Here is a 144,179-nt window from a genome sequence, read left to right as displayed (position 1 = left end):
AGATATGGATCAAATTTCCTTTCTTGTACGAACCCTTAAGGAAGAATGAGAGACACGTTGGCAGACAGCCAGCCAGTCAATATAACTAGAGAGAGAGAGGAGAGGAGGGGGAGAGAGAGAGAAAAAAAGACAGACAAAGAAGAAAGTCCTGAGCAATATGAGCATTCTCAAAATTTGTACCAAACGCCTAACAAATCCAACTTGGTTCTGTCTGTGTTCTGTGCTCTCCAGAAGACATACGTGTGAGTAGAACAGGAACACATGAGGTTAATTGGTGTGTGGCAGGCAAGCCTAATCCCAAAATTACAGACACAGAACCAGTAAGAGTTTCCTCTGCTCTCATGCATTTACTCAGTATGGCACACGTACACAGACACACACGCAGCCAGATCCGTGGTCGGTTCTGCTTGTGGTGACGGCCTGGCTGACTAATGGCACTTCCTCAGCATTCCTCTCACACCACGTGCCTTTTTTTGCCTGGTGGCAGCCCATTGAGAAAAATGTGGCTAGACGTGATCACAAGATGTCCATATATGTACAGACCGGTGAGAAAGCTGGTTCCACTAAACATTAAAGTATGAGTGAAAAGACTCTAGTGAAGATGAAATGTAAGTTAGTTGGACTAGTGGACTATACCTCTGTCACACTGTCAGTAGTGGATAGACAGTTGATATTACCCGTAGTTGTGAATGAAACAGGCTGCTCATTACCAGGATATTCATTAAACATGTATCAGTTAATGAATTGGTGGGAATAAGGAAGGATGATATAGCCAAGCCTCAATGGGCTCAACTCTTGAAGATACCATGAAGAGCTCTGATTCTGTGATGTCTAAAAACCATGAAACCTATAACTGTCAAACATTGTGCTGTCCTTATCATCTGATCGATCTGTCTTTTATCTTTCTGGTAAAGATGTGAGCTTTAAGGACATTAGTGAAGAAATGGAACCATGGTGGTTGCAGTGGTGCAGTTTCCTGTGGGGTTTGGTTAACATTTCTCTGCAACCACCAAACACACCCTGAGCCTGCATGGTGTGTGTGTGTGTGTGTGTGTGTGTGTGTGTGTGTGTGTGTGTGTGTGTGTGTGTGTGTGTGTGTGTGTGTGTGTGTGTGTGTGTGTGTGTGTGTGTGTGTGTGTGTGTGTGTGTGCCTCTGTGTGTGTGTGTACCTCTGTGTGTGTGTGTACCTCTGTGTGTGTTAAGAGAATCGGACGGGTCAGCCCTACCTCACCCCTGCTCAGTTGACGCAGCAGCGTCAGAGCCTGAATGAACCGGCCAGTCTCGGCTGGGCCAGGCATCATGGGAGCATGACTGGGCTGCTTCAAAAGGACTGGCTTTGCTCTACAATAACAGAGAGAGCGAGGGGCTTGGTTGGTGTTCGGGTGACGAGATGGTTCAGGCAGCCAGGTGTTTGGATAGTGACGGTGTGAGTGTCTACTGTATGGCCAGCAGGAATTCCCATGTTTCATTCACCTCTGGGTCATACAAGATTTAGTCAGAGGATAACAAAGAGAACCTCATTCTGTTACACCCCTATTTGATGTATATACAGTACAAGTCAAATGTTTGGACACACCTACTCATTCCAGGGTTTTTCTTTATTTTTTAAAACTATTTCTACATTGTAGAATAATAGTGAAGACATCAAAACTATGAAATAACACATGGAATCATGCAGTATCCAAAAAAGTGGTAAACAAATAAAAATATATGTTATATTTTTCAAAGTAGCCCCCCCTTTGCCTTGATGACAGCTTTGCACACTCTTGGCATTCTCTCAACCACCTTCATGAGGTAGTCACCTGGAATGCTTTTCTAACAGTCTTGAGCACTTGTTGGCTGCTTTTTATTCACTCTGTGGTCCAATTCATCCCAAACCATCTCAATTGTGTTGAGGTCGGGTGTTTGTGGAGGCCAGGTCATCTGATGCAGCACTCCATCACGCTCCTTCTTGGTCAAATAGCCCGTACACAGCCTGGAGGTGTGTTTTGGATCATTGTCTTGTTGAATGAGTATGTGTCCAAACTTTGACTGGTACTGCAGGTGAACCAATCTAATCAATATTTGGGCACTATGTGCGTTCGTCAGTGTCACATGCAGTCATACTCACAACTAGAGTTAAGTGGAATCTCCGCAGAATTTTTGTAGTTGAAATGGGGTTTCCCTTACAGTAAGTCATGACCTGAAAGCACACAGGTGCAGTAATATATATAGCGCAATATATATAGCGAAAAAAATAAATTACAAAGAAGGTACACACAAATATAGAAAGATCAGAAGAAATTAGAGGGAAAGAGTTGTAATGTTTTTTTCAGCGTACAGTTTCAGTACATCCCCGTTAGAATGAGTGATTCCGTAGTATGAAGGGGACGAGGGGAGGGCAGAGGAAATCCTGCCGACAATGGCTAAATAAACTTGAGCGTGAGACATTGTGGATGGGAATGGGCCTTTTACCAAGTCTGATGATCATTCACAAAGCCTGCTCACCCAGAGAAGTGTGTGTGTGTGTGTGTGTGTGTGTGTGTGTGTGTGTGTGTGTGTGTGTGTGTGTGTGTGTGTGTGTGTGTGTGTGTGTGTGTGTGTGTGTGTGTGTGTGTGTGTGTGTGTGTGTGTGTGTGTGTGTGTGTGTGTGTGTGTGTGTGTGTGTGTGTGTGTGTGTGTGGACGTGTTTCACTATAACAAACAAAAATTTGACCAACTGGGCAAATGTTTTTATCCCCACAAGGTTAAATTCTATTTCTAGGGATTATATGGTTAAGGCGAGGCTTAGATATAGGATTATGAACTAGAGTTAGGGTTAGGTTTTTAGGGAAAATAGGATTTTGAATGGGACTGAATTGTGTGTCCCCACAAGGTTAGTACAAGACTGTGTGTGTGTGTGTGTGTGTGTGTGTGTGTGTGTGTGTGTGTGTGTGTGTGTGTGTGTGTGTGTGTGTGTGTGTGTGTGTGTGTGTGTGTGTGACAGAGCAAGCTGACCATGAGATATCTAAGCAAACAATATTTACAAAATATAAAGTACCAGTCAAAGGTTAGGACACACCTACTCATTGAAGGGTTTTTCTTTATTTTTACAATTTTCTACATTGTAGAATAATAATTAATACATCAAAACTATTCAATAACACTAATGGAATCATGTAGTTACCAAAAAAATGTTAAACAAATCAAAATAGATTTCATGTTTGAGATTCTTCAAAGTAGCTACCCTTTGCATTGATGACAGCTTTGCACACTCACTTCACCCCATTCACAACGTGTTTGCACACACGCTTGGTGTATGGAGCGATTTCAGTGCCAAAAAAACTTTATTTGAATTTTATCATTTTGAAATGTATTAGGATATTAAATGTAATATTTTTGAATGGTTAATGCACAAATTGAATCATTGAATTAATAAATTGAAGATTTATATAATGTTTTGAAACTAAATTGAAATAAAAAAGAAAGGAGGACCAAGGCACTCTTCATATAATTATTTAAAATGCCTTTATTAGTATGGCATGTTCAATAGAAACAACGTTGTGTTTTTTAAACCGATGCATTTCGGGTGCATGGCCTTCGTCAGGGAGTACCAAAAAAAGGGAATACAATGTCCTCTTTTGAACAGCTTTTCCAATTAGCCCTAATTGGAAGAGGGAGTGGTTACAAAATTAATGTTAATTTCAATGTAATTCAATATTCAATATTTATAAATTCACTTTGAATATGGTATATAAGTGCCTAGTCCATCATTGAAAATAAGAATTTGTTCTTAACTGACTTGCCTAGTTAAATAACGGTAAAATAATTATATATATATATATATATATATACAGTGGGGCAAAAAAGTATTTAGTCAGCCACCAAAGTATCAATATAAACTTTTGTTATTGACCAAATATTTATTTTCCACCATAATTTGCAAATAAATTCATTAAAAATCGCTACAATGTGATTTTCTGTCTTTTTTTTCTCATCATGTCTGTCATAGTTGAAGTGTACCTATGATGAAAATTACAGGCCTCTCTCATCTTTTTAAGTGGGAGAACTTGCACAATTGGTGTGTGTATATATATATATATTGCATTCATTGTCGGTGTATCAAGTTTATAACCCCTAATTTCAAGTTAATCAAAGTTTCATATATTCAACTTCTCAGATGCTTTCAGATTCAAAACCAGAGACAACATTCCGGTACTTTGCCAGGCAGGAAAGATAGAATAGAACAAATAGAACCAAACGCTCTCTGTGGTAAACAGAAGCTTCTGGCGGTTTCTGAAGCCAATGTGGCATGTTTAATGTATTTTCTTGCCATGATTTTGGCTCTAGTGTTTGTACCACTTTGGCTATTATGACCCCATTCCTGAAAGCTAAGACTCTCTGGAGCATGGATGATCACAGGCCGCATTAGAAGGGAGTGTCACAAAAGCCGCAATTTGGCCCCCATGAGAATAGTTGAATAGCCCTGTCATAGCCCTTCAAAGGATAGTCTTTCCACTATCTATTTAATCTTTCGCAAGTGACTGACTGGGTACGAACAAGGTCTCCTGCATGTCACAAGACTGTGTTAGCTCACTTAGATAAGGCCCAAAGGGATTAGTTCAGGAAGCGAACACACGTCTTCAAGTCTCTTGCAAGATTCATCAAACCACCTCGGTTACATTTCACCCCTCTTTGACCTCATACTCAGAGATCACGGCACCAATATAACTTCCTGGGTTCAAAATCAGGCCTACTGCACAACAACAACACTTTCTGTGGCACGCAGAAGGACCTGTGCACCATATTTAATGAGTACAACAGAGGTGGTTATCCATCCATGTGATAAATAGCCTCGTAATTACCAGACTGATTACCGCATGTAGCGGCAGGCTATGTGATGAGCAACCTTGGCAGAGAGATGAAGACGTGTAAGTTTGACTGATGGGGTTCTAACCCAGGTCTCCTGTGCACCAGACAATGCAACTTGTCAGGTCTCAGACAAGTTACTCATCACACGAGTGTGGTCACTTGACCTCGTCCTTAAAGATACCCACTGAAGTCACAGGACCAATGCCTAGACTTGACCCTAACTGAACTAAACTAATGGACAGGAATAATTCTACTGCTATTTTGCTCACATCTACGATACCTGTAGTTAAATATTTATACAATACATATCTTCGTAATTTCCTCAAGTGCTGGATTTTCACCTACAGCTGCCAATCCACCATTTATTCTGATCTTAACTCCAACCCTCCGATATCCATACATTTGCAGGTCCATCTGAACCCTGATTATATGACATTCCTGGACCTGACTCCAAAAGCAAGCCACCAATGGCCCAAACCAGAAAATAAGTTAAATTGAATCTGCAGATTCTGCACAAGGCTGACTGTTCAATGCCCCATATATTGAGCATTCTTTTTGTGGCAAATATTTTACATAATAGCTTAAATGGAAACAAACTGATTGATGTGTTAATTGTTGTTTTATATTTCAATTCATATTCAGTTCAGTTCATAGACACGATGCAAAGATATTGAGTCATCAAAAACGTGTTCCCAACTGACTTGAATTTTATACGATATGTTATTGCTGTCAAACCTTTTTAACTTTAAATGTGCACTATGCAGAAAACACTCTGCCATTTCCTGGTTGCTAAAATTAGAATAGTTTGCCTAATTTCAGTTTATTTGGGCTCCCGAGTGGCATCACTGTAAATAAGAATTTGTTCTTAACTGACTTACCTAGTTGAATAAAGTGTCACACCTTGATCTGTTTCACCTGTCCTTGTTATTGTCTCCACCCCCTCCAGGTGTTGCTTGTTTTCCCCAGGGTATTTATCCCTGTGTTTCCTGTGTCTCTGTGCCAGTTCGTCTTGTATGTCCAAGCCAACCAGTGGTTTTCCCGTTTTCCTGCTTTTCCTTTTCTCCATTTGCTAGTCCTCCCGGTTTTGACCTTTGCTTGTTTTCTGGACTCTATGCCCGCCTGCCTGACCATTCTGCCTGCCCTGACCTCGAGCCTGCCTGCCCTTTGGTACCTCCTAAACTCTGAACTGGTTTTGACCTTTTGCCTGTCCATGACCATTCTCTTGCCTACTCCCTTTGGATTTCTTAAAATCTTAAACTCCAACCATCTGCCTCCTGTGTCTGCATCTGGGCCTCGCCTTCTGTCAGGATATAAAAGTGAAATAAAACATTTGGACAAAGCAAGTAAAGCGTAGAGAATCATTGCACTCTCTAAACCGCTGTTACAATATTTTTGGTTATGGATGTCACTATCGGCGTCGTCGTGGAAATGACCCAACCAAGGTGCAGCATGGTGAGCGTACATTTCTTTTTATTCTATCCCCGGACTGGGGACCCTCGCTGCAGGCCCCGGACTGAGGACACTCGCTGCAGGCCCCGGTCCGCGGATCAATACTGGAGGCTTCGTGCCATGGATCCTCACTGCAGGCTCCGGGCCATGGATCATCACTGGAGGCTTCGTGCCATGAATCATCACTGGAGGCTTCATGCCATGGATCATCACTGGAGGCTTTCGTGACATGGATCATCACTGGAGGCTTTGTGCCATGGATCATCACTGGAGGCTTCGGACCATGGATCATCACTGGAGGCTTCGCTCTTGGAGTAGGCACCGGATACACTGGGCAGTGAAGGTGCACTGGAGGTCTCGAGCGTAGAGCCTGCATAACCCGTCCTGGCTGGATGGTTACCTTCGCCCGGAAAATGCGGGGCGCTGGCACAGGACACACTGGGCTGTGCAGACGCACCGGAGACACAGTGCTCAGAGCCGGCGCAGGATATCCTGGGCCGAAGAGATGCACTGGAGGCCAGGTGCGCTGAGCCGGCACCATCCGTCCTGGCTGGATGCTTACTTTAGCCAGTCCAATGCGGGGAGCTGGAATGTAGCGCACCAGGCTGTGAACGCGCACTGGAGACAACATGCACTCCACCGCATAACACGGCGCCTGACCAATACCACGCTCCCTACGGTAAGCACGAGGAGTTGGCTCAGGTCTCCAACCTGACTCAGCCAATCTCCTCGTGTGCCTCCGCCCAAAAAATGTTTTGGGGCTGCCTCTCGTGCCTCTCGCCGCCTCTATCTCCTCCCTTGGATGCCGATACTCTCAAGCCTTTGGCCAGGGTCACTTGCCTTTCAAGATCTCCTTCCATGTCCATTTCTCCATAAAACGCTGCTCCTCCCGGCCACGCCGCTTGGTCCGTTTGTGGTGGATAGTTCAGTCACGATCGCCGTCGTCGTGGAAATGACCAGCCCAAGGTGCAGGGTGGTGAGTGTACATTTCTCTTTATTTATAAATATCGCCAACAAAACAAAGAATGAGGACACGACCGTGAAGCTTACTTCGGCTATACAGGCCACTAACAAAGACAACTACCCACAACTAAGGTGGAAAAACAGGCTACCTAAGTATGATTCCCAATGAGAGACAATTATAGACAGCTGTCCCTGATTGAGAACCATACCCGGCCAAAACATAGAAACAGAAAACATAGAAATAAAGAAACTAGAATGCCCACCCTAGTCACACCCAATGGAAAATATAAGTTCAGCTGTTTGAAGCTGGTGTACAAAGTCTAAAGTAAAAGATGCAAAAACAAAAATTAACAACGGGAAGCATAGAAATGGCGAACATAGAACAGATCTTCCACTTCTTAGACTTGCTTTCAATGAGAATGACAGATCTATAACGTGAATTTGGTCAGGTCACCCAAAAAGTTACATATTGCTGCTTTAAGTGAAACTGATACATTTTTTGATTTATACTAAACATTTTAAGTCATGATTTTTCGTGTGGCAGACAAAGAAATTAAAGCTTTAGTCTAATTGCCTCCAATATTCTGGCAGAGCCACAATGAGTTGGTTGTAATTTTGTAGTGAGCATACACTGTTGCTTGTGTGGCAACTTTACTGTTCTTGTTTACAATGTCCTTTATTAATATTAGACCGTTCTTGTATAAAAACAAATAATTGTATTTAGCAATATATTGGAGTTTACCCATATTATTTGGTTGAATAGTATATTTCTCCTTTTCTGGAGGATGAAATAAATCCATTGTCAATCCACTGAAAATGTACTGTTTAATCCTCAAACAAGCAAATAGCCTACTCTTAATTATGCATTAGGGGGCGCTATTAAACATTTTGGATGAAAAATGTTCCCATTTTAAACAAGATATTTTGTCACGAAAAGATGCTCCACTATGCATATAATTGACAGCTTTGGAAAGAAAACACTCTGACGTTTCCAAAACTGCAAAGATATTGTCTGTGAGTGCCACAGAACTGATGTTACAGGCGAAACCCAGATAAAAATCCAACCAGGAAGTGCCACATTTTTTGAAACCGCTTCATGCCAACGACTCCTTATATGGCTGTGAATGAGCTACGAATGAGCTTACATTTTCTGCGTATTCCCCAAGGTGTCTACGGCATTGTGACGTATTTTTAGGCATTTCCATTGAAGAATAGCCATAAGGGACCATATATAGCAAGTGGTCACATGGTGTCTCCCGCAGAAAATCTTGCGTAAAATACTGAGGTAGCCATTTTTCCAATCGCTTCTTATGAGAAACCAATTGCCTCGTCAGATATATTATCGAATATATATGTTAAAAACACTGTGAGGATGGATCCTAAACAACGTTTGTCGTGTTTCTGTCGATATTATGGAGTTAATTAAAAAAAAACTTTGGCGTTGTAATGGTAGCATTTTCCGGTCGATTTCTCAGCCAAGCATGATGAACAAACGGGAGCTATTTCGCCTACAAAAATAATATTTTTGGAAAAAAGGAACATTTGCTATCTAACTGGGAGTCTCCTGAGTGAACGCATCCAACATTCTTCAAAGGTAAATGATTTAATTTGGTTGCTTTTCTTATTTTCGTGAAAATGTTGCCTGCTGCCAGCAGAGCCTAGCATAGCATTATGCCATGATAAACTTACACAAATGCTTGTCTAGCGTTGGCTGTAACGCATATTTTGCAAATCTGAGATTACAGTGTTGTTAACAAAAGGCTAAGCTTGTGTTTGAATATATTTATTCCATTTAATTTGCGATTTTCATGAATAGGAAAAGTTACTAGGGGTATTTATGTCCGCTGCGTTATGCTAATTCGTTTGAGGCTATGATTACGATCCCGGATCCGGGATTGCTCATCGCAAGAGGTTAAACTGAGGATGGGCCTCTCTTAGTAGCTTAAAAAAAGATTTGGATTGAGGTACAATGAAGGCTTTAAGAGAGAGGTTAATGCCTTAGTACTAATGTTTAATAATAAACATTGATAAATTATACAAGTGTTATGCATGGAATTTTAGATCTCTCTCATTTCTCCTTAACCTCTTGCGACGAGCAAACCCGTATCCGGGAGCGTAATCATAGCCTCAAACGCATTAGCATAACGCAGCGGACATAAATACGCAAAAAATCGCAAATGAAATTAAATAAATATATTCAAACACAAGCTTAGCCTTTTGTTAACAACAGGGCGACAGAGTAACCCAGTGTAGTCCCTTAATTCTAGACCCACAAATGGTCGATCAGCTGAAAAGCTATCCTGCGAAGGAATAGGAAAAATAAGGGGTAGCTAATCCCTTATTCAACCGTATACGAAAAATGCCATATACATTTTATGCCGATGGACTACACACAAACTTACATGAATTGTCAAAATATATTAGACATAAGAAGCGATTGGAAAAATGGCTGCCTTAGTATTTTACGCAAAATTTTCTGTGGGAGACACCATGTGACCATACGCTTTATATGGTCCCTTACAGCCATTCTTCAATGGAAATGCCTACAAAGACGCCACAATGCTGTAGACACCTTGGGGAATATGTGGAAAACGTAAGCTCATTCGTAGCTCATTCACAGCCATATAAGGAGAAAGACACAGGTACGACATACTGGAATATTTTCTTCTTACTCACTGGGTGTTTTGAGACACGATACAGAATCCCTAACCACGTGGTGAGTTTTCCCCACTGTCTTAGAGTATAAACTGTTTCTATAGCTTCAAGGACTCACTCTCTCCTAGATGGGCGCCAGCCTCTATCTACAAAGAACATGACTCTGCTGATGATAGGATCCAGTGACTGGTTATTATACAGCTCCCTGTGTGTAAGGACAGGTAATGGGCTATGACCCATGGACATCAACTTCTCAAGATGCTGCACATGTGAAACGGCCCTCACTGTGGCACCATCATCCCATCAGTGGTGAGCATGGAGGACTGCAGACACCTCTTCACAGGAAACCAACCCACTGACATCGTCTCCAGCTCTTACTCAACTCACTCCCAGGAGCCATAGACGTTCTACAGCCAGCCTCGGGCTGCTCACAGGGAAGGCGGAACATGTCTTGTACATCATCCACTCAAAGACCTCTGGCTTCGTCCAGCAGGACAACATATGGAATTCTTGTCAGTCGGTGCAGAACTTGAGAGGACAAATGGCTCTCTGTTCAAAGCATCAGCAACGACATTCTTGGGCCCTGGTATGTACTGGATATTAAAATCAAAGGATGCCAGCTTTGCAACCTATCTCTGCTCGCATGCATCAAGTCTCGGCTTTGTAAGAATATATTTGAGTGGATTGTTGTCGGTCCACACAGTAAACTTATACCCTCACAGCCAATGGCTGAATTTATCATGAATGGCCCATTTCATGGCTAGAAATTCCAGCCGGTGAGAAGGATACTTGGATTGTGCATGATTAAGAGATTCACAAACAAAAGCTATTGGCCTGGCTATGGCCTTCCCATCTTGTACTTGGGATAGTACAGCTCCCAAACCACTAGTAGATGCATCAACAGAAAGTAAAAATGGCTGAGAAAAATCTGGATGAGCCAGCAGTGCCTGGTCAACTAGTGCTGCTTTCAAAGCTTCAAAAGCGAGTTGACATTTGGCAGTCCAGTCTGCAGCAGTGAGCCTGCGAGAGGGACCAGGCCTCTTTCTGCCCTTGCCTCTCCTAGGCTTTTCTGACCTGTGGTCAGCTGAAACAATGGCTGAGCAACCATGGAGCAATTCTCAATGTAGTGTTGATAGTATACTACCATACCAAGGAAAGAACGGATTTTGCTAGGAGACGGAGTGACACCATCAGCTTCATCCCACTCTGTCACATTTAAAAATGGTTTGAATCTTAGCAGGGTCGGTGGCTACACCCTACTGAGAAATGATGTGGCCAAAAAACTTAACAGACCTCAAAAACTTGCACTTAGACAGAGACAGTTTAAAAGTGTGCTCCTGCAACCGCTGAAAAACCATCTCAAGTCACTGCAGACTCTCCTCCTCCGTCTTAGCAAAAACCATCAGATCAGCCAAATAGCAAAGGAGACTTACAAAGTTTTGGTCACCAAAGACGGTCAGCATCATTCTCATAAAAGTAGCTGGGCTGTTGCAAAGGACTTGGGGTAAACGATTGTACTTGTGCAGACCTAAAGCAGACGAAAAGGCAGTGTATTTCGTATCCTCTTCATGCAGTGGCACATTGTAGTACCCTGACGTCAAGTCCATTGTGCTGAAGAAGGCATTACCTCCCAGCGCAGCCAGTACATCAGCCTGATGAGGCAGGGGATGAGCATCCTTTACTGTGTGGGCATTTAACCACCTAAAGTCAGTACATAGACGTATGTCCCAATTCTTTTTCCATAACAGCACCAATGGTGGGGTATACGTGGGGCAGCAGCGTAGCCTAGTGGATAGAGCGCTCTACTCTAGTAACCGGAAGGTTGCGAGTTCAAACCCCCGAGCTGACAAGGTACAAATCTGTCGTTCTGCCCCTGAACAGGCAATTAACCCACTGTTCCCAGGCCGTCATTGAAAATAAGAATGTGTTCTTAACTGACTTGCCTGGTTAAATAAAGGTAAAAATAAATAAAATAAATACTTGCTGCTGGATTTTCTGATGATTTCCTTTTCCTCCATATCATCCAGTGTTTCCCTGAGTTTTTGGTAATGAGCTGGAGAAAGCCTACGATAAGGTAATTGAAATGGGCGGTCATCAGTCAGCCGTATGCAATGGCAGAACTCTTTTGCCTCGCCACAATCCAGGCTGTCTAGAGAACACTGTGTCATACTTCTCAATTAAACTGACAAGTTTGTCTTTCCAGAACTGTGGAACTGGACACACCTCAACAGACAAGCCTTGAAGTCCAAGAGTGCTCAATGTCCTGTTGCCATTAACTACATTGCCACCAACTGAACTCTTAGCTGTCAGACTGTCATGTGAGCTGTCAAATTGTACTTTTTCCACGTTCTGGTAAGCTGCTTGCTGCTTGACATCATCAAAATCCTCCAATGCAATGCAATGGTACACATCCGCCACTTTAGCATTCCGTCTCAGGGTAACTGGTGAAGTTGTTGGATTCACAATTGTTACAGGAATTAAATTCCTATATGTTTTAATACCCAATTAAAATTAAACACTGTCAATTCCTAAGAATTTGTAAGAGTCTTATTTGCATAAAATGGACAGAGACCAGTCTCAAAATCAATCAGCAGTGTTTATTCCCGAGAGTACTGAACATGATACAGTTTACCACAGGTTATAAACTTAAAATGACATCATTAGTTTTCGAACTGTCCCGTCTCTTCTTCACCCTGGTACAAAGGCTGTATAGTTCTCAAGCCTTCCCACATCATCTCTCCTAATTTAGATAATTTATGATCCGAGCCAAGGTCTGCCTGTGTAGATAAGCATTCTAGCCAGGCTAGCGATAAGTTCATTCCTTTCTACCAAGGAACAGTCATTGTTATAATTCTTGATTATATTTACACACATTATATTCAGTACTAGGATTAAAAGAAAATTCATACATATACAGTAACATAATAGTATTCTGATTAGTCAGTCCTGATTGAAATGTATACATAATTAGTCATTATTGATTAAAAAATCCCTTAACAACAATTTTCACAGGGAGCCATCCATCCCCTCACAGAGGCATAACTACTCTCCCTACTAATATGTGTTGATTCACACAATGAGACGTGCTGGGCTCGACAACGACAGTACTACCCACAGAGAGATTTGTCTTTGGGGGTAGGCGGCCCCACACCAGATGCTCACTCATGGGTTGGAGTATTACTGGTCTCTTCAACTTAATGGTGCCCACTTTATCTGGGATGGAGTCTCCTCTCCATCTCTCCAGATTTGATAGGAGACACAGGAACTGGCTGTTATCACACTGGCCAGAAGGACCTGGCATGCACACCACCCGCCAGTAGCTGTCATTTGACTTTAACTACCTAATCAGAGACTTCAACACGTTAATTTGAACATTGCCCACAATGAGTTCATCAACCTGCCCATCTACAATAAGCACTGGGACTACATAACTGAAGCCATAAAGCTGTATTTTTAAGTCACACATGCCCACTGGGCTAGTTTGTGTCCCACCACAACCCACCAGGATGATGTCTGAAGGAGCTAGAAAGTCCCTCAACCGAGGTACAATATCTGCTCGCAGAGTAGTAGCCATGGACCCACTATCTAACATTCCCTTTACCTCAACTTTATCCTGTACCAGCACGGTGGTGTAAAACAAACTGTCGTTCTGAGTAATTCTCATTGTGTACAGAAAAATTACTGTGTTGTTCTTGGGTACTGACTCACAAAAATAAGAATAAACAGATTGGATATCATCATCAGTGGAGGAAAATTAGACTGCCCCACATTGCCCTCAGAATGGAGGCTTTCTAGTTTTCCTGAGACCTGCCAGTCTGTCCACATCCAGGGCTCTGTCACTGCCCAGTCTCACTACAGTCAAAGCTTATGTGGCCCGGAGAGAAGCATTTGAAACACAGCTGGTGCATCTGAGTGAGCTTTGGTCCAGTGAATGGTGCTTCCACAGACAGCGCACTCACGCTGACGTTTGGGAAACTTTTTACGGGGCCTTCTGATCACAGACTGAGTATTGCTGACAAGAGCCTTCTCTAACCTATTAAAAACGTTCTCTAATGTCCCACTTTCAGATACAGATGGGGCCTGTTCTGGTTCCCGGCCACATTGAGAAAAAGATGACACATTAGGTCTACTCACAGGGGGGAGTCAAAGACAGCAGCCACCTGCTGTGAAAGTTGTGTTCTACATGCTTAACGCTCCCTTAACAGTTCATCCAAACAATCCTGTACCTCACTGGCTGTCCAGTCACGAAGGGGTTTGCATTTGAACACTTGGGCCAACTCTTTATCAGGACAGTTGCATACAAACATGACTGCCAACTCTGAGCATTGATTGGGCAAGGTTCTACCCTCACTTACAAGGTACTGTTCAGCTGCCTCTGCAGCTTTGTTAAGCCTAATCCAGAAATCTAGTGGACCCTCATTAACGTATAGTTTGATTGAGTAGGAATCAGTTAACGGCATACCTGAGAAAACAGTATCCCCAAAGTGTTTCTTGAGAACACTGAACACTGCCTTAACATCTGTGACAACAGGGTTGTTACGCATCCAGACTTTGGTCACATCCCGTGCCCTCCACATGAGCCTATACATCACCTCCCCAACATGCTCCGACCCAGTGTAACCCCTCAATCAATCAAATTTGACCCACATTGCTCAGGCAGGGGAAACTGCTGAGGTTGGTGAGGGGAATGGGCAGGAGAAAGACTTGAAGCCCCAGGCTGCAGTAAACGCACTCTAGATTCTCCTATCTCTGAAACAATCTGATTAATCAGGTCACTAAACTGGCTCGGAGGTGTCCCATTATTACTGAGGACTGGGGATGATGGTACATCAAAAGACAGAGGTGGGATACCCTGGTCAGGTGGAGTAAACAGCCTACCCCTCCCAGTGCTTGTAAACTCAGGACCTGCAAATACTCTACTCCCAGGAGCTGACTGTACAATTGATGTAAATGCAAGGACAACACTCCCTCTACCCACACTAAAATCCTGAGCATAACTCATTTTATGGCCTTGAGTCTTCCATGGCTCAATAGAGCACTAAAATACACTGTAATTTAGTGCACTCAAATACATTTTTTTGTTGTTTCAATAAACAAATTCCTGCAAACCATGCAAATAAACACAAATACCCTTATCCAGTGAATATGCTACATTCACCTTCTGTATTTACAGTATATATTCCTTTATAGCAAACCATCAACAAGTGCGCATGCGCAGATCGTGCACATCATTCACATGCACAGCTCTGGTGGTCGGCTTGAGCTGACCAGTCGGCAGGTCGCGGCACCAGTTTGTAGCGTGCCTCATTCTGCGTTGTCTACTTTTAATTAGGACACTGCCACAGCTGAAGGTCTGTTGGTTGAATTATTTTTATTTGCCCTGCACACGAAGAGACAACACACAATATTTTAGCCCTTGGCACAGTCCCAGCTCTCAGGCACCTTGCCATGCCGAAGGTCAGCCAAAAGAGAGCGGCAAAAAGAAATAACAGGTGCTGCGTGCACACATTCAGTGCACAACAGCACACCATACAATACAAGTCAAATGTAGTCACAGCTCTCAGGCACCTGTTCGAGCACATAGAAACTCACTCAAACACTGTCCCAAGTACTCACAAGTTACAATTAGGTACCCTAGTTAGCGAGCTCGGTGAAACTTGTTAACATAAATCTTTATATTGTCCATATTGTAACAAAACTTATGGTTGCATAACAGCACATTGTGTAACATTACCATGGTTTTGTAATTACGCAAATGTTTAACAATTAAACACACTTCGGGTTAAACACGGTACCGGGGAAAAACCAGCCTGGCATGTCACACAAAACAGGTCCTCCACCGGAACTCAGCACCTCTACTCCGCACCGTACCCCTCCCACTCCACGAGGTATTGAAGGCCCCTCGCCCAACGTCTCGAATCCAGGATGGACCGAACGGAGTACGCCGGGGCCCCCTCGATGTCCAGAGGGGGCGGAGGAAGATACCTGTACCTCAGACTCCTGGAGCGGACCAACCACCACTGGCCTGAGGAGAGACACATGGAACGAGGGGTTAATTCGGTAATCGGGGGGAAGCTGTAACCTGTAACACACCTCGTTCACTCTCCTCAGGACTTTACATGGCCCCACAAACCGCGGACTCAGCTTCTGGCAGAGTAGACGGAGGGGCGGGTTTCGGGTCGAGAGCCAGACCCAGTCCGGGGCCTCACTGGAGTGACAGTACGCGCTGTTGTTTTGGCGCAGTGCGGCCCGCTGGAGGCGAACATGGGCGGCTTCCCATGTCTCCTCCGCACGCCGGAACCAGTTGTCCACCGCAGGTGCCTCGGTCTGATTCTGATGCCATGGCTGGTACCTCAATACGCACTTGAAGGGGGAAAGGTTAGTGGAGGAGTGGCGGATCGAGTTCTGCCCCATCTCTGCCCAGGGCACGGAAGCTGCCCACTCCCCCAGGCCAGTCCTGGCAATAAGACCGCAGAAACCTGCCCACATCCTGGTTCACTCTTTCCACCTGCCCATTACTCTAGGGGTGAAAGCTTCTGGTCAGCGGGGTGGTGGCACCGGGATCCTTATCTCTCCCAAGTGGTCATTCTCTCTTTCTCCCCTTACCCATCTGTCTATCGCCTCCTTTGAATTCCATGCTGTCACAGTTACCAGCCCTTTCAAGCTTAACATCCTTATCATTTATCGCCCTCCAGGTTCCCTCGGAGAGTTCATCAAAGAGCTTGATGCCTTGATAAGCTCCTTTCCTGAGGACGGCTCACCTCTCACCGTTCTGGGCGACTTTAACCTCCCCACGTCTACCTTTGACTCATTCCTCTCTGCCTCCTTCTTTCCACTCCTCTCCTCTTTGACCTCACCCTCTCACCTTCCCCCTACTCACAAGGCAGGCAATACGCCTCGACCTCATCTTTACTAGATGCTGTTCTTCCACTAACCTCATTGCAACTCCTCCAAGTCTCCGACCACTACCTTGTATCCTTTTCCCTCTCGCTCTCATCCAACACTTCCCACACTGCCCCTACTCGGATGGTATCGCGCCATCCCAACCTTCGCTCTCTCTCCCCCGCTACTCCCTCCTCTTCCATCCTATCATCTCTTCCCTCTGCTCAAACCTTCTCCAACCTATCTCCTGATTCTGCCTCCTCAACCCTCCTCTCCTCCCTTTCTGCATCCTTTGACTCTCTATGTCCCCTATCCTCCAGGCCGGCTCGGTCCTCCCCTCCCGCTCCGTGGCTCGACGACTCATTGCGAGCTCACAGAACAGGGCTCCAGGCAGCCGAGCGGAAATGGAGGAAAACTCGCCTCCCTGCGGACCTGGCATCCTTTCACTCCCTCCTCTCTACATTTTCCTCCTCTGTCTCTGCTGCTAAAGCCACTTTCTACCACTCTAAATTCCAAGCATCTGCCTCTAACCCTAGGAAGCTCTTTGCCACCTTCTCCTCCCTCCTGAATCCTCCTCCCCTCCCCCTCCTCCTCTCTGCAGATGACTTCGTCAACCATTTTGAAAAGAAGGTCGACGACATCCGATCCTCGTTTGCTAAGTCAAACGACACCGCTGGTTCTGCTCACACTGCCCTACCCTGTGCTCTGACCTCTTTCTCCCCTCTCTCTCCAGATGAAATCTCGCGTCTTGTGACGGCCGGCCGCCCAACAACCTGCCCGCTTGACCCTATCCCCTCCTCTCTTCTCCAGACCATTTCCGGAGACCTTCTCCCTTACCTCACCTCGCTCATCAACTCATCCCTGACCGCTGGCTACGTCCCTTCCGTCTTCAAGAGAGCGAGAGTTGCACCCCTTCTGAAAAAACCTACACTCGATCCCTCCGATGTCAACAACTACAGACCAGTATCCCTTCTTTCTTTTCTCTCCAAAACTCTTGAACGTGCCGTCCTCGGCCAGCTCTCCCGCTATCTCTCTCAGAATGACCTTCTTGATCCTAATCAGTCAGGTTTCAAGACTAGTCATTCAACTGAGACTGCTCTTCTCTGTATCACGGAGGCGCTCCGCACTCTCTCTCTCCTCTGCTCTCATCCTTCTAGACCTATCGGCTGCCTTCGATACTGTGAACCATCAGATCCTCCTCTCCACCCTCTCCGAGTTGGGCATCTCCGGCGCGGCCCACGCTTGGATTGCGTCCTACCTGACAGGTCGCTCCTACCAGGTGGCGTGGCGAGAATCTGTCTCCTCACCACGCGCTCTCACCACTGGTGTCCCCCAGGGCTCTGTTCTAGGCCCTCTCCTATTCTCGCTATACACCAAGTCACTTGGCTCTGTCATAACCTCACATGGTCTCTCCTATCATTGCTATGCAGACGACACACAATTAATCTTCCCTTTCCCCTTCTGATGACCAGGTGGCGAATCGCATCTCTGCATGTCTGGCAGACATATCAGTGTGGATGACGGATCACCACCTCAAGCTGAACCTCGGCAAGACGGAGCTGCTCTTCCTCCCGGGGAAGGACTGCCCGCCATCACGGTTGACAACTCCATTTTGTCCTCCTCCCAGAGCGCTAAGAACCTTGGCGTGATCCTGGACAACACCCTGTCGTTCTCAACTAACATCAAGGCGGTGGCCCGTTCCTGTAGGTTCATGCTCTACAACATCCGCAGAGTACGACCCTGCCTCACACAGGAAGCGGCGCAGGTCCTAATCCAGGCACTTGTCATCTCCCGTCTGGATTACTGCAACTCGCTGTTGGCTGGGCTCCCTGCCTGTGCCATTAAACCCCTACAACTCATCCAGAACGCCGCAGCCCGTCTGGTGTTCAACCTTCCCAAGTTCTCTCACGTCACCCCGCTCCTCCGCTCTCTCCACTGGCTTACAGTTGAAGCTCGCATCCGCTACAAGACCATAGTGCTTGCCTACGGAGCTGTGAGGGGAACGGCACCTCAGTACCTCCAGGCTCTGATCAGGCCCTACACCCAAACAAGGGCACTGCGTTCATCCACCTCTGGCCTGCTCGCCTCCCTACCACTGAGGAAGTACAGTTCCCGCTCAGCCCAGTCAAAACTGTTCGCTGCTCTGGCCCCCAATGGTGGAACAAACTCCCTCACGACGCCAGGACAGCGGAGTCAATCACCACCTTCCGGAGACACCTGAAACCCCACCTCTTTAAGGAATACCTAGGATAGGATAAAGTAATCCTTCTCACCCCCTTAAAAGATTTAGATGCACTATTGTAAAGTGGCTGTTCCACTCGATGTCATAAGGTGAATGCACCAATTTGTAAGTCGCTCTGGATAAGAGCGTCTGCTAAATGACTTAAATGTAATGTAATGTAAATGTAAAACCTGAGGTAAGGTTGATCGAGACTCCCAGACGTTCCATGAATGCTCTCCAGACTCTCGAAGTGAACTGGGGACCTTGATCAGACACTATATCCCCAGGCACCCCGTAGTGGCGGAAGACGTGCTTAAACAAGGCCTCCGCAGTCTCTAGGGCCGTAGGGAGACCGGGCAGAGGGAGGAGACGACAGGACTTAGAGAAACGACCCACAACGACCAGGATAGTGGTGTTTCCCTGTGAGGGAGGGGAGCGGGACACTGGAGGGGAGCGGGCTCTGTACGTAACGCCTGCTCAATGTCCGCGTCCAGCTCCCACACGACCGGTGCTACCAGGAAGGAGGCCGGGAGCATGGGAGTCTAATCCATGGGCCTCCTCCGTGTCATACAGCCGGGACAGTGCGCCTTCACATTTTGAGAACCTGGTCTGTAGGACAGGGTGAACACAAAATGGGTAAAAAAACACCACCTTGCCTGAGTGGGCTAGTAATAGTCTCCTCGCTGCCCGGATGTACTCCAGGTTGCGGTGGTCAGTCCAGATGAGAAAAGGGTTTTAGCCCCCTCAAGCCAATGTCTCCATGCCTTCAAAGCCTTAACCACAGCCAACAGCTCCCAGTCCCCCACATCATAGTTCCGCTCCGCCGGGCTGAGCTTTTTCGAGAACACAGGGGCGGAGCTTCGGTGGCATGCCCGAGTGCAGAGAGAGCACGGAACCTATCCCAGCCTCGGAATCGTCCACCTCCACTATGAATGCCAAAGAGGGATCCGGTTGGGCCAGCACGGGAGCCGAGGTAAACAGAGCCCTTAGGTGCCCAAAAGCCCTGTGCGCCTCCGCCGACCACTGCAAACGTACAGGATCCCCCTTCAGCAGTGATGTAATGGGAGCCACCACGCGTCCAAAACCCCAGATAAATCCGGTAGTAATTGGCAAACCCTAAAAACCGCTGCACCTCCTTTACCGTGGTGGGAGTCGGCCAATTACGCACGGCTGAAATGCGGTCACTCTCCATCTCCACCCCTGAAGTGGAAATGCGATACCCTAGGAAGGAGATGGCCTGCTGAAAGAACAGGCATTTCCCAGCCTTGACGTACAGGTCATGCTTCAACAGTCATCCAAGCACCCTGCGCACCAGGGACACATGCTTGGCGCGTATAGCGGTGTATATCAGAACGTTATCGATATACACCACTACACCCTGCCCAGGCAAGGCCCTGAAAATCTTGTCTACAAAGGATTGGAAGACTGATGGAGCATTCATCAACCCGTACGGCATGACGAGGTACTCATAATGCCCTGAGGTGGTACTGAACGCCGTCTTCCACTCGTCTCCCTCCAGGATAAGCACCAGGTTGTAAGCACTCCTGAGATCCAGTTTAGTGAAGAAGCACGCCCAGTGGATTGACTCAATCACCGTGGAGATGAGAGGTAGCAGGTAACTGTACCTCACTGTGATTTGATTTAGACCTAGATAGTCAATACACGGGTGCAGACCTCCCTCCTTATTCTTTACAAAAAATAAACTCGAGGAGGTGGGTGTAGTGGAGGACCGAATGCACCCCTGACGCAGGGATTCAGAGACATATGTCTCCATAGCCGCCATCTCCGCTTGTGACAGGGGATACACATGACTCCTCGGAAGTGCGGCGTCTACCAGGAGATTTATCACACAATCCCCCTGTCGATGGGGTGGTAATGAGTCGCCTTCTTTTTGGAGAAGGCGAGAGCCAAATCGGCATATTCAGGGGGGATCCACATGGTGGTGACCTGGTCTGGACTTTCCACCGTGGTAGCACCAATGGAAACCCCTACACACCTCCCCGAGCACTCTTGCGACCACCCCGTGAGAGCCCTCTGTTGCCATGAAATAGTGGGGTCATGACGAGCTAACCAGGGAACAATGAAAAGTGGAGCGGCGATGGCTAGAAGACCGGTGACATCGACCGCCGCCCGAACAAGGGGAGGAGTCGACTTCACCGGATGTCGTGACAACATACCTTGCAAGCCGAAGGTCAGGCAAAATAGAACAAGAAGAAGGGGGTATGGAAATACAGATAACCCGCTATGGGCCAAACCAAAATATACAAACCTTTTAAAACCTGTTAGGGATGATGCAGAATTTGGTCCCTGTACAGGAACCAAAATCAGTGGAAATTTCAGAGCGCCACCTGTAGTACTCGATAAAACTCAAACTTTCATTAAAACACACATGCAAGGTACTCAATTAAAGCTACACTCGTTGGGAATCTAGCCAACATGTCAGATTTGTAAAATGCTTTTCGGCAAAAGCATGAGAAGCTATTATCTGATAGCATGCACACCCCAAAATACCTGAACGAGACCTAAACTAAAGATTTAGCGGTAGCCGGCGCTACCCAAAACGCAGAAATAAAATATAAAACATTCATTACCTTTGACGACCTTCTTTGTTGGCACTCTGTTGGGTCCTTCTGTAGCTCAGTTGGTAGAGCATGGCGCTTGTAACGCCAGGGTAGTGGGTTCGATCCCCGGGACCACCCATACGTAGAATGTATGCACACATGACTGTAAGTCGCTTTGGATAAAAGCGTCTGCTAAATGGCATATATTATTATATTATTATTATTATATTACTCCTATATGTCCCATAAACATTACAATTGGGTATTTTTCCCGATTAAATCTGTCATTGTATACCTAAAATGTCCATTTATGAAGGCCGGTCTGATCCAGGAAAATTCACCTTTACAAGACGCAACGTCACTTTTTAACCAGAAGGGGACTAGGGTTCCAATTTTGGAACACCCCCCACGTTCAGCTGGAAGGTGGCGCATGGAACGCAAAAATATTCCTAAAAATATTTAACCTCCACACATTAACAAGTCCAATGGCTCAAATGAAAGATAAACACCTTGTTTATCTACCCAGCCACTCAGATTTCTAAAATGTTTTACGGCGAAAACATAGCACATATTTATGTCAAACCACCACCGAAGACACGGCTAATTTGCATAGCCAAGTTGAAAAAAATATGCAATCAACAAACGCAGGATTAAAAGAAAAATAATGCACTAACCTTTTGAAATCTTCATCAGATGACAGTAATATAACATGTTACAGAGTACATTTATGTTTTTTTCAATAATATGCTATATATATCCATAAATCTCTGTTTACAATGATGCATCGTTCAAAAAATGCTACTCAAATGTCCTGAGAAATGACGATAGCTCCGGCAGATAACGTCAGCTAACAAGGAATACACATCATAAACTTTGACTAAATATGCATGTTCTACATATATATAGTTAGATACACTTCTTCTGAATGCAATCGCTGTGTTACATTTATTTTTAACGTTACAGGTTTCGTTCACTAGGCTATACTATGAGTCGGCGCTCAAAAAGTAGCATTATGGCTCCTCTATCTTGGAGGCCACATAAACCCAAATTTACCACATAAATATTCCCTTACCTTTGCTGTTCTTCCATCAGAAGACCTGGAAGGAATTATACTTACCAAAAACAGCGTTTAGTTTTGCAGTCTGTGTCTTTCGGTTCTCAAACACGACACATTTCGGTTGAAATGTAGCCAAAAGTCAAGTGGATGCGCACCAAAACGTCGAACTTACATATTATATGTCGATTAAACTTGTCAAACTAACTTCATAATCAAGCTTTAACATGTTATAAAGGTGTACAGCAATCGTGAGGACGAACAGAAACGCATGCATTGTATAATCGATCTTGGAAAAAAGACAGGACCTGAGCAGAGCGCGCATAAAAGTGACCTGTTTTTTCGTGTGACCGAAAGGTTTCGGCCCGCCAAAACTCTCGTGAGCGCGCGATTCTCACAATGAGAAGCCCCATTGAAAGCTGAGATCGCGCTGAAGACAGAGAGACTGTTCCCAGACCTGTAACTGCTTGGGAAGGGTGGGGGCGATGACGTCAATGTTGGGCCAACTTTTCTGATGACAAGAGAGAGTTTGGGAGAATGACTGCCCTGAGAGTTCTGCTTTACATACAGACCTAATTTAAACGGTTTTAGAAGCTTTAGAGTGTTTTCTATTCAATAATATTTTTATTTGCATATATTAGCAACTTTTGACAAAAACAAATTATGTTTACTATGGGCACGCAATTACTTCAGCGGGGGCAGTAGACAGCCAAAAGTTGCCTATAAACTTTTACAAATCACTTCAAACTACTTTTGTAAAACCAACTTTAGGTATTAATAAACGTTAATAATCGATCAAATTGATCACGGGGCGATCTGTATTCGATAGCAGCAAGTCTTGAAATCATCGTCCATTTTTTCACTTTCATAACTTCCTCCGGTGCACCCCAAGACAGGAAGTGCCTATACGTCATCCCACCAAGGATAAACCAGCAATGAAATGCCAGTACTGGCGACATCGTGTGGAAGCTGTAGGCATTGTAAACGGAACCTCATCTATTTTCTATCGCCTTAGACAATACATTGACTGGCGGATGAATATTTTTTTTGTGTTTTTGGTGAACAGTTTTCTCTGGGATTTTTACTCCTAAACACGTTCTGTTATAGCCACAGACATGATTTAACCAGTTTGAGAGACTTCAGAGTGTTTTCTATACACACATATTTATCATATGCATATACTATATTCCTGGCATGAGTAGCAGGACGTTGAATTGTTGCGCGATATTTTACAAAAAGCTGCGAAAATTCGCATCATCCCTAACAGTTAAAATCACGTGTATGTACAAGCAATAGACAATACAAATATACTTGCACACTCCCTGGACATCCAACCATCCTGGTCCACCACTTAACTCAACCCACACCTCCAGCTGGATGCAAATTTAGAAAAGGAGAGGAAGAGAGAGACCAAGAGAGAGGAGACCAAATTGTCATAGAACATTCAGTATTAAACATGACGGCTAAGGAGAGGGCAGACAGGACAAAGCATCTACCAAAACATTGTCCTCCCCCTTAATGACGAATCTCGAGGGGAAAAGCTTGAAGGTACAGACAACGTCGCATCAACCTCTGTTTCGGACACCTCATAGTAAGGCTTCAACAAATTCACAACAGAGCTGCGAAGCCCTTTTCCTTTGTGGATTTGCAACCACATAGTTCAACTCCGAAACCTGACGTACCACTGTATATGGCTGTATACATTTTGGGAGGATCAGACAAGGGAAGGAAGGTCAGGCATAAAAGTTACAGAATAGTCCGCCACCTCGCAGGCCTCTACACCAGAGTCAGACATGGACTTAGCATGGCTCATTGCAAGAGCTGCGGCACAAGCAGTAAACACTTTGGAGAAACTCTGAGCACTTTCATCTGGCACCTCTGAGATGGGCCGAAGGCATGGAAACTATGGGAGGTGGTAATCCACCTTACCAGACCCACACACTGGCAAGGTAACAACCTAGAATCACCAACACTCCTTCGTCAGACAATGAGGGACGCACTCTTGTGATGACCTCACCTTGTACCAGATCTGTCGAGTGCACAAGTTTGTGTAAAGGGACAGACAAAATATACAAACCTATCCTTCGGAGCAAGACACGGTGTCATGTGTCCGTCTCTGGATAAAAATGGAGCACAGACTACAGAATGAAAGACTGAAGCACCAGTGTCTCGCAGGACTTTAACTGGGACCCACTCTTGGTTAACTATCAGCGATATGTAACCCTCTAACGAATGGTGAATAGATGGGTGCACTGTCAACCATACCCAATGGTTCTTTTAACTGGTCCTGAGGTGGAACAATTGAATCCCTTACCTTAAAAGCAAGTGCTGCTAATGCCATAGGCTTTAGGGGCGCATTAACCCCAGAAGGCCTAGCTTTAACTCTTAAGGTCAGGGCATTCATGTTTCCAATGACCTTTACCATGGTAATAATTGCAGATTTTGCCATGATCTGATTTCACATCGGAACCACAGTCAACTCCTTGAGACAAGATCAGGCCCAGTAGGAAATAATTTTTGTCACAAAACTCTCCCTGCGACCATAATTGCGAAGACAGGGTTCCCCAGAGTAATCTTTATGTGTCAGCACATGCATCAGCACAACATGGCAGCCTCAGAGGCGGTCTGTACATTATGCTCATTTATGTGTGTGGCAAGGCGATCAGAGACAGAACTGCTCCAGCACAACTAAGCTGCACAACTGCTCATAGGTTTTACCATCCAACGAAATGAACCATCGGTTAAACTGGGTGTGCCAGTCCCGTGTGAACTCAACATAAGTCTGTCAGCTTTTATCCAGGTTCTAAACCGCTGGTGATACGCTTCAGGAACTAACTCATAGGTAGCAACACAGCAGCTTCAACTCTTCCATAGTTCTGGCTGTCAGCAATGTTAAGAGCCAACAGGCCTCTTGTGCTTTCCGATTTAGCACACATTGCAACATCAATGTACCGTCGGTGTCAGGCCAATTCCTGGAAGCAGGTACCCTTTCAAACAGCAAAAGAATTCTCAGGTTGCTTTCCACTGAATTTCGGCAGCATCCTCAAGTTTCCAGCTACGTCGAAGGAAAGCTGAGCACGACCTCTGGAGAAATCATCATAACTGTCATTAAGAGACATGTCAGAGAGCTTACCATCTCTGACCAAATCTAAAACGCACTTGTTGCGGCGTCAGTTTGACACACTCTGTTTCTTGTTTAAGCCTTTCATCCTTCAAGGTGTGTTGCTGTTTCAGCCTATCATGCTCTAGTTGTAGCAAGATTTCCTTTTGCATTTGCTGTGGACCGAAATGTAGCAAAACCAGAAGGAAATTACCCCATTTGAATGCTGAATTCGATCAAGTTGGCCGTTAGTATGGACCTAACCGTCTAGTCAGACATTTATCATCAATCTCAACGTTACGCAATTCGTAACAATTGGTCTTTAATATAGCAATCCAGATACTCCTCCCTCGGGACTTGGAAGAATTTCTCAATGTTAGCCATAGTCAAACAGTCAACCAATTATGGACAAATAACAACCTGCTCTCGCCCCAATTTAGTACATCAAACCAGAAGCACAGTGTCAACCACAAAAGAGAAAAAGCTTCCCCAATACCTATTACTAGCTCAAGCATTTAGTTCCACACGTGACATGCTGGCAGAAATGAGGTAAGATGGGTTTCAGTTTTCCTGCATTAAAATCACCAGCCACTAGGAGCGTCACCACTGGATGAGATTATGGGCAAATATGAAAAATATAGACCTCTTCTGAATGCCTGGACCTGTTAAGACATGAATGTATGGTTCACTGCTTTGATGAAGCTCAGTGGGTAGGGGAACAGGGAGGGGTAAGGTGGAGGGAGAGAGAGTGGGTTGGAGTGGTAGAGCCGAGGGAGAGAGAGGGGCGTGGGGCGGTGTAGAGTGGTGGAGTTCATCCCTCTGTCTGTCTCCGTCTCTTTCTCCCAATGTTGAATGAAGCCTCCCCCCCAACTTCCACTGCCGAAGGAAGTTTATTTTTCCCCCACATCACAATGAGCAGCAGGCTGTCTGCCTGGCCTGCATGTTCCCCATTGGGTCTGTAATCAAACATCTCTATTATGTTAGATCCCTTTAACCAAAGCTGCAAAACTCTCATGGTCACATGTACGCACGTACATATGTGCACACACCCATCATAAGTTGGATCTGAAGGACATCTGGACACTAGTATAATAGCCAAACCATCACACCATGACAGTATTGGCCCTCTTCTGTCTCCATGGCAACTGTCCGTGGTATTACTGATGTCATGTGACTCTCCATGCTGTGTGTTTGTAAGTCTGCCCTCCAGCCCTACACCCCAGACACTACACCATGCTCTCCTTCCTTAAGACTCAGCTCTCATTTCATCAAAACCATGTATCTTCTAAAACAGCCAATCGGACGTGTTCCTCTACAGCGAGCGGTGCCTGACTCCAGATGTTCTGGGTATTGGGCTGTATTTTCCATGTAGCTAAGTTGGTAGAGCATTGAGCTTGCAATGCCAGGGTTGTGGGGTTGATTGCCATGGGGGTGCCAGTATGAAAATGTAAGCACTCACTACTGTAAGTTGCTCTGGATAAGAGCATCTACAACAATGTAATGACAGAGACAGGCAGCCTCTGCTCAGGGAAGGAAATGTCACTTTGGCAGGAGGCTGGCAAAATGTCAAAATCCTTTGGTCATAACTACCCAGCTAGCCCATAATGTTCTAAGAGCCATATGTTTATTATAGCATGGTTGTCTTATGGTTATTTTGCATCCAACCTTCCCACTACTTTCTGGGGAAGGATGTTTACTTGGCTTTGGAACATTCTCAGCACATTTAAGCAACTTTACAAAAAAAGCATTGTTTTCTAGGTTACTTTAACAGTTAACCCAAAATAAGCTGGAAATCTTATTGAAAGCTTTAAGGATATAACTCAAAATACCTTAAAACGTTCTCAGCAACCTAAAAAGGTATGTTCCCAGAACAAGTACATTAGTTCCTACTGGCAATGTGAATGTATCCACGTTACCAACACTTCCACTGGTCTAGTGCCAAGGTTCTGTGGTAGGTGCCTTCCTCATATGGCATCCAAGCAATGGTTGTGAAATGATGTATAAACTCATAATTTAGGAGCAATGACCACCCCCTCTCCATCCTGTGAATCTCCCTGGTATGACACAGAGTCTTTGGTGGACCCCCTCCATAGCCGCTCCCCTGGTTGTAGAATCAGACCTTTGGCCCAATCTAATCTATGGGCCAATGGTTGTCATAGGTGGACTCAAACCTACTGTACATGCATGCAACAGCTGCTGCCTCCCCTGCATCCATATATACTATGCAGCAGCCTGCACAATGGAGGGGATATGAGACCATTACTATGGAATTCATGGATTCAATTTTCAATTGGCAGAGATGAGGATGGAGATTATCTTGGCTGGTGCGGCTATTGGGGGATTTAGGGTAATAGCATATTTCATCCTATGTAAAAAGCAAAGCTATACCACAACAAACGTCTTGCACATATTCTGTATACATAAAATATCATATGGTACGGCACTGTCAAAAACAATAGCTGAACACCACAAAATATTAAGCTGGCCTTTCATGGTTGTGTGTGAGATAGGGACAGTGGGAACAGAATAGCTGTCATTCTGTAACAGGAGTATTTTCCCTATATTGTAGCGAGGTTGTTATAACTCCAGCTGAAATGTTCAGAGGTGTTTGTTCTTCTCTCTTTCTTTAGCGCACCTTCCATCACCGTGGTAACTAGGAGACAGTGGCTGGGTGTGTGTGGAAATGGGTGGAAGAACAATGGGCACACTGTAGAAAGCAGCTGTGTGGTGCCAATTGCCTGTGTGCCCCCTGAACCCCCGCTTGTCTATCTCCCCCAAACACAGAATGCACACATCTTTCCCTGCTTCCAAAGCAACGGCTCCAGCCAACCTCAAAGGAAGAACAAAATGTTCTCTCACCACGGTCATTGTAGTGTGGTTGTATGCCGTGTGAGCGATGGAAACAGCACTGTCGCCGGTGAAATAGTGGGAAGGACCTGGGTTATGCATTGGTGTTGCCTTTTAGGAGGGGACTCTTAATTGGGTCCTGGTAATTGTAACCAGTATAATTTTAGTGGATTTCATGTTTCATTGGTGTGTTCATTTCTCCTTTGAAACACATGGAATACCATAGGCTTTCTGAATATAGCAAGTGTCTGAATTTCCTGTGCCTACAGTAGATAGAATCAGCAATTTCCTGAAAGACAATGACATATACACTGAGTACACAAACACTACAAACCTGCTCTTTCCATGACATAGGTGAATCCAGGTGAAAACTATGATCCCTTACTGATGTCACTTGTTAAATCCACATCAAATCAGTGAAGATGAAGGGGAGGAGACAAGTTAAATTATTTTTAAGCCATGAGAAATGGATTGTGTAAGTGTGCCATTCAGAGAGAGGGTTACTGGGCAAGACAAAATATTTAAGTGCCTTTGAACAGGTTATGGTAGTATGTGCCAGGCACACGATTTGAGTGCATATGTCACGTTCAACAGTTTTCCGTGTGTATCAAGAATAGTCCACCACCCAAAGGACATCCAGCCAACTTGACAACTGTGGGAAGCATTGGGAGTCAACACGGGCCAGCATCCCTGTGAACCGCTTCCGACACCTTGTAGAGTCCATTCCCCAATGCATTGAGGCTGTTCAGATGGCAAAATATAATGTACATTACATATGCTGGTGTAAAAAGGCCTTTATAAATCAATTTGATTGATAGGTAGCGTGTTTAGGGATAGATCACTTGTAAAGGAATGTTTGAGAGTATGGGTGCTGTAACAAAAAGTGTATAATAAATAATAATAATAATAAAAGTGGGTTGGCACCCCCCCCTTGGGTTGTGCCGTGGCGGAGAACTTTGTGGACTATCCTCAGCCTTGTCTCAGGATGGTAAGTTGGTGGTTGAAGATATCCCGCTAGTGGTGTGGGGGCTGTACTTTGGCAAAGTGGGTGGGGTTATATCCTTTCTGTTTGGCCCTGTCCGGGGGTGTCCTTGGATGGAGCCACAGTGTCTCCTGACCCCTCCTGTTTCAGCCTCCAGTATTTATGCTGCAGTAGTTTGTGTCAGGGGGCTAGGGTCAGTTTGTTATATCTGGAGTACTTCTCCTGTCCTCTCCGGTGTCCTGTGTGAATTTAAGTATACTCTCTAATTCTCTCTTTCTCTCGGAGGACCATGCCTCAGGACTACCTGACATGATGACTCCTTGCTGTCCCCAGTCCACCTGGCCGTGCTGCTGCTCCAGTTTCAACTATTCTGCCTGTGATTATTTGACCATGCTGGTCATTTATGAACGTTTGAACATCTTGGCCATGTTGTGTTATAATCTCCACCCGGCACAGCCAGAAGAGGACTGGCCACCCCACATAGCCTGGTTCCTCTCTAGGTTTCTTCCTAGGTTTTGGCCTTTCTAGGGAGTTTTTCCTAGCCACCGTGCTTCTACACCTGCATTGCTTGCTGTTTGGGGTTTTGGGCTGGGTTTCTGTACAGCACTTTGAGATATCAGCTGATGTTCGAAGGGCTATACAAATACATTTGATTTGATTCTCATTGGACAAGTGCACGTATGTACGACCTGTTTAAAAGTGCTTCTCACATTGTGTGTCAACGGCGCAGGTCCCAGGGTCATCCTCCAGGCCATGTGATCTCTCACAAGGGGGGATAAGATGAATCCGGGAACGCCTCAGATCTCCAAGTCAAACTTATATTGAGCACCTCTGATTTAACAAAGATGAGCTCTGTCGGGGTAAAGGGAGTGGGATACTGATGTCATTGGACACACTGGAAATGTTATACAGTGTCTGTGTGTTTATGGAGGATACAGTGCCCCACCAGTGCTGACACACACATGTAAACAGCTGTTCTAAACATACTTAGAGCGCAAATCCATCTGCCGCCGGAGGCTTAACACCCCTCTCTAGCCAGCAAATTATTCTAATTGGTTTCTATGCAAATCTCTGGCTTCAGATTCCAATTAAGCACACACAGACCCAGACACATCTGTATTTACACTGGAGAGGATCATATAAGACAGGATGGAGGAGACATTGGTAAATAAAACACAGAACAGTAGGCCTTTTGTGAGTTGAATGCAATTTATTAGTTTGCTTTGTCAATATATATATCTGTTTTGGGGATGGTTATGGTAGACTATATTTGTATTTAAATAAGTTAAAACCTTTCATACGCACAATCGTGAGAGATATCAGTGGACTTGTTTGCTTTCCTCAACCTATCATGAGACCCAAAAATCACAACAGTCAGAATGTTCAGAGGAATTTCAAAGTACCACTCACTCTGTCAAGGGTAGAATGAGTTGCACAGAAGAAATGCAGTGCTTTGATGGCCCATAATAAACACAAAAGAAATGTACAAAAACATGTTAGAATTATCCAGGTGAAAGAATGAGAACTAATTGTGACATGGGTCGTTGCATTGGGACTTTATATATGGGACTGGAATAGCCACTTTAGATACCAACATGGTGCGTTAGAATATCTCCCATGCAGCTCCCACCTCCCTCAGGTTAACTGAGACGTACCCTGTTATGGTAACATTTGTCTGGGGCTCCACTACAGAACATAGACCTCTGCAGCAATAGTACACTTACACACCTCCATCCCAAAGCCTTAGGAGTGATGATCCGGACATAGCATAGGTCATAAACAGTCAAAACGACTATATACTATGTACAGGCCAATAGCACACCTAACATTGAAATGTGCATTGACAATGGTCATTTAGTTAAAATGAACTTAAATTAACTGTCTGACCGCTTCTCTTACAAGCATGAAATAGGCTTCATGATGGAAGTGTTTCCCTTGCTCTCCTTCACTTCCTCTTCATCCCCCTCTCAGTTCAGTGTCATGCGCTGTGGCCGCTCCAGGTTGGCACGGAACTTGTCTAGGAAGCGTGATGCCAGCTCGTCGTCCACAAGGCGCCCATCGCTGGACAGGGTGACGGTCATCAGCTGCTGGGTGCTCAGGGCACCGGTCTCCTCGGTCAGATGCAGCACAGCCCTTGATGTTCCCACAGCCAGGATACACGCCTGGGGAGGGTTGATCACCGCACTGAACTCACTGATGCCAAACATTCCCAGGTTAGAAATACTGTCAGAGAGAGCGAGAGAGAGAGAGATTTAATATTTCATGCCAATAAAGCTCATTTGATTTGTGAGGAATCGGGAGTAATAAATAGGGGAAGGAGAGACAGGAGAATGAGGGGGAGGTATGAAGGAGTGTGAGAAAGAAAGAAGGGTGGTGAGAGAAGGGAGGGAAATGAGAGAGATAGGAGACAATGGATATCCCATTATAAGTATGGCTCAGCCAGGGAAAACATGCAGACAATTAACCAAGGGGAGATTAGTCAGAGATAACGGGGCCTTTTTACTACCGATTCCCTGTTACTAATACATTCAATACAACACACTCACATCGTAAAGAAGGGTGAGAGGTGAATTAAAACTGAATACAACAGAGGAGTGGAATATATAGGTGAATATAGGTGAATTAAAACTGAATTACAAGAGGACACCAGAGGGAACATTTCCTCAACAGACAAAGACAATGTGCCACTTGTAAAGGTAAAGGTAGAGGTAAACACAGAGAGACCATCCTAGCTGTGTCTGGTGAGCAATAACATCCATAGGCAATTTGCTGTGTGGCTTAATGACATACAGCCATTGGGGATGGATGGATGGACGAATGGATAAAGTTGGTGTCTTAAAACCACTTAAGCCTAGGGCTCTATACTGCCCCCGTTGGAGAAAGTGCGTGCCCATAGTAAACTGAAAATATTTCTTCCCAAAATTGCTAATATATGCATATAAAAATTATTATTGAATAGAAAACACTCTAAAGTTTCTAAAACCGTTTAAATTATGTCTGTATGTAAAGCAGAACTCAGGGCAGCCTTTCTCCCAAACTCTCTCTTGTGAAGAGAAAAGTTGGGTCAACTTTGACGTCATCGCCCCCACCCTTCCCAGGCAGCTACCGATCCAGGAACAGTCTCTCTTCAGGGCGATGCCTGCTTTCAAATGGCACGTTCATTGTGAGAATCCCACGAGCCCTCGACGTTTGGCGGGCGAAATTGCTCGTGTCCCTCTGAAAAACAGGCCCTCTATTGAGCGCGGCCGATTTGGAGTACGTTCTTTTCCATGATCCAGCATTTGAAGCCGGTTTGTCTGTTCGCACTGATCTTTGTTCTACATGCTAAAAACATCATAAAGCTCGATTTTTCACATAGTTTGACCAGTTTAGTCGACATATAATATGTAAATTGGAAGTTTTGATGCGCAAGAGTGCTGGACCAGAAGTCATTTTGGATGCATTTCAGCCGAAGCTGTTAAAATATGCTAATACAGAGACACACAACGTGAAACCAAACGATGTATTGGGTAAGTATGACTCCTTCTACGTCTTCTGATGGAAGAACATCAAAGGTAAGGGAATATTTATGTGGTTATTTTGGGTTTCTGTGGACTCCAAACGTAGAGGAGACATAATGCTAATATCCGAGCGCCGACTCCTAGTATAGCCAAGTGAACGATGTCTGTAACGTTAAAAATAAATGTAATATTTACATATTTATTACCAGGGACGGTAATAATGCGGTTGCATTAAGAAGAAGTGTATCTTTGTAAATAGATGTAGAACATGTATATTTAGTCATGTTTATTGCTTGTTATCTGACGTTATCTGTCGGAGCTATCATCATTTCTCCGGACATTTGAGTAGCATTTTTTGAAATGTCGTCATTGTAAACAGAGATTTATGGATATAAATGGCATATTATTGAAAAAAAAAAAATGTACTGTGTAACATGTAATATTACTGTCATCTGATGAAGATTTTCAAAAGGTTAGTGAATTATTTATTTTTGAATCCTACTTTTAAATTTTATTTTTTTCGGGACAAAATGGCCGCCGCTTGTCTTTTGTTTCGGTGGTGATCTAATATAAATATGTGCTGTTTTCGCCGTAAAACATTTTAGAAATCTGACTTGCTGGGTAGATGAACAAGGTGTTTATATTTCATTTGAGATATTGGACTTGTTAATGTGTGGAGGTTAAATATTTTTAAGAATATTTTTTTGCATTGTGCGTTATGGTAATGAGCTTGAGCTGTAGTCACGATCCCGGATCCGGGATCTGGAGTTCTAAGAGTTAATGACAGTTCCACAGGTGCTGGTTAATGTGAAATTAATTGGATTTTTACAAATTATCTTTGAAAGACAGGGTCCTGAAAAAGGGACATTTCTTTATTTGCTGAGTATATCTTCAAGGAGAGATAGAAAGAGCTCACATCCTGTATAGGAATTAATTATCCTCCTCTCCGAGACAAAAAGCCCATTTATGTCTAAAAGACCCCATTAATTTGAATGCATTAAAACAGCCCGCCCTCCCTCCACTGGAATGGATGGCCATGTAATTGATGGCTCTTGTCGTCTGTTCACATATTCTCTTCATGCCTGCATGTGATAATGTAGAATATGCATAATATATGGACTAGCTATTTTATGGGTCTGGGTTATAACTAATAGCAGGACATTTAGGACTGCTTCCCTATCAGCAGACCACTGAACTATACAGGAATTATTACCTCATGCCTTGTGCCATGTGCCATGTACAAATCTTCCCCCGTGAAATAGTTCCCAATCGCTCGAATTGTGACATCATGCTGTAAAATTTCTCCCTGCGTGAAAATGTTCCCAGTTCAATAATTGCACGTGCATCCCTTTATGTGGATGACTGAGCTTCTGCGGATGTCTCTCCCTCCATCTAGAAAAACTGTTCCGTGGGCACGCACATTTACTTCACACATCTGCCAATCAACGGTGGACAGGAGTATTGACCAATAACAAGATGCTCGAGGTCAGCATATAAATACCCAGACTGTGCTGAGGGTTGATGTGAGGAGAGATTTTTTGCATTTGCCAATTTTCATTGACAATCCATATTTGTTAATTTAACTCGCTATACAAACAAGTTAAAACTGGACACCTCGGGGGCCTCCAGGGTGGTGCAGTGGTCTAGGGCACTTCATCGCAATATTATATTTGTGCTTGTTGGCTGTACCTGCACCAAAACTTTCTTCATAGCTTGCTTTCCATCTTTTGAAATATGGAGCCAACACATATTTACATGACTGCTCAGAACTTTTTTTTGTCATGGCTCTCTCTTGTTCCTCTGCAGCAGACATAGTAGTGCCTTCAGAAAGAATTCACACCCCCTGACTTTTTCCACATTTTATGTAACCGCCTGACTTAAAAATGTATTAAATTCAAATGCGTCACTGGCCTAGACATTATACCCTATAATGTCAAAGTGGAATTATGTTTTTAAAATTAACAAAATACGAAAAGATGTCTTCAGTCAATAAATATTCAACCCCTTTGTTATGGCATGTGTAAATAAGTTCAGGAGAGAAATAAAGTGCTTATAAAGTGCATTCGGAAAGAGTTCAGACCCCTTGACTTGTTCTACATTTTGTTAAAGCCTTATTCTAAAATGGATGAAATACACACAAACACACACATATTTGAATCAATCTACACCCCATAATGACATAGTGAGAAGAATACCCTGAAGTATCACATTTATATAAGTATTCAGACCCTTTACTCAGTACTTTGTTGAAGCACCTTTGGCAGCGATTAGTCTCGAGTCTTCTTGGGTATGACGCTACAAGCTTGGCACACCTGTATTTGGGGAGTTTCGCCCATTCTTCTCTGCAGATCCTCTCAAGCTCTGTCAGGTTGGATGGAGCGTCGCTGTGCAGCTACTTTCAGGTAACTCCATTAATGTTCAATCAGGTTCAAGTCCGGGCTCTGGCTGGGCCACTCAAGGACATTCAGAGATCTGTCCCAAAGCCACTCCTGCATTGCCTTGGCTGTTTGCTTAGAGTTGTCCTGTTGGAAGGTGAAGCTTCGCCCCAGTCTGAGGTCCTGAGCGCTCTGGAGCATGTTTCCATCAAGTATCTCTGTACTTTGCTCCGCTCATCTTTCCCTATATCCTGACTAGTGTGCTAAGAAAGTATTTACTAAAATAAACTGAAGTAAAAAAGAAATAAAACATGTGAACCCAGGTCTGTAGGTTTGTATTAGTGGCCTATAGCAGCTGAAGCCTCTCCCCGTCCCGGCCGCTGGATAACATCCCCACAGCATGATGATGCCACCAACATGCTTCACCGAAAGGATGGTGCCAGGTTTCCTCCTAACATGATGCAAGGCATTCAGGCCAAAGAGTTCAATTGTGGTTTATCAGGCCAGAGAAATGTGTTTCTCATGGTCCGAGTCCTTTAGGTGACTTTTGGTAACTATAAGCGGGCTGTCATGTGCCTTTTACTGAAGAGTGGCTTCCGTCTGGCCCCTCTACCATAAAGGCCTGATTGGTGGAGTGCTGCAGAGATGGGAGAACCTTCCAGAAGGACAACCATCTCCACAGAGGAGCTCTGTCAGAGTGACCATTGGGTTCTTGGTCATCTCCCTGACGATGGGTTCTTGGTCATCTCCCTGACGAAGGGCCTTCTCCCCCGGCCAGCTCTAGAAAGAGTCTTGGTGGTAAATTAGATATCTGTATTTCACTTTCAATACATTTGCAAACATGTCTAAAAACATGTTTTCATTATGGGGCATTGTGTGTAAATGGTTGAAGAAAAAAAAAAATACTTAATCCATTTTGAATTAAGGCTGCAACAACAAAATGTGGACTAAGCAAGGGGTATGAATACTTTATGAAGGCAATGTATTGTGAGCAATATGTTTGGAATGTCAAGTCACTATAAAAAAAAATCACAGTATCCCATCGCAATACATATAGAATCGTGAGAATCGCAATACATTTCGTATCGGCATCTAAATATCACGATATCATCGTATCGTGATGCCCCTGGCAATTCCTAGCCCAATAGCAAGGGCGTGTTGTGTTTACCTGAAGGAGCCTCCCTGGTACTCATGAGGAAGCAGCTTCCCATTTCGAGCCTTCTGGGCCAGTGCCTGGAGAGAAGAGATCAGCATTTAGTCAGTCATCTAATGGGGTCAGATGATCCACTGGACTTACTCTAAAATGAAATTGTCAGGGATAAACTGGTTTACATTCTGCCCTAACTCAAATCAATGATCTACTGTCTAGAGGTGATGCTGGTTCAATCACATCTATCAAATCAGATGTCTAGCAGTTCCAGTGATATCGTTGAACCAGGAAGTCCATACTGTAATGTTGAAATGCTGACAACCTCCCTCCAACATGACATGGTTATAACATTCTAAAGGCAATCCTCACTCAAGAGTTCATACTGTCAACACCCCAACTGCATTAATAAAAGGGCTTCACACCAGAGCTTCTGTTAGCATCACTTAAATAAACCTAGGCATCAACACACAGAGCTAGAGAAGAGTGCTGTTCAATACTACTCTGTTGAACCCCATCGAAGTCAACACATTGCTTTTTCATTAACACAATGAGAGCTAAATTGGCTGAGTGGGAGGAAACACTGCAGGCTATTGCTTTGAATGAAAAATCCCACTAATTTAGAGTTAAAGGCTCTGCAAGGTCAATCTGTCATTTGCAGTGGCCATACAGCATTTACTGCGATACGGCCTCTGTCGAAGTCAAGTTATTCATACTACTTATGCTTTGCGGAGCTCTGCATTGTTAAAAAAAATTAGGAGGTGCATGGCATCGCCATATGGAGCTCGATTTGGCCTCCGCAATTGCGTCACACTCTCCAAATCAGCTATTAGTCTTTGGAAGGAACCTAAGCAGGCCATCTAGGATAGGATAAGTAATCCTTCTCACCCCCCCCCCTAAAAGATTTAGATGCACTATTGTAAAGTGGCTGTTCCACTGGATGTCATAAGGTGAATGCACCAATTTGTAAGTCGCTCTGGTTAAGAGCGTCTGCTAAATGACTTAAATGTAATGTAATGTAATGTAAATGCATCTGGGGTGAAATGTGACGGCACTGGACTAATGACAACAATATTCTGCTAAATGAACATTGGTAAATTAACGTTGTGTGTAAACAATCGACTCATTTTGATTTACAGCTCTGAATGCATGTCCTGTAGTCTAACTCCAGTTGACACCATTGTTGATTACAAGTCCTGGGTAAACTTCAAACACAGTAGTACTTTTGAATACTATACATTTTCCCTTTATTGGCTACAATGGAGTGAGAGCCCAAGTTGCTGCTTCACCAAATGTATTAAGTGTGTCATCCTCCCTATTGACCTGAATCGACTAGACTGAGTAAGGGAGTTGACATGACTCAGTGAGCAGAGAAGACAGATGAGCAGTTCTCTAATGTAATGGTGCTTTACAAACAATAACATGAAAACACACATTCCTTCTTCAATCAAAAGTCAAAAAAATCAATATGACGTATCATAATCCTACATACAGCTCTCATGTACGTCATGCTCATTCAAATGGAAATATGCTTTATAGATATTGCAGTGAAGCTGCTTTTATCTAAAACACTATGTCAAAAGCCCCAGAGGCGCAATAGAACACACGGGGTTCCATTTGCGATAAAAGCACTGAAAGGAGAAGCAATCATGTTTTCAGTGGATTCAGGCATGGTAGCCAGTGAGCGCTCTGTGTATTTTCCAGACCACATGTTGTATTCAATTAGCTGCTGATAAGGGGTTTACATTCTGCCCTAACTCAAACCAGGCTTCTGACTCACATTTAATGTGTAGTAAATGTGCATGAGAAAGAGAACAGTCCGAGTGTATATACATGGTTGTGTGTGTGTCTTGTTAGCGATTGTGTGCACTCTGGGGAGAGTCAATATTAGAGAACAGTAATGAGTTGTGGCGGGCCACAAAATCGGGAGCACATGTCCACCATTTGAGGGGATATACATTGTCACTGCTGGTGACACAGCCTAGTCACTAGCCTCTTGAGACAGAAGTCTATTTCTTAAGCTGGCACACCGGTGTGTTGTGTGTGTGTGTGAGAGCGAGCCAGAATGAATGTGCATGTACAAGTGTGTTTGAGCTCTCCCTCCCTCCCGCTCTCCCCAGCTGCAGGCAGTCACTTGAGGGTAAGGAATGACTCGTGGTTCTGTAGACTCCATTAGTGGCCTATGGCAGCTGAGGCCTATGTAAACCGACCCCCACTATAAACCTCTTTATATACCTTCTACTGATCTAGCATGGTGATCTTTTCTCATCATATCTGTATGTATATTTATGTATAATTATGGCACCTTCAGTTGATAGCTGGATGCTGAAATAAAAATCACATTTTATTTGTCACATGCGCCAAATACAACAGGTGTAGGTAGACCTTTACAGTGAAAGTCTTACCAACAATGCAGTGAAGAAAAATAAGTGTTAAGGAAGTATTTACTAAAATAAACTGAAGTCAAAAATAAATAAAACAGGTGAACCCAGGTCTGGAGGGTTGTACTTCAGGCCTCTACCACAGCATCACCGCATTATTCTTTGCAGTTCTTAAATCTTGCAAAGATTTTTTCTTTGATGAATCGGACGCAAAGGTTTTACTTCAGACACTGGACAAGGCCCCAATCACCGTAATTCGCATGAAGAAGAGAGGGAGATATAGGGGCCGTAGGTTGAGGATGCATTATAAGAATACGACAGCGAGTGGGTAACCTGCCTCTACCATCCGTCCTATTAGTCAACGTGCAATCATTGGATAATAAAAACTGGATGAGCCCCAATCAAGACGACATTCAAAACTGTAATATCTTATGTTTTCACCAAGTTGTGGCTGAACGACAACATGGATAACATACAGCTGGCGGGGTTTATGCTGCATCGACAAGATAAACCAGCTGCCTCCGGTAAAACAAGGGGTGGCGGTCTGTATCTATTTGTCAATAACAGCAGGTGCATGAAAATAGTCAAACACACGGACTCAAATACACTCCAATGCATTTAACCCAGGGATTTAAAAATATGTTCAAAATCGTAGGCTATTTATAGGTCCTTATTTGAAGATACTTTCAAATACTTCCAATAGAAGCAGTTGATTCGGGCCACATTACTTAAATACACAGAAAATAATTACTTGTATTTAAATAACAAATACACCTGTATTTGAACCCAGATCTGCAATACTCCCTGGTCCCTGTCCAAGAAGGTAAATGCCACCAACCCTGCTAATGTGTTTACCTAGAGAGTGATTCAGAATGAGACTCCACACTAAAAAGTCATTACCCAGCCTGACCTTTCTAAAGAAAGGAATGCAGTCTCAGTCAGTTTCAGAGCAAAGGGCTGCTGGTGATAGTACAGTCCTACACTCATTTTAGTGGAACTTTAATTTGAGTGTTTTGTAACTACTATTAAATAATGGAGACAGCTAATTCCATTTCAGATACTGTAACATTTAATGATTGTAATCCCCTCCGGCCAGGATAGTTAGCAGCTCACTGGCATGTATTTCTCCAACAGTACATAAGGCCACCATTCTGAACTGTGAGCTCAACAGTGCCCAGGTATCGGTAGAGAGGTGATCAACCCTACCTTGGCATTAGCTGAGATCTCCTGCACCCCCTTGTCAGCAGCGTTCGTGATGATGGGGGTGATGAGGCCTTTTGGGGTCGCCACAGCGATGGAGATGCTAATGGAGTCCAGCGCCTGAGGCCCCTCCCCCGACCAGGTCACGTTGACCTCCGGCAGCTCCTGAAGGCAAAGGTCAGGTCAGATTTTGTCAGAGGAGATTAGACACTGAGGACGAGAAAAGGACTGAGGGGGAGAGAGAGTGGAAGGGTGGAAGAGAAGGGGATAAAGGAAGACCGACTCAATGACTCTCAGAATCGCCTACATTTACACATACCCACAACTTGCCTTACTGAGACGGTGCTGCCAGCAATGGACAATATACAAACAAAATGCACATAGACATCATACAGAATATACAATAACAGAACAGTAAACATAAAACTCTGGAGTATAGGCTGATTACAGTGGGAAAATACAGGTACCTGACAAAATAAAGGAAACGCCAACAATAGTACTCTATTGGAGGTATGCTGTCTCAGGCGCCGCTCTGGAATCTCCCATAAGTGTTTCTTTGTGTTGAGATTTGGTGACTGAGACAGCCATGGCATATGGTTTACATCTTTTTCATGCTCATCAACCCATTCAGTGACCACTTGTGCCCTGTGGATGGGGGCATTGCCATCCCATGGTAGCCAAAATCTTATCCTATGTGAGTGTGAGTGTGTGTGCGTGCTCATGATGTTCATGCTTTTGCAGTCTATAGACATATTGATCTAATATTTCTATCCATTTTATTCTGACTATCTTTACAAACTTCCTCAGAAGATGAATATATGTAATATTCCTAGAGCTCTGAAGGCCCTTTTCTGGAGGTGAAATCACAACTGCACTGTGAAAGTTCTATTTTCTGCTAGCACTGACTTTGCTGAAGGAAATGAATAAGATCTTCTAAATGACTAAAATGTCAATGTAAAAGCCTCCATATACATAATTGACATCTGACTTCAACATTTGATAACAGCCAGGTTGCCAATGAGGCTATTTCCCCCTTACCCAAAGGGTTTCCCACTGCATTCGGAAAGTATTCAGACCCCTTGACTTATCCACATTTTGATACGTTACAACTTTATTCTAAAATGGATATATTATATATATAATATATTTTAAAAATCCTCAATCTACACACATTACCCCATAATGACAAAGCGAAAAAAATGAAATACTTTACTTACATAACAGTTGAATTCGGACGTTGGAGTCATTAAAACTTGTTTTTCAACCACTCCACAAATTTCTTGTTAACAAACTATAGTTTTGGCAAGCCAGTTAGGACATCTGAGTGCATGACACAAGTCATTTTTCCAACAATTGTTTACAGACAGATTATTTCACTTATAATTCACTGTACCACAACTCCAGGGGGTCAGAAGTTCGCATACAAACTTGACGGTGCCTTTAAACAGCTTGGAAAATTCCAGAAAATGATGTCATGGCTTTAGAAGCTTCTGATAGGCTAATTGACATAATTTGAGTCAATTGGAGGTGTACCTGTGGATGTATTTCAAGGCCTACCTTCAAACTCGCATGACATAATGGGAAAATCGAAATAAATCAGTCAAGACCTCAGAAATAAAATGTGTAGACCTCCACAAGTCTGGTTCATCCTTGGAAGCAATTTCCAAATGCCTGAAGGTACCACGTTCATCAGGAACGTGGAAGGAGATGTGTTCTTCCTCCTGGAGATGAACGTACTTTGGTTGCGAAAAGTGCAAATCAATCCCAGAACAACAGCAAAGGACCTTGTGAAGATGGAGAAAACAGGAACAAAACTATCTATATCCAAGGTAAAACAAGTCCTATATCAACATAACCTGAAAGGCCGCTCAGCAAGAAAGAAGCCACTGCTCCAAAACCACCATAAAAAAAGCTAGCCTCCGGTTTGCAACTGCAGATGGGGAAAAAGATCCCACTTTTTAGAGAAACACTATCCCAACTGTGAAGAACGGGGTTGGCAGCATCATGTTGTGGGGGTGCTTTGCTGCAGGAGGGACTGGTGCACTTCACAAAATAGATGGCATCATGAGGCAGGAAAAGTATGTGGATGTATTGAAGCAACATCTCATTTCAGTCAGGAAGTTAAAGCTTGGTCGCAAATGGGTCTTCCAAATGGACAATGACCCCAACCATACTTCCAAAGTTGTGGCTTAAGGACAACACAGTTAAGGTATTGGAGTGGCCATCACAAAGCCCTGACCTAAATCCTATAGAAAATGTTTGGGCAGAACTGAAAAAGCATGTGAGCAAGGAGGCCTACAAACATGACTCCGTTACACCAGCTCTGTCAGGAGGAATGGGCCAAAATTCACCCAACTAATTGTGGGAAGCTTGTGGAAGGCTACCCGAAATGTTTGATCCAAGTTAAACCATTTAAAGGCAATGCTATCAAATACTAATTGAGTGTATGTAAACTTCTGACCCACTGGGAATGTGATGAAAGAAATAAAAAGCGGAAATAAAATCACTTTACTATTACTCTGACATTTCACATTCTTAAAATAAAGTGGTGATCCTAACTAACCTAAAACAGGGAATTTTTGCTAGGATTAAATGTCAGGAATTGTGAAAAACTGAGTTTAAATGCATTTGGCTAAGGTGCATGTAAACTTCTGACTTCAACTGTATGTAAATGTAATAATTTTTTATTTGTAATACATTAGCAGAAAATTCTAAAAACCTGTTTTTGCATTGTCATTATGGGGTATCGCGTATCGATTGATGATGACTTAAGGCTGTAACGTAACAAAATGTTTAAAAAGTCAAGGGGTCTGAATATATTCTGAATGCACTGTACCTACACCAATTATTAATGGTACTGACTTGTACATAACTGCATTCTCGTGTTTTATTTATTTATGTATTTCACCTTTTCTGCTAATCTTTATTATTACCTTTATTCTGCATTGTTGGGAAAGTGCTTGCAAGTTAACCCATTGAGTCCCACTGTCGCACCAGCGAGATTTAGGACTTCTAACCCCTTTTAAAACATGTGTGTTTGAGCTTCTGGGTTGTACCATTGGATTCATAGTTTTCTTCTACCAACCGTGAGTCTGTGTGATTAACGGGGTCTGAGCTTGAGCGGACTTTTTATAAACCAAAAAATGTCTGCGGAGTCGGAATGGTTTGAACTGCAAACTATTAAATGCAATATATAAAAAGCTGAGACTAACAAGCTACACAAGAGTCGTTAGAAGGTAAGGGTTTTTCTACATAGAAGATTATAGGAATACAAAGGACAGTGTCTATAATACCGTAATAAGCTTACATTGCTGCTTTCACAAACTCCAAAATAGTTGTCACTGACTAGTTGGATATTCATTTCCCACTGAGCTAACAATTTATGTACTTACAGCACTCACATAAATTAGTTTGTATCAGGTTTTTTTTATTGACATTTGGCAATAAAACTCATGAATGCAACTGTTTGTCAATTTTGTCTCGTGGTCATGAATAGGAAAATGTGAACACACTCAATTGTGGGGCAAAATACACTGAAACATTAACAGCTCTTGGCACAACATTTTTAACCCTTACTTTACCAAGTAATTTAACTGAGACGGCATTCTTATTAACAGCAATGACCTGGCGAATAGTTACATGGCAGAAGGGGGGGTGAATGAGTCAATTGGAAGTTGGGGATGATTAGGTGGCCATGATGGTATAAGGGCCAGATTGGAAATGTAGACAGGAAACCAGGTTTAAGACCTCTACTCTTACAATAAATACCATGGGATCTTTAGTGACCACAGATAGTTAAATCCACTTCAAAATCAGTGTAGATGAAGGTGATGAGACAGTTTAAAGAAGGATGTTTAAGCTTTAAGACAATGGAGACATGGATTGTGTATGAGTGCCATTCAGAAGGTGAATGGGAAAGACAAAATATTTAAGTGACTTTGAACCGGGTATGGTAGTAGCTGCCAGGTGCACCGGTTTGTGTCATGCAACACCGCTGGGTTATCTATGCTCAACAGTTTACTCTGTGTATCAAGAATGGTCCACCACCCAAAGGTTATTCAGACAACTTGACACAACTGTGGGAAGCATTGGAGTCAACATGGGCCAGCATCCCTGTTGAGCACTTTCAACACCTTGTAGAGCCCATGCCCCAACAAATTGAGTGTGGAACGTTTTCTTAATGTTTTGTACACTCTGCGTATAAGGGCTGGACATGCAGATAAATGATAGGTTAAGCATTTCACTGTACTGTTCTACACCTGCCATATCCTTTGCATGTGACAATGAAACTTGAAACTATACCCTGTCCTATTACCACGATTGATAAGATACAATAACATATTAAGATAAGATGTTTCCACAGAAGTAAGGATGGGCCAGGGTGAAAGGTGAATGGGCCAGTGTGATAGTAGATTCACTGCTCTGACAAAAGCCACGGCCGTAGGTCCTAACAAAGTTGTGAGCCACGTTCTCATCTTTTATTCACCTCTGTCCCGGTCTCCATGGATACAGTCAGTCACACAAAGGAGCTATATTCATATTCAAAATGCACATTATGAAAATCAAAGCTTATCCTCTCCACAAATTGTACTGGCTAAGGCACCCAGCTGAATCCTACAGATTTTGTTTGCCGATTACATGCCCAATCTTCAGACAGAGCGCAGGAAATTGAAAATCTAGACATTTTCCCTACTACAGAAATGTTTTCCTTCCCTCTCTTTCCTTGCCATGAAAAAATGTACTAAATTAATTTAGAAAAACTTTCCAGAAAGGAGTATTCACCTCTCAGAATTCCCATCAACTGGCCGAAAGACGTGCTAGAATTAACTGGGAATTGGTGTCCATTTATAAGTCTGCCCATCAGCCAGACAATAGTAAGCTCTGTGCCTGCCTTAGCCTACCACCAGTCAGTCGATAAATATAAATGGGGTTGTTTGAACTAGGGACAGATGGGGAGGAATGGCTTCAGGGGATCTGCAATGGTGACGTGGATTTGTTGCTCAGGAAACTAAAACCGAATAAATTCCAAGCTGTGAAGCAACACACATTTTGCAAAGGGCTGTGCACTTTCTATGGGCACTGTTGATATATCAAAAACATTCATATGGAAATGAACATTGACAGAATGACTGAAACAGGCATGGTACTTACTCTAAGCGTAGCAGCAGCGGCCTTGATGATAAAATCATTGACGGACACTTTGATTTCCGCTGGGAAAAAAAGGGGGGGAAAAAGACAACAGTTGTCACACTCCAGATCTATAATTCAAGAGCTGCTAGTCAGGTAAGTTAATTATCCAAATACCAACTTCTCCAAAGACCATGGCAGGTGACATCTGGTATGCAAGCTATAGGATGATGTGAAGATTCAGACTTACTAATCATGTGTGTTTAGGACAAATAGAGGCCTCCCAGCAAACCAAAATTGGTTCAGCTAAAGTTACCAGAACATTTGTTAGGTCGCGGCAAATGTTCTCATAACACAAAATGTCCGGTCGTGATGATGATTATAGAGTGTTTGTACATTATAAAACATTTTCCAGATGTTGAACGCTCATAGAACAAGATTAAACCGCCCTTTAAAAAGGTTCCAAGAATGTATGATTAGGCTGTGGGAACAGTCTGGTGAGAACATTGTGGGGACGTCCCAAAATATACGTTCCCAAAAAACAAAAACTGTCCAGATGGGCAATTGATTCTACAATGTTTATTTTAGGGTGAAAAGTCATTTCCCTGATGTAACAAGAACATTCCTAGAACACATTGTCTGTTCTTTAAAAGGTTCCCAGAATGAAATATGTTAAACCTAAAACAAATATGCTATGAACGTCATAAAAAACACTGTTTTGGGGAAATAATGGAACATTGTGGGAATGTTCTGTGTAACCTATGTGAATATCACAAGAATATTCTTGCAACATCCCAGACAACTGCTATAACTTAATGCAATGTTCTGGGAACCTTTAATAAAGAACTTAGACCAAGTGCTCTGTCAACATTCTTGCAACATTAAAGGGATGTCCTGTGCTACCTAACTTAAACATTGCATAAATGTTATCACAATTGAGCATATTTTGTGTTCTGGGAACCTCTCTTGTAATGTATCCACACTGTTCCCACAAATGCATGAAATGTTTCGGGAACCTTTACAAAACTCAAAGGCTGTTATGTCAAAATTCTTGCAACATCAAAGGAATGTTTTGTGCACCCTAATACATACATTATCTGAATGTCAGCACAATTTGACAGCTTTAGTGTTTTGGGAACCTCTCATCATATCCCCACAATGTTACCACAACCTAAAGAAATGTGTTTGGGGTACCTCCTGAGTGGCGCAGTGGTCTAAGGCACTACAGCGCCAGCTATGCCACAAGCGATTCTGGGTTCGAGTCTAGGCTCTGTCGCAGCCGGCCACGACCGGGTGACCCATGGGGTGGTGCACAATTGGCCCAGCGTCTTCCGGGTTAGAGGGGGGTTTGGCCGGCAGGGATGTCCTTGTCCTATCGCGCACTAGCGACTCCTGTGGCGGGCCAGCCGCAGTGCATGCTGAGACAGTCGCCAGGTGTGCGGTGTTTCCTCCGACACATTGGTGCGGCTGGCTTCTGGCATTGTGTCAAGAAGCAGTGCGGATTGGTTCGGTTGTGATTGGGGGGGACACTTGGCTCTCGACCTTCACCTCGCCCGAGTCCGTGAGACGAGACTAACTAATTGGATACCATGAAATTGGGGAGATTTTTAATTTTTTTTTTTAAGAAATTGAAAAGAAACAAACATAAAAAATGTGTTCTGGGAACGTTCTTGTAACATCGGATTAATAAATTTTGCACCCTATAATAATCCGAACAACTGGACAGCTTGTGTTTTGCGAACATATCTATTGTGATGTCCCCACAATGTTTGCACTAGACTGTTCCCACAACTTATTTAAACATTCTGGGAACCATTAAAAATGTGTTCTGGGAACGTTCTAGCAACAACAGGCAAATATTTTATACATCCCTGACCTTCTGTCCTGCCTCTACCATCCGTCTCATTCTCTGTCCTCCAGGTTTCCTCTGTCTCGCTTTCTTTCTCGCCTATATACCTCACTGTCTCTCCTGTCCTCAATACAGTACCCGGGGTGGAGTGGGCAGGGCCTGGCGTTAGTCCTGGGCTGTTTAAGAGTGCCCATTGGCGGCAGACGGTTATGAATGCTGTTAGAAGTATCACTAATGAGCTAACTGTGAAATTCGCTGTGCTTCTGAACAAAGAGAACAAGGGAAAACAACCGGACGGACAGAGGATAGAGAATACCTCAACACACACAACACTGAAGCTAATAAGCCTGGAATGGCCACTCACTCCGCGTTTTAAAATTATAGGAATCATTAAATCAAATTTTATTTGTCACATACACATGGTTAGCAGATGTTAATGCAAGTGTAGCGAAATGCTTGTGCTTCTAGTTCCGACAATGCAGTGATAACCAACAAGTAATCTAACTAACAATTCCAAAACTACTGTCTTATACACAGTGTAAGGGGATAAAGAATATGTACATAAGGATATATGAATGAGTGAAGGTACAGGGCAGCATACAGTAGATGGTATGGAGTACAGTATATACATATGAGATGAGTATGTAGACAAAGTAAACAAAGTGGCATAGTTAAAGTGGCTAGTGATACATGTATTACATAAGGATGCAGTCGATGATATAGAGTGCAGTATATACGTATGGATATGAGATGAATAATGTAGGGTAAGTAACATTATATAAGGTAGCATTGTTTAAAGTGGCTAGTGATATATTTACATCATTTCCCATCAATTCCCATTATTAAAGTGGCTGGAGTTGGGTCAGTGTCATTATTTAATTCCTTGGAAATGGAAATGTATTACATGCATTGTCACGGTCATCTTGAAGAGCATATAAATAAAGTTGGGTTTAACTGTCAGGTTTAGATTTAATAAGGCCGCGTTGCATTGCATTCATCTCGCATCTCTTAAAAGGAATAATGAGCTGGACCAGGAGTTTTTCCTGACCATGTAAAATGAGAAGGAACAACTCTGGGCCCTGGTGCCACCCCACCAAAACACCATGGAGTTTCTGGTCTGGCTCGGGCCCAAGTATAAATAAAAAACAAACACCATCGGGTGGTAGTTATGACACGTGTAAACAATGTTCTTTATCTTTCTCTCTCTTCTTGTAGAGTAGTCTACCTGTACCTCCCTTTACTGAGAAGCCATTAAGCAGAAGAAACATGGAACATATGTTGTGCACAATGCCTTGGCTAATTTGATTGGTGGAGAGAAATGGGATGAGAGAAGAGGTGAGGGAGTGAAAGGATAACATGCAAGGAATCCCCTGCAGGACTGAATTGGTTAGGCACTGCCAGCCCTGCCTAATCACTTCATGTCATATCACTAAAGAAACACCAGCCCTCCTCTCTCTCCATACCCCTTCAGTTTCTCTCTCTCCCTCCCCCTTTCCCTCACCCTCATTTTCTTCTCTCCATCTCTCCCTTTCTTAGGCGTTTAGCAGACACCTTTTCCCTGCTGCGATGATATAATCACAGGGCACATCAATGTGACATGCTTTGAACCCGGAATACATGATTATCCTGGCTGACTGGAGACGTTTGAGTTCGGAGTGTCCTGCAAATAAAAGTCTCTCCTTTGCCTGTGGAACACTTCAAATAAAGACACCCAACAATATATGTATTATATTTAAAAAAGGAAATGGCCACCGAATACCCCCCCATGGGACCTTGCTTAAATGACATGACAATGCCATGCAGGGTACACAGTACATACAATGCATTCGGGAAGTATTTAGACCCATTCACATTTTGTTACATTTACAGCCATATTCTAAAATGGATTAAATCGTTTTTTTCCTAATCAATCTACACACAACACCCCATCATGACAAAGGTTTTTAGACATTTGTCTCATGGTCTGACAAAACACTGACAAACACTTTTCTAGCTGTCACCTTTCACCGCAGATGCGGAAGTGCGACATCGGCAACATCCAATTAAAAAAATGTTTTTAAGCAGATGTATTATGCTAATTACATTTCCACAGGGGCGTGGACATTGGGGGGTTTTAAAGTAGTCAAAAGTGTAGTATTTGGTCCCATATTCCTTGCACGCAAAGACTACATCAAGCTTGTGACTACAAACTCTGATGCATTTGCTGTTTGTTTTGGGTTATGTTCTGCACAATAGTAACTGAATGGTGAATGATGAATGGAGTCATTTTCTTTCTAAGTGAGTAGATAAGATGTTTCTGAGCACTTCTAAATTAATTCTGATAATGCCAATAATAAGAAAAATCATGAATGAATCGTGAATAATGATGATTATAACGGGAGGTTAGCATTTTTTTGGGGGGGGGGGTATGGTATCTGTGCCTCTGTAACCTTCTCAGCCATCATAATTCAACACACGTTTCTTTCTAAATGGTATAACAGATAGGTATGAAAACACCCTCAAATAAAAGCTGACATTCTGTACTGTCGTCTAATATGAAACATATCTCAAATCTAAAATGCTGGAGTATAGGAGCCAAATAAAAGAAATGCAGCTTCACTGTCCAAATACATATGGAGGTGTTCTGGGTGAAACTTTGAACATTGTTATACTCAGAAGTATAGGAACAGTTACAAAAGAGACATGAGGGGTGCCATAATGAAGCTTTGGAGGGGCTGAGTGGAGGGAACACGCTCACATGTGGCAGTACTGATAAGGGGAGATCCCGTTTAAGGCTCATGTCACTCAGCTCCCTGCTTAGCAATAATGATGCAATGTTTAGCGATAAGGAGGCTAGGCTACCTATATCCCTCAGTGTTCAGCTGGGTTGTGTGATGTCGCGCTACTGTTTACTTGAACACAAACAGCATTCATCTTTGACCAGCTTTGTGTTGTGCTGTGCATGTTATGTTGTGTTCTGATGTGTTGTTCCCTGTTATGTTGTGTTCTGATTAGAGGTCAACCGATTAAATCGGAATGGCCGATTAATTAGGGGCGTTTTTAAGTTTTCATAACGATTTGAAATCGGTTAAAAAAAATGAATTAATTTAACTAGGCAAGTCAGTTAAGAACACTTTCTTATTTTCAATGATGGCCTGGGAACGGTGGGTTAACTGCCTTGTTCAGGGGCAGAACGACAGATGTTTATCTTGTCAGCTTGGGGATTCAATTGTGCAACCTTACAGTTAACTAGTCCAACGCTCTAACCACCTGCCTCTCATTGCACTCCACGAGGAGCCTACCTGTTACACGAATGCAGTAAGATGCCAAGGTAAGTTGCTAGCTAGCATTAAACACATCTTATAATAAAAAACAATCAATCACAATCACTAGTTAACGACACATGGTTGATGATATTCCTAGTTTATCTAGCGTTTCCTGCGTTGCATACAACATCAATGCCTTTCTTAAAATCAATACACAGAAGTATATATTTTTAAACCTGCATATTTGGCTAAAAGAAATCCAGGTTAGAAGGCAATATTAACCAGGTGAAATTGTGTCACTTCTCTTGCGTTCATTGCACGCAGAGTCAGGGTATACGCGATAATAATAAATGTTTTGTTTTCTAAATTATAGTTTCCGGATTCAACCACATTAATGACCAAAGGCTCGTATTTCTGTGTGTTATGTTAAAATTAAGTCTATGATTTGATATTTTATAGAGCAGTCTGAATGAGTGATGGTAGGCAAGCAGCAGACTCATAAGCATTCATTCAAACAGCACTTTTGTGCGTTTTGCCAGCAGCACTTCGTTGTGCTTCATGCATTGCGCTGTTTATGGCTTCAAGCCTATCAACTCCTGAGATTAGGCTGGTGTAACCGATGTGAAATGGCTAGCTAGTTAGCGGGGTGCCCGCTAGTCAGCGGGGTGCGCGCTAGTCAGCGGGGTGCGCGCTAGTCAGCGGGGTGCGCGCTAGTCAGCGGGGTGCCCGCTAGTCAGCGCGGGGTGCGCGCTAGTCAGCGCGGGGTGCGCGCTAGTCAGCGCGGGGTGCGCGCTAGTCAGCGCGGGGTGCGCGCTAGTCAGCGGGGTGCGCGCTAGTCAGCGGGGTGCCCGCTAGTCAGCGGGGTGCCCGCTAGTCAGCGGGGTGCGCGCTAGTCAGCGCGGGGTGCGCGCTAGTCAGCGCGGGGTGCGCGCTAGTCAGCGCGGGGTGCGCGCTAGTCAGCGCGGGGTGCGCGCTAGTCAGCGCGGGGTGCGCGCTAGTCAGCGCGGGGTGCGCTAGTCAGCGGGGTGCGCGCTAGTCAGCGGGGTGCGCGCTAGTCAGCGGGGTGCGCGCTAGTCAGCGGGGTGCGCGCTAGTTAGCGGGGTGCGCGCTAGTTAGCGGGGTGCGCGCTAGTTAGCGGGGTGCGCGCTAGTTAGCGGGGTGCGCGCTAATAGCGTTTCAAACGTCACTCGCTCTGAGACTTGCTCTTGCTCTGCATGGGTAATGCTGCTTCGAGGATGGCTGTTGTCGATATGTTCCTGGTTCGAGCCCAGGGAGGAGCGAGGAGAGGGACGGAAGCTATGCTGTTACACTGGCAATACTAAAGTGCCTATAAGAACATCCAAAAGTCAAAGGGTATATAGAATACAAATGGTAGAGAGAGAAATAGTCCGATAAATACTATATTAACTACAACCTAAAGCCTCTTGCCTTGGAATTTTGAAGTCTCATTAAAAGGAACCACCAGCTTTCATATGTTCTCATGTTCTGAGCAAGGAACTTAAACTTGAGCTTTTTCACATGGCACATATTGCACTTTAACTTTCTTTTCCAACACTTTGTTTTTCATTATTTAAACCAAATTGAACATGTTTCATTATTTATTTGAGGCTAAATCGATTTTTATTGATGTATTATATTAAGTTAAAATACGTGGTAATTCAGTATTCTTGTAATTGTCATTATTACAAATAAATAAAATATGCCGATTAATCGGTATCGGCTTTTTTGGTCCTCCAATAAATCGGTATTGGCGTTAAAATCATAATCAGTCGACCTCTGATGTGATGTGTTGTGCCCTGTTATGTTCTGATGTGCTGTGGCCTCACCTTTGGCCATCTCCTTGCGGAGCTGCATGACAGCGCCCAGGTCACAGTCGATGGTGGCGTAGGCGTGAGGGATGGTGGTCTTGGACTGCGTCAGCCTCTGGGCGATGACACGTCGCACATTAGAGGCCGGGACCTCTGTGAAGGTGCCCTGAGACAGGAGAGGAAGAAAGAGAGGACAGAACAGAGAACGGTCAGTCACTGTGCAGATTTATATTTCTGGACGACTTTATGACTCTGCTCCCATCAATAACACCATTGCAGACGTATTAACTTTCACCTAAAGTTAGAGGCTTTGGTGAGGCTACAGAACCCATGGCAATGCTGTTGACAAGCTCGTTACAAAAGATTGATTGGGATCGATTTTGTTCAACTAAAAATAGGACCAACTCTAAGGTGGTATATTGGGTCATTTATTGTGACCAGGCGACGTAATCGTGCTTGACACTATCGTGCTTGACACTATGCTTGACACTATACTAGGTAGTTCAAACCCAATAAACTCCAATATGGCAAACAAGATGAGGACATTTTTGACATTACAACTAAATCCACCATGCCCAAACACACACACACACACACACACACACACACACACACACACACACACACACACACACACACACACACATATATATATAAGAATAGTAACCTCTTGTGTAGATCTTAATTGCTGTAAACACTTCTGCAGTAATGCTACAATTAGTATTCAACAGTCAAAACTCAACAGGTTATCTTTAAATCCCCATTACAGTGAAAGAGTCAGGGATGGAAAGCAGACTACCCCAACCAGTCTGGGTCGTCTTTACAAGGCTGCTGTTTGGAGTGTTTGGACAGGCCTGGCTCTAAAGCTTGACCAGGGTCTGGGCTCTATCTCAGGACAGGAGGAGCCTTCTATTTAACCCACAGTATAGAGTTGTCCAATAAACACAATACTCTTTACAAGGGCATCAAGTCAAGCTAAAAAAAAGAAAAAATCTATCAAATAAAAAGTACAAAATACATCAAATAACAGCAATGACTGATCATATAAAACATAAGAGAAAGTCAAGGAGCTGTTTTTTTGGTCGTTACAGACTGAAAAGCCAGAGAAGTGTGTGTGTCATCATACCACAGAATGCTATTCCCTCATATCATTATACAGCAAACAAATTACCTCATCACCTCACTACTAAGAAATAGGATAAAGTGTTGTCACTGGAGGTGGCCTTTTGTTCCGCTGAACGATGCTCGGCGCCCTGACACAATTACCGTGACTCTTCAAGAAACCCAGGAACCTTCCTGCCTCCCCACCAGTCGTCTGTCAGGGGAAACAGAGGTGAGACTGATGTCTCTTTTGGAGTCCCAGTAGTCACTGATCAGCAGGGGTGTTTTCAGAGAGAGAAAGTGGCTGTGTCTACACTTACGTGCAACTTTGCTGTGAGAATACGAAGATCACATTGAAAAGACATTGTCACATTGTGTTCAGATCTGGCTGACAACATCAGGAGGTGGTCAGCGATGCACTGTGTGCTAATTTCTCCTCAGTCTGGACACAAATCAGGCTACCAAAAGTAAATACAGTGGGCAAAGTCATCAGCACTCCACCCACAAGTCTCCAAAAAACATGTGTTTTGGGAGCGAGAGGCAACTTTTCTTTATAACTTTGGAGGAAATACATTCATTGCATGTGAGGAAATGCTTGCTGGCCTTATAAATGCTAGCCAGCTAGCTAATATTTAGTTATGGTAGCTCATTTGCAATCACTTTAGCTTTGCTTGCCAGCTTGCTAGTTAGCTACAGAAGATAGCCACTACCACCAAGTTGTTGTTGTGTTATCACATTTTGTCTATTTTGACCGTTTATAGAATACATACAGACATTTGAATATAGGGCAGACAAAGGGAATCTGGACACACTGAAATGTAAGTGTACACACATGATGTGCTCGGAATTCCATGATCATAATACTAAAACTGCATTAACTGTCAAGTCAAGACCTACGTCCTCAGCTCTCTACAGGGTTTCCACTGACCGGATGATAAAGTCTGGTTACCCCCTGCACAACACCAGGCCTCTGTCTGTTTGATGGCTCAATCTGTGGGGGAGAGGGAGTAAGACGATATGTCGTCATGCTCATTTTGCATGGGAGCATAGGGGCTGTGTGCAAACAATGATCGGGATCTGTTCCATAGCATGGGGGCCTCCAGAGACTATTAAGATACGGCTAATGTCTGCTTAGACGCTTTTCATACGCTTTGGAGCAGAGTGTTGTTTCAATACTTTCTCAGAAGTTCTTCCAAACCCTGCTGGAAATCAAGCTAACTGTGTCCAATCACCGATCTCACAGACTTGCACAACAGGAACAAACAGGAGGAAATGAAGAACATGAAAGTCACACCATTCAACTACCGATAGTAGTAGTATATATTAGCATAAACTTGGCTTTCTGAATGAGGGAATTATCTACTGGAAAATGCTGTTCCTCCCCTTTATAATGTTATAAGATGTTACATAAGGCTAGAACGAGGCTCCAACACTTACAGGCAAATTATTAATGTGAAATCATGAGAAAATTAAATCCGTGAAAACGTGCCCTCAACTCCACTATTTATAGATCTTGATAAATTGTGTGGTGTGCCCATCACCTTTAGTGAATAGCAGCACTGAGAGAAGGTGAGGTTAAAAAATAAAAAAATAAAAAAAGAGAGAAAGAGAAAGAGAGAGAGAGAGAGAGAGAGAGAGAGAGTGTGTGAGTCCGTATAGAAAGTGGGGGAGGGTAGGTGGCAGCCATAGTGACTCATACCAACGTCGAGGTGGTTCCTGCCTCCCTCCATCTCTTCACACACCACTGAGCCTTGAAGAGTTACATCTATACTTCCCTAACCACGACTTGCTTTCCTTATGATATAATCCACTGTGTTGAGGTGCATAAGTCATTAAGCCATACACTTTCTGAAAATGCTTCAAGCCCCTTGAGCACTTGGTGTTGATCTTGATTTGGACATTTTAATGTGTTTACTGATGTGTGTGTTTACTGATGTGTGTTTACTGATGTGTGTGTGTGTGTGTGTGTGTGTGTGTGTGTGTGTGTGTGTGTGTGTGTGTGTGTACTCACCGGAGCTCCAGGCTTGCCAGGTATGGATTGAGGGGGGTACATGGGCCTGCTGCCTGGGGGAAGTGGGGCAGCTGCTGGGGTGGCGACTGGACTGGGGGCTGCTGCCACTGGGGCTGCTGTAACTGGAGTTGTCTTGGAATCAGGGAACTTTTTCAGGAGATTAAGGGCATCTCTGTAGAGGAAAATAATGGCACAAGGTGGTCGAGAATAGATTAAGCAAAAAGCAGGAGGTAAAAAGGACAATCCCCACCACTATTACACAGATCAATACAAACAAGTAGCCTACCATTTCAACAAGACCAAGCAAATGTACACTATGCCTACAGTACGACTCAGGGGGGGTGGATCTGAGACCAGGGCTTTGAAACCGTATGAAAATACTTAACACTGGGCCACTCCTCTGACACCCTGACCGTCCTAACATGAATATGGGCAAACAAACTAATAATGCAAATAAAAACTGCTTTCACACACACCTGTACGGAGTATTGCAGCAGATACGGGAACACCAGTGTGTAGGTAGGTAGCTAGGCACTAGGAAGCCATTTATCGGTGTCATGTTATTGAAAGCATACATGATGTACTTTCGATCCAAGCGCAAACATCCAATTTCTGGCCTTCTGTCAGTGAATGGGCCTATTGATATTGACCCTGCTTGGTTCGGAGAGGAAAAACACTCATCATCTCAACCGGAGTCGACACATCCCCTACTCCAACGTTGCCCAATATGATCAAAAATAAACATTTGAGAAAAAATGGCCCCAACACCTGGGGAATGTAAATATTTCCCAGGGATAAGCAACATGCTTTCAAAACCCAGGTTAGGTAGAGGCTGGCCTAGTACTCACTACTAACAAACATTTATGCAAGCAAATTAATCCTCTCACCATCTTCAGAGGAGAGCGTTTGTTTAGCTGAAAGCTTTTCAATGGAAATTCCCAGGCAGGCAGACAGAAATAGAATGTCTATCTAGCTGGAGAAGATTGCCCCAACCAGGAGAGGGCTTGGTGTAGTCAGGTCAAGCACTACGACTACCACCACGCTTTCCACTGTGTGACCCAAGGCTGGAGGAGACTGACTGAAAGTGACCCCATTGCTCATTTTGTGTATAATGTCACAGGCAGAGAGACAGAGTGTGAGAGAACAAAAAGTGGAGGGCCAGGTATAGAAAGAGGAGGAGGAGAAAGAGGGAAAGGGAAGAAAGACAGCGAGAGAGCAAGAGAGAGAGAGAGAGACAGAGCTAACTCTTATTAAATCCTTCCAGGGCTAGCACAGGGACGGTGATGTGAGAAGAGAAGCGCTCACCATTCACAAACAAATACCTCGCCACAATGGAAGCCAGGATCAGGTGTCAGATGCATTCACTCTCTCATTGGACAAACGGAGCATGCATATCGCATGGGCAAACTGGGCAGGCTGAACAAGTCAGGAGACGCAGTGAACGAAAAGGCCAACAAAACTACTATGAGCAATAAGTCACATCAACTAAACATCGCTCTACAAATCATTATCTATATGATAACCGCCTAGGAAAACAAAAAAACAAAACCTGACTGATTATCATTAGTTTCATCAAGTGTCCCTGAAGTGTAATTAATGTGGTTTGTCAGGTAGGCACCTGGATCGGCAGTTCAAAGGTGGCAGCCATCTTTGATGTGGGCTGATTTCTCTGCTTATCAAACAGAACAGAGCAGTAAAGTGCTTTCAGGTAACAGCCTTGCCCTTCCTCCAGTATAAATATTAACACCTGCATGGCTTTGTCGTTAGTCATGACACATTATTGTACGTTACTTCCACTTCACACTGAAGACACTTTTCCCACGGCTTACATTATTGGAAGAGGCAATCTACAGTAAGTGTTAGTACATTGAGTTACATTATTTTAAGGCAACTGGTATTACCTTTTTGGGTATCTGCTCCAGCACCCTGGTTCCACAACAGTGCACTGAGGCCTTCCCACATCTTTGTCTGAACCAGCTACTCCCGCTGCCCTCATCCATACAGCAGGGACAAGGCTGGGTCCCTGACTCTCGTCTTCCATTTCTATGCAGTCTCTCTCACAATCCCTCACTTCCTTTCTCTCATTGTTCTTGGTTGTTGTTTTTGGGGTCCTTGGCATGTTGGAATTGCCCACCCACACTTAAAGACACACAAACCAATTTGCAGGCACACACACACACATATATATATAATTGAAGAGCAGTGTAGGTAGGCAGGTAGGCATGCAGGCAGTAGAAGCTGGTTCCTCCAGGTTAGGTTAGCGGCAGGAAGCTACATGCCCTCTGAAAGGCCTGAGCCACTTTGCATGGGTGGCCCAATCACTACCTGCTACTCAACTCTTCCTACCCGTTCTGCTGATACAGTTGAAGTCTGAAGTTTACATACACAGGTTGGAGTCATTAAAACTCATTTTTCAACCACTCCACAAAAGTCTTGATAACGAACTATAGTTTTGGCAAGTCGGTTAGGACATCTACTTAGTGCATGACAAGTCATTTTTCCAACAATCGTTTACAGATAGATTATTTCAATTATAATTCACTGTATCACAATTCCAGGGGGTCCGAAGTTCACTGTGCCTTTAAAGAGCATGAAAAATTCCAGAAAATGATGTCATGGCTTTAGAAGCTTCTGATAGGCTAATTGACATAATCTGAGTCAATTAGAGGTGTAACTGTGGATGTATTTCAAGTCCTACCTTCAAACTCAGTGCCTCTTCGCTCGACATCATGGGAAAATCTAAATAAAATCAGCAAAGACCTCCACAAGTCTGGTTCGTCCTTGGGAGCAACGCCTGAAGGTACCACGTTCATCTGTACAAACAATAGTACGCAAGTATAAAAACCATGGGACCATGCAGCTGTCATACCTCTCAGGAAAGAGATGCATTCTGTCTCCTAGAGATGAACTTACTTTGGTACAAAAAGTGCAAATCAATCCCAGAACAACAGCAATGGACCTTGTGAAGATGCTGGAGGAAACATGCACAAAAGTATCTATATTCACAGTACAACGAGTCCTATGTCGACAACCTGAAAGGCCGCTCAGAAAGGAAGACGCCGACGCTCCAAAACCACCATAAAAAAGCCAGACTACGGTTTGCAACTACACATGGGGACAAAGATCGTACTTTTGGAGAAATGTCCTCTGGTCTGATGAAACCAAAATAGAACTGTTTGGCAATAATGACAAACGTTATGTTAGGATGGAAAATGGGGAGCCTTGCAAGCTGAAGAACACCATCCCAACCGTGAAACACGGAGGTGGCAGCATCATGTTGTGGGGGTGCTTTGCTGCAGGAGGGACTGGTGCACTTCACAAAATAGATGGCATCATGAGGGAAGGAAAATTATCTGGAAATATTGAAGCAACATCTTAAGACATCAGTCAGGAAGTTAAAGCTTGTTTGCAATTGGGTCTTCCAAATCGACAATGACCCCAAGCATACTTCCAAAGTTGTGGCAAAATGGCTTAAGGACAAGTCAAGGTATTGGAGTGGCCATCACAAAGCCCTGACCTCAATCATATAGAACATATAGAACATTTGTGGGCAGAACTGAAAAAGTGTGTGCGAGGAAGGAGGCCTACAAACCTGACTCAGTTAAACCAGCTCTCTCAGGAGGAATGGGCCAACATTCATCCAACTTATTGTGGGAAGCTTGTGGAAGGCTAACCAAAACTTTTGACCCAAGTTAAACATTTTAAAAGCAAAGTTACCAAATACTAATTGAGTGTATGTAAACTTCTAACCCACTGGGAATGTGATGAAATAAATAAAAGCAGAAATAAATCACTTTCTACACTACTATTCTGACATTTCACAATCTTAAAATAAAGTAGTGATCCTAACTGACCTAAAACAGGGAATTTTTTAATTGGATTAAATGTCAGGAATTGTGAAAAACTGAGTTTAAATGTATTTGGCTAAGGTGTATGTAAACATCCGACTTCAACTGTACATGTGCATCTGAATTTGCATGACTGCCCCGACTCCTGCTAAGAGAACAAAGAGAGCCCAGCCAGTGAACAAGAGGAGGATGTGAGATTTAGATTAAACATTGACGATGTCATTACATCCCTGTCAGTTTCCTTCAAAAGGGATGGGGGAGCTGCATGTAGAGCTTCACATTACAACTTGAAAAATAACACCACTAAAAGATATATATATATATATCATGTACAAAATTCATCCTATTTCTTTGTATGATTACACATTATCCATGAATCCCAATGCAACATGAAGAGTGTCCTTTCTATACGATGAAGAGCACATCAATTTAGCTCATACATCGTCAGCCCAGTGTGTGGTGATGACATCACTCACTAATAGGCTACTGCGTGTGCTGCTAGCTGGCTCACTGGCTGCCTGGCTGGCTGATCCTTCCTCACACAAGACATCTGCTTTTCACACAGGCCATTTACACCCACTGACAGACAAGGCCAAAGAGCCTCAAAGCCTGTGAAGAGGTGACTGGAATATTAAAGATGCAGACACACCACAGACACACACAACAGATAAAACAGACACACACACCTCCCCCTGACTGTCTGAGTGAAATCCAGACTCTACACTGCCATCTGGGACACGACAGAGGGAATGATGGTCATGAAAACCCCTTCACTCCAGTGGAGAAAAGTCTTATATTGCCACAGAGGGAAAAATCTGAGTCTCTCAACATAAAATACAATATCTACCATAGTCCAGAAACCTGGGGCAGCTGGGTTCGATTTTTGGCCTGATCTCTTGCAGATTCTAGCTATTAAAGAATACTGTGAAGGTATACCGTAAACCAGTGTTACCCAACCAGAGGTAGTAGGACCCCTGGAGGTACATGGCCTATCCACACGGGGTACTTGAGAAAACTCATGAGCCCATAGGCCTACTGGTAAAATGCAATTACTTCCAATGATAATCTGGGCAGAGAAAAACATACTTGGTGCTACATTAACCAATAAAGGTTGGGAACCACTGCCGTATAAAGTAATGATACGATATAATGATACTGTAATTCTACTATTATCAGTAATGATGATAAGGATAATATCTAAAGTCACTGGGTCAAACTGAGGCAGGCTTTTCAGGTCGCTTGTCAGAGGGCGATAAGAAATCTAGAAAATTAATGCTGAGGACAGGTTTTGCATAACCCTAACGTCCACCAAAAATAAACGTACAGTGTACCTTGAAATAAGTCACGACCACAGACTTCCTTGGACAAATGTTACATTTCTGAAACAACCCTTCCCATAAAAACACAATCAGCCCGAAGTACAAAAAAACCTCTACTCCATTCCTCTCTCCTCCGGCAGACAAACATGCAGCACACTGAAATGGTGCAAGTGCCTTTAAAATGGTATTGATGTTAACAACAGGGGATGTACTTGACGATAATAGCCCTTCGTATGGAGACAATATGGCTGCCTTAGACATACTTAATGTACATTTTTGTTTATTTTAAGCCAAAGCCCACTTTATGCTTATTAGGGTTGCCAAAGGAGGGTTTACCACTGGAAACTTAAGAATTTTATGAAATTTATCACCAGACTTCTAGTGGCCCTTTTGGGTACTTCGGATTATCACAGGAGACTAATCATCTCTGGCCTTCTGCGTGGCCTTCTGCGTGGCCTTATCACATGTACAACACATGAAAGAATTGTATATGATAATTTTAAAACACATTTAATTACAAAGCTGTAAAACATCCTAAATATAAACCAATTTAGGGAATACGTACCATTGGTGTTTAATATGAGGGTTTCAGCATTAAAAATCTAAATTTTTTACAAACATATTTATTTTGCTATGTCAATATGCATTTGTTGAAAATGTTTTGTCACCAAAGTGGTGGCAGTTGTGAAAAAAGTAAATAGTTGGAAGAGTTGCAGAGTTAATTGAAAATAATGCCATTGTTGATTAGATGCTTTTTTTCATGAATTATACCATTTTCCTCTTGAACCATATGGTCTGAGCAAGGCAGTCATCTCCCAACAACAACTGCTCCCCAGGCGATGTTGATTAAGGCAGCCCTGCTCTTATTCAGAGGGTTTGGGTTAATTGCGGAAGACACATTTTGGTTGATTGCATTCAATTGTGCAACTGAGTAGGTATCCCTTTTACCCTCTACTAGAAACTCATGGACACAGATAAAATATATTAATATATAGTCTTAATGTATTAGAAGTTATTTAAGTATAAATTACCAGAGCTACGATAGATTGCCATTGATTAAGTTCATTACCAAAATTACTGAAGATTCCTGTAACTTTGTTCAATTACTGGAAGCTTATACAAGACATAGAGGATAAATGCCCAATGATCTACTCACAGACTTTGGGAAATAGGCATTACTACAGATATTATAAAAATCAAGTATGATTTTAATTAGCCATATTTTTTCATTCCCCTTCCTCCTGTCGGTGTTTCTTTGTAAACTTAATGATGGTGTTGGAATCGTGCCTGGCCATGCAATCATGGGTGAACAGAGAGTACAGGAGGGGACTGAGCACGCACCCCTGAGGGGCCCCCGTGTTGAGGATCAGCGTGCGAGATGTGTTGTTACCTACCCTTACCATCTGGGGGCGGCCCTTCAGGAAGTCCAGGATCCAGTTGCATAGGGCGGTGTTTAGTCCCAGGGTCCTTAGCTTAGTGATGGGATTTGAGGGCACTATGGTGTTAAATGCTGAACTGTAGTCAATGAACAGCACTCTCACATATGTGTTCCTTATGTGGGAAAGGGCAGTGTGGAGTGCAATAGAGATTGCATCATCTGGGGATCTGTTGGGGGCTGTATGCAAATTGGAGTGGGTCTAGGGTTTCCGGGATAATGGTGTTGATGTGAGCCATTACCAGCCTTTCAAAGCAGTGCATGGCTACAGATATGAGTGCTACAGGTCGGTAGTCATTTAGGTAGGTTACTTTAGTGTTCTTGGGCACAGGGACTATGGTGGTCTGCTTGAAACATGTTGGTATTACAGACTCAGTCAGGGACAGGTCGAAAATGTCAGTGAAGACACTTGCCAGTTGGTCAGAGGATGCTCGGAGTACAGGTGCTGGTAATCCATCTGGCACTGCGGCCTTGTGAATGTTGACCTGTTTAAAAGGTCTTACTCACGTCGGCTATGGTGACCGTGATCACACAGTCGTCCAGAAAAGCTGATGCCGTCATGCATGCTTCAGAGTTGCTTGCCTCAATTTAGCTTATCTGGTAGGCTCGTGTCACTGGGCAGCTGGAGACTGTACTTCCCTTTGTAGTCTGTAATAGTTAGCAAGCCCTGCCACACTAGACGAGCATCGGAACCGCTATAGTACAACTCAATCGTAGTCCTGAATTGACGCTTTGCCTGTTTGATAGTTCGTCGGAGGCCATAGCGGAAGGTCTTGTAAGCTTCCGGGTTACGGTCACTGTTGGGACGACATCATCAATACACTTATTGTTGAAGCCAGTGACTAATGTGGTGTACTCCTCAATGGAATCAGAAGAATCCCGGAACATATTCCAATCTGCGCTAGCAAAACGGTCCTGTAGCTGAGCATCTGCGTCATCTGACCACTTCTTTATTGACCGAGTCACTGGTGCTTCCTGCTTTAGTTTTTGCTTGTATGCGGGAATCAGGAGGATAGAATTATGGTCAGATTTGCCAAATGAAGGGCGGGGGAGAGCTTTGCACTCGTCTGTGTGTGGAGTAAAGGTGGTAATTTAACATGCTGGTAGAAATGAGGTAAAGTGGATTTAAGTTTCCCTGCATTAAAGTCCCCGGCCACTAGGAGCGCTGCCTCTGGATGAGCGTTTTCCTGTTTGCTTATGGCTTACAGCTCATTGAGTGTGGTCTTGGTAAATAGACTGCTACGAAAAATATAAACTCTTGGTAAATAGTGTACTCTACCTCAGGCGAGCAAAACCTTGAGACTTCCTTAATATTTGATTTCGTGCACCTCGTCTTACCAGAGGCATCTGTTCCATCTTGCCGAGGCAGCGTGATGCCCCCCCATGCTGTATGTTATCTGTGTCGTCGTTTAGCCACGATTTGGTGAAACATAAGATATTACAGTTTTTTAATGTCCCGTTGGTAGGATATTCGTGAGCGTAGCTAGTCTATTTTGTTATCCGATGATTATACGTTGACTGATGGTAGAGACAGATTACCCACTCGCCGTCAGATCCTTACAAGGCATGCATGATAATTGCATAAATCCATTCCATTAACCATATATTTTGTTGGAACACATCCAGCAAATGAGAAAGTGTTTTCTAAGCCATTGAGGTGAAGTGAAGCATGGTAGAGACAGGTAGTGGTGCTTTATCTATCTGTAGTTAGCCAGTCATGTGTGTTCTCTGTACATGCTGTAGCTGTAGGCCTTAGAGACAGAGAAGGAAAGAGGACAGCCACATGCCTGCCATTGTTATTTGACACCGTGTTGAATCCCCCATATCCCCCAAGTTAACAGTACACAATGTTCTCCAGAAACACAGGGCCTCCTTTTCAACATCAATAGACAATGAATAGAGGAAGAGAGAGAGATAAAGACTAATGATTTGAGAGACAGTGGAGTTCGTTTGTTTTGGTGTCAGAGTTGTCATATCACCGCACCACGTAACATGCGTTTACATTAGTTAGGAAACTCACTGATGCACCAGAAAATAGATGAGCAGTTGGCTACACTAAAGTGGGAGTGGCCTCAAAAAAAAATGCTACTTCCATGCGCCATTGTGTTTGAGGGCTATTGGTATGATAAATCAAGCATTGAATAACCAGTGATACAAAAACCCAACATCCTCATCCCCTTCCACTCCTAAATGAACCCTTCCTGTGGATTTGCGTTACCACTATGATCTCATCAATGGGCTATATGTTTTGTTCTGTGTTGTTGTTCTATAGTGGACCCACACAAGAGGCCACTCCTCTTGGCCGGAAGAGACAAAATGTTGCTGTTTTAAAGCACATTTTCTGCAATTCTACTCATTTTGCGCCAGGGCAGAGAGAAAATGTTTGTTTTAAAGCTAGTTTCCTACAATTCTACACATGTTTACGTAGCTTAAGCCTTGTTCTTATGCTATTTGAGTGCGCTGCAGTAAAATGCATATAGGGGAAACATTGCTGGCAATCTACCCTCACCAAAGAAGTGTACATACTTTTCTGCAATGTTTACAGTAAGGTCCGCACAGACTGTACAATTTCAGCCTTCTTATGCCACAATTTTGTCATCCCAGACAAAATGTACACCTCATGGCCATGGGCAAATCTTCAGGTAGTAAACATTTCCCGGACACCTTGCCTCGTTCAAGTCTAAGTCTGCCGATTAAGTACCACTTCGTGCGATCGTAGACTCCAACAAAGTTCTGTCAGTGTCAGAAATCTGGAGCCTTTATTGTGTAGTGTGGCTGATGTTATGAGCAGATCCCGATGACTAACAGGAACACGGCCGGAACTGAGCATGCACACAATAGGGTCAAATTATTATTGTGAATAGTCAGATTAATATAATATTTCAATTTAAACATGTTCATGCTTTGGAAGAAGAACGACTTCCCTAATAATCGTGTTTACATGACATCTGAAATCAGGCTACCTCATGGGATTTTGAAAAATCCTTAAAATCGCCTACCACTTTCTGTGCATTGTTTTACCACAACGACCGACCATGTTCCAACCTGCCTCTGTGATGAATCACGCTTCCACATGTGACAGTCCGACAGACAAATCTGGGTTTGGCGGATGCCAGGAGAACGATACCTGCCCCAAAGCATAGTGCCAACTGTAGAGTTTGGTGGAGGAGGAATAATGGTCTGGGGCTGTTTTTCATGGTTCAGGCCCCTTAGCATTAAGATTTCCATTCACTGGAACTACAGCATTCTAGACGATTCTGTGCTTCCAACTGTGGCAACAGTTTGGGGAAGGCCCTTTCCTGTTTCAGAATGACAATGCCCCCATACAAAAAACAAGTTCCATACAGAAATGGTTTGTCAAGTTCAGTGTCGAAGAATTTGTCTGACCTGCAGAGAGCCCTGACCTCAATTCCATCTAACACCTTTGGGATGAATTGGAACACCGACTGCGATCAAGGTCTAAATCGCCCAACCTCACGAATGCAAGTCCCCTCAGCAATGCTCCAACATCAAGTGGAAAGCCTTCCCAGAAGAGGAAAGGCTGTGATAGCAGCAAAGGGGGGGTCAAACTCCATATTAATGCCCATGATTTTCGATGAGCAGGTGTCCACATATAACCTTGTACAAAACATGACTAAAAGCATGTAAAAACTATTTCTAAGATGCATACTTTCAGTTCTTCCAAACTCCCTTTACTCGCGCATAAGCAGAGGAAGGCTTGCCCTGCTGGAACATGCACAGACCAAATACACCACTGCAGTTGAAATACCCTACATCGGCTGACGAAGCCTCACAAGACAATCGCAGAATGTGACGACAGAATTGAAGCAAATCATACAATCTGGCCATGTTGATATTAAGATTTAAATTTGGTAACATCACACAATGTGACATATAATAATCGCAAAAGACTGAATCCAACGTAGTGTGGAAAGGCCTTCAGGTGATCTTCCCGTGTCGAGTGTGGTTCCTTACGTCCCCTTACACTCGCTCTTTAACAGACATACACGCGCACAAACTCGTGTGAATAACAAACAGACACACGGGAACATCGACAGATACGTCTCCTAAAACATATGGCCTGTGTTTCTATGGCCACCAGTCGACCCTGGAGACTGGGTTGCCATGGAGACAGCTGTGTCTTAATGAGATTCCCCAGCAGGGTGCGAGTTGGGTAACTAGAACGTTCCATCAAACCCTGCGTGACAGCAGGTGGCCATTAAAGTTGTGTGTGTGTGTTGTTTGCGCTCACAGTTTCACAGCTTCCTCTGGTGTGAGCACACCCGCATACCAGGGTTAAAGCACCTGGCAACTTGATAACTTTTGCACTCAGTGAATTTCTGTCACTTTACACCGTACTCTCCTCTCTCCCCTTTCATTCACAACATCTCTCGCACTTGTTTTTGTCAGTTAGATTGTCATTGCTTCCTCAGAGAGTATAACACACATAAACCACCCAGTACCCACACTCTGAGTCTAAAGTCACAAAACACTTGACAGTCTATAGCTAGATTAGAAGAGGGGAATCATGTCCGCCCTATTCATTACACTTCACCACGCTGAACACATCTCGTACGTGAACTCACTCCTTGGTGATGATGCCCCTGTGTCCGGTGGGGGTGGCCAGCTGGGGGTCCAGACCGTGTGTGTCCAGGATGTGTCTGGCTGCCGGGCTCAACCGCAACCTGGGGGAGAGGAAAGGACAGGACACACAGAGACAGGGACAGAGAGACACACAGACACAAAATTAACCTGACCTTAAATAAGCATGTCCTGATTGGTCAGAGAACATGAATAGTGAACATTAAATGTAAACAAATATTTTTTCAGAATGTGTTATTTTTCGGCTTATGTAGACCATATAGGCTTCAGCCCATTAAGCTGTCAATGCACTCAGCTTGTGTACATTCTAGACAGTTCAGAACATGCACCTGCATTACCATTCACTACCGTAAGTAAGCATTTCACTGTTAGTTTGAACTAGTTGTTTTACGAAGTATGTGACAAAAACAATTTTATTTGATTAGATTCACTTTCACCTAAAAAGGCAAAAAAAAAAGCAGCTATGAGCGTAAATGCTTCGCCCTGTGACATTTTAATAGAGGAGCAATTAAACTGTTCTAAAGGACCGATTTAATGTCTCTGCCGTTGGGCCTTAACACCCACTTCAATCCTAAAAACATTGACATGACACTGCTCTCACGCTTTTTCAATTTCAGACTGAGGATAATGACAGTGGTACTGCTTAAATTAGCAAACACTTATTGAAGTCAAGTTACTTTCAGAGTCCATTGTAGAGGTCGACCGAATATGATTTTTCAATGCCGATACCGATTATTGGAGGACCAAAAAAGCCGATACCGATTAATTGGCTGATTTTAAAAAAAAATGTATTTGTAATAATGACAATTAAAATAAGTGTTCATTCAGTATTGTTGTAACTTAATATAATACATCAATAAAATCAATTTAGCCTCAAGTAAATAATGAAACATGTTCAATTTGATTTAAATAATGCAAAAACAAAGTGTTGGAGAAGAAAGTGAAAGTGCAATATGTGCTATGTCAGAAAGCTAACGTTTCAGTTCCTTGCTCAGAACATGAGAACATATGAAAGCTGGTGGTTCCTTTTAACATGAGTCTTCAATATTCCCAGGTACGAAGTTTTAGGTTGTAGTTATTATAGGAATTATAGGACTATTTCCCTCTATACCATTTGTATTTCATTGTATGTACTCTGAACGTTTATCTGGCCAGGCAAAAGAGGATGGGCTTCAGCTGTAGTCTAGTTCCTCTCAAGGTTTCTTCCTTCCTTGGGAGTTTCTTCCTTACCACTGAAGCATCTATTTGCTCTTTACAGGGTCATGCCAAGGTTGTTATCAAGCACTTTTGACAAATGTTTGTGTATTTGTGAAAAGCACTACACAAATACCAATTGATTTACTGATTAATTTAAAGATTAGTTGATTAGAATGGCAGAGTAGAGCATAATATAATAATAATAATAATATATGCCATTTAGCAGACGCTTTTATCCAAAGCGACTTACAGTCATGTGTGCATACATTCTACGTAAGAGTGGTCCCGGGAATTGAACCCACTACCCTGGCGTTACAAGCGCCATGCTCTACCAACTGAGCTACAGAAGGACCAGTAGAGTGATGTAATAGTGGGAGAGAGGAAGAGGAGAGAGGTGAGACTCACGGTCCTGTGGAGGCTGCTCTGGGGGGATGTGGTGGGGGTGCAGTGGGGGCTGCCGGAGCGGGAGTTGCTTGGGTGGCTGCCACAGGTGGCGGGATCTCCACTGTCTTCCAGTCCTCCCCTTCCTCCACCATGAGGGCAATGAGAGTCCCCAGACGCACGGCACGACTGCCCTCCTCCATCTGAGGACACGCAGACACACTTTTATAATAATAATCACTATCAAGCTGCATTTGAATTTGACTCAGAATGCGCAAGATGACTGAGGAGAGTTGGAGAAATAGAGAGGGGAAGAAAGCACATAACGAGAAAGAAAGAGCATTTGGGGGAAGGAGGAAGGGAGAAGAGAGCAAATAGAGAGGGAGAGAACACATGATAGGAAGAATTGAAAGAACCACCTGGAGGAGGATTTTCAAAAGATCATTACCTCTTGACATAATATGTTACTGCTACCAGAGGGACCATAGGCAGACCTTTCCATCCACTGTGTGTCTGTCCACACTGCCTACTCAATTCACTTCATTTCCCCTCACCTCTGTTCTGACAAAACATGCAAGGCCAAGGACTCTAATGGAGGTGGGAATGAATGCTTACTGTTCCTTCACACACCCCCCCCCCCGGTCGCACATCGATTCGCTCTCAATATCCATCTCTCTCTTCATCTCAGTCTCTAACAGCGTCATTAAGGCACAGCGTGGATGTCTTCACCCCCTCATAGTCAGAAAGGTGTTTTTCCCCGGTCAATATTGATTAGTTCTAAATGAAAGGCCAGGCACAATGGATGAGGCAGGGCTGTAACACTCCATCTATTTCCAAATGGTATCCACTTACGGAGCTGTCATTCCTCCTAAAGGGCGTAGCTCCGCTCGCCAGAAAACAAGAGAAAAACACCACAAATAACAACCGCTGTTGCCGACAGGGAAAGCAGTCCCATTCAATCATGGCGACAATGAAATTGATCAGGCAATTGGTTTCCGCATTAGATCAGAACACAAGCCCTTGTAACTGGCTGAATGTCAGATAGCTTTGAATCAAGCAGTTCACCCAGTCACCTTCTCCCCAGTGGCATCTAAACAATAGATGTGCTCCAATAAGACCACGGACTCCACCTAACCAGAAACAACAGCAGGATAAGACCACCTGCGCTCCCAGGCTGACCAGGCCAGCCAGCCAGCCAGGCACAGGTCCAGTTTCACCCAGGATATTCCCCTCAGTACAACAGTCAAAAACACTTTACTACCATGTTTCACTGAGTAGAGGCAAGGGATTCCTAAAAGCAAAAAGGTAGGCTAATTTCCATTGTCCATTGGATAGTAGGTAGCTAGGGAAGATGTGACTGCTTTGGCAGTGAGAAGAAGGAAAAAAACAGTTTTGTTTACTACAAAATAGCTAGTGGCACAACATCCCTGATGCATTAAACTACCAAGACTACCCGGTCTGTTTGTTGTGTGACTAATATACATATATATACACACATATGGCATCCTGTCCATATGCTAGGTGCTACAGGTAGTGTGTGTGTGTGTCCATGGCACCTCTGGCCCAGTGTGAGGTGATCAATAAATGGCAGGGCCTCATGGCTTTAGAAATGCCATTACCACATACAGTAGGACTATGTGGCTATGTTGGTTACATTCACCACAATGAGAAATGACAGGATTACCAGAACAGTTGGATGTGACATGACACTGAACTTCAGCCCTGGCAGTGACCCCTGACCCTAGCCGGGTCATACAGCTGTCTGAAGGGCATGACAGATTAGTATATCCCCATCATAATCCACATATCTTCATTTAATTGGACCAGTGCAACACTGCAGTATTTCAAACTGCCTCTGACAACCACCATCCCAATAGGCACACAACTCTATTGTGCTACAAAACAAACACATTAAATTCCAATGCGACTGTGGGGCTGCAATGAACTAGAAAGCATACAACCACAGTCGTGCACAATGCCACACAATGCATGTAACTGGTGTGTGTGAGAGTGAGTGAGTGAGAGACCAGCGATGCTCTCTCCCTACCATTAGGCTCTCTATAAACAGCAGTTAGACAAGCAGGTATTTATAGACGTTTAACACAGCTCTCGAAGAAGCTGCAGCTGGGGGCTGTGTCATTCACAGCCTTTACACACGCACGCACACATACATCATCATCGTCCCTTTCTTTCCACTTATTCACAGATGGGGTGCCGTCTTATGTGGATGTCTCCATCAAAGACGCAAGAGCACATAGGCACACAGAGAGAGAAAAGGGAGAAGAGTGTAACACTGCTAGTGTGGGGCTCAACACTGCCATCTGGTTGCAAAAGGAGAGTGCCGGACCTGAACCATTCCGCCACATCATAGCAAACACAGGCACTTAGCCAAATACCTGAGCAGCACCTCCGACCTCAGCAGACAGTGAAATGGCACAGGTTCAATCTGACTGACACACATTAGAAGACCTGGCTGGTTTCAGTAAAGAACAATAAGTCAAGAGGTGGATGAGGAGGACACCATTTTTAGCGGGCTATGCACAGACTTCAGAAAATGACTATTGATTAGATACTCTTGTGATCTCTGACACAATTCAAGACTCACACACCCAGACTTGCACCCTCAACAAGGATAGGCTTGACACCATGGTCCTTCTGTAGCTCAGTTGGTAGAGCATGGCGCTTGTAACGCCAGGGTAGTGGGTTCGATCCCCGGGACCACCCATACGTAGAATGTATACACACATGACTGTAAGTCGCTTTGGATAAAAGCGTCTGCTAAATGGCATATATTTTTTTTTTTTGTAAACAGTACACAATTAGTCCCTCAACCTCCAGATCAAAGAGAAAGGAAGGGGTGGGGAAGAGGTTGGCTTATTTGGAGACTCTTGGAATAAAAATATACTGTATTGATTTGGTGTGTGTGTGTGTGCCTCCGTGTGAGTGTATTGATTTGCCAGGAGAGAGAGACAGAAAGAGGGATTTGAGGCGATATGATTGAATCCTATATCCTGCAACTTGTTACTGGGCAGACTAGTCTAATTAGAGTCCAGAGGAGGCATTTTCCCCAGCAGCCCTCTCTCTCCCAGGGCTTTTGATTCGTCTGCATTCTCAAATCTGATAAATTAAAGCACACGAGGGAGATCAGTGAGTATAGTGTTCCTACGGGGTCTATCCTGAATATATCAACTAGTTCATAAATTATATAACGAAACACCATTTATGAGGTTAACCTATGCATTTTGTATAAATTCAAAGACCAGACAAAGATCTGTGTTGGATTGAAACGTTGCCTATAAAAGGTGGTAAATTGGGAGCATATTCAACATGCGGACCTTTCTGTTCTTCTCTTCATAAAGGCTTCCGGCCCAGGGGAGAACGACTGGCCCTTCTCATTAATGCCACAGAAGGCCCACCGCTCCTGCAGGTATTATTGGCAGAAAGCATGATCCTCCATTATAGTGAATGGGGAAATGGCAATCTTCATGGGCAATCTTCATGGGCAATCTTCATGTAAATAAACAGCTTCGAGGACAATCATGGTACCAATAATTGCTTCCGATACACCAGATGTATGTCCTTAAACCAATAATTTAAAAATCGTACAGAGAAGTTGAGTTGCTAATTGAGTTGCTAATGGCAGCATGCAGTATCCCGGCCGGCCATCAACTTGAGTTATGCTGCGTTTAGACGAGGGATGCAAAAACCGGCATGCCAGTCGACATTGCGGGAAAGAAAGCAAGAAAGACGGTGATGGCAAAAGCAAGCCAGCATGACGGGATGCGTTGCTATGGTGATTTCAGAGCAAATCAACATCCGGTAGAAAACAATGCTACGGCAGACGGCAAAAGTTGAAATATTTGAACTCTGGCTGCAAGTCCCATCTACCATGGTGGCTCACGGCATTCACTGCCAGCTTCAACAGCATTTACCGTTGAGCTCTCATTGACAACAATGACATCCGGACTGACGTCTACCTCGTACCAGGTAAACGCAGCATTACTGAATTTGAGGGGGCGGCACCGAGCTAGCCTGTAACGTCACTTCCTCGAGTAGCTCTAACTACACGTTATGCCTCCATGAGACGCCATCTTAACTCACTTCATTTGACTTCAATGATCAATTGAGGCTTCACATAGAAATGTATGATGTCACGTGATGGATGGCTTTGTCCATTCTTTTTACAGTCATGGTTTGGCTAGTTGTAGTGCAGGGAAGATGTCAGTTGAGCAGAGACACAGCCAACAAACTCTACCTTGGATGATTAATCCATCCTAAAAAGACAGCATCCGGATGAGGAAATATGTAGGAATGGAGGGAGGGAAGCAGAGTGATAAATTGCATGATAAATGCTGTCAGGTTAGCACTGTGGACCATGTCAGACCATCTTCATCTAGCCTTTCCTTCTTCCATCCATCTAAACATCCATCCATCTTGCCACTCGTTATCTCGACTGTAAAATGTTGACATGCATTCTGTCCACCGTATCAATCCATCTGGAAAATCCCTGCACACCCATCGATCCATCAATGTGTGGGGGATCTCTACATGTGCCATATCAGCCTTGTGTGTTCACGGATGTAACACTGGCTGCTAAAACTAGAATCCTAGTGGGTACATGCTTAGACAGAACCACTACTACACCACTGTGGGCTAATCTGTGCTGTGATCTACAGAGAGCAGAGGTCATCAAGCCCCTTCCACACACAGCCAGGAAAGACATCGCTCATACTAGTAACACCACACACGATACACACCAGGACACAGACACACATCCACACAGAGACGGGCACACTTCCTCTCTAATACCCCCAGTAGAGACTGGGTCCGGGGTATTCAGGAGTGGGGGTGTTGGTCTGGATGCTAGCTGAACCTGGGGGGGGATTATCGTTCTCCCTCTTTCTGCCAGCTCAAAGCTTTCCTAAAAGCACCTCCAACTCCTGGGCTGTTGCCATGGAAACTACCTTATCCCCATGGCAGCCGAGACATGGATCGGAAGGAGGGAGAGGGAAGAGAAAGAAAACATGAAGAAGATAATGAGAATGGAGCAAGGGCTAAAAAAGGCAGAGAGAGAAATTAGAATAATTGAAAACACATAACAATGAGAGAGACACTTCGCCTGCTGATAGTGATGTCATAGAAATGTTATATTTCCAGAGCAACACTCTTGTTTATGCACACGTGTTGCTATCGGTCTAAGTAATTACTCCACATCAGCTCTTTATTCAGGGTACACTCAGACACCACCTGAACCACAGCACTAGAACAACATGGGTATGCTTCGCTGAACTATGCTATGTGGCCTGGTTTACACGGCTAATTGCCACTAGGACACTGTTCTGAACGATGTGACACTCACTGATCGGATGACTGACTGGAGGGAACCATGGCATCAGCTGTGGGACAGGCAAGTGTGTGTGTGTGTGTGGTGTGTGGTGTGTGGTGTGTGGTGTGTGGTGTGTGTGTGTGTGTCACTTAGCTAGTTAATGAATGTTGGGTTGAAAATAAATACAAAAAAAAACACATTACATGACCGGAAGTATGTGGACACAATCCAGAATCATTGGCATGAATATAGAGTTGGTCCCACCTTTGCTGCTATAACAGCCTCTACTCTTCTGGGAAGGCTTACCACTCGATGTTGTACCATTGCTGCGGGGACTTGCTTCCATTCAGCCACGAGAACATTAGCGAGGTCGGGCACTTTCAATTCAAATCAAATCAAATTTATTTATATAGCCCTTCGTACATCAGCTGATATCTCAAAGTGCTGTACAGAAACCCAGCCTAAAACCCCAAACAGCAAACAATGCAGGTGTAAAAGCACGGTGGCTAGGAAAAACTCCCTAGAAAGGCCAAAACCTAGGAAGAAACCTAGAGAGGAACCGGGCTATGTGGGGTGGCCAGTCCTCTTCTGGCTGTGCCGGGTAGAGATTATAACAGAACATGACCAAGATGTTCAAATGTTCATAAATGACCAGCATGGTCGAATAATAATAAGGCAGAACAGTTGAAACTGGAGCAGCAGCACAGTCAGGTGGACTGGGGACAGCAAGGAGCCATCATGTCAGGTAGTCCTGGGGCACGGTCCTAGGGCTCAGGTCCTCCGAGAGAGAGAAAGAAAGAGAGAATTAGAGAGAGCATATGTGGGGTGGCCAGTCCTCTTCTGGCTGTGCCGGGTGGAGATTATAACAGAACGTGGCCAAGATGTTCAAATGTTCATAAATGACCAGCATGGTTGAATAATAGTAAGAATTCACCCCAAAGATGTTCGATGGGGTTGAGCTCAGGGCTCGGAGCAGGCCAGTCAAGTTCTTCCACACCGATTTCGACAAACCATTTCTGTATGGACCTCACTTTGTGCTGTCATGTCATGCTGAAACAGGAAAAGGGTTTTCCCCAAACTGTTGCCACAAAGTTGGAAGCACAGAATCGTCTAGAATGTCATTGTATGCTGTAGCGTTAAGATTTCCCTTCGCTGGAACTAAGGGGCCAAGCCCGAACCATGAAAATAAAACAGCCCCAGACCATTATTCCTCCTCAACCAAACTTCACAGTTGGCACTACGCGGTCGGGCAGGAAGTGTTCTCCTGGCATCCGCCAAAACCAGATTCGTCTGTCACACTACCAGATGGTGAAGCGTGATTCATCACTCCAGAGAACGTGTTTACAGAGTTCAATGGCGGCGAGCTTTACACCAATCCAGCCGACGCTTGGCAATGCGCATGTTGATCTTAGGCTTGTGTGTGGCTGCTCGGCCATGGAAATCCATTTCATGAAGCTCCCAACGAACCGTTATTGTGCTGACGTTGCCTCCAGAGGCAGTTTTGAACTCGGTAGGGAGTATTGCAACTGAGGACAGAATATTTTTTACACGCTACGCGCTTCAGTGGTCCCGTTCTGTGAGCTTGTGTGGCCTAGGCTACCACTTCACAGCTGAGCGGTTTTTGCTCCTAGACGTTTCCACCTCACAATAACAGCACTTACAGTTGACCGAGGAAGCTCTAGCAGGGCAAAAATTTGATGAACCGACTATACAGTGCCACATTAAAAGTCACTGAGCTCTTCAGTAAGGCCATTCTATTGTCAATGTTAGCCTATGGAGATTGCATGTCTCTGTGCTCAATTTTATACACCTGCCAGCAACGGATGTGGCTGAAATAGCCGAATCCACCAATTTGAAGGTGTGTCCACATACACAATATATACAAAAGTATGTCATTATGACTGCTGGATAAATTACCTCTGATAATTAAGAGGACAGAGGAAAGGATGGTTTACAGGCAAAGCTGTACCACAGAGTTTCCATCAATATCCTCTCACTCTCTCTCGTTAGGACGTAATTGGAGGCTTTCTCCCATTGCCAGATCGATCTGACAGCGGAGGATAAACTGCTTTCATCCCTCTGTTCTGAGGGACAAACATGTGGTGCAGTGTTGATGAAAGACAAGTGATCGGTCTGTCTTTGGCAGAGTCATTAATATTCACACACACAGAGACAGAGGTCACGAAGCACACCTCATCACTGATGTTCCGCCAACTAAGGAGAAGAGGGAAGCCCTAAGAACTGACACACACAACACAGTTCACTCACCAGTATCTTGGCCAGGACGCCGTCATCACTGGACTCCAGGGTAACCACGGCCTTGTCCGTCTCGATCTCACAGAGCGCATCGCCAGCCGCTACCGCATCACCTGCAGGACACCAGCAACAGTCAGACCGCTTAGAATGTCAAAGACCAATAATTGGGAAAAGGAAAAAGTTACATGAAAAAAAATTGTTGAGAGTGTAGAAAGTCAATTTCTAAGGGATGATAGAACCATAGATATAGAGCTGCTATATTGCTATGGTGGTAACACTGATCATTAGGCTATACAGTGGGGTACATAAAGTCACCCTTGATAAAGATGAGCAAAAAAATAGTGTACAATAATACAACTGAGCTACTGTATACTGTGAGAAAAAAAGTGGGACAATTTATTATTATTATTATTATTATTATAATTATTATTATACAGTATATACTAATACAATTGCTCAGAGAAAATAGATTTAGTTTAAAAAGTAATAAAAACAAAATCTCAAAAAGATATGGGTCAAAATGATTGGCACCCGTTTTCAGTTCTCCAGCACCCTGCCCTTGCAAGGATAACGACACAGGCTTTTTCTCAAACGTTATGAGATTGGAGAAGATCATTCCTCCATACAGAATCTTTAAATATCCTTGATATCCTTCATCTGCGCTTATGGACTGCCCTTCAATTCAAACAGTACTGGGTGTAAAGGAAGGGGTTCTGGTGGATTTATATGTTCTTCATAATATTTCTCATGCATCTACATTTCCCTATGGTGCTAGGGAAGCAAGTCTAAAACACGAGAGGGGAGAGGTAATTCAATATGTTTTATTAAAAAGAGGCCATTTGTTATTGACTGAAGACACGGCAGAAGAGGAAGATGGATGCTGGGGCCTATTGGGCAGGGGTCACATTAAGTCAGACTTTATTTTCAACAGGTGATCCTAGGGCGGGAAGGTCACTTCAGGTCAACACAATAACACAGGGAGTGAGAAGGTACACATCCATACAGGAAAACACCATCCTCAGCTCCAATATCCTGCCTAGTAAAAGATCACCTCAACTTTTAGGATGAGCGAAAGGGAGAATTGTGGGAGAGAGGGTAGTGGGAGGATCATAGAGGATGTGAGGGAAGAAGTGGGCAGGGGTGGGAGTGAGAATTGACCTCAGAAGCTCCAGAGAGCCGGGAGAAGGGAGGACTAGATTGGATGTGTGTGTGTGTGTGGTTAACACCAGATGACCCAAGGGGTTAGCCAGTGATGAGCGATATTAAAAGTTAAACAGTCAACCACCTGCCCCTTTCAACTCTTCTCCACTGGAATGGCAATAGGATTAAGCTACACGGTGACACAAACGTACAATACAAGGGGATGGGTAGGGATATTCTTCCCCTTCTTCTCTCTTTCTGGCAGTCGTGCGAATAATGAATAACTGTTGGCGTGTGTGCAGAGGCCCGTCGGCCAGAGGCTTGACAACTTCGAGCGGGCCAAATCTGACGTGACAGGAACAGACATAAAACCTTACCAGGGGTTGCTAAAACGGCTGTCCTCCAGTTTGTTATGGACTAAGGGCTCATGTACGACGCACCTGAACTCGACCTTCTGTCCGAGTGCTTAGCTTACAGAAACGTACCACCTCGATTGCGTATGCAGACAAACTGATCCACCACATGAACCTTAACACACCGATGAGATCTAGGATCCAAATTCACCACGTCTGCCTTGGACCCGCTCTTGCGCAGTGGAACACAGAACGATGTGTGGCCACTTACATTTATAGTGCTGTCCTTCCAGCAAAACGATTCGAAGGGCCTTCAAATCGATTAAAATAACCCTCATCAAGATCTGTTGCCTAATCAGTACTTATTACAAACCTATCACTTCTCACCATGGAGCTCATTTAGTGAAGTTAGATCAAAGCTTAGTCAATGTCTCGCAAGATCACTTAAACATTGATTGGAATTTAATAGCATATCCTATAGCATAGTGGGCCTATAATATGTCACACCAAAAACAACTTAGTCATTTAATATTCGAAGCTGAATCGGAAAATAGTGCCTTCGGAAAGTATTCAGACCCCATGACATTTTCCAAATTGTGTTACTTTACAGCCTTATTCCACAATGGATAAAATAAAATCCTCAACAATCTACGCACAACACCCCATAATGAGAAAGCAAAAAAAACAGGTTATTATTTTTGCTAATTTATTACAAATAACAAACAAATACCTTATTTACATATGTATTCAGACCTTTTGCTATGAGACTTGAAATTGAGCCGAGATGCATCCTGCTTCCATTGGTCATCCTTGAGATATTTCTACAACTTGGAGTCCACCGGTGGTAAATTAAATTGATTGGACATGATTTGGAAAGGCACACACCTGTCTATATAAAAAGGTCCCACAGTTGACAGTGCATGTCAGAGCAAAAATCAAGCCATGAGGTGTAAGGAATTGTCCGTAGAGCTCAGAGACAGGATTGTGTTGAGGCACAAAAAAATAAAATTGGCAGCATTGAAGGTTCTCAAGAATCATTGTCAAATGGAAGAATTTTGGAACCACCAAGACTCTTCCTAGAGCTGGCCAAATTGAGCAATTGGGGATGGGCCATGGTAAGGTCGGTGACCAAGAAACCGATGGTCACTCTGTCAGAGCTCCAGAGTTCCTCTGTGGAGACGGGAGAACCTACCAGAAGGACAACCATCTCTGCAAGCACTCCACCAATCAGGCCTTTATGGTAGAGTGGCCAGGCAGAAGCCACTCCTCTGTAAAAGGCACATTATAGCCACTTGGTGTTTGCAAAAAGGCCCCTAAAGGACTCAGACCATGAGAAAAAATATTTTCTGGCCTGATGAAACCAAGATTGAACTCTTTGGCCTGAATGAAAGCATCACGTTTGGAGGAAACCTGGCACCATCCCGAAGGTAAACCATGGTGGCAGCATCATGCTGTGGGAATGTTTTTCAGCAGCAGGGACTGGGAGACAAGTCAGGATCGAGGGAAAGATGAACGGCGCAATGTACAGAGCAATCCTTAAGGACCCCAGACTGGGGCAAAGGTTCACCTTTCAACAAGACAACGACCATAGCACACAGCAAAAGACAAAGCAGGAGGGGCTTTGACACTTGAGGATCTGCAGAGAAAAATGTTAGAAACTCCAAATACAGGTGTGCCAAGGTTGTAGCGTCATACCCAAGACGACGAGGCTGTAATTGCCAAAAGGTGCTTCAACAAAGTACTGAGTAAAGGGTCTGAATACTTATGTAAATGTAATAGTTCAATTTACTATTTGTATACATTTGCTAAAGCTTTTTTTTAAACATTGTGCTTTGTCATTATGGGGTATTGCATGTAGATTGATGAGGATTTTTATTTATTTAATCAATTTTAGAATAAGGCTGTAACGTAACAAAGTGTGGAAAAAGTCAAGGAACACACTGTATGCTTTGATTAAAACAAAATCGGTCGACAGGAAAGGACAGTTTGTTAACACCATCAGCTTTAATTCACTCACAAAGCACTAATTCAAGATCTTAATGCATATTCCCATGAAACTGATTTGCAAGTGAAAATGATTTGCATGCAGTTTGGAAATTCACCCGTAACATGTAAAAAATGATCATTCACGATTGACAGCAATTATGGCCTATTTTGAAACGAGGTATGCCTTAAAACAATATGGGTGGACATAGGCAGATGTGGCAATTGAAGGATGTAGTTTATGCATAGACCTATCCTACAATGATATTCAATAGGCTACATCTGTCGGTACTCTGTACAAACTTTAAGAATATATGACGTCACAAAAAATAATAATAATGGTGCTCCCTCAAAATATAGCACTACACCACTGGGGATGGGACGGGGTCAGAGGAAAAGCTGGATATCCATTGACAAAGCCAAGTGGGCGATTCCCAAAACTTTTGGTATCACATATTGTTCTGCAACTCACAAATGTATTGCGAGGAAGGACGTTTAACATGCTTTTTACATTTGTATGACACATTTGTTTGGGAAAATCATGAGGAAAGTGGCCCTTTTTTAGACCTAGACATTATTCCTGTAAGACCCTTTGATCCGTGAACTAGAGGTCGACCGATTATGATTTTTCAACGCCGATACCGATAGAGGTACTCCATATTTTAGAACATAATGTAGTATAATGACACCAAGATGTTGTCTGTACCATGTAAGGTTCACTGTAGAGGTCGACTGATTAATCGGAATGGCCGATTTCAAGTTTTCATAAATCGGAAATCGGTATTTTTGGATGCCGATTTGGACTTTTTTTTTATACACCTTTATTTAACTAGGCAAGTCAGTTAAGAACACATTCTTATTTTCAATGATGGCCTAGGAACGGTGGGTTAACTGCCTCGTTCAGGGGCAGAAGGACAGATTTTCACCTTGTCAGCTCGGGGGATCCAATCTTGCAACCTTACAATTAACTAGTCCAACGCAATAATAACCTGCCTCTCTCGTTGCACTCCACAAGGAGACTGCCTGTCACAAGGAGACTGCCTTTTATTTTAATAACAGATATCCAATGATTATTTGGATCAGTCTAAAACTTTGCATACACTGCTACCATCTAGTGGCCAAAATCTAAATTGTGCCTGGGCTAGAATAATACATTTTGGCTTCTCTTGCATTTAAAAAATTATGGTACAACTTTTTTTAAACGCATGCTTTTTCTTTGTATTATCCTGTACCAGATCTCATGTGTTATATTCTCCTACATTAAATCCACATTTCCACAAAACGTCAAAGTGTTTCCTTTCAAATGGTATCAAGAACATGCATACCCTTGCTTTAGGTTGAGCTACAGGGTGTTAGATTTGGGTATGTCATTTTAGGTGAACATTTATAAAAATAAAAAAAATATTGCGAATCCGCCATAGAAATAGAACAAGAATAAGATGAAGCTCTGGTAATACGGAACTATCGGAAGTTTGGACTAGACATATGTTTCTACATTGTAACCTTTGGTAGGCTGCTGGATAATCTTGGCCATATTAATGTTATAATAAGTTCAATACAATAAGTTGATTTAATACTAAATTCAATACAATGTTGTTGAATTCCGTTTTAATGTCTGGATTCAGTTTTTAATAGGGCCCTATAATATCTAACACCTTGAGGGCATTGGACAAGAAACCAAATACAAATCTAAACAGCACAAAATGGATAAACAACTTTGTGGAATTTAATTTTGCGGGTGCCTTTTCAGAATAGGATAGACATTATGATTTCTAGCTGCACCAATCATAGCAGTGGAACGTGGTCAAAACTATTAAATCTTGCGGCAACGGGGGATTGGGTTCCTAAATGCAATCATATCAAATGCAATTCCACCATTCAAAAATAAACAGTACCAGTCAAAAGGTTGACACACCTACTCATTCAAGGGATTTTCTTTGTTTTTACTATTTTCTACATTTTAGAATAATAGTGAAGACATCACAACTATGAAATAACATACAGAATCATGTAGTAACCAAAAAGGTGCTAAACAAATCAAAATATATTTTATATTTGAGATACTTCAGTAGCCACCCTTTGCCTTGACAGCTTTGCACACTCTTGGCATTCTCTCAACCAACTTAATGAGGTAGTCACATGGAATGCATTTCAATTAACAGGTGTGCCTTGTTAAGTTAATTTGTGGAATTTCTTTCCTTCTTAATGTGTTTGAGCCAATCAGTTTTGTTGTGACACGGTAGGGGCGGTAAACAGTAAATAGCCCTATTTGGTAAAAGACCAAGTCCATATTATGGCAAGAACAGCTCAAATAAGTAAGAGAGAAAAGACAGTCCATCATTACTTTTAGATATGAAGGTCAGTCAAGTCAGAAAATGTCAAAAACTTATTTTTTTATGTTTATGTGCAGTCGCAAAAACCACCAAGCGCAATTCTGAAAGAAGCTACTTCTATGCAACTGTTGTTCATCAGCATAATAAACATAAGTCCCAAATGGAATGGGAAACATATTGTCATTAGTAACCCCATGAAAATCAGCCAAAACAAGCTCAATAACTAAATGCATGCACTCCTATTGAAAACGCATTCACCTATATTGTGGATAGGCCTAAGCTACATCTTGATTTACCAGTTTATCAATAAAGACTTACCATTGAATAAATTATACCCATTATGTAGATAGAACTTTTTTGACCAAAGTCAAATTGATTGTATGATTGTGCAATTGATTCATTACTGCATACATGGATCTCTGGAAAAAAAGTTGTAAAAAAAAAGAAATGCTAATGTATGTTGAACTAAAAAGATGTCCAACCATTGAACAGAGCATTCTATGACTTTGACTAGCTAATCTGCCTTTTTTGTTGCCATGGATTAATTTGGGTATAGTTTTGGTATTGAGTACTGTGATGGTATCGAGTACTGTGATACTAAACCTGGTATCGAAGTCAAAATGCATCTAGAGTGTGTGTGTGTGTGTGTTGGGGTGTCCGTATGTGTACATAGAGTCAGTGCAAGAGAGTTAGTGCAAAAATGGATCAATGCAGGTAGCCATTTGATTAGCTATTTAGCAGTCTTGTTTAGAAGTCTTATGGTTTAGGGGAAGAAGCTGTTCAAGTGTCCTGTTGGTTCCAGACTGTTGTACCGCTTGCAGTGAAGTAGCAGAGAACAGTCCGTTGCTAGGTTAGTTTGAGTCTGACAATTTTGGGGGGTTCTGGATGGCAGGGAGCTCGGCCCCAGTGATGTACTGGGTCGTACACTCTACCCTCAGTAGCGCCTTGTGGATGCCAAGAAGTTACCATACCAGGCGGTGACACCGCGAGGCCAGTTGCTCTCGATGGTGCAGCTGTAAAACTTTGAGAATATGCTGGCCCATGACAATTATTTTCAGCCTCCTGAGGGGGAAGAGACATTATTGTGCCCTCTTCACGACTGTGACTGGACCACAATAGATTTTGACGTCGAGGAAGTTGAAGTTCTCGACCAGCTCCATTACAGCCCCGTCGATGTGAATGTGGGTGTGCTTGGCTCTCCGTTTCCACTACTTTGTTTAACTGAGGGAAAGGTTGTTGTCCTGGCACCACTGCCAGGTCTGTGAAGCTCCTCCCTATAGGCTGTCTCATCGTAATCTGTGATCAGGCCTCCCACTGTCGTCAGCAAACTTAATGATGGTATCGGAGTCGTGTGTGTTGCCACGCAGTTGTATGTGAAAAAGGGAGTACAGGAGGGGATTAAGCAGGCGCGATAGACATTTCAAGATGTTACCTTAGGTTATTGTGCAAAGGGACTATGGTGGTCTGCTTGAAACATGTACAGTGCATTCAGAAAGTATCCAGACCACTTGACTTACACAGTGTTACATTATAGCCTTATTCTAAAATGTACTAAATACATTTTCATCCTCAATCTACCTCATGACAAGCCAAAAAAAAACAGGTTTTGAATATTTTGCAAATTTACTAAAAATGAAAGCAGAAATACCTTGACATTTGCTATGAGACTCGAAATTGACCTCAGGTACATTCTGTTTCCATTGATCATCCTTTAGATGTTTCTACAACTTGGAATCCACCTGTGGTAAATTACATTGATTGGACAACATTTCTAAAAACCTGTTTTTGCTTTGTCCATTAGCTGGTGCTCTCATGCATGGTTCATTGTTGCGTCCCTCGAAGCGAGCGTAGAAGTCATTTCGCTCATCGAGTAGGATCATGTCATTTTGCGGCTTGTGGTTGGGTTTCCCTTTGTAATCCGTGATAGTTTGCAAGCCCTGCCACATCCAACGAGCATCCGAGGCGGTGTAGTAGGATTCAATCTTAGTCCTGTATTGACGCTTTGCCTGTTGCATAGTTCCCATGTAAGGTGCATGTTGTACACCCCCAGCTGTACAAGACTGAAGAACACACAAACAAAACTCAAAACACTTTCAAATGTAGTCTGTATTGCTTCCTTTTAACATCTCAACTTCATTTCTAATACTGGGGGACAGCTGTGAGTGGAAAAACAAGCTCTATGAGCCCTTTCTAAAAGCCACAAAATATGATTGACTGAAATGCCTTAGAGACTTGGTCACCTACAGTCAGAATTCATACAGTGTCCTCCAAAATATAGACCTTCAGAATAGTAAGAAACAGTTTCCATTGGAAATTATTAATTTAATTTGGGATGCTCAGGATGACCTTCATGTGGAATCGCCCACATATTGTTTGGAAGAATATACTATTCAAACATCAAATTTCAAGAGTGGAAATTGACATTATAGGTCTTTAACCAATCATAGCCCTTCTGTAGGATTGCATATTCATCAAATCACCAGCAGAGTTCCCTTTGAATTAATTTCCCCACTGAATGTGTTGGTGGTGTTCATAAAGTATAACAGCAGCAGAGAGCCCACTCTGGAAATTTACTGGACTTGTAGAGTATATTATTTTAAACAATGTCAAATAAATACAAAAAGTGGACTTGAGATATTAATAGTTTTAAATGTCGAATACATTTGTGTAAAATTGTATTTCAGAAAGTAGCCATACTAAATATTAAATATAAATATTTTAGAGCTGCAACATCTCAACCTCCCAGTGGAAGAGTCTTCTACTAGTTCCAACTAGTTCCAACTACTGTGGATGATGCGTTTTACAGGGACATGAATGAAGATTAGTTTTACAGGGACATGAATGAAGATTAGTTTTACAGGGACTGTTAAGAGCGAGCGGTCGCATCCGCATTTCGCTCCGCAGGTAGTATAACTTTTTCATTACATTTCATTACATTTCATTATAGTACAACGGTTTGATTTGTCTAATCTTAGCAATTTCTTCTTAGCTAGCTACATAGCCGTCTTTGTATCTAAGATAATTGCGTAATTATCGTATTTCGTCGTCCTAACGTAGCCTTCACTGCTCTGCCCAGCAGCTAGCCAGCTAGCAAACGTCCACTGATTAGCAGCACTGTAGAAACTATTACACTCAACTGAACGACTTGATTAGTGTAGTGTTAGCTAGGTACATAGCTGTCTTTGCTGTCTTCGTATCCAAGATAATTGTGTAGTCTTAGAGTGATTATCTTAATTTACCGAGGTTAGCTAGCCAGCTATTTGTCGTCCTTAACGTAGGAGACACTGCTAGCTAGCCAACAGCTAGCCAACGTCTTCTGAATAGAACTCAACAACCCGGTCGCATTCCGCTTCGCTCCACAGGTAGTATCACATTTTCATTTAATTTCATTACAGTACAACGGTTTGATTTGTTTGATCGTAGCTAGCTACATAGCTAGCTACATAGCCGTCTTTGTATCAAAGATAATTGTGTAGTCGAGAGCGATTTTCTAGGTTAGCTAGCCAGCTATTGTCGTTCTTTTAACGCAACGTAACGTAATCAACACTGCTTGCTAGCCAGCTAGCCCCCGAAATAGCAGCACTGTAGAAACTATTACACTCAACGGAACGACTTGATTAGTGTAGTGTCAACAACGCAGCCACTGCCAGCTAGCCTACAAAGTCAACAACGCAGCCAGTGCCAGCTAGCCTACTTCAGCAGTACTGTATCATTTTAATCATTTTAGTCAATAAGATTCTTGCTACGTAAGCTTAACTTTCTGAACATTCGAGACGTGTAGTCCACTTCTCATTCCAATCTCCTTTGCATTAGCGTAGCCTCTTCTGTAGCCTGTCAACTATGTGTCTGTCTATCACTGTTCTCTCCTCTCTGCACAGACCATACAAACGCTCCACACCGCGTGGCCGCGGCCACCTAATCTGGTGGTCCCAGCGCGCACGACCCACGTGGAGTTCCAGGTCTCCGGTAGCCTCTGGAACTGCCGATCTGCGGCCAACAAGGCAGAGTTCATCTCAGCCTATGCCTCCCTCCAGTCCCTCGACTTCTTGGCACTGACGGAAACATGGATCACCACAGATAACACTGCCAACCTACTGCTCTCTCTTCGTCCACCCACATGTTCTCGCACACCCCGAGAGCTTCTGGTCAGCGGGGTGGTGGCACCGGGATCCTCATCTCTCCCAAGTGGTCATTCTCTCTTTCTCCCCTTACCCATCTGTCTATCGCCTCCTTTGAATTCCATGCTGTCACAGTTACCAGCCCTTTCAAGCTTAACATCCTTATCATTTATAGCCCTCCAGGTTCCTCGGAGAGTTCATCAATGAGCTTGATGCCTTGATAAGCTCCTTTCCTGAGGACGGCTCACCTCTCACAGTTCTGGGCGACTTTAACTTCCCCACGTCTACCTTTGACTCATTCCTCTCTGCCTCCTTCTTTCCACTCCTCTCCTCTTTTGACCTCACCCTCTCACCTTCCCCCCTACTCACAAGGCAGGCAATACGCTCGACCTCATCTTTACTAGATGCTGTTCTTCCACTAACCTCATTGCAACTCCCCTCCAAGTCTCCGACCACTACCTTGTATCCTTTTCCCTCTCGCTCTCATCCAACACTTCCCACACTGCCCCTACTCGGATGGTATCGCGCCGTCCTAACCTTCGCTCTCTCTCCCCCGCTACTCTCTCCTCTTCCATCCTATCATCTCTTCCCTCTGCTCAAACCTTCTCCAACCTATCTCCTGATTCTGCCTCCTCAACCCTCCTCTCCACCCTTTCTGCATCCTTTGACTTTCTATGCACCCTATCCTCCAGGCTGGCTCGGTCCTCCCTCCCGCTCCGTGGCTCGACGACTCATTGCGAGCTCACAGAACAGGGCTCCGGGCAGCCGGCGGAAATGGAGGAAAACTCGCCTCCCTGCGGACCTGGCATCCTTTCGCTCCCTCCTCTCTACATTTTCCTCTTCTGTCTCTGCTGCTAAAGCCACTTTCTACCACTCTAAATTCCAAGCTTCTGCCTCTAACCCTAGGAAGCTATTTGCCACCTTCTCCTCCCTCCTGAATCCCCCTCCCCCTCCTCCTCTCTGCAGATGACTTCGTCAACCATTTTGAAAAGAAGGTCGACGACATCCGATCCTCGTTTGCTAAGTCAAACGACACCGCTGGTTCTGCTCACACTGCCCTACCCTGTGCTCTGACCTCTTTCTCCCCTCTCTCTCCAGATGAAATCTCGCGTCTTGTGACGGCCGGCCGCCCAACAACCTGCCCGCTTGACCCTATCCCCTCCTCTCTTCTCCAGACCATTTCCGGAGACCTTCTCCCTTACCTCACCTCGCTCATCAACTCATCCCTGACCGCTGGCTACGTCCCTTCCGTCTTCAAGAGAGCGAGAGTTGCACCCCTTCTGAAAAAACCTACACTCGATCCCTCCGATGTCAACAACTACAGACCAGTATCCCTTCTTTCTTTTCTCTCCAAAACTCTTGAACGTGCCGTCCTTGGCCAGCTCTCCCGCTATCTCTCTCAGAATGACCTTCTTGATCCAAATCAGTCAGGTTTCAAGACTAGTCATTCAACTGAGACTGCTCTTCTCTGTATCACGGAGGCGCTCCGCACTGCTAAAGCTAACTCTCCTCTGCTCTCATCCTTCTAGACCTATCGGCTGCCTTCGATACTGTGAACCATCAGATCCTCCTCTCCACCCTCTCCGAGTTGGGCATCTCCGGCGCGGCCCACGCTTGGATTGCGTCCTACCTGACAGGTCGCTCCTACCAGGTGGCGTGGCGAGAATCTGTCTCCTCACCACGCGCTCTCACCACTGGTGTCCCCCAGGGCTCTGTTCTAGGCCCTCTCCTATTCTCGCTATACACCAAGTCACTTGGCTCTGTCATAACCTCACATGGTCTCTCCTATCATTGCTATGCAGACGACACACAATTAATCTTCTCCTTTCCCCCTTCTGATGACCAGGTGGCGAATCGCATCTCTGCATGTCTGGCAGACATATCAGTGTGGATGACGGATCACCACCTCAAGCTGAACCTCGGCAAGACGGAGCTGCTCTTCCTCCCGGGGAAGGACTGCCCGTTCCATGATCTCGCCATCACGGTTGACAACTCCATTGTGTCCTCCTCCCAGAGCGCTAAGAACCTTGGCGTGATCCTGGACAACACCCTGTCGTTCTCAACTAACATCAAGGCGGTGGCCCGTTCCTGTAGGTTCATGCTCTACAACATCCGCAGAGTACACCCTGCCTCACACAGGAAGCGGCGCAGGTCCTAATCCAGGCACTTGTCATCTCCCGTCTGGATTACTGCAACTCGCTGTTGGCTGGGCTCCCTGCCTGTGCCATTAAACCCCTACAACTCATCCAGAACGCCGCAGCCCGTCTGGTGTTCAACCTTCCCAAGTTCTCCCACGTCACCCCGCTCCTCCGCTCTCTCCACTGGCTTCCAGTTGAAGCTCGCATCCGCTACAAGACCATGGTGCTTGCCTACGGAGCTGTGAGGGGAACGGCACCTCAGTACCTCCAGGCTCTGATCAGGCCCTACACCCAAACAAGGGCACTGCGTTCATCCACCTCTGGCCTGCTCGCCTCCCTACCACTGAGGAAGTACAGTTCCCGCTCAGCCCAGTCAAAACTGTTCGCTGCTCTGGCCCCCCAATGGTGGAACAAACTCCCTCACGACGCCAGGACAGCAGAGTCAATCACCACCTTCTGGAGACACCTGAAACCCCACCTCTTTAAGGAATACCTAGGATAGGATAAGTAATCCTTCTCAACCCCCCCCCCCCTTTTAAGATTTAGATGCACTATTGTAAAGTGACTGTTCCACTGGATCTCATAAGGTGAATGCACCAATTTGTAAGTCGCTCTGGATAAGAGCGTCTGCTAAATGACTTAAATGTAATGTAATGTTAAATGGAGTATAATGACACCAAGATGTTGCCTGTATCATTGATAATTGGGTCTTACAGGGGGCATGTATAGGTCTAAGGGCCTCAAATGGGCACTTTCATTGTGATTTTCAACAGCAAAAATTGTACACAAATAGTGATGCGCAATATAGGTAAGCTTATCGGATATTAGCTAAAAATGACAACAGTGTAGTTTAACGGCGATGTGCAAAAAACGATGTCAAAGCTGACGTTATATAGGTATGCACGTAGGTAGATGACTCAATAATGCCACGAAAAATATAGCGCTACACGTGCAACACAGCATTCCTAACCGAGCCCACAATGTCTGCTGTGTGGATCGAGCAGTCAACAAGTCGAGCAGTCATTTGTAAGAGTAAGAACATTTCAGTGAGACAGCGCAACGGCGGAATCCATTGAGCGACTGGTCGAGCACCGGTACACATTACCAAGTAGGTGCTATTTTTCTGATGTTTCGCTACCAGAGTTACACAGTATTGTTGAAACTCACAGATACTTGCTATGGGCGTCACTGCTATTAGCTTCATGACTGACATTTGAACCAGCGATGTTAGCCCTATGAGCATTATGAGTGTGACAGCAGTGGGTCAATGAGGATTTCGTACTGAGGAAAGCCGTATTGCATACTCAAGAATGTGCCGTTTCTCATACCGCTGCTTCCATTTCAATGGCATTTGAGAACATGTTTAAATTTGGAAACATGAACATTCCCAGCTCCATTTGAACAACTGACTCGAGAGATAATCTCAACTGCATCTGCAGCAGACGTGATACGTCATTGCATTGAAACACCTGCTCAACAAAAAGTTCTACTAGAGGTTGTGAAGAAGCAATTTGGTGGCATTGTCTGAGCCTCTACTGTGTCGCCACCATGCTTGATGCTAGGTACAAGGACCGCTACTTCGATGCAGAAAATGAAGGGTTTAAGTGCATTTTACCTACACAGCTGGACAAGAGGGAAACACACAGTGACAGTGCACACGAGGAAGAGGCCACAGACAGACTGCTGAAACTTGTATGTATGATGAAATCCTGGTTGAGGCTGAACAAATGAACAACGAAACAGCACAGCAAATAAGTGAAATAAATGGGTTTTGATTATGTTTTACTGGAAATGGGGACATACATAAATGCCAACAAAATAACTTTTTGGTCAGTGTAGTGTGTGTGTAAACTGTATTTACCTAGGCAAGTCAGTTAAGAACAAACTCTATTTACAATGACGGCCTACCCAGGACGACACTGTGCCAATTGTGTGCCGCCCTATGGGATTCCCAATCACGGCCGAATGCGATACAGCCTGGATTCGAACCAGGGACTGTAGTGACGCCTCTTCCACTGAGATGTAGTGCCTTAGACTAGAGGTTGACCGATGATGATTTTTCAACGCTGATACCGATAATTGGAGGACCAAAAAAAGCCTATACCGATTAATTGGCCAACTTTTTTATTTGTAATAATGACAATTACAATAAATACTGAATGAACAATGAACACTTATTTTAACTTAATATAAAACATAAAATGTATTTAGTCTCAAATAAATAATGAAACATGCTCAATTTGGTTTAAATAATGCAAAAACACACTGTTTGTGCCACAATATGTGCCATGTAAAAAGTTCCTTGCTGAGGACATATGAAAGCTGGTGGTTCAATATTTCCGGTTAAGAAGTTTTAGGTTGTAGTTATTATAGGAATTATGACACATTGACTATTTCTCTCTATAGCATTTGTATTTCATATAGCTTTGACGATTGGATGTTCTAATAGGAACTTTAGTATTGCCAATCTAATCTCAGGAGTTGATAAGCTTATAAGCTTGAAGTCATAAACAGCGCTGTGCTTCAAACATTGCGGAGAGCTGCTGGAAAACAAGTTAAAGTTTGAATTAATGCTTACGAGCCTGCTGCTGCCGACCACCGCTCAGTCAGACTGCTCTATCAAATCATAGACTTAATTATAATATAATAAACACAGAAATAGGAGCCTTTGGTCATTAATATGGTAAAATCCAGAAACTATCATTTCGAAAACAAAATGTTTATTCTTTCAGTGAAATACGGAACCGTTCCGTATTTTAGCGAACGGGTGGCAACCCTAAGTCTAAATATTGCACAACCTTCAATGTTATGTCATAATTATGTCAAATTCTGGAAAATTTGTTTTTCAATGAGCCAGGAGGCCCAAACTGCTGCATATACCCTGACTCTGCGTGCAATGAATGCCAGAGAAGTGACAATTTCCCTAGTTAATATTGCCTAACATGATTTTTTAAATACTTTTAACTAAATATGCAGGTCAAGCTAGTTAACCTAGTAATATCGTCAACCATGTGTTTAACTTGTGATTATGTAAAGATTATCTTTATAAAAAACAATCACATTTAATGCTAGCTAGCAACATACCTTGGCTCCTTGCTGCACTCGCATAACAGGTGGTCAGCCTTCCACGCAGTTTCCTCGTGGACTGCAATGTAATCGACCAAAATCGGTGTCCAAAAATGCAGATTACCGATTGTTATGAAAACTTGAAATCGGCCCTAATTAATAGGCCATGCCGATTAATCAGTCGACCTCTAACTTAGACCACTGCGTCCATGTGTGTGTGTTAACTATTTAACTGTACTAGAATGCTTAAAAGGCCACTAAAATTTTAAATATCGGTATGTTTGTTGTTTTGGGAAGGAAAATATTGGATATCGGTATCGGCCAAAAATGTAATATCGGTGCATCATTAACCACAACACTACATAAAGAGAGACTTAAGACGACAACACAGCATGGTAGCAATACAACATGGAAGCAGCAAAACACATGGGCACAGACAACAGCACAAAGGGCAAGAAGGTAGAAACAAGAATACACCACACAAAGCAGCAACAACTGTCAGTAAGTGTCTATGATTGAGTCTTTGAATGAAGAGATTGAGATAAAACTGTCCCGTTTGAGTGTTTTATGCAGCTCGTTCCAGTCACTAGCTGCAGCGAACTGAAAAGAGGAATGTCCCAGGGATGTGTGTGCTTTGGGGACCTTTAACAGAATGTGACTGGCAGAACAGATGTTGTATTTGGAGGTTGAGGGCTGCAGTAGATCTCAGATAGGGGGGGGGGATGAGGCTGGGGCCTAGGATCGAGCTTTGGGATACGCCTGTGGTGACAGGCAGTTGCTTTATACACTGCACTCAGAGAGTAAGATAGCAAACAAGGCCAAAGACCCAAGGCTATGTGGCTATGGCGGCGAGGGGGGAACAGCGTTGCAACCCGGTGACATAGACAGCGCCAACTTTCTCTGGGCCAATTAACTGGCAGCAGTCCTCAGGTGCCTTACTTTCTCAGCATGCCTGGGCTCTGACTGATGTGTAGAAGGATGTGATGTCACATGGTCAAACATTAACAATGGCCCCCTATCACTCCGGGGTGGAGAAAGGGAGAAACAGGGCACTGCTTTTCTCCTCAATAAATTAGGAGCTGGCTAATCTGACAAACACTAAACTGCACCATGGAATATCCAGTCATTATTAACATCTCAAAATGTAGAATGTGTGTAGGGTGTGTGTCTTTATGAAGGTATATGGATGGAGATGTAAAATGAAAATCAACCATATTGGATTTGTTTCGTAGGCTCAATTATATTATGTAGCATTGTAGTCTGCATGCAACAGAAAAGCTGAGTATGTTGTGAACATTGGCAAATGGAGGCACGGCTCTCTGACCTTCTTTCTTCAACCATTTGACGATGTTTCCCTCCTCCATGGTGGGAGAGAGAGCAGGCATCTCCACTTTGACTGGTGCAGCACCTAGAGGAAAGAGAGAACACATCAACACCAGTCAGATCACACGTAGCAATACATGCTCATCTATAAACAGGAGGGACATTTTCACCCTAGTCTACATAACTAGAAGTCTATTGAACATAAATGCATTAATAGGCCTATGCAACACCATATATACACAAAAGTATGTGGACACCCCTTCAAATTAGTGGATTTGGCTATTTCAGCCACACCCGTTGCTGACAGATATCTAAAAAAATATATTAAAAAAAAAATCAAGCAAACAGCCATGCAATCTCCAAAGACAAACATTTGCAGTAGAATGGCCTTACTGAAGAGCTTAGTGACTTTCAACGAGGCATCGTCATGGGATGCCACCTTCCCAACAAGTCAGTACGTCAAATTTCGGACCTGCTAGAGCTTCCCCTGTCAACTGTAAGTGCTGTTATTGTGAAGTGGAAAAGTCTAGGAGCAACAACGGCTCAGCTGCGAAGTGGCAGGCCACACAAGCTCACAGAACGGGACCCCCGAGTAATAAAATCGTCTGTCCTCGGTCGCAACACACACACAATACCGAGTTCCAAACTGCCTCTGGAAACAACATCAGCACAAGAACTGTTCGTCGTGAGCTTCATGAAATGGGTTTCCATGGCCGAGCAGCCACACACAAGCCTAATCTCACCATGCGCAATGCCAAGCCTCGGTTGGAGTGGTGTAAAGCTCACCGCCATTAAACTCTGGAGCACTGGAAACACGTTCTCTGGAGTGAAGAATCACGCTACATCATCTGGCAGTCCGACAGACAAGAGAACACTACCTGGCCCAATGCATAGTGCCAACTGTAAAGTTTGGTGGAGGAGGAATAATGTTCTGGGGCTGTTTTTCATGGTTCGGGCTAGGGCCCTTAGTTCCAGTGAAGGGAAATCTTAACGCTACAGCATACAATGAGTTTCAGCATGACAATACCCTGTGCACAAAGCAAGGTCCATGTGGAGATTAATTGTCAAGATCGGAGTGGAAGAACTTGACTGGCCTGCATGGAGCCCTGACCTCAACCCCATGAGATTAATTGGAATGCCGACTGTGAGCCAGGCCTATTCGCCCAACATCAGTGCCCAACCTCACTATTGCTCGTAGCTGAATGGATGCAAGTCCCTGCAGCAATGTTCCAACATTTAGTGGACAGGAGTGGAGGCTGTTGTAACAGCAAAAGGGAGGGTGGGGGGGGTGTTCTAAGAGCAGGTGTCCACATACTGTTGGTCACGTAGTGTATATCCTATCCTGATTGGGTCTGTGACATCAAATAAGTCCATTAAAAAGGCAAGCTAGGCTATATTCAGTCTTTTGAGATGGAAGAGGAGCAGAAAGTTAGGAGCCTAAAAATGCATAGGCGCTTACGAAGAAGAAAGAAGTGGTACAGTAAGAGGCAATAGGAGAGGGGGTGAGAGCTGTGGGGCTCGTGCCTCAGCACCCATCCACTGACAGGGAGATATGAAAGCCACCAGGCCACAGGAAGTGGACAGCACACTGGCGACAGAAGAGAGAGCAGTGCAGGCAGATCAACAGTAGGCTGCGATGGCGGCTGACATACTTGCCTCGGGCTGGTAGCCCTGTGACCCACTGGGCCACCACAGCCTGGGACCTAGCCATCCACAGCAGCTAGAGTCACTCAGAAGACAACAGTTCAGCTGGCTCAGGATCATGTAGGCATTGGGCTGGCCATGCTAATGCCCAACTAAGTCACCTCCTTGTAATACTGACTATTACAATGTTATGCTGCCTTAGAATGACAAATGCTAGAATACAGACCTTTAGATAGAACTAGCGGATTAAAAATGGCTTGCAATGCCTGAATGATACATGGTGATGAGCCATGGCTGTGTGTGAACAGAGGGAACCTCATGTTCTGGTGCTCATGTTGTTGTTCATGTGTTGTTTTTGCCGTTCATGTACGAAGTTCTCCTTCTGCTCTGCATGTCATGTGTGAAGAACTCAGGCCTGGATGAGCACATATCGGCACAACAATGCCCTGAAAGCACACCCGCTGAAACCTCCCATTCATAACCCTCGCTCTCTTAATCCGAACAGGCAGGGGAAGCCAATGTGCAATTGAGTGTGTGCGTTTGTTGAGACACACAGAGAGAGTGAGAGAGGCAGAGAGATAGAGAATGTAAGGGCCGTGACCGCTATGACAGGAGCTTGCCGACCAATTCATGTCTGTAAAACATTGCTCTGCCACGCCTGTCGTCGTCGTCAACTGAAATAATTTTCTCATCACAGGCTCGATTTTTATCCCAGCCTTACAAAAAAACCTATTATCATAATCAGATCCACAGCAGAAAGATCACTAGTTCAAATTAACCTTAATTATAAGCCAATTTGTCTGGCTTCTTTTTAAATTTTGGCTAGGCTTAGGCCAGGGCTCTCCAACCTTGTTCCTGTACCGTCCTGTAGGTTCACTCCAACACTTATCTAGCACACCGGACTCTAATAATTAGCTGGTTGATAAGCTGAACCATGTTCGTTCCATTCTGTATCACATACGGCCTTGACTGGGAGTCCCATAGGGCAGCGCACAATTGGCCAAGCGTCGTCCGTGTTTGGCCGTTATTGTAAATAAGAATTTGTTCTTAAAATGGACTTGCCTAGATAAATAAAGGTTCAATTTATTTAAAAAATTAAAATTACAACTGGGGTTGTTCAACCTGTCAGAACTACAGTACACTCAGATTCCCTGTCTGTATTGAATAGTTTGCCATTTGGCAAATCTAAATGAGAGTGACTTACTATGGGAGGCATAAATGTTCCTATGGAGAACTGAGAGACTGAATAGTAGTGAGATAACTCCAGCCTATTGAGGTGTGGAAGGGAATGAAATTGTAGACCAGAGCCAAAGGAGCTTTAAAACGAGATATACTTAAATATTATTGTTGCACTGGGTACACGTGAGGCCAAATGTAAGAGAAGAGACATTTTGATAGATGTGTGGCAGAGGAGATGGGACTGAGCCCTGTGGCAGCGATTACATTTATATGCCCTCCAAAGAAAAGGTCAGTGGACCAAGATTCAAAGATCAGATTAGGAAGGAAGAGTGGTGTTTGCTCAATTGCGCTACATCTGGTTGGTAAGCATGTGAATCGTTTGTGTCTGGAGGGTATGGTTGATGAACTGGTGGAGAATGTGTTATATTGTTGTAAGCATTTTGAAGAGAGGGAAATATTGCAGTGTAGGTTCGTTGAGGTTAGACGGGGGTTGGGAAGGAATTTGAGGGATGGGGAGGGTATATTAGAAGTTAGAAGGGTTCTTTTTCTTCTCGGAATTACTGAATTAGGTAGGAGGATTTAGAAATGTGGAGTTAACGTTGTAAACCGCGATTGACCACACTCCAGCACAGTAGGTGGCGGCATCCACCTTTAATTTGTTTGCAGAGCTCCATTTTATTATAGAAGAACAACTTGGGTTAGAGCGAAAACCTACAGGAGGGTAGGCACTCAAAGAACAGGGATGGAGTCCCCTGGCAAAGGCTGTTTGAATCTTATTTGACGGGGTAATGTTAGCGGGGGTATTGGATCAGAGGTGACAGAGGACGCATGTCCAGAAGGGCCCATCAAGACACACAGGTCACATCATCCTCATTTCCGGGGCAGCTTTCTCAAGACCCTTTTAGGTCATCCTCTCTGTATTCTGACCCCGATTTAAACTGTCAAAGACCTGAGGAGGAGAGGTAATGAACTACATGCAATACTTTCTTACGTCAAGCATTTTCAGGGCAGCATGCATGACTGAAGCCCAAGGCCCCATCATGCTCACCATTACAGAATGCTTTGGGTCATGCATCTGACTCACCACTGACCTGAGGACTGCTAACAGTCTGCTCTCTTAATTCTTTGAGAAAACTGAGGCATGCAGAGCCTAGCAGCCAGTAGGCCTCCATGTTTCTCAGTCAGTGGGCTAGGTGTAGGCTATGTAAGTCTCATTTTCATTTTAAAAAAATCAGATGAAATAGTCCCCAACATAGAAATACATCACTGAACTACTCATTAGCTGAGAGCAAAGATGATGGTATCTGTGACTTCAAATTGACCATGGAAACAAACCAGCTGATTAGGCAGTTCCAATTAAGGCCTGCAAATAGGTCTACACTGATTCAATCAGGTCAAATCACCCAGGAAGGCAGGAACAGTGGCTCTTTATTCATTCCATTCCTCACTTTCTCGTAAGATTGAGTAAATGAAAAAAACTTGACAGTGACGTGATTTCCTCATACAGTATATACATACACATATATAAGTGCATTCAGAAAGTATTCAGACCCCTTGATTTTTTTTCTACATTTTGTAGTTACAGCCTTATTCTAAAATGTATAGTTTTCCCCCTCAATCAATACACAATGCCACAAAATGACAAAGCAAAAACAGGTTAATAGATTTTGGCAAATGTATACAAAAAAAATGAAATACTACATTTACATAAGTATTCAGACCCTTTACCCAGTACTTTGTTGAAGCACCTTTGGCAGCGATTACAGCCTCGAGTCTTCTTGAGAATGATGCTTCAAACTTGGCAAACCTGTTATTTTGGGAGTTTTTCCCATTCTTCTCTGCAGAAGTAGAATCTCAATTCAACGGCTCAGACACAAGAGGCATGTGGCAGGGTCTACAGTCAATCACGGACTACAAGAAGAAACCCAGCCCAGTCACGGACCAGGATGTCTTACTCCCAGGCAGACTAAATAACTTTTTTGCCCGCTTTGAGGACAATACAGTGCCACTGACACGGCCTGCAACGAAAACATGCGGTCTCTCCTTCACTGCAGCCGAGGTGAGTAAGACATTTAAACGTGTTAACCCTCGCAAGGCTGCAGGCCCAGACGGCATCCCCAGCCGCGCCCTCAGAGCATGCGCAGACCAGCTGGCCGGTGTGTTTACGGACATATTCAATCAATCCCTATACCAGTCTGCTGTTCCCACATGCTTCAAGAGGGCCACCATTGTTCCTGTTCCCAAGAAAGCTAAGGTAACTGAGCTAAACGACTACCGCCCCGTAGCACTCACTTCCGTCATCATGAAGTGCTTTGAGAGACTAGTCAAGGACCATATCACCTCCACCCTACCTGACACCCTAGACCCACTCCAATTTGCTTACCGCCCAAATAGGTCCACAGACGATGCAATCTCAACCACACTGCACACTGCCCTAACCCACCTGGACAAGAGGAATACCTATGTGAGAATGCTGTTCATCGACTACAGCTCGGCATTCAACACCATAGTACCCTCCAAGCTCGTCATCAAGCTCGAGACCCTGGGTCTCGACCCCGCCCTGTGCAACTGGGTACTGGACTTCCTGACGGGCCGCCCCCAGGTGGTGAGGGTAGGCAACAACATCTCCTCCCCGCTGATCCTCAACACGGGGCCCCACAAGGGTGCGTTCTGAGCCCTCTCCTGTACTCCCTGTTCACCCACGACTGCGTGGCCACGCACGCCTCCAACTCAATCATCAAGTTTGCGGACGACACAACAGTGGTAGGCTTGATTACCAACAACGACGAGACGGTCTACAGGGAGGAGGTGAGGGCCCTCGGAGTGTGGTGTCAGGAAAATAACCTCACACTCAACGTCAACAAAACTAAGGAGATGATTGTGGACTTCAGGAAACAGCAGAGGGAACACCCCCCTATCCACATCGATGGAACAGTAGTGGAAAGGGTAGCAAGTTAAGTTCCTCGGCATACACATCACAGACAAACTGAATTGGTCCACTCACACTGACAGCGTCGTGAAGAAGGCGTAGCAGCGCCTCTTCAACCTCAGGAGGCTGAAGAAATTCGGCTTGTCACCAATAGCACTCACAAACTTCTACAGATGCACAATCGAGAGCATCCTGGCGGGCTGTATCACCGCCTGCTACGGCAACTGCCCTCAACCTTAAGGCTCTCCAGAGGGTAGTGAGGTCTGCACAACACATCACCGGGGGCAAACTACCTGCCCTCCAGGACACCTACACCACCCGATGTTACAGGAAGGCCATAAAGATCATCAAGGACATCAACCACCCGAACCACTGCCTGTTCACCCCGCTATCATCCAGAAGGCGAGGTCAGTACAGGTGCATCAAAGCTGGGACCGAGAGAAGCTGTTTTTCAGTCTATCTCAAGGCCATCAGACTGTTTAAACAGCCATCACTAACATTGAGTGGCTGCTGCCAACACACTGTCATTGACACTGACCCAACTCCAGCCACTTTAATAATGGGAATTGATGGGAAATGATGTAAATATATCACTAGCCACTTTAAACAATGCTACCTTATATAATGTTACTTACCCTACATTATTCATCTCATATGCATACGTATATACTGTACTCTACATCATCGACTGCATCCTTATGTAATACATGTATCACTAGCCACTTTAACTATGCCACTTTGTTTACTTTGTCTACATACTCATCTCATATGTATATACTGTACTCGATACCATCTACTGTATGCTGCTCTGTACCATCACTCATTCATATATCCTTATGTACATATTCTTTATCCCCTTACACTGTGTATAAGACAGTAGTTTTGGAATTGTTAGTTAGATTACTTGTTGGTTATCACTGCATTGTCGGAACTAGAAGCACAAGCATTTCGCTACACTCGCATTAACATCTGCTAACCATGTGTATGTGACAAATAAAATTTGATTTGATCCTCTCAAACTTAGTCAGGTTGGATGGGGAGCATCGCTGCACAACTATTTTCAGGTCTCTCCAGGGCTTTGACTGGGCCACTCACGGACATTCAGACTTGTCCCAAAGCCATACCTGCATTGTCTTGGCTGTGCTTAGGGTCATTGTCCTGTTGGTAGGTGAACCTTTGCCACAGTCTGAGGTCATGATAGCTCTGGAGCAGGTTTTCATCAAGGACCTCTGTACAATTGCTCTGTTCATTTTCCCCCTGGATCCTGACTAGTCTCCCAGCCCCTGCCGCTGAAAAATCCCCACAGCATGATGCTGCCACAACCATGCTTCACCGTAGGGATGGTGCCAGGTTCCCTCCAGACATGACACTTAGCATTCAAGCCAAAGAGCTCCATTTTGGTTTCATCAAACCAGAGAATCTTGTCTTTCACAGTCAGAGTCCTTTATGTACCTTTAATGCAAACTCCAAGCGCAATGTCATGTGCCTTTTATGAGATGGTTGTCTTTCTGGAATGTTACCCAATCTCTACAGAGGAACTCTGGGTCACTCTTACAGAGCTCATCGGGTTCTTGGTCCCCTCCCTGACCAAGGCCCTTCTCCCCCGATGGTGCAATTTGGCCAGATCTAGGAAGAATCTTGGTGGTTCCAAACTTCTTACATTTAAGAACGATGGAGGCCACTGTGATCTTGGGAACCTTCAACAATGCAGAAATGTTTTGGTAATCAGGAGAGAAGGGCCTTGGTCAGGGAGGTGACCAAGAACCTGATGGCTACTCTTACAGAGCTCCAGAGTGTGTCTGTAGAGATGGGATAACCTTCCAGAAGGACAACGATCTCTGTAGCACTCCACCAATCAGCCCTTTACAGTAGAGTGGTCAGACAGAAGTAAAAGGCACTTGAGAGCCTGCATGGAATTTGCAAAAAAGGCACCTAAAGACTCTCAGATGATGAGAAACAAGATTCTCTGGTCTAATGAAAACAAGATTGAACCCATTGGCCTGAATGCCAAGCGTCACGTCTGGAGGAAACCTGGCACCAACCCTACTGTGAAGCATTGCTTTGCTGGTGACACTGCTTTATTTACTATTCAAGGCACACTTAACCAGCATGGCTACTACAGCATTCTGCAGCGATACACATCCCTTGTGTATCGAATATAATTTGTTTTTCAACAGGACAACAACCCAACACACCTTCAGGCGGTGTAAGGGCTATTTGGCCAAGAAGGAGAGTGATGGAGTACTCCATCAGATGACCTGGCTTCCACAATCACCCGACCTCAACCCAATTGAAATGGTTTGGGATGAGTTGGACCACAGAGTGAAGGAAAATCAGCCAACAAGTGCTCAGCATATGTGGGAACTCCTTGAAGACTGTTGGGAAAGCATTCCAGGTGAAGCTGGTTGAGAGAATGTCAAGAGTGTGCAAAGCTGTCATCAAGGCAAAGGGTGGCTACTTTGAAGAATCTCAAATATAAAATATATTTTGATTTGTTTTACACTTTGTTGGTTACTATTTTAATTAAGTAACATTTTTTTTTTACAATGACAGCTTACCCCAGCCAAAACCTAACCCGGACGATGCTGGGCCAATTGTGAGCCACCCTATGGGACTCCCAATCACAGCTGGTTGTGATACAGCTTGGAATTGAACCAGGGTCTGTAGTGACACCGCTAGCACTGAGATGCAGTTCCTTAGACTGCTGCACCACTCGGGAGCCCCACTACATGATTCCAAATGTGTTACGTCATAGTTGTCGTCATCACTCTTATTCTACAATGTAGAAAATAATAAAAATAAAGAAACCATGGAATGAGTAGGTGTGTCCGAACTTGACTGGTACTGTACACACACACACGAATGGGACAATGCTGCCCTCTGCTGGAAACCTTTGTGAATTGCCAAATCGTTGGGCCAGGGGGCATTTTTATGAGTAGTGATGGCAATGATCCAGCAAAAGACAGCATCACCAGGGGCCAGTTTTCAGAAATGGAATCTTAAGTGTAATCTTAGAATACTGCCCCCCAATAGATCATGTTTTCTGTGCACCTTAAGTAAACTGAAAAGCAGTATGCCTATTTCCCTCAATTGTCATGGGATCTCATGAGGACAGAGACTGAAAAACACATTTTATATCAAGGCCATCAGACTTAAATAGCCATCACCAGGCGGCTTCCACCTGGTTACGTAACCCTGCACCTTAAAGGCTGCTGCCCCATAGACTTGAAATCACTGGCCATTTTAATAATGGAACACTAGTCACTAATAATGTTTACATATTTTTGCTTTACTCATTTCATATGTATATACTGTATTCTATTCTACTATATTTTATTTTATACTGTATTTTAGTCTGTGTCACTCTGACATTGCTCATCCTAATATTTATATTTGTTAATTCCATTCTTTTACTTTTAGGTTATAATAATAATAATAATATAATATATGCCATTTAGCAGACGCTTTTATCCAAAGCGACTTACATTCATGTGTGCATACATTCTACGTATGGGTGGTCCCGGGAATCGAACCCACTACCCTGGCGTTACAAGCGCCATGCTCTACCAACTGAGCTACAGAAGTGTTGTGAATTGTTAGATAGTACTGCACTGTTGGTGCTAGAAGCACAAGCATTTCGCTAAAGCCGCAATAACATCTACTAAACATGTGTATGTGACAAATAAAATGTTATCTTATTAACATTTTAAATGCAGAATATAATTTGATATCAATATCATAGGCCTAGATATTTTGTTTAAAAAAAAAAGTTTCACAAAAAAAAGCAAGGAGGGCCACAATCTGAAGTGGGGAGCAGAATTTAACACAAATTATTTTAAATCTAATTACCCCACATTTGTAAAAGCTGGCCACATTTCCATGACTCAACTGACCTAGCACAAGGTCCAGGTAGAATGAGTGAATTGGTTAAAATAGAGTAACCATGATCAACCTTACATCAGTGTATCACTGACTTAGTTACAACATAGCTACTATGTTTTGTCAGCTTTAGCAGGAAGACAGAGTGAGCTATGTAGAGAGACACTGAGCCGCATACAGAAAAAACAACACACATTTTCAGTTTGGTCAAATCAGGTCCTAGTTAAAATATCTCTCATCAATAATGTATTTTTAATTACTATTTTATTAAATCACATTCCATCCACCCTGTTATTTTGTTGTAATTATCCATTTCAGAAAATAAGTAATTCAGGAAGTGTAATGTCATCGGTGAGAAACAAAGCTAAATAAATAAACAAACACTCAGTTGAATCTATTTTACCTTGTTAGTTTATGTCTCACCCATAAATGTCCACCCTATTAGGTTAATTCTAGAGAAAATTAAGCACATTTATACATGTTAAATATGTTTGACAGAGAAGATAAAATCCTGTTCAAGTCTTCACCATTATGCTAGCTCAATTTTGTTCATGACTAATTTAGGCTCTACATTTCCAACCTGCAACTAACAGGTTGAAGAAAAAAAATGAAAGTGCTTGAGGATAACAAATGTTTTCCTGAAAGTCAAACGTCCTTTTCTGATAAAATACAAAACAATATATAATAAAAACATTTATAAATGTTTGAGGTCCAAAACTATGGCAAATCGTAGGAATGACCCAACTGGCTAGCTAGAAAAATAAAAACCAAGACTTGTTATGACTAGCGTTAGCTGACTGGCTAGCTACCTAATCTGCGCAACCTTGACAGCTCGGCTGTAACATCTACGAGAAGAACTAACGGATAGCGAGCGTCTGATCATGTTCAGTAAAGCCAAGGAAACATAAAACCCATATTACTTCAATAAAACCCATAGATGCAGTGACATTCGGCTGAAACGTATTTTTTTAGAAGTGGGTGATGTATAAAAAAAAATAAGAGGTTAGCTAGCAACTTTGCTAGCGGCCGTCATCCGCAACGAACGTTAGTGCAATAAATGAAGTGTCAACACTTACCAAAGAAATATGGCGATTGAAAGAACTGCCTGACATTGTCCTGAAACGAATATGAAGTCCAGGATTTTTTTTTAAGCTTTGCAAATCTCAGGCCAAATAGAATTCCTTGACGACCCAAACGCAAGGAGGCCGCCATGTTTTCGTCCTCAGTCGGTAAGAGCTGCCCAAGTTTATGCCTGACAGGTGATAAGATTAAGAAAATAAACCGTAAAGTGGTACAACACGAAGCCATTACGTGGAATAGTTTATATACGATGAAAAAATGAGCCGTGTGACTAGACAGATATACATTCATGAAGATTACTATTTGACTGCAACTCTCCTATAAAACTAAATGCCAAAGACGTCCTTCTTGGATCTTTGAGGTCCTTCTTTGTAGTCTTCCTCTGTCATGAACTTGTAGTTCAGCTGCAACCTGATGAACATGTCAATGCAAGTATTTTTTCACAGTTAAAGGGCTAGCACAGCACAATTGAAATATATATATTCTTTCTTTAAACTTGTTTTATATTTAACAATGTATTATATACTGAATACTGAAAATATAAATGCAACATGCAACAATTTCAAAGATTTTTCTGAGTTACAGTTCATATAAGAAAATCTGTCATTTTAAATAATATAATTTGACCCTAATCTACATATTTCACATGACTGGGAATACAGATATGTATCTGTTGGTCACATATGGTGGTCAGGATACTAGAAAATGTAGGGGCGTGACAACCATTTGTCTCATGCAGCACAAAACACATCTTCGATTTAAAAAGATCAGCTTTAATTCTGCAAATATATTGCAATGTAATTATTTGCATCATTTCCAATCCGCCAGATATATACACATTTTGGAAATATATATTCATATATATACACAGTACCAGTCAAAAGTTTGGACACACCTACTCATTCAAGGGTTTTTCATATTTTTCACTATTTTCTACATTGTAGAATAATTGTACAAACTATGAAATAACATAGATGGAATCATGTAGTAACCAAATAAATCAAGATATATATTTTATATTTGAGATTCTTCAAAGTCGCCACCCTTTGCCTTGATGTCAGCTTTGCAAACGCTTGGCATTCTCTCAACCAGCTTCACCTGGAATGCTTTTCCAACTGTATTGAAGGAGTTCCCACAAATTCTGAGCACTTGTTGACAGCTTTTCCTTCACGCTGTGGTCCAACTCATCCCAAACCTCAATTGGGTTGAGGTTGGGTGATTGTGGAGGCCAGGTCATCTGTCCTTCTTGGTCAAATAGCTCTTACCCACCTGGAGGTGTGTTGGGTCATTGTCCCGTTGAAAAACAAATGATAGTCCCACTAAGTGCAAACCAGATGGGATGGCGTATCGCTGCAGAATGCTGTGGTAGTCATGCTGTTTAAGTGTGCCTTGAATTCTAAATAAATCACTGACAGTGTCACCAGCAAAGCACCATCACACCTCCTCCATGCTGGGAACCACACATGCAGAGACCCTCCATTTACCTACTCTGCATCTCAACAACACAGCGGTTGGAACCAAACATCTCAAATTTGGACTCATTAGACCAAAGGACAGATTTCCACCGGTCTAATGTCCATTGCTTGTGTTTCTTGTGCCAAGCAAGTCCCTTCTTCTCTTCTTTGTGTCCTTTAGGAGTTGTTTCTTTGCAGCAGTTGGACCATGAAGTCCTGATTTACGCAGTCTCCTCTGAACAGTTGATGTTGAGATGTGTCTGTTACTTGAACTCTGTGTAGTATTTATTTGGGCTGCAATTTCTGAGGCTGGTAACTCCAATGAACTTATCCTTTGAACCAGAAGTAGCTCTGGGTCTTTCTTTCCTGTGGTGGTCCTCATGAGAGCCAGTTTCATAGCTCTTGATGGTTTTTCGTAACTGCACTTGAAAAAACTTTAAAAGTTCTTGAGCATTTCTGAATTGACTGACCTTCAAGTCTTAAAGTAATGACGGACTGTCGTTTCTCTTTGCTTATTTGAACTATTTTTTGCCATAATATGGACTTTCCTAATGGGGGTATAACACCCCTATCTTGTAGCATTAACGCAATCAGAAGGAAAGAAATTCCACAAATTAACTTTTAACAAGGCACACCTGTTAATTGAAATGCATTCCAGGTGACTATCTCATGAAGCTAGTTGAAGGAATGCCAAGAGTGTGCAAAGCTGTCATCAATGCAAAAGGTTTGAAGAATCTCAAATATAAAATATATTTAGCTTTGTTTAACACGGTTTTGGTTGATACATGATTCCATATGTGTAGAAAAGGCCTATGGAGTTGGTGGAATAATTGCCACTTACTCAGCTGGGCCAGGGGCGCTTTAATTAGGTCAGGTGGAAATGTCCGACAGATCTCAACTCCATAAAAGAAGGAAATTGCCAACGCCCGATCTCGCTGCTTTCTCTTCCTTAACTCCGTCTGATCCAGAAGTTCTGTGCCTCCATGAATCCACCGACTCTGTTACCTTTCATCGGAACTATCTGTGGCGATCGGGGGAGTGGGCCATCAGTTATTGCTTATCGTTATTACCGCGGAGCGCACGCTTCAAACATATTGTGTAATGTGAATTGTCAATGATCATGACCCTACGGATCCTCATAGGCCAATTATGCAATCGATATGGTTCATATGTAATGAAATTTATATGTACACGACGACAATTGAAAGAGTGAAATGAGAAACGTCATTGTTTGCTAACTGATCGACTTTGATACCAAACTAATGGGGATTATAGATTGAATAACCATTCACTGTTTGTATTCTTTCATGATTTATGATAAATAGTTACGAGCCTAAATGACTCACGGATGATTACTATTGACTTCTTAATGAACTGGATTGTTGACTGCCCTAATTATGTTAATCATGAATGATTGTTATGATATGATCTTTTGGATGACGAATTTGATCGGATACATGTTATTTGTTTCCTTTGTGATGCAGCACAGACTACTCAGTAAATATACCCCTTTTTGGTTAAAGGAATTCCTGCCTCAGTCTCATCCATTCCACAGTCACCTGACACTTGACCACCTGTTCACCTTCCCTGTCAGTCATCCTACCTGTCCAGCTACCCACACAGATTCCACTAATCTTTCATTATGTGTTATTTCATAGTTTTGATGACTTCGCTATCATATTACAATGTAGAAAATTGTAAAAATATGAAAAACCCTTGAATGAGTAGGTGTTGTCCAAACTTTGACTGGTACTGTATATACACACAGTGCCTTTGGAAAGTATTCAGACCACTTGAATTTTTCTACATTTTGTTACATTACAGCATTATTATAAAATTGATTAAATACATACATCTACACAATATCCCATAATGATGAAGTGAAAACAGTTTTTTTTAATTAGCAAATGTATTTAAAACAAAAAATATATAAATGTTTTAATATCAAGTTTTCAGACTCATTGGTATGAGACAGATCTGAGCTCTGATGCATCTTGTTTCCATTGATAATACTTGAGAAATGTTTACAACTTGATTGGAGGCCATATGTGGTAAATTCAATTGATTGGACATGATTTGGAAAGGACATGATTTGTAGACAGTGCATGTCAGAGCAAAAACCAAGACATGAGTTCGAAGGAATTTTCTGTAGAGCTCCGAGACAGGATTGTGTCGAGGCACAGATCTGGGGAAGGGTAGCAAAAGATTTCTGCAACACAATGGCCTCCATCATTCTTAAATGTAAGAAGTTTCGAACCACCAAGACTCTTCCTACAGCTAGTCGAACAAACTGAACAATCGGGGGAGAAGGGCCTTGGTCAGGGAGGAGACCAAGAAAGAACCTGATGGTCACTCTGACAGAGTTCTAGAGTTCCTGTGCGGAGATGTCAGAACCTTCCAGACATACAAACATCTCTGCAGCACCCCACCAATTAGGCCTTCATGGTAGAGTGGCCAGACGGAAGCCACTCCTTAGTAAAAGGCACATGACAGCCCGCTCGCTTGGAGTTTGCCAAAATACACCTAAAGACTCTCAGACCATGAGAAATAAGTTTCTCTGGTCTGATGAAATCAAGATTGAAGTCTTTGGCCTGAATGCTAAGCGTCACGTCTGGAGGAAACCTGGCACCATCCGTACGGAGAAGCATGGAGGTGGCAGCATCATGCTGTCGGGATGTTTTTCAGTGGCAGGGACTGTGAGACAAGTCAAGATCACGGAAAATATGAATGCAGCAAAGTACACGGGGATCCTTGATGAAAACCTGCTCCAATGAGATCATGACCTCAAACTGGGGCTAAGGTTCACCTTCCAACAGTACAACAACCCTAAGCACACAGCCAAGACAACACAATGGTGGCTTCAGGACAAGTCTCTAAATGTTCTTGAGTGGCCAAGCCAGAGCCCGGACTTGAACCCGATCGAACATCTCTCGAGAGACCTGAAAATAGCTGTGCAGCAACGCTCTCCATCTAACCTGACAGAGCTTGACAGGATCTGCAGAGAAGAATGGGGGAAACTCCCTAAATACAGGTGTGCCAAGCTTTTAGTGTCATACCAAAGAATTCTCGAGGCTGTAATCGCAGCCAAAGGAGCTTCAACAAATTACTGAGGAAAGGGTCACAACTTATGTAAATTTGATATTTTATTATTTTATACATTTGCAAACATTTCTAAACCTGTTTTTGATTTGTCATATAATGTGTATATAAAGTTAAAGTCGGAAGTTTACATACACCTTAGTCAAATACATTTAAACTTAGTTTTTCACAATTCCTGACATTTAATCACGCCGCAGCCCGTCTGGTGTTCAACCTTCCCAAGTTCTCTCACGTCACCCCGCTCCTCCGCTCTCTCCACTGGCTTCCAGTTGAAGCTCGCATCCGCTACAAGACCATGGTGCTTGCCTACGGAGCTGTGAGGGGAACCGCACCTCAGTACCTCCAGGCTCTGATCAGTCCCTACACCCAAACAAGGGCACTGCGTTCATCCACCTCTGGCCTGCTCGCCTCCCTACCACTGAGGAAGTACAGTTCCCGCTCAGCCCAGTCAAAACTGTTCGCTGCTCTGGCTCCCCAATGGTGGAACACACTCCCTCACGACGCCAGGACAGCGGAGTCAATCACCACCTTCCGGAGACACCTGAAACCCCACCTCTTTAAGGAATACCTAGGATAGGATAAAGTAATCCTTCTCACCCCCCTTCACCCCCCCCTTAAAATATTTAGATGCACTATTGTAAAGTGGCTGTTCCACTGGATGTCATAAGGTGAATGCACCAATTTGTAAGTCGCTCTGGATAAGAGCGTCTGCTAAATGACTTAAATGTAAATGTAAATGTTAATCAGAGTGAAAATTCCATGTCTTAGGTCAGTTAGGATCACCACTTTATTTTAAGAATGTGAAATGTCAGAATAATAGTAGAGAAGTGTGTATTTCAGCTTTTATTTCTTTCATCACATTCCCAATGGGTCAGTTTACATACACTCAATTAGTATTTGGTAGCATTGCCTTTAAATTGTTTAACTTAGGGCAAATGTTTCAGGTAGCCTCCCACAAGCTTCCCACAGTAAGTTGGATGCATTTTGGCCCATTCCTCTGACAGAGATGTTGTAGGCCTCCTTGCTCGCACACGCTTTTTCATTTCTTCCCACACATTTTCTATTGGATTGAGGTAAGGCCTTTGTGATGGCCACTCCAATACCTTGACTTTTTTTTTACATGTTGGTCATTTAGCAAACACTCTTATCCAAAGCAACTTACAATTAGTCAATTCAGGAGCGACCTGCTAGGTTGGATGCATTCAAGACGTGTGCAGAGCCTGATATGCCCAACCCTGAAAGGTTGGAGAGGAGGATCTGATGGTTCACATTGTTAAAGGCAGTGGATAGACTTAGGAGGATGAGGACAGCAGAGAGAGAGAGAGTCTGCTTTGGCAGAGCGGAGAGCATCTGTGACAGAGGAGCGCAATGTCAGTTGAGTGAGCCGCCTTGAATCTTGACTGGTTAGGGTCAAGAAGATCATTTTGAGAGAGTTGGTTAGACAGCTGCTCAAGTGTTTTGAAAAGAAAAGAAAGAAAGGATACTGGTCTGTAGTTGACATCATAGGAGTAAAGGCTTGGGTTCTCTTGAAGTCAGCCTGTGGTCAGGGATGAGTTGATGAGGAATGGGAGAAGGTCTCCAGAGATGGTCTAGATAAGGGAGGAGGGGATTGGTTCAAGTGGGCAGGTTGTTGGGCGGCTGGACATCACTAGTCGCAGGATTTCATCTGAACAGAGAGGGGAGCAAGAGATCAAGGCGTAAGGTAGCTCTGTGTAAGTGGGATCAGTGGGCTGGAACATTCTCCTAACCTTCAGAAAATTGGACACAGGAATGTTCTAGGAAGATGTGTTAGGAAGATAGTCAGACATGTTAAAAGTTGCTTACGTATTCTATCACTCTGGCTATCCAAAGGAACCTCTCACTTGTTTCTGTGGTAACAAAAAGTTAAAGTATATCTTCCGGTAGAGGAGACAGTGTTTCCAAACACACATTGCTCCTTTCCAGATGGAGTCATAGGCTACTTATTATCAGTGCGTTTTTGGGATAGTATGATATATCCACTAAGGATATACTATACAAAAGTGTCAGTTTGCTGATTGCTGGTTTGTCTTTATGCCTGTGGTTCTGTCATCACTTCCTTATTCTTCCTCCGCAGTCTATCTGATTGCATAAATGTCTTTGCTTTGAAATAAAACTATCCAGCACGGCTCATTCAAATTGGGATCTAATCTTTCCAATGTGACAAAAGATACCAGGAGCCAGATAAGTGATTGCATGGGTTATGCATACTGTACCCTTTTGTCAGAGATTCGTGGCCTCCAATGCAATAATGTGGATAGGGTATCCATCTAGTCAATCTAACCAGATATGCTGCAAGTTATTCAACATTGAATTAAAACAAAGTATCCCTGTAACAGTTTCATCAATACAAATGTGTTTGTTTGAATTCCAGATCCTGAACAGCATCACATGAGAAGGTGTTTCAACATACCATTCATGAGACAGTGAAAATGATCTCTTTAAGTACACAAACTAGCGGAAACCAGACACTTTCTGAATAACACATGGGTCTTACTAAAAATGGTTTGAATTTCTACTTAACGGGAGAAGTGCAGAGGAAGTCAGTTTGACACACACACACGATGTTAGAATTAAAAAATATATTTTACCCACTTTTTCATTATATCCAATTACGATCTTGTCTCACCGCTGCAACTCCCCAACGGGCTCTGGAGAGGCGAAGGTCGAGTCATGCATCATACAAAACATGACCCGTCAAGCCACGCTTCTTAACACCCGCTCACTTAACCCAGAAGCTAGCCGCACAAATGTGTCGGAGGAAACACAGTTCAACTGACGACTGATGTCAGCCTTCAGGCACCCAGCCTGGCACAAGGAGTTGCTGGATCGCAATGAGCCAAGTAAAGCCCCCCCCTGTCTAACCCTCCCCTAACCCGGACGACGCTGGACCGGCTGTGCACCGCCCTATGGGACTCCCGGTCATGGCCGGTTGTGACACAGCCTGGGTTCGAACCCCAAGCTGTGGTGACACCGTAACACTGCGATGCAGTGCATTAGACCGCTGCACAACATTATTATATTGTATCAGAAAGAGGTGAGGTTTCCAAAACACCCACCTTTGCCAATATCTAATTTTTTAATAGTTACTGTAAGCTTTAGTTAAAAATATCACATTTTCCACAAATAACCATTGTTCCTTTGCGCTCTACACGTGCACGCGGCAGCAGATTGCCTACAGCAACATAAATAAAGGAGGGTATTATTTACCTTTATTTATTTAACTAGGCAAGTCAGTTAAACATATTTTTATTATCAATGACAGCCTAGGAACATTGGGCTAACTAACTGCCTTGTTCAGGTGCAGAACAACAGATTTTGACCTTGTCAGCTTGGGGATTCAATCTTGCAACATTTCAGTTACTAGTCCAACGCTCTAACCACTGGGCTACCTTCCAGTTTAACCCTTGGTATGGTGGAGTGGTGTTCAGATCTGTGGGACCCATTTTCAATGTTTACTAACATAAAAATGATATAATAAATTATTTTTTCAACCTGAGACTCATTGGCCTTGGCTCATTTTCTGTGAGGAACATGTAAAATAGCACATTTTCATTGAGTGCACACTGTGCACCCCCCTACACATAATTTGTATTAAATATGTGGTGTTCGGGTTGACTGGACCCGAGGGTAATACACTCTGCCAGACCACTGACTCAATCAGCTCTCATTCCCCCCTCCTTCACAGTAGAAGCCTCAAAGCCTCACACAGTATATTCGATAGGCAATGACTTGAAAAACTACAAACCTCAGATTTCCCACTTCCTGGTTGGATTTCTTCTCAGGTTTTTGCCTGCCATATGAGTTCTGTTATACTCAGACACCATTCAAACAGTTTTAGAAACTGCAAGTGTTTTCTATCCAAATATACTAATAATATGGATATATTAGCAACTGGGCCTGAGTAGCTGGCAGTTTACTCTGAGCACCTTATTCATCCAAGCTACTCAATACTGCCCCCAGCCATGAGATGTTAAATTACAAGCCTAGATGGTTTAGCCAAAGACAAAGACAGCAACCATGATTGGCTGAGATAATGAGTGTACTTGGACATGCCAAGAGATAAGTTTGGATTGGTCCGCCACAAAGCATACTTCTGTTTATTTGTGCTGGTCAGTATGTCTAGGTAATCCTATCTAACGCAGTTTTTTTATGTATTGTGTATTAAAACTGTGTTGCTCTCCACTTTCTGGAGGACTGAGTTTTGAAATCAGTGGAATTCGAGTCTGGTAGCTAAGGAGAAAACACCTGTCTCCGGATTACATCTTCAAACTAAGGGCAACCATGGCATCCGACAGGAGATGTGTCTAACCATGAATGATGTATACGGGTAAGATAGTCTAGCTAGCTACATTTTCAGATTTTACACGTCTCACATTTTGACAGAAAGAGCCATTTGCTTGGCTAGCTATAGGCTAATGTTAGCTAGCTCATTCTGTTCACCAGCTCCGGAGGTCTACGTCACCGGCCTTTTAGGTGTCATTGAACTGGATTCATTACCACCAACCCTGGACTGTCTTGTCTCATTACGCACACCTGATTCCCATTCTCCCTGATCAGTATTCGTATGTATGTGCCCTCTGTTCTCCCTTGTCTGTTATTGTTACCATGACTGTTGGTCGTGGGAGTACCTGTTGTCATGACTGTCCTGATCAGGTCAGGTTACAGGAGAACACAACCCTACAGATTATCTCTCAACCCCAACATAGGAGGAGAGATCTAGGGGTCTGAAGATGTGGGATTTTATGACCCCTCACTCCCCTGGTAAATCTTAGGCCACAGACAAATTCCTTTTGTCCTGTTACTATGGAGAACCAGCCTCAGAACATTAACATGAAATAAAGGGACTTTGGAACAATGGTTTCCATCAGCCACAATGGTGGTCATGACGATCGATGGAATATGAAAATGTATGTCATTTTTGTTTTGTTATTAAGGGTTAATAGATGACGTTATTATGAAAACATTGTTACGTCAACAGTTTACCTAGTATATGTTTGATGTTTATCCATTGTATGTTGTATGAAAAATGCCCAGGGAATTGCCCTAAAGGCAGTTACGCCCACTTCTGACACGAGGGTATAAAACCTGTGAGTAAAGACTTTACAGATAAGACTAAGTGACCCAAGCTGCAGCCGAGGTCTAAAAAGTCAAAGAACCCAAAACGCAACACAAGTTTGAAGACAAAGAAATCCACAGAGACCTTCCTCACATAATTACATCATTATATTCTGACCCATAAGAGCAGCAGTTTGGGGCAAGGCTAGGGTTAGAATAAGCATAGCTGACAAATTCACCCAAATGTATATTTCTCTCGTGTACATTCTCTTTTTCTCTCTTTTAAATCCCCATTTTGGGTAACACGCACCATAGTGTGTTGGCCCGTTATACTAAGTTCTAATCAATAGCCTAGAATGTGTTTTTGTGTATGTGTATCTTTTATCATTTTAGCTTTCTAGTAAATAAATGCTCATCTAAGTGTGTGGTGTGGTACGAACTCATTGGTGAGACCCGGGTCCGTGCAGATTCCTCAATTATGCGACAGTTAACTGGTTAATTAGTGGCTGTTGGAAAATCTATATTCTGATATTCTATGAGTTAATTTGGGAAATAGAAACTCAATAAAAACACATTTTATTTTCCCATGGTGCCCCAGGTTAATGAGTTAATGATTGCTTGATTCAGTTAATCACGCAATTAGAAACTTTTAATCATTCGATGAGCAACAGACGTCACATTAACTAATACAACGTCACGACACTGCTATTGTATCGGCTTCCATGCTACGTGTTATTGTGCACTTGTTTCTCGTTCCATGTATTATTTAGAGGTTTAAACCTCCCTCTTTTATTTGGGTGGAGACAATAAAACCCCCTATTACGTATTCCTGCGCCTGTCTCCAATCATTATACAATGTGACTTGTACTTAAGTACATTTTAAACCAGATACTTTTAGACTTTTACTCAAATAGTATTTTACTGGGTGCCAATATATTTTTATTAAGTCATTTTCTTAAAAGCTATCTTTGACAATAGAGTACTTTTTCCACCACTGCTACAATGTCACTGCTTTGCAGTACAACTTACTAGCATGCATTGTGCATGCCAGACATGGTGACAGTGCCATTTACATTACATTTACATTACATTTAAGTCATTTAGCAGACGCTCTTATCCAGAGCGACTTACAAATTGGTGCATTCACCTTATGACATCCAGTGGAACAGCCACTTTACAATAGTGCATCTAAATATTTTAAGGGGGGGTGAGAAGGATTACTTTATCCTATCCTAGGTATTCCTTAAAGAGGTGGGGTTTCAGGTGTCTCCGGAAGGTGGTGATTGACTCCGCTGTCCTGGCGTCGTGAGGGAGTGTGTTCCACCATTGGGGAGCCAGAGCAGCAAACAGTTTTGACTGGGCTGAGCGGGAACTGTACTTCCTCAGTGGTAGGGAGGCGAGCAGGCCAGAGGTGGATGAACGCAGTGCCCTTGTTTGGGTGTAGGGCCTGATCAGAACCTGGAGGTACTGAGGTGCCGTTCCCCTCACAGCTCCGTAGGCAAGCACCATGGTCTTGTAGCGGATGCGAGCTTCAACTGGAAGCCAGTGGAGAGAGCGGAGGAGCGGGGTGACGTGAGAGAACTTGGGAAGGTTGAACACCAGACGGGCTGCGGCGTTCTGGATGAGTTGTAGGGGTTTAATGGCACAGGCAGGGAGCCCAGCCAACAGCGAGTTGCAGTAATCCAGACGGGAGATGACAAGTGCCTGGATTAGGACCTGCGCCGCTTCCTGTGTGAGGCAGGGTCGTACTCTGCGGATGTTGTAGAGCATGAACCTACAGGAACGGGCCACCGCCTTGATGTTAGTTGAGAATGACAGGGTGTTGTCCAGGATCACGCCAAGGTTCTTAGCGCTCTGGGAGGAGGACACAATGGAGTTGTCAACCGTGATGGCGAGATCATGGAACGGGCAGTCCTTCCCGGGAGGAAGAGCAGCTCCGTCTTGCCGAGGTTCAGCTTGAGGTGATGATCCGTCATCCACACTGATATGTCTGCCAGACATGCAGAGATGCGATTCGCCACCTGGTCATCAGAAGGAGGAAAGGAGAAGATTAATTGTGTGTCGTCTGCACAGCAATGATAGGAGAGACCATGTGAGGTTATGACAGAGCCAAGTGACTTGGTGTATAGCGAGAATAGGAGAGGGCCTAGAACAGAGCCCTGGGGGACACCAGTGGTGAGAGCGCGTGGTGAGGAGACAGATTCTCGCCACGCCACCTGGTAGGAGCGACCTGTCAGGTAGGACGCAATCAAGCGTGGGCCGCGCCGGAGATGCCCAACTCGGAGAGGGTGGAGAGGAGGATCTGATGGTTCACAGTATCGAAGGCAGCCGATAGGTCTAGAAGGATGAGAGCAGAGGAGAGAGAGTTAGCTTTAGCGGTGCGGAGCGCCTCCGTGATACAGAGAAGAGCAGTCTCAGTTGAATGACTAGTCTTGAAACCTGACTGATTTGGATCAAGAAGGTCATTCTGAGAGAGATAGCGGGAGAGCTGGCCAAGGACGGCACGTTCAAGAGTTTTGGAGAGAAAAGAAAGAAGGGATACTGGTCTGTAGTTGTTGACATCGGAGGGATCGAGTGTAGTTTTTTTCAGAAGGGGTGCAACTCTCGCTCTCTTGAAGACGGAAGGGACGTAGCCAGCGGTCAGGGATGAGTTGATGAGCGAGGTGAGGTAAGGGAGAAGGTCTCCGGAAATGGTCTGGAGAAGAGAAGAGGGGATAGGGTCGAGCGGGCAGGTTGTTGGGCGGCCGGCTGTCACAAGACGCGAGATTTCATCTGGAGAGAGAGGGGAGAAAGAGGTCAGAGCACCGGGTAGGGCAGTGTGAGCAGAACCAGCGGTGTCGTTTGACTTAGCAAACGAGGATCGGATGTCGTCGACCTTCTTTTCAAAATGGTTGACGAAGTCATCTGCAGAGAGGGAGGGGGGGGGGGATTCAGGAGGGAGGAGAAGGTGGCAAAGAGCTTCCTAGGGTTAGAGGCAGATGCTTGGAATTTAGAGTGGTAGACAGTGGCTTTAGCAGCAGAGACAGAGGAGGAAAATGTAGAGAGGAGGGAGCGAAAGGATGCCAGGTCCGCAGGGAGGCGAGTTTTCCTCCATTTCCGCTCGGCTGCCCGGAGCCCTGTTCTGTGAGCTCGCAATGAATCGTCGAGCCACGGAGCGGGGGGGAGGACCGAGCCGGCCTGGAAGATAGGGGACATAGAGAGTCAAAGGATGCAGAAAGGGAGGAGAGGAGGGTTGAGGAGGCAGAATCAGGAGATAGGTTGGAGAAGGTTTGAGCAGAGGGAAGAGATGATAGGATGGAAGAGGAGAGAGTAGCGGGGGAGAGAGAGCGAAGGTTGGGACGGCGCGATACCATCCGAGTAGGGGCAGTGTGGGAAGTGTTGGATGAGAGCGAGAGGGAAAAGGATACAAGGTAGTGGTCGGAGACTTGGAGGGGAGTTGCAATGAGGTTAGTGGAAGAACAGCATCTAGTAAAGATGAGGTCGAGCGTATTGCCTGCCTTGTGAGTAGGGGGGAAGGTGAGAGGGTGAGGTCAAAAGAGGAAAGGAGTGGAAAGAAGGAGGCAGAGAGGAATGAGTCAAAGGTAGACGTGGGGAGGTTAAAGTCGCCCAGAACTGTGAGAGGTGAGCCGTCCTCAGGAAAGGAGCTTATCAAGACATCAAGCTCATTGATGAACTCTCCGAGGGGACCTGGAGGGCGATAAATGATAAGGATGTTAAGCTTGAAAGGGCTGGTAACTGTGACAGCATGAAATTCAAAGGAGGCGATAGACAGATGGGTAAGGGGAGAAAGAGAGAATGACCACTTGGGAGAGATGAGGATCCCGGTGCCACCACCCCGCTGACCAGAAGCTCTCGGGTGTGCGAGAACACGTGGGCGGACGAAGAGAGAGCAGTAGTAGTAGCAGTGTTATCTGTGGTGATCCATGTTTCCGTCAGTGCCAAGAAGTCGAGGGACTGGAGGGAGGCATAGGCTGAGATGAACTCTGCCTTGTTGGCCGCAGATCGGCAGTTCCAGAGGCTACCAGAGACCTGGAACTCCACGTGGGTCGTGCGCGCTGGGACCACCAGATTAGGTGGCCGCGGCCATGCGGTGTGGAGCGTTTCTATGGTCTGTGCAGAGAGGAGATAACAGGGATAGACAGACACATAGTTGACAGGCTACAGAAGAGGCTACGCTAATGCAAGGAGATTGGAATGACAAGTGGACTACACGTCTCGAATGTTCAGAAAGTTAAGCTTACGTAGCAAGAATCTTATTGACTAAAATGATTAAAATGATACAGTACTGCTGAAGTAGGCTAGCTGGCAGTGGCTGCGTTGTTGACTTTGTAGACTAGCTGGCAGTGGCTGCGTTGTTGACACTACACTAATCAAGTCGTTCCGTTGAGTGTAATAGTTTCTACAGTGCTGCTATTCGGGGCTAGCTGGCTAGCTAGCAGTGTTGATTACGTTACGTTGCGTTAAAAGAATGACAATAGCTGGCTAGCTAACCTAGAAAATCGCTCTAGACTACACAATTATCTTTGATACACAGACGGCTATGTAGCTAGCTATGTAGCTAGCTACGATCAAACAAATCAAACCGTTGTGCTGTAATGAAATGAAATGAAAATGTGATACTACCTGTGGAGCGAAGCGGAATGCGACCGGGTTGTTGAGTGCGGAAGTTCTATTCAGTTGACGTTGGCTAGCTGTTGGCTAGCTAGCAGTGTCTCCTATGTTAAGGACGACAAATAGCTGGCTAGCTAACCTCGGTAAATTAAGATAATCACTCTAAGACTACACGCTCTAAACTACACAATTATCTTGGATACGAAGACAGCAAAGACAACTATGTAGCTAGCTAACACTACACTAATCAAGTCGTTCAGTTGAGTGTAATAGTTTCTACAGTGCTGCTATTCGGTAGACGGTGGACGTTTGCTAGCTGGCTAGCTGCTGGGCAGATAGCAGTGTAGACTATGTTAGGACGACGAAATACGAAGTTGCAATAGAAGTGCTGACTGTTTCACTTTGTTGTCCTCTTTCTTTTCCTTTTTCTTCTGTCCTTCTTTTGTCCTTATTTTGTCTTCCTTTCTTCTGTTAACTAGATATTTTTGTTGTTATTCTTTGTAAGCTAGCTAGCTTCTTCCAGGAGAGTCCCTAGCAACTGCTTAGCAACAAGTAAACAATTCTGCTAGCAATTCAGCTAGCTAAGATAACTGTACAATTTTATGAAAAATAGTTAATTTTTCAAAAGCCTGTCTTTTTTGGTTTGTTCCTTGTTTTGTCTTCTATTGAGTCTTGCAGTTTTCTCTTGATTTTTTCGATGTACTTCACTCTAAAAACATTTAAATCTCAATATATACAGGAGCTCATTTTTCAGCAGCTGCTCAATTTAGAACTCCGGAACACACACAGTGCCAGTCAGTGGAGGCTCCTCAGAGGAGGAAGGGAAGGATCATCCTCCTCGGTGGATTTCAGAAAAATGGAAAAAGTGAAACAACTTTTTAAAATCTTTTTTAGACAAAATTATACTAAATATATGCACCACACATTGTGGAAATGCAGTACTGAGAGAGACTTAGTCATTTCTTCAAACAATCATCTTTATTTAATATCTATTCATTATTGCAATAATGAGACGTCAACCCAACAGTCTTGACTGACTGTTAGGCTGAGAGTCTGAATCATACAGACAATGCACAGTTCATAAAGCTTATACCCAGAATGCTTGGTTCCACCCATCCCATATAGATTGGGGCACACGATAAGCCACTTTGGGTTCATCCTATGGTCATCTGCCTCTGGTGCTGACTCCCAGATGCCAGGATGTCTAAGAACCATAGAGAGAGCCTCAATCTCATCTATAGCATGCAGGCCCAGTTAGACCAGAGACATATGTCTCACATACACCACTAATGATAGACTGGAATGTGGCTGTTTTTTTTTATCACCGAGATATCAATCGTCAGCTTCAAGCTATCTCTAGTAAAAACCATGTCCCCGACACCCAGACGAGCTGCAGGGTGCTAGAGTGGACACCATAAAAACTCAGCATTAGCAGGCCAGACTCAGTCTTAGTTAAATATAAATTACTATTAATATCAAACAAATCAGGTAAGTATGTCAATTTTCCCTGACATTCCCCTCTCGAAGCTTAGCTTCTTCCACAAAAAATGTAAGTATACAAGCATTACATGATTATTGTTAAACATAAATTCAAACAAACAAGTACATATTTCTAGTGCCTGATATTTCATCCATAGTAAACAACCTTTCTTTTGGTTGCTGAGCTTTAGACAGTCAATCTGGAATAGAAAATGAAACATAAAACATGTAATCACACCTGATTCATTACAGGAAATAGGTCAGTCGTCACACTGGCACTTTGCACAAAGACAGGGGTCAGCGTGACAGACACCACTCTCTGGGCACCTTGTACATTCAGTGTGGGCTCCACATCTGGGTCCTTATGCTCAGGATTGGGGTCCTCATCAGAAATGTAGTCAGGAATAGGGAATAGGTCAGGGAAATCATTCAGTTTCCAAATCCTAATTCAAACTCAATTAATCATCCAACAAATTCACATTGGTTGTATCATTCAAAATCAAAAACCCTCAATTTAACACTGGCAGAATGTACATTTATATTACCCTACAATATATTAATCTCATAATTATAGTATTAAGTTCCTAATCAGGGTTATAATTACAGATCAGTATCTCAATGCATTCTTAGCCTAAATCACTATAAGTTTAGCAGTGTCGACCTCCAAGTCTAAAATAATTACAGGTAAAGTTGACCAACCCCCTCCCTTCTCCAGCACTTAATCTTCTGGCATTTTTCTTAATTTTCTTCTTCAGATAACTTCACAGTTCAAGGTGGATGGCCCATGATAATGTCCCAATTTCAAAGGTCTCACCTGAACCCCACCACAACTCATTAAGTCTTGTCCATTTGCCAACCAGCAATATGAGAAGTTTTGGAACAGATCTCTCTCCATGCTCATTCCACGTGGACTTCTGTTGCACTCCTGAGTGAAAAACATTTGATAACTTCAACTGGATGCTGTACACCGTTTGCTGGCTCAGACTCCGGTCTCTAGATAGAAGTGGTGCAGGACAGGGCTGTAGTGAAAGCCATTTCTTCAGCCGGTTAGAGGGGTTTTGAGGTCCACACCCTGTTTGGTCAAATTATCCCTCCTATGCATCTAAATACCATCGCCACCATAACCTCAAGAAAGGACAAATCAGAAGAACAATTCAAATTATTACTACTACCAATATTCTTAATGGAAATCTCTAAAACACGTGTCAAAGAAAAAAATATCACATTCTGTTGAATCAATGTTCCAAATTAGTTTATACTCCCTTATCACACCGTCAACCTCATTAGTCATTGGATCATTCAGTCAGTCAGGAAATGATGCTGATCATCCAGCAGACCCAATCTGGTGAGATTTATCAAACCAAAACAGAACAAACAACGCAACAATACAATCCTTCATACATCACTCTATACATCCCTACATATCACTCAAGGTGTGAACTTCAAACTCCCCCAAAAAAGAAAAGAATGTAATTCCCCCATCTTGACGCATAATTCACCATAGTGACTAATGTGTAAAAACAACACTACAAATCAAATACTACCCTAACTCCTACAACATTTTTGTTTTACCCATATCCTCATAGTAAAAATAGACTAGAGATAGGTCTAACCTTCTTGTGGTCCTATTAGTTATAAAACTTCTCCGGAATTATCAGTATTACAAATTACTTTTAAACCAGTATTAAATATGACCTTTAAATCATCATCCAATGTCTCTCGGCATTCCAGTGAGGGCGATCAAACCACACTAGAAAGTCAAGACAGAGGTCAGAGGTCATTCAAACTCTGTTACTTTCTCTATTTGACCAATTATCTAAAAAACTGTCAAACATGTCATACATTTCGTCTCCTAGGTTTACAGTAAGTTTCTTCAGTACATTTTTTAAATCAAAATAATTAATATGTGTTATTAAAACTCAGAAAAGAAACACTTCTGAAAATTCCATTTGTGTGTGTGCCCCTTTAAGATACCTAGGCATTAACCCGTATTCATACCCAATAAGTTGTGTGTGTGTGTTAAACCATAGGTCAAAAACAAACAAAAATGGCCAGGCCTTATGTAACCTGGTAACTCCTCTTAACGACTGAATCCGGATACCTTTATGCCTATAAAACTGCCAAATTTCACTAACCCCTCTTCCAAGACCACACACAGCCTGAGGAAACATTCCAAACAGAGAAAATGACTACCCCCATTCTCCTGGAAGAGAAATGTCAATTTATTTAGCATTCGATATACTAATATCATAATCAGCAACCCAAAGGTTTTAACTACAAACAAAACATGATCTTGATAAGTCTTGATAAGTCCATTGTACTCCCTCAAATCATTAATCGTTTGTTTTAATCTACCCCAACATTTATGTGCGCTTAATTTTGCATACCCTTAGAAACAATTCACTCACATATCGTATTATATGACTGGTCTCTATTTTCCATAACCATGTAAAAGTATAATGGTATCATTACTAGACCAATGTGAGCTACCTGCCACCCCCATGGGACTCTCAATCACAGCCAGACGTGATACATCTTGGATCCGAACCAGGTTTCAGGGAGGTTCTGAGAATGTTTTACTATGATTCCCTGAAATACTTGCTGTTTTTTCTATGTTCTGAGAACGGAAACGGTTGGTTATTTGAAGGTAATTAAATAAAGTTCTGAGAACATTCTCTGAATGTTTTGAAAAAAATGTAAAGGTTACTTTCTTGAAAATAATTTTAATAACAGTTTGGGTTAACTGTTTTGAACTCCAAGCACAGAATGCTTTGCAAACCTAGTCCTATCGGTACCAAAGTTTCAGAAATCTTAATTAATTTTGGTAATTAACAGAAAATCTATTGCAATCTATCGTAACTTTGGTAATTTATACTTGAATATCTTAAAAAAGATATGTTCATATATAGTGTTCATTTATATATCTGTGTCCATATTGTCCATAAGTTTCTAATAGATAGACCATATGGGTGAAGAGAAAATAGCCTAGAAAAGCATCTAATCAACAAACATCTAATCAAAAAGCATCTAATCAACATTTAATCACAACTTTCACCAGTTTGAGGCAAAAACATTCATAAAAAATACATGTTGACGTAGTAAAATAAATAAAAATGCACCAATGGTATTCACTAAGTTGGATGGTTTATATTTAGGATGATATTTCACAGCTTTCTCATTCATTTTATTTTTAAATAATTGTATTTAATTATTTCATATATTTTCCATGTGATAAGGCCAGAAAAAAGGACAGAGAGAATTACAGACACCGGTGATATTATGAAATACCCCCAAAAGACCAGTAGATACAGGATCTTGTGGTAGATTACATAATTGAAAGTTTCCAGTACAATACCCTCCCTTTGCAACCCTAGATAGGACACAGAAATGAATTTGCAAACGCATGTATTTTTTGTTGTGGCACAACGTCAGTGAAATTCAGTACCTATAGTCTTCAGTTCTCTATCCATGGAATTACTCCACTGCGCAACCAGGATAGAGCTAGCATACCATGTTCATTTTAGTCTATTCAAACAGACCCCATTTGAAAGGAAACAAGCATTAATAAAGATCAGGTGTGACCAATAAGTGGGTGAGGCCAACACACCTGAACACACTTAACAAGATAGAGGAGAAACAGTTTTGTTGATGCTAAGAATGAAATGTTTTTAAATAACATTCTTAGAAAGTTATTTGAATGTTACTAATGTTCTTGTGGTTTTTATGGAACATTATCTTAACGTTCTGAGAACATGACTTTAAAAATAACCATGAGGAAACCTGCAGAAAACATTATGCTGAAGTACTGAAAATCCCACAGAAGACTGTTGTTTCTTAATATTCTCTGAACTATTTGAGAACATTCCCAATGTCAAACTAGTTGGAGAACATTCCTAGAACATTACCAAAATTGACATTAAATCCAACCATGTTTGAACTTTTAGGAAACATTCAGTTAAAGAAATGAAATACCAAGATTATAAAAATAAAAATAAATCAAGTTCCTTAAATGTGCCGAGAATGTTCCACAGTCAAGCAACTATCCTGCACCATTCCCAGAAAGTTGTAGGAAGGTTGTATGCAAAATAACCATATGACAACCCCACTGTCACCAAGCTTTAAGAAACATTTGGTTCTCAACATTTATGTGCTAGCTGGGTAAGCAATTAAATGTAAAATGTAGTCTTGCTTAACCAAATGTAAACATATCATACAAAAACTCCATCAAATGTCAAGAGTTGCAACAAGGCATTCTGCTCCTCTTTGTAAAACAACGACATAGTAAAACATCACAGTGACACATTAAAATAAAAAACAAACATAAATAGACAGGCAAAAAAAAGGCACAAAATAGTGGAGAGGTGTCCTCCAGACTCTTTTACTTTTCTGACTCCCTCCATCCTTGTGCATTTTTCCCAAACTTGTAGACCAGCCTTCGGCCATCCACGTGTTCCAGGATTTCCCGTTTGTAGTAATATCTGGAAAGGTTAATGGAAGAGCCAAAATGACTGCCTTCTTAAGATGCGAACCAGGAAATATACATCAAAACACCCAAATCCCTTCAGTCTTTACCTCATAGCTCGGCTGAGCTTCTCGTAGGTCATGCTGCTGTTGTTCTTCTTCTTGCCCCACAGCTGAGCAACAGCCTCTGACTTGAGGAAACGGAACACACCATCTGTCCGGTCCTCCCACTTGAGCAGGCCTGAGTTCCGCTCTGGGTTCAGCAGAATGTCCCTAATGAACTCCCACAGGTGGGTCCCCCGGGGGTCTGAGGAGAAACACATGAGTGGTGGCATTAGTACAATCTACTGCACATCAGTTATAGCATAGGCAAAACATTCAGCATGTAGCCATCATCTGATTGAGCATTTGCATTAAAAGATAATGAACGATTGTATTGAAGATGATAAATACTACTCACTGTGTTTTTTGATCTGATGAGGGCGACTGTCTGAAAATAAATTAATAGACACATGGTCATTAAGCAGATGCTCACAAAAATTCAATATATTTGGAACATGTGACAATCAACTCACTAGTGGGTCTAGCATCATAGTAGTCCAACCAACTAATCAAACAGAGCTTTAACTCATACGTGTTTAACACTTGTACCGCTGTCTTACACATTCCATATGAATTCTATGGAACCCAATACTATACAATTACATGGGTGTGGGGAAACATTTACAGGATGAGTTTGTTCAGTTGATCGTTATACATTGTTTGTTCAGTGGCTTTGTTTAGTGAAGGAGTAAACTCAGCTGGCCCATTCCCAAAACTGTCACTTACTGAACGCTCATGGACTTCAATAGCCTTGAATTGCCACTTTGCTCAATGATGTCTTATGTTTCAAATTCGCATTGGTGCAGCAATAATTTATTTGGGGACTAGGCTACTGTAGATCTAGATCTATGTCTTCTCAAGGCTTGGGTCTTGTTCCAATGTCTTTGTGTACATAATGTTTTATAGGTTTTCAGGGCTCATCCTTTACCTGTGGGTGATGCCACAGGTGCGAGACATTGACACGAGGGATCAAAAATGTCTAAAAAGTAAAGACATGTCAAAATATAAAAAATTATGCTGTCCGTAAGTTAGTTAAAATGTTGCATTTTTAAGTCTCTCCTATCCATTCCAATGTGGTACCTACCTGCAGGATATATGCTAGGATCTGGGAATGGACAAGGGAAATCTGAGGAGAGGAGAGCACATAAAGCTTACACTTACTTAATGAGAGGCATAAAGTAACATCTCAAGAGTTTATTGAAATCACAGACTAGATTTTTTATAAATATACAGTACCAGTAAAAATTTTGGACACCTACTGATTCCAGGTTTTTTATTTTCTTTTGACTATTTTCAACATTGTAGAATAATAGTGAAGACATCAGAATTATGAAATAGCACATACGGAATCATGTAGTAACCAAAAAAGTGCTAAACAAATCAAAATATATTTTCTATTTCAGATTCTTCAAAGTAGCCACACTATGCTTTGACAGCTTTGCATACTCTTGGCATTATTTAACCAGCTTCATGAGCTAGTCACCTGGAATGCATTTCAGTTAACCGGTGTGCCTTGTTAAAAGTTATTTTGTGGAATTTCTTTAATTCTTTACTGCGTTTGAGCCAATCAGTTGTGTTGTGACAAGGTAGGGGTAGTATACAGAAGATAGCCCTATTTGGTAAAAGACCAAGTAAATATTGTGGCAAGAACAACTGAAATAAGCATCAAAAGACAGTCCATTAGTACTTTAAGGCAGGAAGGTCAGTCAATGTGGAAAATTTCAAGAACTTTGAAAGTTTGTTGAAAAAACCATTGAGCGCTATGATGAAACTGGCTTTCATGAGGACTGCCACAGGAAAGGAAGACCCAGAGTTACCTCTGTTGCAGAGGATAAGTTAGATACCAACCTCAGAAATGTAATCCCAAATAAATGCTTCACAGAGTTCAAGTAACAGACGTATCTCAACATCGACTGTGTGAATCGGAAGAAGCAAAGAAATCACTACTAAAGGACACCAGTAATAAGAGACTTGCTTGGGCCAAGAAACACGAGCAATGGACATTAGACCGGTGGAAATCTGTCCTTAGGTCTAATGAGTCCAAATTTGAGAATTTTGGTTCCAACTGCAATGTCTTTGGAAGACACAGAGTAGGTGAACGGATGATCTCTGCGTGTCTAGTTCCCACCATGATGCATGGATGAGGAGGAGGTGTGATAGTGTGGGGGTGCTTTTCTGGTGACACTGTCAGTAATTTATTTACAATTCAAGGCACACTTAACCAGCATGACTACCACAGAATTCTGCAGCAATACACCATCTCATCCCATTTGCGCTTAGTGGGACTATCATTTGTTTTTCAACAGGAAAATGGCCTAAAACACACCTCCAGGCTGTGTAAGGGCTATTTGACCAAGAAGGAGAGTAATGGAGTGCTGCATCAGATGACCTGGCTTCCACAATCACCTGAACTCAACCCAAATGAATGGCTTGGGATGAGTTGGACCGCAGAGTGAAGGAAGAGCAGCCAACAAGTGCTCAGCATATGTGGGAACTCCTTGAAGATGGTTGGGAAAGCATTCCAGGTGAAGCTGATTGAGAGAATGCCAAGATTGTGCAAGCTGTTATCAAGGCAAAGCATGTCTACCTTGAATAATCTAAAATATATTAAATACTTTTTTGTTACTATATGATTCCACATGTGTTATTTCATAGTTTTGATATCTTCACTAAAATGTAGAATGTGTAAAGAAAAACCCTTGAATGAGTAGGTGTGTCCAAAATTAGAATAGTAATGTATATTCTTAGACCGCAAATTGACCGCAGAAGCCTAAACAGATATATTTGTCTAAAACATAATGATTTCAAACAAATTATTTCATTTAAAAAAAACATTTTTAACACCCTTTTATTCCCAATTGTCATGCTATCCAGTTGGTAGTTAGACTTGTCCCATCGTTTGCAACTCCCGTATGGACATAATTTCAAACCTTGATTACATTTGGGAATATTGTCCTGCTTCTGGTGCTGTCTTTTGGACAGGATGTTAAGACGGTTGTGCTGACACTCTGTAGTCATTTAAATTCCCATGGCGGTTATTGTAAAAGTAGAGGTGTTCACCCCGGTGTTATGGCTAAATTCCCAACCTGGCCACATTCCATCATGGCCACCTAGTCATCCTCCTCATTCTTAATTGGCATATATCACTCCTCACCTCTCCACATGATAACTAATATGTGGTGAGAGTTCTAGTACAAAATGGTCTCCGTGCATAACTGAAGTGGGTGCTACACATTGATGGAGGATGAGGTGAGTTGAGTTCCCCCCTACTACTGTATGCAAAGCGCTTTGAGTACCTCAGTTGGTAGAAAAGGGCTTTATAAATCCAATCAATTATTCATTATTATCATTTGTATACGATCACATATGTCTCTCTATAATGCGTGTGAATGCTTGGGAAAATATTTCCAAATTAAAATCACTTGGAACTGCTTTTTTGTTGTTTTTAGTCTTTTACTTCCAACAATGTAAATTCAACAAAACATTATTTGTTGTTGTTGTTGTTGATGGGGCCAAATAAAACCACCCCCAGGCCAAATCCAGCACAAGGCCCGCCAGTTTGGGAACCCTGATCTAGAGTCTCTATAGACTCCCCGTTCTCTAAGAGGGTCTGAAGCATTGTATATATTCTATAACTTTATAAATTACAATTTTATAAGCATACAACAGTGCATTTTGAATAAAGGACGTTAAAACAATGTACTACATCCTCTCTGGGTTTGTATGCTTTTGACAGCTCTTACCATCTGGCTCTGATTTGATAATGTCCAGTGGGTTAAACTCCACTCCAGGATACTGTCCTGTGTAGGGATGACATGGAGAAACAAGAGGTCATTGTTATTTCACTGACAGTAACAACACCCTTCTTTATTTTGTGTTGCATGTAATCAAACTTGAATCTTAAATCCTTGATCCTTCCACCATACACTGGTTCAACTGTCTGTTCTGGTTTGTTTGTGGTTTTCTAAACAACTCAAATCATGTTGAAATTAAATACTACATTCAAAAATCTGAAGACCAAATTGATCACTAACAGTATGTTTTTACAATACATGGCCAGACCTGGCCTCCATTCTGATTAACATAAGACACTAACAATAACAGAGGACGTTACAGCTTTGTCCAATGTGTGAACCTACCCCTCCATTTGAGCTCGTTGAGGCTTTGGTAGAGGATAGGCCCCACGGTGCCTGCGGCCCGTGTGAAGTCCTGGTAGGTCATGCTGCACAGTTGATGGCCGTCCACGTCAAAGTTCTGGAAGTGGATGCTGGCAGCGTCAATCTGGTGCATGTCCACCATCTGCTGCAGCCACTGCCACACCAGGTACTTTGACCAATACTGAGGCTTGTAGTCCTGGGACCACATGCGACTGGTGTAACCGGGCATCACTGTGGAAACTGGGGATAGGGTTGAAGATAGAGATTAGGTGCGTTTTGTAATAGCTGTGAGTAGCATATCAAATATTTAATCTCCGAGTGTGCTGGGGGTTTTGTGAAAAAATATTAACTCTGGCTAACCCAGGTACTTGTAAATAATTAAACCAGCAGAGCAATTTACTGAAAGAGCCATTGAGTAACCAAACAAGTCCTCACTGTCTGGGCAGGGGTAGGAGCTCCATGTTGTGGGCAGCTGACTCTCAATGCTGGCAGTGGAAGGGATGCTCATGATACAGGTGGTATGACGGACCATGGTCCAGAGCTGGGGGAGAAAGACACGTACAGTCAGTAGAGAGTAAAACCCCAAACAAGGTGATTGGTAGGCTGCGTTGTAATCACACACAGTGCACATAGACAGTGTTATTCCCCATAGTGAGTTGAGATGTTTGCAAATGAGATATTTCTAAATTACAACATTGACAGTTGTGAAAGTGCAGTTAGTATAGGGAGAGTTAGTATAGGGAGAGTGTGGGTGTCTGTTTTGCATACATACACAGTGCATTCGGAAAGTATTCAGACCCCTTGAATTCAACAATTTGTTACGCTACAGCCTTATTATAAAATGTATTAAATAGTTTTTGTCCCCTCATCAATCTACACACAATACCCCATAATAGCAAAGTAAAAACAGGTTTTTAGAATTTTCTGCAAATTAACAATAAATAAAAAATGATATCACATTTACATAAGTATTCAGACCCTTTACTTAGTATTTAATTGAATCACCTTGGGAGTTATCGCAGCCTCGAGTCTTCTTGGATATGACGCTACAAGCTTGGCACACCTGTATTTGGGGAGTTTCTCCCATTCTTCTCTGCAGATCCTCTCAAGCTCTGTCAGGTTGGATGGGGAGCGTTGCAGCACATCTATTTTCAGGTCTCTCCAGAGATGTTCAATCGTATTCAAGTCCGGGCTCTGGCTGGGCCACTTAAGGATCTCTCTGTACTTTGCTCCGTTCATCTTTCCCTCGATCTTGACTAGTCCAGTCCCTGCTGTTGAAAAACATCCCCACAGCATGTTGCTACCACAACCACGCTTCACCGTAGGGATGGTGCCAGGTTTCCTCCAGACATGATGCTTGGCATTCAGGCCAAAGAGTTCAATCTTGGTTTCATCTGACCAGAGAATCTTGTTTCTCATGGTCTGATAGTCTTTAGGTGCCTTTTGGCAAACTCTAAGCATGCTGTCATGTGCCTTTTACTGAGGAGTGTCTTCCGTCTGGCCACTCTACCATAAAGGCCTGATTGGTGGAGTGCTGCAGAGATGGTTGTCCTTCTGGAAGGTTTCACATCTCTACAGACGAACTCTGAAGCTCTGTTAGAATGACTGTTGGGTTCTCGGTCACCTCCCTGACGAAGGCCCTTCTCCCTTGATTGCTCAGTTAGGAAGATTCTGGTTGGTTCCAAACATCTTCCATTTAAGAATAATATAGGCCACTGTGTTCTTGGAGACCTTCAATGCAACAGACATTGTTTGGTACCCTTCCCCAGATCTGTGTCTCGACAAAATCCTGTCTCTGAGCTCCATGGACAATTCCTTCAACCTCATGGCTTGGTTTTTGCTCTGACATGCACTGTCAACTGTGGGACCTTATATAGACAGGTATGTGCCTTTCCAAATTATGTCCAATCAATTGAATTTATCACAAGTTAACTCCAAGTTGTAGAAACATCTCAAGGATTATAAATGGAAACAGGACAAACCTGAATGCTTATGTAAATGAATGCTTATGTCTGAATGCTTATGTAAATAAGGTGTTTTTTTTTATTGACTTTAATACATTTGTAAAAAAAACGTTTTTTTTTGCTTCATCATTATGGGTATTGTGTGCAGATTAATGGGGATTTAAAAAAAATCAATTTTAGAATAAGGGTGTAACGTGACAAAATGGGGAAAAGTCAAGGGGTCTGAATACTTTCTGATTGCACTCTATGTCTATTTGTATTTCTGATGGTAGAATGAATGGGGTTAGTTACATTCAATGATGTGATACTCCCGGTGTTTGGAAGGTGGCCCATGTACTTTCCCTTCACAAAGGTTGCGGCCTATTTCTAATCTTTCTTGCCAAGCTAAAATATTAGAATCCTTGATTCATTCTCAGCTAAGATCTTTGTTATCTTTGAAATGTATTCTAAATGCACACTACATGATGAAAAGTATGTGGACACCTGCTCGTCGAACATCTCATTCCAAGACCATTTGCATTAATTATGAGTTGGTGCTCAATTTACTGCTATAACAGACTCCACTCTTCTGGGAATGCTTTCCACTAGAATTTGGAACATTGTTGCTAGGACCTGCTTCCATTCAGACACAAGAGCATTAGCAAGGTCTGGCAATGATGTTGGGCGATTAGGCCTGGCAAGCAGTCAGCATTCTGATTCATCCCAAAGGTGTCCGATGAGGGTGAGGTCAGGGCTCTGTTTAGGCCAATCAAGTTCTTCCACACCGATCTCGACAAACCATTTCTGTATGGACCTCGCTTTGTGCATGGGGCATTGTCATGCTGAAACAGGAAAGGGCCTTCCTTAAACTGTTGCCACAAAATTGGAAGCACAGATTTGTGTATGATGTAGCATTAAGATTTCCCATCACTTGAACTAAGGGGCCTAGTTGGGACCATGAAAAATAGCTCCAGACCGTTATTCGTCCTCCACCAAACTTTACAGTTGGCACTGTGCGTTGGGGTAGGTAACGTTCCCCTGGCTTCCGCCAAACGTAGATTCTTCCTTCGGACTTCCAGACGGTGAAGCGTGATTCATCACTCCAGAGAACACGTTTCCACTGCTCCAGATTCCAATGGCGACGAGCTTTACACCACAGTTCTTGTGCTGACGTTGTTTCCAGAGGCAGTTTGGAACTCACTAGTGAGTGTTGGAACTGAGGACAGCACTACGTGCTTCAGCACTCGGTGAACCCATTCTGTGGGCTTGTTGCTCTTTAGAAAGTCCATTCTACTGCAAATGTTTGAGCATGGAGATTACATGGCTGCGTGCTCGATTTTATACACCTGTCAGCAACAGTGTGTCTGAAATAGTCCAATCCACTAATGTGAAGGGGTGTCCACTATTTTTTTATACACAGTATAGTGTTCATCATTCAGGTTTTTGATCAGGTCATAGCACCATCTCTGCTTCATCCCTAGGTATAAATGATGTGGTTAGCTGCATGGATAAAAATCAACATTATTCTGCCCTCTTCATTGACCTGTCAAAGGCTTTTGAAACTGTTGATCACTCATTGTTTTCTGTACAGCACTTTGAGATATCAGCTGATGTACGAAGGGCTATATAAAAATACATTTGATTTGAATTTGATTTTGATTGCTAATTCAGAGGCTTTCCTCAATTGGCCTAGAGGTTGCATGTAATTGGCTTAAAAATTGCTTGACAGATAGAACTCGATGTATATCTACTGATGGTGTTAAATCAGGTTCCCTTACAGAAGGAGTCCCGCAGTGGTCGATTCTGGGTCCTGTGCTTTTTACTGTTAACATTAACTATCGACCATCGCAAAAAAAAAAAACTAAACTTGTATGCTGATGATACTGTTGTGTATGCTATTGCCCCCACGGTTGAAAAGGCTCTATCTATACTACAGTCTTCCTTCATTGTATTATATAAAAACTTTATTGACCAGAAATGAGTACTGAATAAAGGTCAAACTAAATATATGTTGTTCTCTAGGGCGCATAAAATTAAGTCTGATGATTTATGCATATGCACTTTGGATGGTGTCTATTTGATCGTGTCCGTGCTTACAAATATCTGGGCATCTGGATTGATGAAAAGCTGTCTTTTAAAAAGCATATTGATGAGTTACGAAGTTGAGAATAAAAATGGGCTTCTTCTATAGAAATAGTTCTTGCCTCTAGCTAAATAGTAGAAAGCAGATTATTCAGTCAATGTTCCCATCGGTCCTACACTATGGCGACATCATCTATATGAACGCAGCTGCCACTTCTTTAAAGCCATTAGATGCAGTTTATCATAACGCACTGCACTTTATTACGGGCGACAATTTTAGTACTCATCACTGCATTCTCGACCAGAATGTTGGTTGGCCCCATTTTGACTTTAATGACACGTTTAAAGTTGACAAACAAGTTAATGAAGGTCCAAAGAATTGAATTGCCATTGTAAATGTAAATGCAACATAAATAACATCAGTGAATATTTATAGAAAGACAGTAGTGCTACAGTACTGTATGTGAACCATGGTATACTCTTCTCCATATCACCACTCTTTACTGCCCGTGAAGTGTTGGCCATAGTGGGTCAACAACATGGTTACGTTCATTGAACTGTTGTTGAGAAAACCGTTCACTACAACCATATTTGCATTCAATATGTAAATATATACTATGTGTTGAGGTGTATTTATGTCTGTAATAAAGCCCTTTTGTCGGGAAAAAGACATTCTGATTGGCTGGGCCTGGCTCCCCATTGCGCACCTGTCCAGTCATGTGAAATCCATAGATTAGGGCCAAATGAATCTATTTCCTTATATGAACTTTAGCTCAATAAAATCTTTGAAATTGTTGCATGTTGCCCTCATTGTTTTGTTCAGTATACATTATTAAAGTTGGAGGTCGGCACTGAGGCCTGTGACAAGTATATAAGAGGAAGGCGGAGTGGCTGCACCACAGTACTTGCAATGACTGTCACATATTTTAGTGTTTGTCGAGTCCAGGGGTTTCCAAACTTTTCTGTTTCGTGACCAAGCAATTGAGGTTTCTTTTGAGTCGCAACCCACCATAAAGTTTGAACAGTGAAAAAAACATACAATAACCAAAGAATAAGCAAAAATGTTACTGTCTTCCTCAATCCAAAACCAGTTTCCCAAGAACTTGAGTCAAGATCCCTGAGTATGATTTTCACTAGAGGTATATGGCCTTTGACAGTTCAGGCCGAGTGTTGGGTTCAGATCTAGATCCTATTGACATCTTGCCAAGTCTTGCCAAATACGCTTTAGGTTACCATCAGTGCAGTCTACTGTCTGTTTGCCTGCTGCCTAGTCTAAGCAGCCTAAAGACTGTACATGTGAGTAGACTGCTGGCATTGTATTCCTGAATGTTTAGTTAGGGACATGCTATCATCAGGTCGTAGTTTCTATTTTCTATAGTCTCCTGGACGGTTGAAGGTTAACTTGTTAACGATACATGTGTACTATTCAGGGATGAGTCATAAAGTTCCATGTTAGCTAGACAAAGCGCTTTGGAAACTCACCTCTGATCAATATTCATTGACTGTGCATATCACCAAATAAACAAAGTTTTATAACATAATTATGTAAAACCATGAGGAAGACTTAAAGATGAAGGAAGTGAACAGACAATAGTACGATCACTGATCAATGTCACTTCAGGTAAGCAACAAGCAAGTGCAGGCAGGTCACTCTTTTCTGGCTCTGAAGTGTCTGAGGACAGATACACTGTGGAGTTTTATATCAACTGATGCAAGTTACAACCAATGCTAGGTGATTACTGTAGAGTAGGTTGTAATCAGGTACAGTCATTCAACCTAAAACAAAACAGCAGTGGTTTGAAAGTACCCAACTGTTATACTTGGGGATAGGGCTGTCTACTGCCCCCGCTGGAGTAATTGCGTGCCCATAGTAAACATAATTTTTTTTTGTAAAAATTTGCTAATATATGTGAGAATATATGTGAGAATCGCTTGCTCACGAGAGTTTTGGCAGGCCGAAACCTTTCGGTCACGCGAAAAAACAAGTAACTTTTATGAGCGCTCTGCTCAGGTCCTGTCTTTTTTCCAAGATCGATTATACAATGCATGCGTTTCTGTTCGTCCTCACGATTGCTGTACACCTTTATAACATGGTAAAGCTTGATTATGAAGTTAGTTTGACAAGTTTAATCGACATATAATATGTAAGTTCGACGTTTTGGTGCGCATCCACTTGACTATTGGCTACATTTCAACCGAAATGTGTCGTGTTTGAGAACCGAAAGACACAGACTGCAAAACTAAATGCTGTTTTTGGTAAGTATAATTCCTTCCACGTCTTCTGATGGAAGAACAGCAAAGGTAAGGGAATATTTATGTGGTAAATTTGGGTTTATGTGGACTCCAAGATAAAGGAGCCATAATGCTACTTTTTGAGCGCCGACACATAGCCTAGTGAACGAAACCTGTAACGTTAAAAATAAATGTAACACAGTGATTGCATTCAGAAGAAGTGTATCTAACTATATATATGTAGAACATGCATATTTAGTCAAAGTTTATGATGTGTATTCCTTGTTAGCTGACGTTATCTGCCGGAGCTATCGTCATTTCTCAGGACATTTGAGTAGCATTTTTTGAACGATGCATCATTGTAAACAGAGATTTATGGATATATATAGCATATTATTGAAAAAAACATGTTATATTACTGTCATCTGATGAAGATTTCAAAAGGTTAGTGAAATGATTTTTCTTTTAATCCTGCGTTTGTTGATTGCATATTTTTTTCAACTTGGCTATGCAAATTAGCCGTGTCTTCGGTGGTGATTTGACATAAATATGTGCTATGTTTTCACCGTAAAACATTTTAGAAATCTGACTTGCTGGGTAGATAAACAAGGTGTTTATCTTTCATTTGAGCCATTGGACTTGTTAATGTGTGGAGGTTAAATATTTGTAGGAATATTTTTGCGTTCCATGCGCCACCTTCCAGCTGAACGTGGGGGGGTGTTCCAAAATTGGAACCCTAGTCCCCCTCTGGTTAATTAAAGAAAAGATACCTTAATAGAAAATGACTCAAGTAAAAGTGAAAGTTACCTAGTTAAATACTACTTGAGTAAAAGTCAATTATTTTGTTTTAAATATACTTTAGTTTTTTAGTACATAGTAATTGCAAAAAATACTTAAGTATCAAAAGTAATTCCTTATGTTAAGCAAACCAGACGGCATGTGTTTTTTAAATACTTTTTTTTACGGATAGCCAGGGGCACACTCCAACACTCAGACATAGCATTTGTTTTTAGTGAATCCACAAGATCAGAGACAGTAGAGATGACCATTGATGTTCTCTTGATAAGTGTGTGAATTGGAACATTTTCCTGTCCTGCCAACCTTTCGAAATCTAATGAGTACCTTTTTGGTGTACAGGGAAAATGTACATAGTAAAAAGTACATCATTTTATTTAGGAATGTATTGAAGTAAATGTTGTAAAAAATATATAAATAGTAAAGTACAGATATCCCCAAAAAACTACTCAAGTAAAAATAATTTGTAATGCTACTCTCTCCTCTTCCATCCTATCATCTCTTCCCTCTGCTCAAACCTTCTCCAACCTATCTCCTGATTCTGCCTCCTCAACCCTCCTCTCCTCCCTTTCTGCATCCTTTGACTCTCTATGTCCCCTATCTTCCAGGCCGGCTCGGTCCTCCCCTCCCACTCCGTGGCTCGACGACTCATTGCGAGCTCACAGAACAGGGCTCCGGGCAGCCGAGCGGAAATGGAGGAAAACTCGCCTCCCTGCGGACCTGGCATCCTTTCACTCCATCCTCTCTACATTTTCCTCCTCTGTCTCTGCTGCTAAAGCCACTTTCTACCACTCTAAATTCCAAGCATCTGCCTCTAACCCTAGGAAGCTCTTTGCCACCTTCTCCTCCCTCCTGAATCCTCCCCCCCCCCCCTCCTCCCTCTCTGCAGATGACTTCGTCAACCATTTTGAAAAGAAGGTCGACGACATCCGATCCTCGTTTGCTAAGTCAAACGACACCGCTGGTTCTGCTCACACTGCCCTATCCTGTGCTCTGACCTCTTTCTCCCCTCTCTCTCCAGATGAAATCTTGCGTCTTGTGACGGCCGGCCGCCCAACAACCTGCCCGCTCGACCCTATCCCCTCCTCTCTTCTCCAGACCATTTCCGGAGACCTTCTCCCTTACCTCACCTCGCTCATCAACTCATCCCTGACCGCTGGCTACGTCCCTTCCGTCTTCAAGAGAGCGAGAGTTGCACCCCTTCTGAAAAAACCTACACTCGATCCCTCCGATGTCAACAACTACAGACCAGTATCCCTTCTTTCTTTTCTCTCCAAAACTCTTGAACGTGCCGTCCTTGGCCAGCTCTCCCGCTATCTCTCTCAGAATGACCTTCTTGATCCAAATCAGTCAGGTTTCAAGACTAGTCATTCAACTGAGACTGCTCTTCTCTGTATCACGGAGGCGCTCCGCACTGCTAAAGCTAACTCTTTCTCCTCTGCTCTCATCCTTCTAGACCTATCGGCTGCCTTCGATACTGTGAACCATCAGATCCTCCTCTCCACCCTCTCCGAGTTGGGCATCTCCGGCGCGGCCCACGCTTGGATTGCGTCCTACCTGACAGGTCGCTCCTACCAGGTGGCGTGGCGAGAATCTGTCTCCTCACCACGCGCTCTCACCACTGGTGTCCCCCAGGGCTCTGTTCTAGGCCCTCTCCTATTCTCGCTATACACCAAGTCACTTGGCTCTGTCATAACCTCACATGGTCTCTCCTATCATTGCTATGCAGACGACACACAATTAATCTTCTCCTTTCCCCCTTCTGATGACCAGGTGGCGAATCGCATCTCTGCATGTCTGGCAGACATATCAGTGTGGATGACGGATCACCACCTCAAGTTGAACCTCGGCAAGACGGAGCTGCTCTTCCTCCCGGGGAAGGACTGCCCGTTCCATGATCTCGCCATCACGGTTGACAACTCCATTGTGTCCTCCTCCCAGAGCGCTAAGAACCTTAGGCGTGATCCTGGACAACACCCTGTCGTTCTCAACTAACATCAAGGCGGTGGCCCGTTCCTGTAGGTTCATGCTCTACAACATCCGTAGAGTACGACCCTGCCTCACACAGGAAGCGGCGCAGGTCCTAATCCAGGCACTTGTCATCTCCCGTCTGGATTACTGCAACTCGCTGTTGGCTGGGCTCCCTGCCTGTGCCATTAAACCCCTACAACTCATCCAGAACGCCGCAGCCCGTCTGGTGTTCAACCTTCCCAAGTTCTCTCACGTCACCCCGCTCCTCCGCTCTCTCCACTGGCTTCCAGTTGAAGCTCGCATCCGCTACAAGACCATGGTGCTTGCCTACGGAGCTGTGAGGGGAACGGCACCTCAGTACCTCCAGGCTCTGATCAGGCCCTACACCCAAACAAGGGCACTGCGTTCATCCACCTCTGGCCTGCTCGCCTCCCTACCACTGAGGAAGTACAGTTCCCGCTCAGCCCAGTCAAAACTGTTTACTACTTAAGTACTTTACACCACTGCAAAACAGTAGTTTGAGTTTCATGCATGTAATCAGTCACAGATCAGTGCTCATCTGGAGCGGAGGTTTGCATCCCTATGAGCTCATGTACAGTGGGGAGAACAAGTATTTGATACACTGCCGATTTTGCAGGTTTTCCTACTTACAAAGCATGTAGAGGTCTGTAATTTCTATCATAGGTACACTTCAACTGTGAGAGGCGGAATCTAAAACAAAACCCCGGAAAATCACATTGTATGATTTTTGAGTAATTAATTTACATTTTATTGCATGGCATAAGTATTTGATCACCTACCAACCAGTAGGAATTCCAGCTCTCGCAGACCTGTTAGTTTTTCTTTAAGAAGCCCCCCTGTTCTGCACTCATTACCTGTATTAACTGCACCTGTTTGAACTCATTACCTGTATAAAAGACACCTGTCCACATACTCAATCAAACAGACTCCAACCTCTCCACAATGGCCAAGACCAGTGAGCTGTGTAAGGACATCAGGGTTAAAATTGTAGACCAGCACAAGGCTGGGATGGGATACAGGACAAAAGGCAAGCAGCTTGGTGAGAAGGCAACAACTGTTGGCGCAAGTATTAGAAAATGGAAGAAGTTCAAGATGATGGTCAATCACCCTCGGTCTGGGGCTACATGCAAGATCTCACCCCGTGGGGCATCAATGATCACGAGGAAGGTGAGGGATCAGCCCAGAACTACACGGCAGGACCTGGTCAATGACCTGAAGGGAGCTGGGACCACAGTCTCAAAGAAAACCATTAGTAAAACACTACGCCGTCATGGATTAAAATCCTGCAGCGCACGCAAGGTCCCTTGTCTCAAGTGAGCGCATGTCCAGGCCCGTCTGAGGTTTGCCAATGACCATCTGGATGATCCATAAGGAGGAATGGGTGAAGGTCATGTGGTCTGATGAGACAAAAATATAACTTTTTGGTCTAAACTCCACTCGCCGTGTTTGGAGGAAGAAGAAGGATGAGTACAACCCCAAGAACACCATCCCAACCGTGAAGCATGGAGGTGGAAACCTCATTCATGTTTCGCGAGATCTTGGCCAACAACCTCCTTCCCTCAGTAAGAGCATTGAAGATGGGTTGTGGCTGGGTCTTCCAGCATGACAACGACCCAAAATACACGGCCAGGGCAACTAAGGAGTGGCTCCGTAAGAAGCATCTCAAGGTCCTGGAGTGGCCTAGCCAGTCTCCAGACCAGAACCCAATAGAAAATCTTTGGAGGGAGCTGAAAGTCCATATTGCCAAGCGACAGCCCCGAAACCTGAAGGATCTGGAGGTCTGTATGGAGGAGTGGGCCAAAATCCCTGCTGCAGTGTGTGGAAACCTGGTCAAGAACTATAGAAAATGTATGATCTCTGTAATTTCAAACAAAGGTTTCTGTACCAAATATTAAGTTATGCTTTTCTGATGTATCAAATACTTATGTCATGCAATAAAATGCAAATGAATTACTTAAAAATCATACAATGTGATTTTCTGGATTTTGTTTTAGATTCTGTCTCTCACAGTTGAAGTGTACCTATGATAAAAATTACAGACCTCTACATGCTTTGTAAGTAGGAAAACCTGCAAAATCGGCAATGTATCAAAAACTTGTTCTCCCCACTGAATAAGTAACGGCCAATGTGAAACATGACATTGAGACCTACAGACAGTGCTGAAGCAGATTCAAACAGCATTGCTTCATAACATTTTCAAAGAGCGTGCTGGAATAGAACCAATAGAACGTTATGGATAATCATTTGAAAACATGAATAATATATGTTGCTCATTTTAGAAGGTTGTTTTGACATTGAGGTTCAGCAAAAATATTTTGCATATTTATGTGGTATTAAAAGAGCTGACCAGCATTTTGTTGTACGTCTCTTTCAAAGGGGCATTTTTTTTCTCAAAGCAAAACAGAGCCCTTACGTTGTAGAATAATAGTGAAGACATCAAAACTATGAAATAACACATTTGTAATCAAATAGTAACCAAAAAAGGGTTAAACAAATCAAAATATATTTTAAATTTGAGAGTCTTCATAGTAGCCACCCTTTCTTTGCCTTGATGACAACTTTGCACGCTGTTGTTATTCTCTCAACCAGCTTCACGAGGTAGTCACCTTGAATGCATTTCAATTAACATATGGGCATTGTTAACTTAATTTGTGGGATTTCTTTCCTTCTTCATGCATTTGAGCTCATCAGTTGTGTTGTGACAAGGTAGGGGTGGTATACAGAAGATAGACCTATCTGGTAAAAGACAGAGTCCATTTTATGACAAGAACAGCTCAAAAAGCAAAAAGAAATGACAGTCCATCATAACACTTTTCATTTTAAGACATGAAGGTCAGTCAATTCTGAACATTTCAAGAACTTTGAAAGTTTATTCAAGGTCAAATTGCTGCAAACAAACCACTACTAAAGGACACCAAAAGTAAGAAGAAACTTGCTTGAGCCAAGAAACTCAAGCAATGGTCATTAGACAGGTAGAAATCTGTCCTTTGGTCTGATGAGTCCAAATTTGAGATGAATTGAAGAATCTTCAATATAAAATAGATTTTGATTTGATTTTTGGTTACTACATGATCCCAACGGGTGGCAGGGTAGCCTAGTGGTTAGAGCGTTGGACTAGTAACCGAAAGGTTGCAAGTTCGAATCCCCGAGCTGACAAGGTACAAATCTGTCTTTCTGCCCCGGAACAGGCAGTTAACCCACTGTTCCCAGGCCGTCATTGAAAATAAGAATTTGTTCTTAACTGACTTGCCTAGTAAAATAAAGGAGAAAAAAAAGTCTGTTATTTACTATTAATCTGCAATGTAGAAAATAGTCAAAATGAAGTAAATGAGTAGGTCTTTCCAAACTTTTGACTGGTACTGTTGATTTGCCCATGACCACGTTTACCTTGTAAACCAACGCATATGCCTTTCTCTTCAGGAATTCAAAAGCAAGCCGCACAATTATTTCAAATCAGTCATCTTCTTTAACACCGTATGAACAGCTCTTTAAAAGTTTGATGTCATGCTTGAAAAAGTTGAAGAAGCATTGCTGGCAATCAAAGCTTGACACAGTTAGACACATGAATCCAAACAAGCACAATCTAGTTTGAAAAGACAATTAAAGTGATGCCTACATTGCTTTGTTACAGCTAAAATACCTACTGTCTGATTAATGAAAACACCCATGCATTCCTATGCCCAGCCATTTGACATTTGATTGATTTCACTCCATTCAGTCATTATAACAGCAACTAACAACAGGAGCAAACCTGGTTGCCTAACAATGCTTAGCATGTTTTCCTACCAGAGCTGTGGAATGGAGTCCGACCAGGCCTGTGTTCAATGGGTGTGTTGTCTCTCTCTCTCGCTCGTTCTTCTCTCAGATGACTTTAGGTGGGTAGGTACAGTAGCTGTGCTTCTGTACACAGGTGGGTGAAGTGTTGTTGTCAGTGCTAGCAGTTGTGCCTTTCCAACTCCAAAAAAAAAGAAAAAAAAGTGCTTGCCCACACACACCAAGGTGCTGCTCCAGCAGTGGGTATTTTATGCTGTCAGCTTCCTTGTCCTATCCTTATCTCTCTCCAATTGGCTACGAGGGTAAGTTCATGCAAGTTAGTAATTTGGATTCGGGTGACGGAGTGAATAACAGCACACACCTGTCATAGCTTTTACTTTCACTCTGTTCCCTCTCTCTCTCCAGCTCTCACTCACTCACTCACTCACTCACTCACTCACTCACTCACTCACTCACTCACTCACTCACTCACTCACTCACTCACTCTCACACACACTTGTAAAACTAACCTTGTGGGGGGACACAATTCAGTTCCATTCAAAATAAATAAATATATAACCATAACCTAAACCCAAAAACCCAACCCTAAACCTAACCCTAGCTCCTAAACCTGATTCTAACCCTAACACTAATTCTAGCCTTAACCCTAGACCCCCTAGAAATAACATTTGACCTTGTGGGTGCTCACTTAAAATTACACAAGAACTAGGTCAGTCAACATTTACTAGACCGTATTTCCACAGTACATGGTTGCCATTGCACTCAGGTCTGGTCCATCAACAGTGAAATTACCATGCAGGCGTACTAATAACAGAGTGATAGCACCGTAATAACAGAAATATAGGGATACTGAAAACATGAACTTAACAATGGGGACTAACAAAATGTCCCCAGTTGGTCAAAGTGTGGTACACACACACACACACACACACACACACACACACACACACACACACACACACACACACACACACACACACACACACACACACACACACACACACACACACACACACACACACACACACACACACACACACACACACACACACACACTTCCAAGCATTTAAAGTTAAACATTTAGAGTTAAACAGCAAATTAAAGTTGTAGATTTACTTGCATGTTACAGAAGGCTAAATTGTAGCTGTTCCTGTCAGATAACATGGCACATGTTAGCCCTTTTCTAACCTCACCAGGTGGCAGTGATTGCATCCTGGCACAACTTCTGCAGCCAATTTAAATCGTAGATGTAGTTGGACATCTTCTAACACTGGTCAAATTGCTCTCTGTGTAAAGTGCCTAGTTCATCTAATTGTCACAGATTATGGCAAGGGTTCGAATGTCACATGAGCCCCCCCTTTGACATTTAGATTTACATGTATCCTATTAGGTTAGTGTGTTGAAGAGGGATGTAGCCTACAGTCAACAGCTTAAACATGAAAATGGACTTACATTTCAGCCTTGCACACAAACACACTGCTATTGCCTAATAATCATATTGCATAGGCTATGTTACATGGACATGTCCAACAAAATATTTTATATACATTTCTATAATCATCTACTTTGTCACAAATGTGTTATTTCACTGGAAGTGTGCAGAAGAAATAGTCTGCACTCTCGTCATCATCCTACAGATGGCAGTATTGCAGCTTGAATCGACAGTCAGTTTTGGAAGACACTTGGCTGTCATTAATATATTCTTATGTTGGTTACACTTACAATGTTTTATAGTTTATGCAATATTATAATAACCCAATTTGTCAAATGTGTTTTGAATCGAGAATCAAATTTTTCAACAGTTTTTTCCTCAACAAAAAAAGCTTGATGCGAGGTGGGTTCGTATCCATGGTTAAAACGTAGTATCAATTACAATGCAACCACTTTAACAGCGTGTGGCACCCAGAGGGGATGAGGATTGTTATAGCCTACATGACTGCTATTTGACAAATCCATAATGCTCTACGTTTTTTTTTACAATGTTTGATAAGCGTTCTTGTCAGGACCTCATTTATCTTTTTTCCCATAGAAACTCATTGATGTGTTTGAAACAGATTTAAAAAATATATATTTTGTCATATGCAAAAACTTGAAAATGTTGTCTAACGTTAATAGGTTGTAGCCTGGTCAAGGATGCATCAATGCAATGTTGGCAAACAACATTTTGTTACAGACCAACTGAACAAGTAAACCTTGAGTATGTAGATTTAAAAAATGCCATTTTGCATAGGGCTAACTTGTTCTATGTTATCTGATGGGATCAGCTACAATTTATTGTTTGGTCAAATGCAAGTAAATCAACTATTTTCATTGACTGATATACAGGTTCTCATGCAATCATATGCATAAGGTAAATGGGTGCTTATGTTCGCAAGTATGGCCCCAGAAAGTCTCCAGGTGGTATGAAGTTCACAATGACTCAACGCTGATAATTCTTCTACTGTCAGAACCTTTGGCAAAATATATCTTACTGTAACCTTTCGAAGCTAACTGCAAGAACAATGGCCAACATGTTGCTTTTGTATTATAGATGTTTTTTTTATTGTCCTTACCCATAATTGTATTTCATTCTACTAATTGTCATCTAAAGAATCGTGTTTCCATATGAATACTTCAACATGATGGCACTGAATCAGTGTAAGCATAGCCTTTGTTTCAGTAATGTTCCCTCTGATGAAGAAAGTAAAAAGGGCAAACACCCGTCTGTGTGTTTAGGATGCTAACCATGTCTCATCTTAGTGGGAGAGCACTCTGGATGGAGAGGGATGGAAGATGCTTTGACCAGTCAAGGTGTGTGCTGTTCAGTGTTGTGGATACTCTGTTATCCTGCCAGAACCAGCCCCCTTGAAGGTGACACATTGCTGTGCTCAGAGCCTCTGCCTATTTGTTTACACTTCAACATAGTTGCCTCTTCTGTCTGACACACCAGCTGAGTGACACATGAGCATAGTGAGATGAGAGTTCGATATCATCTGATGCTGGCTGGTTGCCTTTGTTAGAGCTGATGTGTGGCATGTGGAGAGCTTCTACTGCTGCTCCTACCGTTTGTTTCTCTTTGTCTTATCCATGGAAACATCAGAGGCTGATGGAATGGATAGTCTGTATTACTGTGTTATTCAGAGATACTGTCATCCTCTATTCAAATCCACCAAACTCTATTGGCAACCTAATGATCCAACAGAACATTCAATTCATATTTTATATATCTTACTTTGATCTCTGCAAACATAGTTTGAAGAACCACCAGTAAATACAATCAGAAAAGTGTGTAAAGAGAATTGGATATGTCACATGTAGACCTTAAGCGTGTCAACCTTTTTACTTTTAGTAGTCATCTTTTGATAATGATCAGAAGAAGTACAAATAGTCTATTTCTGCTTGCCGCCAATTAGGGTTTGACAAATGTAACGTTGCCACTGATCTAAGTTCTAAGTATAGCCCATAATACACACACAGAACTCTCTCTGGCATTCAGCAGAGCACAGATTGGAGCACTAACAGCTTCATGATGTTGATTGAAGAATGAGAAATGTTGGAACTGTCTAATGGGCTCAAGCAAAGAGAAGTCAGAGAGGCAAGTATACGTCAAGTATATTCCAACAAAGTCTATCCAAATCATGCATGATTCACATGTTTACCTAAACATAGCTATCATTCTCCAACACAACTATTTCCTTATGGTAAGGAAGGGGCAGAACTGTATGTTTTCTGTATTGCCCACGTGGACAGACTACCTGTGATCCCTACCGGCTGAACATGAGTCCTTAGTCCTGGGTGGTGCTAAGTCCTGGGTGGTCCTGGGTGGTGCTGGGTGGATTGCTGCTCTCTGCTGGCCTAGTAACTCTTTGCAGTTGCCTACTACATTTGACTGGGACCAGTTCCCACGGCACTCTGAGAACCACCTGTTCCTGTCCTATCCCCGTCCCTGTCTCCCCAAGCTACTCAGCCTGCTTCGTAAAACCCACCACTCCTGATCCCTAGCCCAAATCCCTATCTTCCTAATACCTGCATGACTCCCCGACTAGCCCCCAGCCTCTCCCACATCCCCTCTGCTGCCTATTTGTAAGACAGTTGCTATTTGCCTGCTGTTTTGGAGCAGTTTTTC

General features: G+C 43.2%; 2 protein-coding genes across 2 annotated transcripts; both read right to left on the bottom strand.

The window, feature by feature from the left end:
* Positions 1–30,734: 30,734 nt before the first annotated feature.
* On the bottom strand, positions 30,735–103,076 carry pdhx (pyruvate dehydrogenase complex component X). Its single transcript, XM_035798407.2, has 11 exons — positions 102,814–103,076; positions 92,108–92,191; positions 75,665–75,765; positions 68,095–68,273; positions 66,477–66,575; positions 55,289–55,460; positions 52,195–52,342; positions 45,299–45,357; positions 40,154–40,312; positions 36,588–36,652; positions 30,735–31,767 (listed from the first exon to the last, which is right to left on the bottom strand). Exons 1-11 carry the CDS (start codon positions 103,043–103,045, stop codon positions 31,512–31,514), a joined length of 1,554 nt encoding a protein of 517 aa, XP_035654300.2. The 5' UTR covers positions 103,046–103,076; the 3' UTR covers positions 30,735–31,511.
* A 15,021-nt stretch (positions 103,077–118,097) lies between these two features.
* Positions 118,098–140,394, bottom strand: LOC118401135 (ETS homologous factor-like). Its single transcript, XM_035798405.2, has 9 exons — positions 140,087–140,394; positions 127,692–127,797; positions 127,239–127,496; positions 126,843–126,899; positions 124,184–124,225; positions 124,028–124,078; positions 123,458–123,487; positions 123,109–123,304; positions 118,098–123,014 (listed from the first exon to the last, which is right to left on the bottom strand). The coding sequence occupies exons 2-9, from the start codon at positions 127,786–127,788 to the stop codon at positions 122,915–122,917; spliced, it is 831 nt and encodes a 276-aa protein (XP_035654298.1). The 5' UTR covers positions 127,789–127,797; positions 140,087–140,394; the 3' UTR covers positions 118,098–122,914.
* Between the last annotated feature and the right edge of the window lie 3,785 nt (positions 140,395–144,179).

This window comes from Oncorhynchus keta, chromosome 22 (genome assembly GCF_023373465.1).
Source record: "Oncorhynchus keta strain PuntledgeMale-10-30-2019 chromosome 22, Oket_V2, whole genome shotgun sequence".
NCBI classification, from domain to species: Eukaryota; Metazoa; Chordata; class Actinopteri; order Salmoniformes; family Salmonidae; genus Oncorhynchus; species Oncorhynchus keta.
The sequence above is the reverse complement of the archived record's forward strand: the minus strand, read 5'-3'. Positions and strand labels throughout refer to the sequence as shown.

Excerpts from the sequence above, each read along its gene's own strand:
- pdhx (XM_035798407.2), bottom strand. The coding sequence starts at position 103,045 with ATGGCTTCGTGTTGTACCACTTTACGGTTTATTTTCTTAATCTTATCA. Across the intron at positions 92,192-102,813 it reads TCAATCGCCATATTTCTTTG|GTGCTGCACCAGTCAAAGTG; the intron begins GTAAGTGTTGAC and ends TCTTTCCTCTAG. Across the intron at positions 52,343-55,288 it reads CTGGCAAGCCTGGAGCTCCG|GGCACCTTCACAGAGGTCCC; the intron begins GTGAGTACACAC and ends CTCCTGTCTCAG.
- LOC118401135 (XM_035798405.2), bottom strand. The coding sequence starts at position 127,788 with ATGGTCCGTCATACCACCTGTATCATGAGCATCCCTTCCACTGCCAGC. Across the intron at positions 123,488-124,027 it reads ACCTGTGGCATCACCCACAG|ACAGTCGCCCTCATCAGATC; the intron begins GTAAAGGATGAG and ends ATTTATTTTCAG. Across the intron at positions 123,015-123,108 it reads AAGCTCAGCCGAGCTATGAG|ATATTACTACAAACGGGAAA; the intron begins GTAAAGACTGAA and ends TAACCTTTCCAG.